General features: G+C 42.7%; 2 protein-coding genes across 2 annotated transcripts; both read right to left on the reverse strand.

Moving 5' to 3' along the window:
- Positions 1-18,761: 18,761 nt before the first annotated feature.
- On the reverse strand, positions 18,762-22,195 carry FLRT2 (fibronectin leucine rich transmembrane protein 2). The gene has a single exon (XM_055437101.2). It carries the CDS (start codon positions 22,179-22,181, stop codon positions 20,199-20,201), a length of 1,983 nt encoding a protein of 660 aa, XP_055293076.2. The 5' UTR covers positions 22,182-22,195; the 3' UTR covers positions 18,762-20,198.
- Positions 22,196-22,413: 218 nt separating this feature from the next.
- Positions 22,414-120,928, reverse strand: LOC129562775 (uncharacterized). The gene is made up of 4 exons (XM_088840179.1): positions 120,483-120,928; positions 119,802-120,001; positions 118,934-119,753; positions 22,414-22,564 (listed from the first exon to the last, which is right to left on the reverse strand). Exons 1-4 carry the CDS (start codon positions 120,926-120,928, stop codon positions 22,414-22,416), a joined length of 1,617 nt encoding a protein of 538 aa, XP_088696305.1.
- Between the last annotated feature and the right edge of the window lie 23,251 nt (positions 120,929-144,179).

A 144,179-nucleotide genomic window follows, 5' to 3' on the forward strand; every position in this document is an offset into this window, starting at 1 on the left:
TCTTACCCCGCAAGTCTCTGATTCTGTACATAGGCTGAGGAGTTTCTTGCATCTTGACTTCATTTGGTGTGAACCACCGCTGAGCCCCTGCTTCAGTCAGCCAATCCACCATTTATACACGCCCCCTTGACGTCTCTGGCCAGCATATTGGATGCAGATTCTGGTATGTGCAGCCATACTGGTTTATTTGGCCCAATACGTTTATACATTTTTCCATCTGGTGCATTTCCTTTCAAATCTATTTGCCACACACATTCCTCAGGTCTCTGCTGATAATGAAAAATAGCCAACTAATGCCATTTCTTAATGTTTTCAGATTTTCCTCCTGCCTCATACTTTGTATTTGACCTTTACTCCCACACTGGGAACCAACTCAAACTCTGCGTCTGGAGGCAGTGAGGTGGTAATGACAAGCTATGAGGAGAAATGACATTCCTCACACATTAGGTACTTCAGGTGAGTTAGCTCTCCAATAAAGGAAAAATCAATCTAATAGAATAGGGATGAGGAGGCCTCTACTGGCAAAGATGTGTCAGCAGATTTGGACATTCAGTGTGGCTATGAGAATGTAAAGCCGTCTAATATTCCCATTCAAATTCTCTGAGTTCTCAACCTTTCTCATCCAATGCTGTAAATTTCACTGAGAAAGCCTGGTAAGGCTGTGATTCAGCACCCATTACAATTTAGCAGTAAACAAGGTCACACACTGTGTGCATGTTTTTGCCAACTGCAGCCCTTCAGCTACAATATATAAAAATTATAGGAAGTAGTCATGGGCACTTCCTGGGCTCCTGACTTACCTTGAGCAAAGTATTTAAAACTCTGAATCTGTTGTTTTCTTTCTTTACAATCTTAAGGCCAGTCAGAGAGAGCCAGCCTTCTTTACAGTTATTGTATTTATATTTCCATCATAAAATTCTATTGAAGAAATCACAAACCTAGGCTTTCATAAGTACTTCATTCCAGGTGACCTCGGGTAATAATTACAAGCCAAGAATCAGCAATGTTTTATTATGCACTGACAAGATTGTCTCCTTTCATATTTAACCGTTTTTTGTTTGTTTGCTTTTTGCTTTTTTGCATGCCTACTCTTTGCGACACGATGGACTGTAACCCACCAGGCTTCTTTGTCCAGGGGATTCTCCAGGCAAGAATACCGGAGTGGATAGCCATTTCCTCCTCCAGGGCATCTTCTTGATCCAGGAATCGAACCCATGTCTCTTTCACCTCCTGCATTGGTAAGCGAGTTCTTTACCCCTGCACCACCAGGGAAGCCCTGCTCAGCCAGATTAAGCAATTCCAAATTTACATCTTCATATAAAGTAGATCTGCAACCAGGTTTGGAATTAAGCACTTCATCTGATGAGAGATAATGCAAGAAAATGATGGCTTAAGGTTGTTGGATCCTTGCTTTCTGATATTTAGCTTTGGGACCAGAGACCAGGCTTGATCACTCAAGAGGTTTTGTGTAGTAGAGTTTTATTAAAGTATGTAAAGGAACAGAGAAATCTTCAAACATACACACCAGAAGGGGGACAGAGAGTGCCCCTCTCGCTAGTCTTAGAAAATGGAGCTATATACTTTTTCAATTGGCTATTACAATAAATCAAAAGAATGTCTCAAGGTTGTAAAGATCTTACTAGACCCATTCCCACAATTGACATTTTAAGATGACAGGATTAGAACTAACAAGGGAAAGATCTTACCAGACCCACTCCCATAGTATAAATTTTAAGATGACAGGATTAGTCATAAGGTTCTCAAGATGGAAAAACATGTCTTCCAGTAGGATACTTTGTTGTCATTGGTACTGAGTTTAAGGGGAAACAAATCCTTGAGCAAGATTAGTTGTTTTGTTGTGCATTCATTAGCTCTGGGCTTAAAGGGGGAAAAAAAGCTTGTCCTTTCCTTCGTGAGAATTTCAGACCTCTAATCTCCTCTTTGAGAGCCCCAGACCCTTTTCTCCTTGGGGTCACTGGACTTCTTGTCAACCTGCATAGGAATTGACTCTCTCAAAATGAAAATCATTCCAGGTATTTTAAGCAAGAGAGGAACTAATACAAATATGAAGTGTGTATAAAATCAGTGAAAGAGCCTGGGCGGCATGAGGAGTGAGGAAAGAAATCCACGGCCATTTCTTACACTATTATTTACATTGGTGCAAAAGTAATTGCAATTTTGGACCCTGAATTTCAAATCATTGTAACTACGCTCAAATATATCTTTGTTAATAAAATAAGAACCATTGCAATCAACACATTTTTTACAATAAGAAATAAGTTCGTTTATTCCTACAGCATAAAAAATCCATGCCTCAGATCTGATGGACTCTCCGAAAGCATTTTCTGCATCAGACTGGTTGTGAAAACATTTTCTCTGCAAAATGTTGTCAAGATACTTGAAAAACCGATAGTTGGTTGGCAAGAAGTCTGGTGAACATGGCAGATGAGGCAAAACTTTGTAGCTCACTTTGTTCAACTTTTGAAGTAATGGTTGTACAACTTAAGGCTACGCATTGTCTCAGAGAAGAATTGGGCTCTTTCTGTTGACTCATGTCGTCTGCAGGCATTGCAGTTTTAACTGAAGCTCATCAATTTGTTGAGCACACTTCTCAGATGTAATGGTTTCACCAGGATTGAGAAAGCTGTAGTGGATCAGATGGGCAGGAGACCACGGAACAGTGACCATGACCTTCTTTTGGTGCAAGTTTGAATTTGGGAAGTGCTTTGGAGCTTTTTCTTGGTCCAATCACTGAATCAATCATCACTAGACGCCAGCCCTGGCACAACCGACCACGCAAAGAGGCACAGCCGTGAGGAGCTACCCCACGCCTGAGGCCAGGGCCAGCAGCCGAGAGGAGCTGCCCCACGTCCAATAGGCGGTGGCTGCGTGGGCGCAGGAGGGCCAAGAGGAGCTATGCCACATTCAAGGTCAGGAGGGATGGCCGTGAGGAGATACCCCTCGTCCAAGGTAAGGTACAGCGGCTGCACTTTGCTGGAGCGGCTGTGCAGAGATATCCCATGACCAAGGTAAGAGAAACCCAAATAAGACAGTAGGTATTGCGAGGGGGCATCAGAGGGCAGACACACTGAAATCATAATCAGAGGAAACTAGTCGATCTGATCACATGGACCACAACTGAATGTGGTCCACTGGAGAAGGGAATGGCAAACCACTTCAGTATACTTGCCTTGAGAACCCCATGAACAGTAACAAAGGGCAAAATGATAGGATACTGAATGAGGAATTCCCCAGGTCGGTAGGTGCCCAGTATGCTACTGGAGCTCAGTGGAGAAGTAACTATAGAAGGAATAAAGGGATGGAGAAAAAGCAAAACCAATACCCAGCTGTGGATGTGACCGATGATAGAAGCAAGGTCCGGTGCTGTAAAGAGCAATATTGCATAGGAACCTGGAATGTTAGGTCCATGAATCAAGGCAAATTGGAAGTGGTCAAACAGGAGATGGCAAGAGTGAACATAGACATTCTAGGAGTCAGTGAACTAAAATGGACTGGAATGGGTGAATTTAACTCAGATGACCATTATATCTACTACTGTGGGCAGGAATCCCTTAGAAGAAATGGAGTAGCCATCATGGTCAACAAAAGAGTCCGAAATGCAGTACTTGGATGCAATCTTAAAAATGACAGAATGATTTCTGTTCGTTTCCAAGGCAAACCATTCAATATTAGAGTAATCCAAGTCTATGCCCCAACCAGTAACGCTGAAGAAGCCGAAGTTGAACGGTTCTATGAAAACCTACAAGACCTTTTAGAACTAACACCCCAAAAAGATGTCCTTTTCATTATTGGGGACTGGAATGCCAAAGTAGGAAGTCAAGAAACACCTGGAGTAACAGGCAAATTTGGCCTTGGAGCACGGAATGAAGCAGGGCAAAGGCTAATAGAGTTTTGCCAAGAGAACGCACTGGTCATAGCAAACACCCTCTTCCAACAACACAAGAGAAGACTCTACACATGGACATCACCAGATGGTCAACACCGAAATCAGATTGATTATATTCTTTGCAGCCAAAGATGGAGAAGCTCTATACAGTTAGCAAAAACAAGACCAGGAGCTGACTGTGGCTCAGATCATGAACTCCTTATTGCCAAATTCAGACTGAAATTGAAGAAAGTAGGGAAAACCACTAGACCATTCAGATATGACCTAAATCAAATCCCTTATGATTATACAGTCGAAGTAAGAAATAGATTTAAGGGTCTAGATCTGATAGATAGAATGCCTGATGAACTCTGGACGGAGGTTCGTGACATTGTACAGGAGACAGGGACCAAGAACATCCTCATGGAAAAGAAATGCCAAAAAGCAAAATGGCTGTCTGAGGAGGCCTTACAAATAGCTGTGAAAAGAAGAGAAGTGAAAAGCAAAGGAGAAAAGGAAAGATATAAGCATCTGAATGCAGAGTTCCAAAGAATAGTAAGGAGAGATAAGAAAGCCTTCCTCAGTGATCAATGCAAAGAAATAGAGGAAAACAACAGAATAGGAAAAAAAAGAGATCTCTTCAAGAAACTTAGAGATATCAAGGGAACATTTCATGCAAAGATGGGCTCGATAAAGGACAGAAATGGTATGGACCTAACAGAAGCAGAAGATATTAAGAAGAAGAGGTGGCAAGAATACACAGAAGAACTGTACAAAAAAGATCTTCATGACGAAGATAATCACGATGGCATTCCAACCTGTCCATTCTAAAGGAGATCAATCCTGGGTGTTCATTGGAAGGACTGATGCTAAAGCTGAAACTCCAATACTTTGGCCACTTCATGCGACGAGTTGACTCACTGGAAAAGACTCTGATGCTGGGTGCGATTGGGGGTAGGAGGAAACGGGGACAACAGAACGAGATGGCTGGATGGCATCACCAACTCGATGGACATGAGTTTGAGTGAACTCCGGGAGTTGGTGATGGACAGGGAGGCCTGGCGTGCTGTGATTCATGGGGTCGCTAAGAGTCGGACACGACTGAGCGACTGAACTGAACTGAACTGAACCAGCTGCCTACGTTGGGAATTCTTTTGATTTCATTTGAGTTTTCATCTATTCACAGGAGACACTTCTCTTAACACAACAATCATTTTGATTATCTTTTTCATAGATATTTTTATTTTCATATATAATTGATAAACTTGGTTTCACATGGCTTCAAAGAATTGAATGCTGACTATTTTTGCTTCTTATATTTGTGTTTTTAAAGTTTCAGTCAGGGTACATTAGGGTGAGTTTCTTAGAAATTTGACAGTCATCAGAGAAGGGAAAGCGCCAAATACTGATTAATCAAAATAGAGTTGCTGTAAAAGTAAAGCAAAATTTGGGCCATGCATATGTTCATGGATGTCATTTAAATACATAGAATTAAGCAGTCAGAAGTTGTAACATGAAGTTAGTTATATTTTATGTTTTTCAACAAGTAAGGAACACCTTTAAGTTCAGCCTCACCCTTTCATAAAATGATAGTTGGATCTGCAGTGAAATTTAAACCTTGAGCAGGAAGCTCAAGAAGGAGGCTTCCAGGGAAGGCTGCAAGATTAGCATGCAAAAGGCTTATTTGCAAGGACTCTTGCAATCCACAGCTGTGAAAGGGATAATAAGAAGGAAGGTCAGGGTAGGGGGAGAAGTGAAGCTGCTATGAAATCTTAAATGAAGCCTAAAATGAACCTGCAGCCCGTTTGTAAGAAGATTTGACCCCTCTGAGCTGATCCAAGTTGCAGTAAAATGCCCAGACCAGACAGCAGTCACCAGGCAATGGTGATGGTGACCTAGAGACGAGGATAGAAGTGAATATTCTTTCTTGACTGTTTAGTCACTAAGTCGTGTCTAGCTGTGTTTGCCACCCTCTGGATATAGCCCACCAGGCTCCTCTGTCCATGGGATTTCCCGGGCAAGAATACTGGAGTGGGTTGCCTTTTCCTTCTCCAGGGATCTTTCCAACCCAGGGATCAAACCCGCATCTCCTGCATTGGCAGGCAGATTCTTTACCACTGAGCCACCGAGGAAGGCCCACTCTCTCTTAGACTCAAGCTTTCCACCAACAGCACTGGAGCTCTTTCTGGACTGCCGGCCACACAGGCATAGTTTGCTCTCCTTAGTGCTGCTCGCCAATTAGGCGCCCCTCCTGGTGGCTCTTCATCCTAGTGGCCTCTGCTGCGGCCTGCTCCATCTCTCCACTCTCTGTCTGTGCTCAGTTGTCTAGTTCCACCCTCTGCTGCTAATTGTTATGTTGGGATAAGACACACATCCCCAACTTCCATCATAATAGCTAGTAAATGCTCCACTTCTTGAAAATTTTGGTAACATGGGCTCCTTTTGGTAACGATGCCGGGTATCGAGGGAATGAAGACACTGGCGGCAACTCCAGGCAGAGTGGAGGATGACGGAACAAAGAGGAGAAGCAACAGGGAATTTAAACTCCTTTTAAATGACGTAACCCTGGTCTGCATATGGCTTCCCTGGTGACTCAGATGCTAAAGCATCTGCCTGCGATGCAGGAAACCTGGGTTTGATCCTTGGGTTGGGAAGATCCCCTGGAGAAGGAAATGGCAAGCCATTCCAATGTTCTTGCCTAGAAAAGCCCATGGATGGAGGAGCCTGCCAGGCTACAGTCTGTGGAATTGCAAAGAGTTGGACATGACTGCGTGGCTTCATTTTCTTTCTTTTATGGGCTGCATAGAGTTAACCTTACTGATATACCTTTGAGAGATTACATCATGTGAAATTTGCAAACATGCCTCACCAGCTCTCCCAGAGACATCTACAGAAATGCCAAAGGAAATGACTGTGTTTTAAATCTTAAAGTGATAATTTAAGCAATAGATGAGCATACCCCATCTATTCCTGCATTGATGGGTCCTTGCTCAAAGCTGCATCACTCCTGAACTCATGAGACAGCATCTCTCTCTAGCTGAGGATCTCATGGAAGGGCATACTGTGAGCACCCATGACAGGAGTACAGGAAGGCACTTAGTTCTACCAGAAGGGATAGCGAAGGAAAGGAAAGAGACCAGAAATTATAGCAAGAGGTTGGATGCGGTTAATGCTATGAAGTAGGCTCTTTTCTTGTAACTTTCAATGAATTCTCACAGCAACACTATGGTAGATGTTTTTATTATATCTTTAAGTATATATATATAGATAAAACAAACAAGTATTAAGGAAATTAGCTATTGGCTAGGGAAAACAGGGTAAGTGAATGACCCACGCCAAGTTCAAAGCATTTGAGCTCCAAAGCCAAGGCTTCTCCCACCATTTCACACTGTCATATATCTCATGCCGTGGGGATTCCTAACTTTTTTTTTTTTTAATTTTGTCAGCCCTGGGTCTTCACTGTGCTGCATGGTTTCCCTAGCTGTGGCATGTGGGCTTAGTTGCCCCGTGGCCCGTGGGATCTTATTCCCAAAGCAGGGATGGAACGCGTGTTCCCTTCACCGAAAGTCGGACTCTTAACCAGCGGACCCCCAGGCAAGTCTTTTAAACAAGTTTCAATAACAGCAGTTCAACTTTCTAGTACTTAGAGGATTAATATTTTAAATGACTTGTTAATACTTTTAATAACTTCCTGGCTGAGATGTAAATACTCTCATATTTTTAAAATGAACCCTGATTATTTTAACTTATACCCATGCCATAAATGATTTATATATTTAAATATGTATATTCTTATGTCCATAATACACATTGCTTTTTTTTTTAAAAAAAGGTAAATGTACTTAACACCATTATTTCCTGGTCCGTACTTTGATCACTCTGCTGTAAAGTATATATGTTTATGCTTTTTATTTGTGTGTGTGTGTGTGTTTGCCTGTTAAAATAGTAGTAATGTAGTATAATCATTTTGCTTTTCTTTCTTTCTTCTTTATGCTGTTTTTGTTGGTTTGTTTTGGTTTACTTTTCAGATCACTTTCACTTTTTAAAATAGACTCACTATAGTAATTCTTTCATTAATAAATTCTATCTTTATTAAAATAAATGATTTCCAAAATATGTCTCTGAAGTTTTGAATTTCCCTCACTATGGAAATCAGCCGCACACCTGCGCGTGTGTCTGTGCCGTCACGTTCACTCTCTGCACCCCCATGGACTGTACTTGCCAAGCCCCTCTGTTCATGGAATTTTCCAGGCAAGAACAGTGGAGAGGGTTGCTATTTCCTACCCCAGGAGAAATCACCTAAATGCTCCAACAAAAATTATAAAGTCATTCATTTAAAGTATCAATCAGTCTGTTATAAGTGATTAGAAAGTCTGCATTAGGGAACATCTTTAATAAAACAATATATCATTATTAAATCCAGATGCATGATGTAATCAAATAAAGATGCTGTTTACTGTTTACTGCATGGATTCTTAGGTGACGATATTGAGGCTAAACATTTTGAAATTAATATCCCACTGTTGTCTAAGCAACGGTTTTATAAATATATTGAAGGTCCTGAAAAGAAACATTTTCTAATTATTTGAAATGCTTGTCCTTTATTTTGTTTAGTCTACAACTGTATACTTTTTGAAGGTTTAAAGATAAGAAATGGCAGAATCAGGGAGAGAATCTGTTTCACTTCATCTAAAATAAACATTTATCAATCATCATTCTCCTCGATATTCTTCTCATAATTTTCTGTTGGATATTTAAAGTTTAATAGCTATTGTATGAAAGACTGGTAAAGATAAAGATGAATTTAATATTTTAAGAAACAATTTTGCCTTATACAATTGTTGGGAAATCTACCTTTGATACTTTTTATTGAGATAAAGTATTTTATAAATGTGTCTACTTAGTAATATTGCTTGGATTTTCCTGTTTTAAAGGGAAGGTAATTGCATTAATCAGAAAGAGTGTGGTTCCACTTTCTTCTTTTTTTATTCATTTGTAATTTTTTAGCGGTAGTGGTTACGAATGAATCCCTGTCACTTCACTGAGCTCTTGAAATAAATTATCTCACTGTGTCCTCATACGTTTTAGCACCGCATTTCACGTAGGAGGAAACTGAGGCTCATGGACTTTAAATAATGTCACACAGGTACAAAATGGGAGTTGTGATCCCACAACTTGTTCTTTTAATGACTGTGCTTATTGCTTCCCAGAAATACTGAGTTTACTCTTGTTATAGATAATGGGAGATATGCCAGTCTTTATGATAAAATTAATGAAACTGAAGGAATGCTCCCTGATTTCCACTCCATACACATTTTTGTAAAATTGATAACATAGGACATAAAGCAGTCCAATTAAACAAAGCTAAACTTAAAAGAAAAATTAACAAGGATGAATCAGAATTTAAAGAACCTAAAAAATCAACCAAACTCTGATGCATTCAAATATAAAAGAGAAGCCTGAGAAGTGAATGGTCTCACTCAAAATGCAAGAGAGACTTGAGCTATGTAGCCCAAAGTTTGGACATTAATTCCGTATATTTCCAGAAAGTAAGTGACAATTATTGAGCACTTGGTATGTGTCAAGCATGATGCTGTATTGTTGCTGAGGTAAATTTTGCAATTACCCTTTGTACATATGAGAGAATTGAAGCATAAATGTGTCCAGGGCCCAAGCATTAGTGTGGGTTGCAGCAAGGATGAATTGGACTCTCGAAAGCGTTGAACTCAGAATGAAAGCAATTCGCCGTCTTTCGGTAATTTAGCTTCCCACCCAGCAGGCTGTATAGAAGCTCCTGGTCTCTATCAGGTGTAATTGGCCTCTATTACAAAGCAATTGTTTTTCCCTTACTTCAGATACCCTTCAGGAGCATCCTATATTCCAACTAACCAGGGCCGCCACTATGTGAAATATTTAACAATAGAAAGAGCTGTGGGCCAATCTATCAAAACAGACACTGCCCAAACAGAAGAGAAATTGGCTCCAGACCATGGGATTGGTAGCATCGTCTTACAACTATCAAAGAATTGGCCTGAAACCAATCACACTCTGCAGTCTAGGACTAGAATAGAAAGTATTTCTGTTTCTTCCCTTAGCATCAGAATATTTGACCTTCTGTATTTATTGATCAAGGAAAGATGGGATTAAAAAGAAAATAAGGCTAATATAAACCCCGGTGAGGGAGCTGCTTTGAGACTATTTTAACAACCATGAGCAGAAAGTATACAGAAGGGAAAAAAAACCCAGCGGAGGAGGATGCATGTTTCTTAATTACAACTAGATTATGAAACCAAGAATGGTATTGATTGCAGAAAGGAACTGTGTGACAGCTGGTAGACTATCGCATCTGCACTGCAGAGCCATTACAACCCTCTTCCGTTCGGCTGTCACCAGCCCATTCTCAATCAAGCGTGGATGCACACTGCCATAGTCTGTGGTGTAGCAGAAGGAAATACACCTATGTCACTTACCATTATAGATTTCTGAAACAGAAAGTTAATACCTTGATTTTTTGTTCAGTGTTTCAATTTCTTGATGTCTTTGGAACACTCGTTCTGATACTCACCCATGTGAAACATTTCCTGAATTAATTTCAATATAACCATGCCTACATGTCCTCTGCAGATTAGAGAGGGAACAGCTACACTACAAAGAAGTCAGTCCTCTTTGTAGGACAGTGTTCTATCCTGTTCAATGGATCCCACTCACCAATGAGACAGAAGATCTGGTATTGCTTTGTGTTATGCTAGGGAATCTCCTTTTCCTCAACTGTTCAAGAAAAAGAATGTGTGTGTGCTCAGTCACATCTGACTCTTTGAGACCACATGGACTGTAGCCCACCAGGCTCCTCTGTCCATGGAATTTCCCAGACAAGAATATTGGAGTGGATTGCCCGTTCCTACCAAGGGTATCTTCCTGACCCAGTGATCGAAACCAAGTCTCTTTCATCTCCTGCACTGGCATGTAGATTCTTTACCACTGTACCACCTGGGAAGCCTGGTACACGAAAAAAGAATAGAGAAAATAAAAAAAAAAACTGCCTATCACACTTGTATTGAGAATGGTTATACACAGTGATGTGGGATTTTGAATGCTAACTACCTCTAAATAGATGATTCCTAACAATCTGATTTTAATAATTCTAATAACTATTCTGATCTTAATCCTCAAAAAGCTTCATTTCACCATGCAAAGTTGGCAACATGTCACCCTGTGCTTGTGAATTGGGTGTCTGGAAAATACAGAGGCTGAATGTCATTTATTTCAATCCCAGATAATGCATTAACTACTATGCTTGTGTGCTAAATTGCTTCAGTCGTGTCTGACTCTGTGATCCCATGGACTGTAGCCCCTCAGGCTCCTCTGTCCATGGGGATTCTCTAGGCAAGAATCCTGGGGCGGGTTGCCATGCCCTCCTCCAGGGGATCTTCCCAATCCAGGGATTGAACCTGAGACTCTAATGTCTCCTGCATTGGCAGGCAGGTTCTTTACCACTAGCGCCACCCGGGAAGCCCATTAACTGCTATGTGTGTCAGTCACTCAGTCATGTCCAACTCTTTGCAACCCCATGGTCTGTAGCTTGCTAGGCTCCTCTGTCCCTGGAATTCTCCAGCCAAGAATACTGGAGTGGATTGCCATTCCCTTTTCCAGGGGATCTTTCCGACCCAGGGATCAAACCCAGGTCTCCTGCATTGTGGCAGATTCTTTACCAGCTGAGCCACCAGGGAAGACCACTAACTGCTCTACATGTGTTCAGTTCTTCCAGCCACCACATGTGTGAGTCTTTGCTCTCTCCATCTAAGGTAAAAGAAACTGATAACCTAAATAAAGGGTAAGTTATTAGCAAGGCCAATTGGCAGGTCAGTGACAGAGATGTTTCAGAAAAAAAAATCAGCCTGATACAAATTTGAATAACTATTACTCTCCACTGCTTCCTTCTTTATGGGAATATCATTTCTAGGAGACACTATTTATTCTCATGGTAATAACCAAGATAACACAATGTGAACCTTTAAATGATATATGCTGTATTTTTGGTATAGGATGTGACACAGTGAATAATGACTGTCCCTTTTGATATTGCTGATGGAAACAAAAAAAAATCAAACTCTGTTTTTTATATGTGAAGAATTCATTCTGACTAGCAAACTGTCAAAATGTTTTCTTTCTTTGACTCTGTGTTGCCCAATACTTTGCTTATTTTTTGTGATGGTGACATTTTGTTGCAAGAAGATTCTTTAAGATAGCTCTTTATATCCCTTTTGCAAGCTGGCTCAGTTTTGAGGTTGTGTGTAAAATATTCTTCCAATCATTTTAATAGTTCTCTTAAACATATCCTGAGTCCATTTCAAGCTTTCATTTCAGTTAATGTGTGACTATCGTATAGTCACAGAAACAAAATTCTGCAAAAAAATGGCAATGGGTTACCAAAAAATATTAAAGAAAATATATGTTTTGCTTTTGAGCAAAACTTATTCTACATAATTCACAATTCTACAGCTCTTTCTGAGGCTTTAAAAAAAAATCCAGCCACAGCAGATTGACTGGGTATCTGTTTTCTGAGATGCTGCTGCGTGTGAAGAGCTGATTCCACAGAGAGCCTGACATCACTGCTGAGCCCCCTGTCCTCCGATCACATTTTCTCCATAGTCACGTGTGGGGCGTGTGCCAGGGGCTGGACCCCATACTTAGCACTGGATGAGCCACAACTCTCGATAGAATATGTGCTCCATCCCCCAGAGCCCAGAGCACAGGCACGAAACAGGTCCATGAAAAGTTCCGACCATCAGTGCCACAGACTAAAGCGTGACTGCTGGAATAACTTCACAGAGAGGCCGCATCTTGGGTAGGTATGGCCCAAGAAGCTTTCCAAGTCAATGCTTGTTGGGGGTAGTGGTGCGTTCGAATGTATCTTGAGGGAGAAAAATGTCACCAGACAAGGTGCTTGAGATCTTTGGAGTCAGACTTAAGGATTTTAATTCTTTTGCTCATTTAAAATATATATCTGATCCAGAGTCCATAATGCACGAGGAGGAAAAATCGGTAAAGAGTATCAGGCAGCAATGTGTGGCAGGACGTGCATGTTACACAGAGTATGATTTCTCTCTTAAGGTCACATTAATGAAACATTTTGAAATCCAGACAGCGTCACACCAGGTATTCTTTATAGATGGCAAGGCTGAAGTGGAAGAGAGGAGAGGAAGGCTCTTGACCGTGTCACACACTTGAGAGATTAAGTACTGGAACTAGGACTGTTAGCTGATTGTTTTATGGGTGCCTGGGCTCTCCAAGGGCTTCTCTGGTAGCTCAGATGGTAAAGAATCTGCCTGCAATGCAGGAGATTCAGGTCTGATCCCTGGGTTGAGAGAAGATCCCCTGGAGAAGGGAAGGTCTACCCACTCCTGTATTCTTGCCTGGAGAATTCCATGCACAGGGGAGGGGCGCTCTCCAAGAAGGCAAAAGGAGGGGAAATAGCCTAGGCTGTGAGTTGAACACTAGCAGCTTCCAGGAAAGATTTTTGATGTTGTAAAGTTAAGTCTCCTGGAAAACTGTCTTACTCAGCACCAAAACTTACCTGGTATCAGCAAATATTTGCTAACTAAAACTAATGAAGACCCATACTAACCCAAAGCAGGGAGTTTAATAGACTCACTGATCCAGCAGTTTTATATTTGATTGGGAAAAGATGGACTCATGATGGAGGCTTAGTATGGCAAAGGATAAGAATTCCCTTAAAGGGTACATTGAAACATTCATCTAGTTTAGACCTCAAACCAAGAACATGGACAAATGAGATCATCAGTTGGTGTGTATGTTTCAGTGACACTCGATCTGAAGTTAAACATTAAAAATTCTTTACCCTTGACTTTCTGTGAAACTAATGAAATAAAGCTTGTATAATAGCCTCTAAAGCAAACATTCTATATTTGTGCTATGAAAAAAAGGTCTAACTCCAGAAGCCAGTTTGCTTACACCCTAATAGATTCTGACATATGAGCATCTTCAGCAGGATTTACAAAATATTTAAAGCAACCTCTCAAGTATGAAACAAATTCATTACCCAAAATAACCTGACTCAAGTCCTTTTAACTTCTCTCAGCTCACCCTGTGGATATACACAGAGCTTGATTCCATCTGAAGCTTTCAAGTCACATCAGCGTGCAGACATCAAATAATCACAAAAACAGAACTACTGTTAAAATCTAGGAGTGGATGAACAAGGAAATTCAAAGGTATTTGGAGGTTTGTAAAAATATTCCTTTGATTTGTCACCAAAAAAGAAATAGCAAATGTGTCCACTGGGTGAAGTTGTGATACCTCCATCATTAAATATCTTAAACACTAAGAATTTGTCCTGAAGACTAGCCAGTCTTAAGGCTAGTCAAACAATTAAGAGGCAACAAAACAGTTAAGAAGGGTCCATGGAGTCAGGCACCGTTATTATTATTATTTTGGATTGATTTCCATTCTGGTGCTCAATGGGAATGTAGGAGGTTGCTGTCTGTAGTCACAAAAGACAATTCTGAAATTTTCAATGACTTGGTGTAAACTTGAAAAGTTAACTCAATTGAAGTCTGATTTTATTAAGGCACTGTCACTTTGCTTCATCTACTAAACCCCAAGGTCATCTATCGTTTTTCTATCTAACATATAAATTTGATGCATTATTACATTTATCAACAGATATGTACACCGCTTTTCGTATCTTAGATATTCCTTTGAGTTTTTCATGACAGAATGTCAAGTTATTACATGAGCTCTGAGACACTGGGATGTGTAAAACAAGTTTATTACACAGTAAGTGGGCTTCTTAGCAGCGGAGTCATGTTTTTCTCTGAATCCCCAGTAGAACCTAACAAAGTGCTCTGTAGGAATTAGATGAGAAGTAAATAACCTGGGATGAACAAATGAAGTTCTTTAGAAACATGGTAGAGGGGAAGATATTCTTGACTTGACCGTGCATGCATTTTCTCCCTCTATCAAACCTCTGACTCAGACCAGCGCCTAGGACAAGGTCGGTCTCATACACTTTTTTGAATGAATGGTATTCCTTGACTCAGGATCTAGTCTCCAGAGAGTAAAGTCTGTACCTCTTGGCAAAAGTAACCAAGAATATGTAGACATTGTATGTAAAATCTCCCAAATGTAATATGCATCACCCACTTGCACTTTCATAGTTAATTCCCCAACAGAGATTCTGCAAATCATTAATACTAGTAACTGGAGTGTCATCATTTTATTTCCTGGTTCCGTCTCTGTCAAATACATTATTAGAAAAATGGCCAAGAGGGAGCAGAGAAAGAGGGTTCAAGGAAAATCAGGAGATTAATCCCGAGTTGAACTTGAGCATAGGAATAAACACGTTTTCATGACTGCTCAGTGAACGTATGGGTGGACGAGCCATAAACAATTCTGAAGCAGAAAGTACCATGAGGATTCTTAAGGGAAACGACATTTTAAATTGATATATTATGAAATAGGGAAAATGACTATTCTGATGAGGTGACTACATTGGTATTTATCTATATTCTAAACACAGATTTCACAAACATAAAATAATATGCTCAGGTAGGTGTGTATATTCAAAAGATATTCATAGGAACATAACAATTTAGCCAGGAAGTAGAAAAGAACATGACGATTTCATATAAACCCCTCACACAAAACAGGAGTCAAATGGCCTTAAAACACAGAAGCTGTGCTCAAGGAAAGAGAAAGTGAAAAACCCTATTACCTTCTCCACCCTTCTCAACCTCCAGCATCCGGAAGCATCTCTCATTTCTCTTTGACTTGAACCCAGAAATGATGGGCACTAACCCAATGAACTTACTCAGATAAACACAGTGAGGTTTCTTTTTAAAATAAGCCTTTACTGAATGTATCAACAAGGTACGGTATAGTGTAGAGTGAAGCATCTGGTTAACAAAGTGTGCGACGCGGTCGGTCCCAGAGGATGCGTGATGCAGTCTCCCACCCCCTTGCAGCCCCTCCTCAGCGAGAATGCACTACACGGAAACCAGGAGCAAATCGGCTTGTGGCTCAGACAAAAACAAATCATCAGGACTAGCTGTCAGTGGGATATGCTGGTCCTAGGAGGGGCACACAGTGGGGACGCCTTCACCTCGCCTCAGAAAGGTTATAAATCTTCCATCCCATGGATGTGACTGTGAACACCCCAGTGTGTGGTGTGCGTGTATGCAAGTGAGTGTGTTACACTAGCTTAAAAATGCCTGTTGTGATGGCCTTGCTTTGTGCTCTTCTGGTGAGTGTGCTGCTAGAAAAACTAAAACTATAGCAAGAAAAGGTGATTTTTTGTTATAACAACAGGATCCCATGTGTACAAAGCTTTCTGCCATAATCAGGGACAAGCACCCCCTTTGTCAGCCCGCTTTTCACCCCACCAGAAGAAACTGGAGAAGGAGGGTAAACTACTGCTCCCTACATGACTTAAAGGAAGTGCATCAGGCGAGGCTGGACAAGACTAATAAAGAAGGTTTGGGGTTTGCTTTGTGGATCTCTTCCTGTTTGGGAAGCTCTTTTCTGTTCTGCTCTCCCATGAAGTTGGAAAGGTAAATCCTGAACAGAACCATCATTCTCATGTTCTCAAGTGAAACACTGTCTCCTTTTCATAAGGTAGTGAGAAAAATGTTACAAGCAAAGAAGTAATGGAAATTGACGACTTCTAGGTCTAAGGTTGCAGTGGATGCTGCAAGTGAGATTAGCTGACCAAGCCATCTGCTTCCTGTGGACAGCAAGGGTATCACCTTGTGTCTGGAATGGATAATTTGCTCACAACATCCAGAGTTCGTCCTCCTCAGTGGGGAAGAGGTTCTGATTCCTTGGAATGACTAGGACCGTTATGATCCAGTAGGAAGTGGAGCCATAATATTAGCTATTTTATTCATCCTTTTTACCAGACTGGTCATATTATCCTTTTTTTTTCTTTTAAATCTCAGGGAAAACATCCAATAAATATTCAACAAACATCCAGATAACTAGAAACTGTATGATTTCTCACGGTAGACTTTTTTCCACTTTTCACACAAGAAAAATAGGCAGAGGAACACCCTTTTTCTCTCTGTCTTTGCTTGTCCCATGTGATGAGCTGCTAATGCATTTGACAGTTTGAAGGAAGCTAGGGACCTCTCCATGTTCAAACACGTCTCCCTAAATAATTAGGTATCCATGACAACCCTGGATATGAATAATGGTCAGCAATATCTGTATGCTCCCCGTTATGCCTTTTCCTTCTGGAATTTCACTGCACTGTAAGATACTAGCTCTAAAAGTAGACATAGGGTATCTGACATCCCCCCATTGGATCAGACAAGCATCAAGCTCTTTATCAACTGGAAAGTATGGCTTTGTTCATGGTCTCGTCCTCCACCTTCAGTTTTGCCTCTTGGTAACCTCAAAATGCATAATAATGATGAGCACAAGAAATGTCCATCATAGAGATGACGCATCAGCAAAACATTCCCATGACAAAAGTGCCAATCAAAGCAGAATCTGCCACTGATGGTCCTTCAGTGGTTTTCCTGAGACACGTAAGACAGTGCAGATTCCGTGATGCACTTTCTATTCTGGTGTGGGTGAGAGTCCCAGGTATGCTATTGCAAACGGGAGACCAATCTTGATTTGAGCAGTCTCTGTCATGTTGTACACAAGCTTAGAGTTAAGCCTCTAACTAGATTCTATCTCTTCAGGAATGCCTTCTAGCAAAGGAACCATTTCAGATCATCCTAATCTTTTCATATGACCAGGTCTCCATCATAGGACTTAACCCCAGAGAATTCTGTGAATCTCATAAGACGTTAAAGAAACCTCTCTAACCTTGGTCTTCTTGGCTCAAAGCAAAGACATTTGTTTCAGCAGCCACATATCCCACTATAGGTTATACACACAATACAAATAAATGAGAATGATTATTTTGTAGATAAAAGGAAAAAAAAAACTTCAAAAATCAAAGTACCATCATTTGAACACACAGTTTTATCTACACAGCCAAGGAGAAAAGGACAGTGGAAGGGAATTATCCAGTTAAATACACAGAGCCCCATGTCATGGTCCTGCATTTCGGATGGCTTACTGCTACACTAATCATTTTCACAGATTGGCTTTTCCCTTCACTGTGTGGACCTCGCTTTAAAAAGGCAACAGTCAAAATGAGCTAGCTAATAGACTAAAATGAAAACCAAAGTCACTTTAGAATTAATTCAAATTAATTCATAGTTAATTTCAGCTTGACTGCACAGATTCTTGTGTCTGCAACGTTATAACTTCAGTTATATTTTCGGCTTATTCTGAGGGACAAGGGAGATTAAAACATACTACTTGGGGATATATTATTAAAGAAAATAAAGCTCTTACTATAAAGAAAAACTTGCATAGCATTTTATACCTAAACTTTTACAAAGAAGACACATCACAGTTCTATTTGTTAAAAGTAAGAGGGACAGAGAAAGCCAAAGCAACATGATTGTGATGTTAACGTCATAGGTTCCTAAAATAATGACCAGTGATCCAGGAAATATGCAACACAGAGTGAAATGCCTAAATTTGATTTTCAAAAGAATTTTCCAAGGGTGTACTTTTTAGATAAGGTGTGCATGTGATCGATAGCCCTTCTACATCTAAGGGATGGGAAGGAGGACATTATACATGCTTTCTGAAGGTGGACGTTGCTTCAAAAAATATCTAGAATTAAGTGTGGACACCCTTCTCTTCTCCATGCCCTCTGCTCAATGCCCTGTGCTGCCAAGATTAGGGGAACAAGTCTTCCCTCCCAGACTTGTTCATTTTTCATCTGTTATCCTGTTAATATAAGATTGATTATCCCTCACAATTCCCAAAGAAGAGGAGCATCCACAACTCAAAAGGAATAAATGAAATTTAAAAAAATGGAAGCGGATCAAAGTCAGTTCAAGGTGGAAACACAGTATTGCTTTTTTTAAAAAAAATATGGTATTTTGCCAGCTTTGATGTGTCCTTACAGAATTATTAGCAGGGAAAATTAGTATACATTTTAAAGTAAGTATGGATATTTTGTGCAACCAAGACTGGCATCCATAGTTTTGTTTGAATTTTTTAGCAGAGGGGTGACCAACAAATGTATCATCAACAGCTAATTATGAAAATATACGTGAGGTGATTGGAAGACAAGAATTTCCGAGGGGATAAAGGTATTAATTCAAGCTATTTCAACATGATACTAACAAAGTTAGTTGATATAGTATAATGGGACCACTGATTACGTGCTTTTGTCTAAAGGGTATCAATAGTTTAAAAAAAAAAAACCAGTTTAGTATGTTCCAAACATTGATCCCTTGTTGGTCTAAATATCATGTTGACACAGCTGCAGTGAATCTACCCAAATAATTCTCATTATCAAAAATAATTCCATTCAATATAATTCTTCCCATTATTTTATTAGCCTCTTCTAAAAAAGTATTCTAGAATATATCTCTGTTGAATGTGATTCAACCTGATGTATAATTTGAACAGTAACACTTTTAAAGGGAGTTTTCTTGCTGGGGTATCCTACCTGCCCCGAAGATGACTGAAACCAGACTCAGGCTTCTGTTTCACATCGGGCCAGGGGAGCCTGAAGGGTGATTTTTCAAGTTCCCAGTCAGAAAGCCAACCCCTGGATTCAAAGGTCTTTTCAAATCCTGTCTCATTTTCTTGATTCTGCCAGGATGGGTTAAATTATCTCATAGGAACTGACTTCCTCCAGAGATGCCTTCTGCATTTCCTCCTTTGGGTCAAAACAGGGTGACTACCTCCTTTCTAAGATTCTACAAGTTTTCACTTTTCTTCCAGAGTTGGAAGTATAGAAATAGTATGAAGATATCTGGGGTGCATTTCTTATTTTATGATTATTATCTGCCCTACTCTGATGAGTCCACTTTAACCTGCCCTTTTATCTGACCACCAACTCTAGGAAACAAATTTGTTCTGAAGCATAAACAGTGAAGTGGTGAATTGCATCAGGAGGAAGAATCACTCATTCTTTCACCCTGGCATTGGGTTCTCATTGTACAACCCTGTACAGTACTTCAGCAACTTTTTTTTTTTTTTTAAGATTTAAAAAGCAAAGAGTTACAAAACTGTAATTAACTTGGAATAGAAAAGATAGCACTTTGTTTTTAAATCCCATTATATAGTACACCGTATAAATTACAGAGTATTCAAATGCACAAATGCATCTGTGTAACATTTATCAAATGTAACTGGCGTGTCTGTGCGTGCACACACGTGTGCGTTCTCGAGGGTCTGCGCTGTCCGCTCCGCAGCGCTGGGCCTCTGAGCGTCACGTGTGGCAGTGCTCCAGGTCCGGGACACTGCTGGCGCAGTACCGCATGTTGTTGGGGATGTGGCAGTCCGTGTAGCTGATGCCCCCGTTCGGGGTGTAGATGGGCTGCAGTCTGAAATCTCCTTTGAGGAGCTGGTCGTTGTTTAAGGAGACGATCTGGAAGCTGGTCTCTGTCATCTCCAGGATGGAGGTGTCCTTCTTCGTGCCCGCCTCGCAGTAGTCGTCTTTCCGCCTGCCCCGGTTGTATTTCCACTTCTGGGAGGTGTAGCGCCCCTTTCTGTGCATGTGCCAGCAAAAGACACTGAGCAGGACCACCAGCACGAATATCACGGCGCCCCCGATCAGGCCCGCCAGCAGAAAAGGGGAGCCCAGGCTGTGGGAAGTCGTCTGTTCGTGGCTGGAAGCCGTGTTGCTGCCATTGTTCACATAGGAGTCGTGGGTGGTGGCCTCGGAACAAACGGTGTCTTCTACAGCTCGGTAGTTAAATGCATCCAGGGGCACCAAGCAAATCCGATAGGTGGATCTGGGCTCCAGATTTACCAGGCTCAGATGCTGCTTCTCGCCGCTGACGATGCGCTCCTGAACGACGCCCCCCACCAGGCTGTGGCCCATTCTGACCCACGTGAGCTTGTAAGACATCACAGTGAATAGAGAGAGCCAGCTGACCTGGATGCAAGTGTCATTCACGAAACGGATGGAGAGCTGGATCCGCTCGGAAAGCGGCGGGGTCACCCTTTCTCTGCCGTCCCAGTCGGGAACCGTGGGCGGCTTGGATGCCGTGGGACTCAGGGGTGTGTAGCTTCTGCTGGGGTTTGGGGCGGAGACTGTGGGGGGCTGAGTCACGGGAGAAGCTGAACTCGGGGCTGGGGTGAGCGGAGGCAGGCCGGGGGTCGTGGTGGGGCAAGACAACAGATTCATGTTCAGCTCCCGCACGGCCATGCCCCTGACTTGCTCAGGACCTTGGCACATGAAACCGCGCACGTTGAGCGAGGCGGGGATGTGTCTGAGCCACTCCGTGACCCATTTAATGCTGCAGTCACAGAACCAAGGGTTGTTCCGAGCGGTGAGCTGCTTCAGGTTGGAGAGGTTGTCGAAGACCCCTTGAGTCAACACGCGCAGCTGGTTGTTGGAGATGTCCAGCCGCTCCAGCTTCCGGAGGTTGGAGAAGGCTGTCAAAGGGATGTGGTTGATCTGGTTGTCCTGCAGATAGAGCCTGACCAGGTGCGTTCCCGGGAGGTCAGGAGGCGGACGGGAGAGCGAGTTCCGGACGATGGAGAATTCCTTGAGCTTGGTGAGGTGGCCGAAGGTGCCCTCCGCGATGCCCTTGTTGGTCAGGAGGTTCCCGTCCACGATCAGACGCTCCAAGCTCGTGAGGTTCTGGAAGGCCATGTCTGAGATGACAGCGATGCGGTTCTCGTCCACGCGCAGCTCCTGCAGGTCCACGGGGAGGCCCACTGGCACGCTGCTCAGGTGGTTCTTGGACAGGAACAGCAGCTTGAGGCTCAGGGCCTCGCGGAAGGCCCCGTCTTCCACGCCCACGGTGGAGATGGAGTTGTCGTCCAGGTGGAGCTCTTCCAGCTTCAGGAGCTGGGCCAGGGCCGCCCGTGAAATGGTCTGAATGTTGTTTTCCTGCAGGTGGAGGACGCGGACGTTCTTGGGGAGGTTCATGGGGAATTCGTCCAGCTGGTTGCCGTAAAGGTAGACGGTGTGCACTGACTGGACGTTGTGCAGCTCTGCAGGAAACCCAGCATTATTAATTTGGTTGTTATGGAGGTAGAGTACAGTGACGCCCTCCGGGATCCCAAGAGGCACTGAGGTCAAGCTTCGCTCGTTACAGTAGACGAAGTTCCTGTCACAGCGACACACACTAGGGCATGCCAGGAATTTTGACACTTGTGAGGAGAGCCCCAGGGCAATGAGAAGCCAAGATTTCAGGAAAAAAGCCCCCTGGCTGGGCCCCTGTGTGGTCTGCAGGCCCATTTCTGAAGTACAGAAATCAAACACGATGCTGTAGGGAAAAGAAAAGTAAAAAAATAGAAATAAAAAATAGAAACAGATAGCCAAACCAAAATAATTGAACAGGGTTCTCAAGTCCAGAACTCCAACTAGAGGAAATGTCCTGAAGGCCAAGGTCAAAGAATCTTCTTGAGGTCTCTGGTCTGCTCAGCCTGTGTTGGCCTCTTTGCTGTTGCCCTCCATGTGCAAAAATATTTCAATAGGAAGAATTTTCCACCCAGGCAACAAGTGAAGCCAAGTTATCCACGGCCAAGAGGGGCCCAACCAAGCCGGCAGAACCTCTTGCGTGGTCAGGCAGGTCAGTGTGGATCAGCCCACGAGCTTCTTGGTAAAGCTCAATCTGCAATCTGTTGTAGGAAAGAAGAGAGAAAAGAGTCAGTGAAGGGTAGACAATGGATTAAGTGCTGATCTGACTGTAGGCTTTTCAAAAATGCTGTGATTGGGACTAAACACCCAGAGGCTAGGAGTTGGCACTAAGTGATGTGTTAAGTAATAATAATTCACTTGGAAAGGTATTGAAGAAATGAAAATGATTTGTCTTCATCGGCAAAAGAAAATCATATTGTTACCTCTCACTGTCAATGATCATGCAGTGAATTTTACATCACAGTCAGCATCTTCTCTCAGAGATCTATTTGCATATCCAAACAGAGAGGCATAAGAGGCCCGGGGCTGAACCTACTGACTCAAGGATGACTATTTATACATGCAACTGGTCACAGTCATATTTCACCGTGAAATGACTGACTGAGCAAAACGTACAGTTTAAGGGGGCAAATGCGAAACCCTTTTCAGTTATAAACAAATGCAAAATGGAGACTGATACAGTTATTTGGAAAGATGCATCTTTTCATTTGCCATTTTTTAATATAAAAAACTGAGTCAGTATACCTGAAACTCAAACAACACTGTAAATCTCTTAGGTTTCAATGAAAAATTACCAAGTAAAAAAGTGATAAACGAAAAAGATGCATCTTTCCAGATAATTTTATCTGTCCCCATTTTGCATTTGGCTTCCCTGCTGGCTCTTAAGGTAAAGGATCCATTTGCAGTTCTGGAGAACAGAGGTCATCCCTGGGTCGGGGAAGATCTCCTGGAGAAGGGAATACCCACTCCAGTATTCTTGCTTGGACAATACCATGGACAGAGCAGCGTGGCGGGCTACAGTCCATGGGGTCGCAGAGTTGGACACAACTGAGCGACTAAGCACATGAATATATATCAACTATATATAAAACAGAAATATGCATCCTTTTGATCTGACACTGTGAAGAGGCAGTTTAAAGGTGACGCACAGAGGCGTGTGTGAAGGCAGAGAGAGGACTTCTTTTTCCCTCCCCACTCCTTGCCTCCTCTCATCTCTGTCTGCCTCCCAAAGAGCTCACACTTGAGTTACCACCTAGAATGACCAAACTCCAGTCCATGGCACATTTCCACTTATCTCCTCTTTTGAGACCTCTAGGTACAGATGAGACATACCACTGTGATTCCTTTGAGAGCTGACAAGCCCATGACTAGGAACAAATTATTTTTCAACAATGCAACCTTCCTCCCACTTGTGAGTGTTTTCCTGCTTCTAGAAAAGGACTTTCACCAAACTTTGAAATGATAGGAGACACAGTTGGGGAAGTTAAGCAATCTGGAGATACTAATCAAAGCTTCTTGCTCCAGAACTCTTCCATCTGTTTTTATATTAGAGAGGTAAAGACATTAATTGAAAGGTGTCAGATTTGATTTCCCTATAAAATAAGCTAACATGACAGGACACAGCAAGCTAGAAGTCACTTAATTCTCACCACACACAGTAATTGAAACAACTTGTATCTAATGCACAGAGGAACTATTTGAAATTGTTTCCTTGGCTATCTTTACGTTCATGAGAACTAAGTCACTTCAGTTGTGTTTGACTCTTCGCGAGCCCATAGATGGTAGCACGCCAGGGTCCTCTGTCCATGGGATTTTCCAGGCAAGAATACTGGAGTGGGTTGCCATGCCCTCCTCTTGGGGATTGTCCTGATTCAGGGATCGAACTCTCGTGTCTAACATCTCCTACATTGTAGGCAGGTTCTTTACTACTAGCACCACTTGGGAAGTCTGCTGTTTATGTTTTTAAACACAGTTAAAAAAGAAAAAAAAAAATGCAACCTCTATTCAAGTGTCCAGAATGTTAAATTTGTTCTACCATTAAAAAGATCGTGAACCAACTAAAAAATGCCTTTGCTGACCAGAAATGGTAATATAGATTTTTAGTTGTTCAGAAAACTTTAAAAAAAAAAAAAAAAAAAGTAGGTTGGTCAAGGGAGTCTCTTTCCAGGCAAAAAAGGATGGGTGTGATACTTTCTTAAAAATCAAGAATTATTTAATTTGTTAAAACTTACAAATATATGTTTTGTCACAGGAAACAGGAGCAATCCCCTCTAGCAAAAATCTCCCTATAAGCTTACTGAATAATTTAGGAAAAATAAAAACTAAGGGTAGTGAGGGAAAAGTGAATTCAATGCCATCAGCTTGATGCCATCCCTAGCTTAGGTTTCAAATTTTCAAACCATCCTAACATTCCCTCATAGCTGCTACTCAAGTGTGATCTTTGGTCCAACAACATGAACCTGACCTGGGAAATTGCTGGAAACACAGAATGTGTGCATTAGCAAGAGCCTAGGGCATGCACAATAAAATTTGAGAAACACTGCCCTAAACACAGTACTGTCTTACTTAATCATCCAAATGCTTTAATTTATTAAATGCAAAATAAATGCAAGAGCATATCAAGTGGCTGATTTGAGAAGAGTTAGAAAGCGTAAGGTATACTAATCACTTTGGTCCCAGGGAGATGGTCTCAAATTACATCTTATGTGTAAATGACATCTTATAAGTAGAGTCGCACAGTGACCAAATATATCACTTGGCTTCAACAAATCCTTGGAAATGTGTGTCTGAATGACAGACACCAATGTCCAGTAGGAGCTGAAAGAGTTATTTGTAATCGGAGGAACACACTCTCATAAAAAGCCTGATTTATTTAAGAACAAAAATCTGTTTTCTGCTATTAGCATTTCCTCTTCAAAAGAGGTAGGAAAGTGAGACTAAAAGGATAGAATCTAACACATTTTTGAGGATTCCACAGGAAGCTTCCAAGTGTGAAAGTGGTGCACAAGGAACAGAATTTTCTAAGGGAGAAAAACATAACTTCCCCAGCGACGAGCTGACTCACTGGAAAAGACTCTGATGCTGGGAGGGATTGGGGGCGGGAGGAGATGGGGATGACAGAGAATGAGATGGCTGGATGGCATCACCGACTCGATGGACATGAGTTTGAGTGAACTCCGGGAGTTGGTGATGGACAGGGAGGCCTGGCGTGCTGTGATTCATGGGGTTGCGGAGAGTCGGACACGACTGAGCGACTGAACTGAACTGAAATGAAGGTTCTTTAAATTCTTATGTAAAAATGATAGATGCTTCTTCACTGCATTTACAAGCCCAGTTTTAAGGTTCTAGAAACAACAAACCAATGTTTCAAGACAGTAGAATTTGTTTAGAAACTTTACCCATGAATAGCCTCAAGGCACTAATGATTGAAGCGTCAACTCACTGGAAAAGACCCTGATGCTGGGAAAGATTGAAGGCAGAAGGAGAAGGGGACGACAGAAGATGAGATGGCTAGAGAGCATCTCCGACTCCATGCACGTGAATCTGAGCAGACTCTGGGAGACAGTGCAGGACAGAGGAGCCTGGCGTGCTGCAGTCCATGGGGTCGCAAAGAGTGGGACGTGACTTAGCGACTGAACAACAGCCGTGACAATGATTAGGCGCCAACGAGGTGTTCTGGAAGGAGCTGGGCGTCACTGTGCATCCAAATGGCAAACATTTCACTTGCTTCAGTCGTGTTCTCTGAAAGGGGACAAAAACACCCCAACAGCCAACCCTTTGCCCCAGGTCTTGCTCTCTGGCAGGTGTGCTTTACACTAAGTGGTTCTTGGATAATTACATAAGAAGAGGAGGTGGTCCTGAAGAAAGCTCCTAATGGGATTATATGGGGCAAACTGTCACTGTTTATCCCCCTCAACAGGAGAAAAAGCTCATCTAGATCACACTGTGTTGATCAGCTATGACAAGTTCAACATTGAATGAAAACAAACTCTCAGGGTGTCCTTTGTGCTTCTTGGGAATCCCACAAAATAACTGTGCATGGTAGACTTGTCCTAATTCTTGGGTCCACAACAGTCTATATATTATGTCAGCCAGTAGGCTGTATCTTTGTTCAAATCAGTGCAAGTGTAAAATCGCAGCCACCTAGGCAATAATGATTTTTAAGTCAAGCAGGCTGAAATCTCCATATTTTTAGCTGTAACGCCTACTAAATACTAAGGGGCAAAATCCTTCTTTGGAGAAGTCTGTTTTGGAAATTTCTTAAGAGAAACCCTAAGATAGAGACTGAATTTATAGAGAAAGTAGCACAGTATAATGGTCAAAAGCATAGTCTCTGAGTCCTCATGTCACCTCTGGTCTGAGGAGATGAATAAATTACTTAAACCGTTTAAATCTTAGTTTCCTTACCTGAAAAATGAGGATAAAATAATTCCTAACTCAACAGCACTGTTGAGAGGATTAAATAGAATAATATTTGTGAAAAGCTGTATGGGGCCCGACACATGGCAAGGACATAATACATAAAACTGTCATTCTTGGTGTACTTGTTAGGATTCATGATATCCAAAGAGGTGGACTCCAAAATGTAGAGTAAAATAAAAATCACCTTTGACCACCCAGGTTTTCCGTACCAACACCTACTCTACGATTTCTCAACATCAGCACTATTCAAATTTTGAGCCAGATAATTCTGCTGTGGAGCTGCTGTGAATGTACAGAGGTGTCTCCAGATATAGATACGTCCCCCCGGGAGCCAAAATGCCTCCAGTTAAGAAACGGTGAACTACTCCATCTTACAAGTACTTTAAAAGTTTAGTATTTTTATTCTGATTTTATAGAGGAAATTAAAGATACATTTCCAATAAACTGGGCCTAAACGTGCTTCATGCCACGGATACCAAAATGCATGGAAACACAGTATGTTTTTCATCTATTTATTCAGCCAGGATATTTGGCGGGGGGCATTGGAATGACGGTACCGTCATGCAGAGCTGATACGGATTTTGACTTTGTGAGTCTTAAAAATATAATGAGGGGAGAGAAGTGAATAAGCAAGGAATCATGGTGCTGTGTAAAGACTTCCAGCCTCAGGGCATCAGGGAACTACGGTACCTCGTAAAAAGCTCTAGTCTAGTCCATGGGGTAACAGGGAAAAGACAGCAGCGGGAGGATGCCTTTGTGAAGATCTGAAGGATAGGAAGGTGCAAGCCAGGGAAGAGATTTCAGAAATTCTGCCCAGGGATGGCTGTAACGTGGATCCAGAGGTGAAACCCAGGCCCGCTCACAGAAGGAACGGAACTTGAACCACACAGCACTTTCCTCCAACTCTGTCTGCTTCCTGCTGAGACTGTGCTATTTCTAGAAGCTAAGAAACAAACCTATGTTTCAAAATCATTAGCCACTTCATAATGGTTGGATATGAAAAGATTCTGCTTTACAAGATGAATTTAAAATACTGAGAGCAAAAGTTGTGTTTTTTATTTTTTTCTTCTTCTTTTGTCTTTCCTGTTTGTTTGAATATTGCACTATGTCTCCTCTCCAGGAAAGGAGAGATTATGAAGAAAAACTTAATGGAAGATGCTAGGTAAAAACAGATATTTTCATTTATATCAGAAAACACAACTTCAAAAACCTAGGTAAAAACAGATATTTTCATTTATATCAGAAAACACAACTTCAAAAACCTAAGTATAAATCAACATGCAACCAGTTCTCTTTGGAGATAGCAAGAACCTGGCCCTATCTGTCTGTTAAAGATGACAGTAACAGCAGAAGTTATCCCAGGCTCCTTTAATTTAACTCTTTCCATAGAAACTTGAGACTTAAAAGATATAAATCAGGTAAAAGCTTTCTGTAAAATGTTTCTCTCCTAGTGCTACCTACAAAGTGTTTTTTTTTTTTTCCTTTTTTAATTAATTCCAGGAGCTTGTATTCCAGGAGCCCTTAATAAACTCAGACTATAAAAACCATAGTACAGAAAATAGGGATTGTCAATAAGCACCACCGATGGCATAGTATAATGACATCAGGCCAAACCTAATAAAATCTTAAATGGTTCAGCACTGAATGGATCATGCCAAGAGAAAACACAGTGACTGGTGGTGCTACAAGTGCAAAGGCTAACTTGACAAGGAATTCTCCTAGAAAAGTGTCCCTGGGTACATCAGATTTAGAGCTTCTGGAGTTAAGTTTGTGCTTAAAAATCAGACACACACAGGTGCAGAATCCATAGGCCCAACTACACTTCAAATGTCTTTCTTACAGTCTGGAAACACTAAAGCAATTTATAGATCTTGTGCACATTTCCACATTCCTCTAGATAGGTTATAAATACTGTCCCTACAACAATCAGGAGAGTTCTATAGTTAGCTGGCCAAGATATGGGGATTAGCAGAGGAATTCGGAGAAAAATATAACAATAGCTACCCCCTAACTTGAAACCATTTTTCCATCTCATTCACTGAAGCTTAATCAAGCCCCTTGAAGTTTTTCTCATTAGACAAATATTTTTCTTTGCTAAAACAAAGAGAGAGAAAGAAGGGAAAATGGGGGAAAAGAGGGAAGGAAAGAAAGGAAACACTTCATTTAAACAGTTGACAATTTTCTGGCTCCAGTCAGGCTAGAACTGAAAACATTAAAATTGGACCAAAAGAAAAAAAAGAAGAAGAAAAACTATTCTCCTGACAAGCATAAAATTCTCTAACAGATTTGAAGAGTTGTTCTCACATGGATTTCAATGCAGTTGGTTTAAATAATAGGGGTAAGTTTAGTACTTGTTACAACATCACAAACTCAGATGCATAAACTTTGAGGACACATTTATTATTGCCATACGGCTGCTCTCAATCCACTGGAGAGCTCCCACTGACCATCCCCGGGATTCATATAAATCTGCATAATCAAGGGCTGCTAGACTGAGTCTTTAGGATATTTAATAAGCCCAGTGGTGAGCAGACTCTAATAGAGAAGAATTTCATTGAGGCATCACCAATGGGGTAAAAAAAAAAGAAAGAAAGAAAAAAGCATATGGTCCATAAAGGATGGAGTTTGCCATAGCTCATGTCTATACACTTTTCAACCCATTTTAAAGGGAGGTGGTTCAGTCACTCGTTCATTCGCTCAGATTCTAAGCATCTCATGATTCAGGCAGAAAAAAGCACTGGTATTTTTTAGACTCATCTTTTGGAGAGATTTTCCCATCATCTGATCCAGTGATTTATCATCCCCAGGGGCCATCAAAAACACTTGGGGAAGGTGATGAACCATTAGGTTTCTGGGTCGTATCCCTGTAGATTCTGGTTTGCCTGGTCTTCAACGAAGTCTGGGCAGGGACATTTTGTCAACTTTCCCCAGATGGGTCCAATGATCAATCACTTCAGGGTCCTACCACCCAGACACACACTGATCAGAAACTGCTTTCAGGAAATTGAGACAACTGGTCCTTCTTGTGTTTAGACCAAACCAACAAGTGAGAGGTAGAAGTGAGGTGGGGGCGTGGAAACACCAAAGGATGTCAGGATTTAGTGCAGCCAGAATTTAATATGACCTCAGCTCAGAGTTCCAGAGAATAGCAAGCAGAGATAAGAAGGCCTTCTTAAATGAACATGCAAAGAAACAGGAAAATTCCCATTCTAGAATGGGAAAGGCTAGAAATTTCCAGAAAGTTGGCGATATCAAGAGAACATTCTGTGGAAGGATGGGTACAATAAAGAAAAGATAAGGACCTAACAGAAGCAGAAGAGATTAAGAAGAGGTGGAAAGAATACACAGAAGAACCATATGAAAAGAGTCTTCGTGACCGAGATAACCACGATGGTGTGGCCACTCACCTAGAGCCAGACATCCTGGAGTGTGAAGTCAAGTGGGCCTTAGGATTAGCATTTCCATGAACAAACTTAGAGGACAGAATTCCAGCATAGCTATTTATAATCCTGAAAGATGATGCTGTGAAAGTGATGTTCTCAATATGGCAGGAAATTTGGAAAGCAGCAGTGGCCACAGAACTGGAAAAGGTCAGTTTTTCATTCCAACCCCAAAGAAGGGCAATGCCAAAGAATGTTGAGACTACAATTGTGCTCATTCCAAATGCTGGTAAGTTTATGCTCAAAATCCTTCAAGTCAGGCTTCAACAGTACATGAACGGGGAACTTTCAGATGTACAAGCTGGATTTAAAAATGGTAGCGAAACCAGAGATCATATTGCCAATATCTGTTGGATCATAGAAAAAGCAACAGAATTCCAGAAAAAAACATCTACTTCTGTTTCATTGACTATACCAAAGCCTTTAACTGTATGGATCACAACAAAATGTGGAGAATTCTTCAAGAGATGGGAATACAAGACCACTTTACCTGCCTTCTGTGAAACCTATATGCAGGTCAAGAAGCAACTAAGAAGCAAGTTAGAACCAGACATGGAACAACTGACTGGTTCCAAACTGGGAAAAGAGTATGACAAGGCTGTATATGGTCACCCTGCTTACTTAACTTCTATGCAAAGTACATCATGCTAAATGCCAGGCTGGATGAATCACAAGCTGGAATCAAGATAGCCAGGAGAAATATCAATAACCTCAGATGTGCAGATGATACCACTCTAATGGTAGAAAGTGAAGAGGAACTAAAGATCTTCTAAACGAGGGTGAAAGAGGAGAGTGAAAAAGCTGGCTTGAAACTCAACATTCAAAAAACAAAAATCATGGCATCCAGTTCCATCACTTCATGGAAAATAGGTGGAGAAAAAGTGGAAGCAGTGACAGATTTTATTTTCTTGGGTTCCAAGATCACTGTGGATGGTGACTGCAGCCATGAAATTAAAAGATGCTTGCTCCATGAAAGGAAAGCTAAGACAAACCTAGATGGCATATTAAAAAGCAGAGACATCACTTTGGCGATGATGGTCCATATAGTCAAAGCTATGGTTTTTCCAGTAGTCGTGTATGGATGTGAGACTTGGACTATAAAGAAAGCTGAATGCTGAAAAATTGATGCTTTTGAACTGTGGTGTTGGAGAAGGCTCTTGAGAGTCCCTTGGACTGCAAGGAGATCAAATCAGTCTATCCTAAAGGAAATCAACCCTGAATATTCACTGGAAGGACTGATGCTGAAGCTCCAATAATTTGGCAACCTGATGCAAAGAGCAGACCCATTTGAAAAGACCCTGATGCTGGGAAAGATGGAGGGTTATGGGAGAAGGAAGCAGCAGAGGATGAGATAGTTGGATGGCATCACCAACGCAATGGACACGAATTGGATCAGACTCCCAGGGACAGTGGAGGACAGAGGAGCCAGGTGAGGTTCATTCCATCAGGTCAAGGAAAGTCAGACAGAAGTTAGTGACTGGACAACAAGAAACAACAGCTCAGCCACTTCCATTAATGGAAGGACAGCAGACACTAAACCTCTTTCAACATTTTTTTTTTTATGTCATAAGGAGATAATAAGCCATGGGAATTGCTGAGAACACTAAATATAATGCATATGAAGTAAACCAAAAATACTAAGTAGGTATTCAATAAACTGTGATTTAGAAAGGTAGATATTGCATTGGGTTGACCAAAAAGTTTGTTACTTCTTATGGAAGAACTTGAACGAACTTTTTGGCCAACCCAATATAAGAGCAAGAGAGCCTGCCTCTGGGGGCAGCTGACTTGGACAGCTTTTCCAGACTAGCTGTGCTAACTTGGGCACATTACTTCATCTCCCTATGCCCTAGTTCACTCATATGCAAGATGCGGAAAACGATGATACTAATCTCATGGTTGCTGAAGGACTATAAATCACTTTGAATTTTATCTAACATATGGAAAACATGCACTCAGTGCACCATTCCTATTATAAGCATTTTGAAAACTAACAAAAAGCCCTTGTTTCAGGGAGCTTTTGTCCCTAATTTAGTAGAGAGGAGGTTGTTTTGAATTCATCAAGTTTTATTTCCCTCTGATTTTCATTCACTATTTTTACCATAGTGCTTTCCTTTCTAGACACATACACCTTTCCATACATTAACCTTACAAATATGTGAAGACATTTATTGGGTCTCTGAGCTCTTCTCCTTTCCTGTGTAAATGTCCCTTCTATTTCAGGTGTTCCAGGATCGCAGCAATGCTGATGCCTTCATTACTAATGCCTTTCTTCATATGCATTGCTCAGAATGGAAGATAAGTCTCATAATGGTCTGACCAGCAGCAAGTACAGCTTAGCAAATACTCAGGGAACATCCATTCCCTTCCAGGCACGGAACTGGTTACCAGATAGAAAACTGTGACATGCCCCTTGGTATTGAGTGAGTAAAGGTTCATGTGAGATCAAGTAACTCTATGTATAGGCTCTTTATGGGGCTTCCCAGGTGGCTCAGTGATAAGGAATCCGCCTACCAATGCAGGAGACATAGGTTCCATCTGTGGGTTGGGAAGATCCCCTGGAGGAGGGCCTGGCACCCCACTTCAGTGTCCTTGTCTGGAGAATCCCATGGACAGAGGAGCCTGGCAGGCTACATACAGTCCATGGGGTTGCAAGGGACTCAGATACTACTTAGTGACTAAAAACAAAACATAGCCTCTTTAATATCAACACATTTTAATATGTTTCGTTTTATCTAATCCCACAACAACCCATCGCAGATATTTTTATCAACCACAAATGAAGTCCACGGAGATGACATAATTTGCCTGAAGCCACACAGACAGCACAGAAACTCAGTATGGTCAATTTTCTCCATGAAAATGCAAGCTTCAGGTGTAAGATTATGAGTGGTGTTACAATGGTATTGAAACCAGGACCCACCTTCCTGCTAATCTAAAGCCCCTCCTAGTGCTGAAATTTACAAAGCTAGCAGCAGCCTGGCATGTAAGTGGGTCCCACTCGCAAGCAGCGCTGGGACCTAAGTAAAGGATGATTACACCAGGGAGCCCATTACTGCTCTCCATAAGTGACTTCAGTGCTCAGCAGGAACGGAAAATCAAGGGCTGCCCAGCTGATGAGCAGCAGCAAGGTACCAAGGACTGGAGTCACTGAAGGACAAGTGGCTACTGATAAGCTGGTAGCAAGACAGACAGCAAAGTCTCCTTGTGTGTTAGTCTCTCAGTCGTGTACGACTCTTTGCGACCCCATGGACTATAGCCCACCAGGCTCCTCTGTCCATGGAATTCTCCAGGCAAGAATGCTGGAGTGGCTTGCCATTTCCTCCTCCAGGAGACCTTCCCCACCCGGGGATCATACCTGGGTCTCCTGCATTGCAGATTCTTTACTGTTTGAGCCACCAGGGAAGTTCCTTGTCCCCGTCATATCCAAGAGTCCCAAATTTGTCATCACTACATTCTACAGTTTGGGAGAATCTTTACGTGGGGTCACTATAGGAAATGTAAGAGATGTGGGTTTGATCCCTGGGTCAGGAAGATCCCCTGGAGGAGGGCATGGCAACTGACCCCAGTATCCTTGCCTGGAGAATCCCATGGACAGAGGAGCCTGGTGGGCTATAGTCCACAGGGTCGCAAAGAGTCAGACTCAACTGAAGTGACAGCGCACATGCATGCACGTGCTGCAGGAAAAGCCACTGAAACGATAAAGTAATTGACAACTGTCTGTCATACGGCCACCTTATGCACACTCTTTAAATGAAATGTTGTAGGTGTCCTGAGTTCCTTGAATTCCAAGTGAAAACATCTGTAGAAAGTGGGAAATGTAAGCTACCAAACAGTACTTTTAGGGAAAATCTAGCTCCGTCTTCTTTTACTCCACAAGAGGCTGTGTTCAGAAAATCCCATAAAAGCACCTGACACCAGAGAGTCTAAAAGGTTTCCCTTCCTCCTTCCACTGGATAACTCAGCATGCAGTGCTCATTCTGAATATGTGCGCCCCTTCCCATGCTGTCCCCCAAGTGCAGTCTGCCAGCATTGTCCTGGAGGAGCGGATGAGAATGACAATTCATCCTCTTTTCCTCATTCCTGCCTCTCTTTTTCCAAAGGCAAGCTGTGCAGTGCTAGAACAAAAGATTCAAGCTTAAATTTTAAACAGTTCCTGATAATTCAAAAGAAGGAATAAGCAAATAACTCTACCCGCATTATTCACCACTAGTCTCCTGTATATAGACAACTCGAGTTCAGATTCAGCTAAATAGCCCATTACCTACTGAAGGCTAGCCACTACTAATCTTGTGAAATACCTTAGAGGCCTGAGAAATAAGTCATCACTAATTTACAAATGAGGAAACAAGCTCAGAGAAATCGGTGTCTTCTACCCATTCAAATAATAGTATATCTCAGAAGTAGGACTGGGATATGCAACTCATTTTTACTGGCTAAAATACATCAATGCTCCATCCACGACACCACATTTCTTTCCTTACAAGTTTAGGATATACGATCTCTCATTTAAAAAATTCCTCTGCCAACACCCCAGGTTCTCTTGTCCTCAATTCTTTCATGACACGAATCAAGCAAACACTGGACTCCCATGTCTGCCTGAGATTCAGAGTCCCACCAGAGAAAGTCACTTAATATCACAGGCTAGGTCTATCTTAAAGAAGAAATCCCGGGGACTTTCCTGGTCGTCTAGTGGTTAAGAATCCGCCTTCCAATGCAGGAGAGTCAGGTTGGATTCCTGGTAGGAGAACTAAGATCCCATGTGCTGTGGAGCAACAAAGCCCGCATGCCACAGCTAAAAAAGCCCATGTGCTGCAACTCGAGAGAAGCCTATGGCCCCACCTAGCAATTTTACTGTATTCATACTTCTCTGGAAGGCACCCTCTCCCATTCTCCTCAAAGATGGCATTAACCTTCAGTCTCTTTACACCTCCACTTGCAATAAAACAATGCATTTTCTACTGCTATGATCCCCATGGAGGGAATGGCTCCAAGTTATTAAGTAGCTTCTCCAAAGCAGATCAGCAGAGAAGAGACACGGATGGACTTGAATGCAGGCATGGTCTGCAGGGCCTTACTCCTAACCTGTGTTCCGTCTCCCTGTAAACTCCACACAGTCACAGAGGGTCTGCTTGTACTCACTGCTGCCTCCCCAGAGTCTAGAGCAGCACGTGGCAGGCATTCAAGAACTGTCTGCAGAATAAATGGACATATCACAGCGCGACCTTCAGATGATTACTTTGTTTGAAGAGGCAGTCTGTAAAATCTCTTCCACATCTTCAATCTGAGGTCCCATAAGGAATCATGGACATAATATTTCAGAACTGGCTCCAAGAGTTTTACGCTACACTAACCTAGCTGGAGAGATTGGTGGATAAATAGTCCCCAGACACAAAGGAACTAAATGACCTTAGGAAAAAACACAGACCACGCAAGTGGAAAATAATTGTAATTACTACAGCACTGTACTTGTTTTACAAAATGACATCAAATTCTCTGCTCTTCTTCAGCAAGAGTACCACTCACATAAGATCAGTGTGATCTATATAACTACAAACTCTGTTTGATGAAAGGCATGTTTGATCATGCTAGCTACTTAACACCTCAGTTCTAGAATGGTGATGATCTGAATGCAGGTAAGTCTTTACAGTCTATAGCAAATATGCGTTTGTGCTCATATATACCAACAGCTTATAAATATTTACATACATTTGGTGTGACAGTTCAACTGTGTTTTAATTGCGCATCATTTTACCACTTCACCACTTCACACGGTTAGCATCATCACGAAACAGGCCAGTTTGAGAGCTATAAAAACACTTATGAAAAAAATAAACTGAATCCAAAAATATAAACATGGCCTATTTTCCCACCAAAATACTGCACCCCATATGTGATAGATATAATGAGACAAAATCTCATGTCTCCTTCACAAGGAGAATGCGTGATATTGATTAGGCACGTGAAATGAAATTACATAGTGTGTATTTCCAGGTAAGTTATCCGGTTTTGAGTCTAAAAAAATGAAACATTCATTGCTTAAGCCTATTTCAGTATGATAGGAATGGCTCTGAATGTAAATGGTGTAAAATTTCCTCACTGAATAAATAGGCTTTACAATGCACTTTCTCATCTTCAGAATACCTGTCATGCAGAAGTGTCAGGCTATGTTCAGGGGACTGTTTCTGGATTTGGGAGATGAGAAGGGACAAGAAACAGCAGAAAGACGATTATTTCTTATCCTTGACCCTCTCCTTCTCTCAAGGACATTCTCCCTTGCCCTGACCCTGGATCACATTCAGATAAGGGCTAAGATTAAATCAAGGGATTTCTGAGACATAAAACCTCAGATGAGAGGCATCAACACCATGTTGATGGCATCAACTGTTTCAGATAAGAAACAGTTCATAAGAAAGCAACGATAATTAAACCTACACAACAGATTTTGAAAGCTACCTTTAAAAAATCTATACTGGTGGCCTTTCTCATCTGAGTGAATTTTGAAATATGCACCCCTCCCTGAATTCTCAGCAATTGAAACATACAGCAGATCCTTTTACAGGTTTATACACAGTCAGAGTCCTGCTTTCATTTATAAACTCTGCAGGTTTCCCACTTTACCCCACATGCAAAACGCTTGTTTTCGCTAAAGTATACGCTGCCAAACAATTTCAAACACTTTAGTCTTTGTTTAAATAAATAAATAAAAGAGCTTCCACCAAAAGAAGAAGAAAAAAAAATTAGGAAAACCTGGTAACATTTCTTCTCTTTTTTAAGGAAAGCAAGCCACAGTCTGACTTGGTCCATGTCACTGAGGTCCATGCGCACAGAGCTGGCACCAGAGAGAGGCAACGGAGCTGTAAGAGGATCCCAGTAACACACACACACACACGCACATACACACATGCACGCGTGCACACACACACATGTGCACACACACACATGTGCACACACGCACACACATGCATGTACACACTCAAGCACACACACGTGTGCACACATACACCACACACACACACGCGTGCGCACACACAAACGAGTCACATGAAAATAGTTTTGACTGGCTTTTCATCTTTGTCTCAGCTACTTTATAGTTGTTCAGAAAAGAGTTCCTATCTTCCTTTGTAAATAAAACTAAAATCCCATATACTAGAGAGTAACCAGTCCATTCTAGAGGAGATCAATCCTGGGTGTTCACTGGAGGGACTGATGCTAAAGCTGAAACCGCAATACTTTGGCCACCTCATGTGACGAGTTGACTCACTGGAAAAGACTGATGCTGGGAAAGGTTGGAGGCGGGAGGAGAAGGGGACGACAGAGAATGAGATGGCTGGATGGCATCACCGACTCTATGGACATGAGTTTGAGTGAACTCCGGGAGTTGGTGATGGACAGGGAGGCCTGGCGTGCTGTGATTCATGGGGTCGCGGAGAGTCGGACACGACTGAGCGACTGAACTGAACTGAATGTGAAGTTTGGGATGATAAAGCAGATTTTAAAGATCATGAATGGGAAGCAGAGCATCACGGGTTTGAAATCAGATCGTATTATTCATTCCTTCCTTAGCTACACTTTCACACTTGACTGAAATGCAGGGGCCCCTGGTCCTTGGGAGTATTGTGGTGGGTCTAACAAGTTTTAACTTCTAAGTATTACAGCTAAATGGCAGGTCTGCTCTCTTAGACAAAACACTCAAGAAACAGATCAAGGAAAAATACTCGTGGGTGGGCAGCCGCTTGATGTGACGTGGTTTCCCAATGGACCTCTGTTTCCTCAAAAACCTTTTCACACCAGCTCCCTGACACAATCTCACAATTACAAACCAATTTTTTTGGACTAGAATGTTACCCTCTCTAGAAATCCAAATATCCTTGGCAGACATTCTAAATCAAGTGAAGGGTACAGACTTTCTCGTCAAGCTAGTATTTCTCATTCATTCATTCATCAAACAAGTGTTGAGTGGCTATTCTGTGCCAGACACAGCTCAAGGCCCTTGGGATACAAAGATGAACAAGACAGATAAAGTCCCTACAGTCAGAAAGGTGATATATTTCAAAAGCAAGACGGAAAAGGAATATCAAATAACAACTACAAACCTGACACTGGAAATGATAAAATTACGAGCAATGTCATGAAGGACATAAAGAAGTATGATAAAGAACACTGGGTGGCTGTGAGTTTTGACTTAAATATGGGACACGTGGATGGCGTCTTGGAGAATGGGATTTCCAAAGATGAGCAGTTGATACCCACGGGAGAACTGGGACCAGGGAGAGCAGAGGTTAACCCAGCAGTCCAGGTCTTAGTGTGAGCGGGGGCCAAGTCAGACGGGAAGAAGACTGCTCTTCCCAGGAAGTCAAAGACCAGTGTGGCTGGGGATGTTTTTGGAAAGGATACGGTGCGTAGAGGGGCCAAGGGTTCTGACAGGCCTGGACACACAAGGCCTTGAGGCTTTGGTAAACTACTTCGATTTTTATTCTAAGGGCAATGGAAAGACTGCAATTAAATGGACTAGAGCAGCCAGGGAGAAGGAAGGTAAAGATGAAAACAGATGGCCTGACGCTGTACAGCCTGGAGTGGAAAGAAGTCTAGGGGGAGGGGAAGTAAGGATGAAGCAAAAGAGGCAGTTTTATCAACAGGAGGAGCCGGGGGGTGTGGGGAGAGAGAAAAGCACCTCCAAACTGCTCATGTCTGAATTATTGCCACAAACGTCCCTTATCAGAGAACCCCCCAAGGCTGCCCCGCTCCCAATTGTTCATGTCTCCAATTCTCTTTGGAAATAGACGCTGCCTACATAATGAATAAATAAAAGAAACACGGCTCTGCCTGAAGAATCTGGAAGACAAACCAAGGTACCCACGCGGCGTAAAGATGCCAGGCCATTCATTAGAAAGCTCTCCCCTGTCATTAATTAGAAAGCTCCCCCCGCTTTTATCGCGAGCCCTGAAGCCTGTCACCCTGCTCGGCAGACTGTCCCTTCCACCGGGAAAGGTGCAGACCACCCACTGTTCCAGAGCAAGTCAATGGGTCCCTCGCTATAAATTATTCTATGTGGTGAAGAAAAGCATTGGCTTTTTAAAATTTTTTCCTGAAGCTATGAACATAGCCCGGCAAGTCCCCATAGGCAATTCTGAAAACGTGACTTTCCATGACCCCGGGGACACGTGAGTGGCTCCTGTGGTCGGGCTTGGCATCCACCAGTGGTCAGGCCATCTCACGGGAGTGCAGCACCGCCCGGCTCCCTGCAGGCGAGGTGGGCACCCCGCTTCCTGCCTTTACCCAAAATCTGTTCACACATTTCCAGACCTGAATCTCCTCACAAGGAGCGAGCCAGTCGTTGGGGGAGACTTCACAGGTGCAGAAACTGTGGGTGTTTAGCGTCAGGAAGTAATGAAGCGAATTCCCACATGAAACAGCCACTTCTGTCTGCTTCCTTTGAACGTGGCTAAGCCCTGACCTTGGGCTTCCCTGGCGGCTCAGAGGGTAAGGAATCCACCTGCCATGCAGGAAACCTGGGTTCAATCCCTGGGTCAAGAAGATCCCCTGGAGAAGAAAACGGCTACCCACTCCAGTATTCTTGGACTTCCCTTGTGGCTCAGCTGGTAAAGAATCCACCTGGAATGCAGGAGACCCAGGTTCGATCCCTGGCTTGGGAAGATTCCCCTGGAGAAAGGAAAGGCTACTCACTCCAGTATTCTTGCCTGGGGAATTCCATGGACAGAGGAGCCTGGCGGGCAGGCTACAGCCCATGGGAATGCAAAGAGTCGGACACAACTGAGTGACTAACACACAAGCCCTGACCCTGGTGTTTTCTCAGGAATGTTCTAATTGCCTGATTCTCCTGCTCATGCTTCAAGGAAGCCAGAGTATGAGGATAATCTCAAAGCTAGTGTGAGGTCCTGAAGGAGCTGAAACTGATCAGAGAACCACCCTCAGACCACGGCCTGCTCCCTCCCATCAGGGCAAGGAGTGCACAGGAGCAAACACCGTGCTCGCCTGAAGACTGGCAGCATCTCCCAAGCTGTGCTCTTTGTAGCCAAGGTCCAGAATCCCCTGCCCCAAACCTTCTCCCAGGGCTGCGTGATTCTCTCATGGGTCTGTCCTCTCGAGGTTCTGATACCTCTAGGTGTCGATTGCTTCCCTGAGGGAGGAGAGTGCGGAGCTGGTATGCATGGGCCAAGCCCCTTGCGGTTCAGGATGGAACCCCAGTGGAAACAGAAGAGGCTTGGGACCAATCCTCTCTTGCTACTTTCCACCCAGCACTGGTGGATTCATACTTCTAAAGTCAAACCTGCCTGGCCTTCCAGGACATTCTGAGAGACAGATCAATCACAGGTCCAAGGTAGGAGGACTGTACACACTTTATGAACAGTCTGTTAATAAGAGATAACTTTTCAAAGATTAGATCTGTGGCCGGCTTCTCTCTAACCCTTGCTCAGGGGCCTGCAAATGTTTGGGGCAAAACTGCTGATGGCAGGGTCTCTTCACACGGTGAGACAACCTTCCTCCGTGAAGAGTGGTGGAGAGTTACTGAAAAAATATGAACGTCATCTTGGGACTTTACTTCCCAAGCGTATCTTCAGGTTAATAGAAATATAACAAATTTAAGAAACTTATCAATAACTCACACGTATTGCTAGAATTGCTTTCTTCAAGCAGCAGAAATATCAATAAATAATTCCTTTGTAGGACCTCCCTGGCGGTCCAGTGGTTAAGACTCTGTGCCTCCGTTGCAAGGGGCGTGGCTTCTATCCCTCCCTGAGGGAACTATCCCTCCCTGGCCAGGGAACTAAGATCCCTCATGCTGTATGGAACAGCCAAAACCAAACAAACAGAACAAAATCCATTCATTCATTCATCATCAAATGCCCACTACCCAACTGGTAATGGATTGTTATGAAGTGAACTGTGTCCTTTAAAACTCAAATGTCAAAGTTCTAATTCCTAGGACCTCAGAATGTGACATAAGGTCTTTAAAGAGGCATTGAGTTAAAATGAGGTCATTACAGTGGGCCCTAATCCCATATGACTGGTCTCCTTGTAAGAAGAGATTATAGGACACGGACACACCCAGAAGGAAGGCCATGATGTAAGGGAAGCCTCAGAACCCTGCCTTGATTTTGGATTTCTAACCTCCAGAATTATAAAAAAATAAATTTCTGTTGTTTAAGCCACCCAGTGTGCGGTACTTTATAACATCAGTCCAAGCAAACTAATACAGAGATATGCTCAGTTTGATGATTCATAATACAATGGAAAAGAAAGATATGCCAAAATTAATTGTAAGACAGGGTAATTAAAAACAGTTCACTTACATCCAACTCTCAGAGCAAGACCGCAAAGCAGACTTGTTTGTAAACCAAAGGAAGGTTTTTCTTCTAGAGAGCCACTTTAAACCTAATTTCAGCTTCTAGAACTCCCCAGAAGGATTTCTCATTCTTGAAGCTGAAAACGTTCCATTCCCAGGTGCCATGGTCATGTCCCCAGCAGTTCCAAGAATCCACCCGTCAGATTATTGTATTGAAACACAATGAAGATAGTTCCCTGTGCTATACAGTAGGTCCTTGTTAGTTATCTATTTTAAATATAGTAGTGTGTATATGTAAATCCCATCCTCCTCATTTGTACTCCTACTTCCCCTTTGGCAACCATAAATTTGTTTTCTAAGTCTTTGAGTTTCTTTCTGTTTTGTAAATAAGTTCATTTGTATCTATTTTCCAGTTCCACATGTAAGCAATATATGTGATATATGGCCTTCTCTATTTGACTCACTTTACCCATCATACTTTAATCTCTAGGTCGACCCATCTTGCTACAAATGTCATTATTTCATTCTTTTATGTGGCTGAGTAATATTCTAGTGTATGTTTATAGCACTTCTTTATCCGTTCATCTGTTGGTTAATATTTCAGTTGCTTCCATTATAAAGTGTTGCTATGAACACTGAGGTGCGTGTATCTTTCTGAATTACCGCTTTCATCTTTCCTGGACATATGTCCAGGAATGGGATTTCTGGATCATACAGCAGGTTTGTCTTCAGATTTTTAAGGAATTGCCATGGTGTTCTCCACAGTGACAGCACCAGTTTACATTCCCACCAACAGTGCAGGAGGGTTCACTTCTCTCTATACCCTCTCCAGCATTTACTTAGAGACTTTTTGATGATGACCATTCTGACTGGAATGAGTTTTAATTTGCATTTCTCAAATAATTAGGGATTATTCAAACTCTGTATTATAATTAATAAGAAAAAATTTTATAATGCAATAAAATAGGGAAACAAAAAGGAGCTATTTATTGCATGAAAGACTACTTGAATGGCTTAGAAACATTCATGAAGACAAGTTAGTCAAAGTTTCTAGCAAATTAGGGGACATAGAAGTACGAGAGGGCAGAATCTTAAAAACCTGAAATGATTCCACACTCAGATTACTTGCTTTAATACAAGAAACTGGAAATCAGAGTTGATGCATTAGGGGAAGGAAAACAAGATTAATTCAATCAGTGGGTCCACAGGCAGGCAATAACTTGAACCCAACATCAAAAGATTGGCAAGGCAGTGTCCATTCAGATAGTTTTGTGTTTTACTGATCAAATATTTTTATGACTTCTTTATTTAACTGAAATTAATATCAAAATTATGTCTGATATTAGATTACTTGTACACTATATGCATTTTCAAATGTATAACATCGTTCTATTAGCCCTATAATCTTGGGGGGTGGGGGGAGACCTGTGACTTAATTATTGAGGCAAAAACTTAAGCAGAGGTGCTGAGCACCATCCAATGGAGAGTTACCATTACTGAAATAAATGATGCTCCCTACTTCCAGTTATATCTATAAGTTATTGAAAGAGTGATGTGGCCAAGAGAGATAAAGCAAGGGACTTTCTTGACAAAAGAGAGCTAGAGACAGAGGCAGAGAAGTGACAGAGAGAAACAGAGAGAAGCAGGTGAGGGGGGTAGATTGTAATCAGATGGAAAGGAGGCCCGGGATAATATTAAAGGAAAAGATAAAAACGCACCAAGTCTTCCATATCCAGGCACTCGGACTACCTGAATTATTTATCAGGTTCACTGCAGTTAGGCCCCCAAAGGAAGGGCTGTGACTTTTTAGTGGCGTCTTCTTTATAACCTGTGATGATTCTGAAACTTCGCTAAGAGCCACACCTTTGCTAAACAGTAGTGACAGCGGCAGAGGCTGAGAGGGCTACTGTGGTCTTCCCATTTTCTTTCCTAATCCCCCATCCCACCCCTCTGGCAGAAGCAGCAGGAAAGAATAATTTCTTCCCATTTTCTAAGCACTCTTTGAAGGCATTTCCCTAGGACTGCTCTGAACTGCAGCTATTTAGAGCAATTTAGTTTATCTGCATCCTTTTATTCCTGAAACCATTAGTCCAATTTCAAAAACAGTAACAACAACAAAGAAAAATCTTCTCAGTTTTAAAAACAATCTTTAAGCTTATTTGTCGTGCTTCTGATTTTTCTTCTTTTTCATTTTGGTGGAGCTTTCCTCTCCACCTCTCACTCAATTTCTTCATCCACAGTAATTTGTGCAAACAAATGCTGCCCACAGCAATCATTAATCCTGAAAGGAGGACCTACTGTGAAGAAATTATGTTCAAAGACTTAGGCTTGGTTGGAAGAGGTCAAAAGAAGTCAAAGATACGATCTGTGTCCCTGAACCATGTACATTATAGTTCCATAAACAAAATATACACTTTAGAGGAGATTACCAATAGCAGATAAACATGTGAAATATAAATGAAATAAGGTGTAAGTGAAGGAGGATCTGCATAAGTGTTAGGAAATAAATCATGACTTTACGCCTAAACATTCCACTGATATAGGCAAGTCACTTAGTTTCCCTGGGCATCCCATCAGGCATCTTTATGGAAAAGGATGGACTCTCCATTATATCTAAGCTCCTTTCTTTCTGTCCATCCTGCCCCCCATAAAAAATCAACAAAAACTCCACAAAAATATTTTCAAAAACTCATAAAATGAGGTAGGGTTAATTTAGGTGGGACCAGCTTTGACATTCTTGAGTTCATAGAAATACATTACAGAAAGCAACAGATGGGGGTTTTAACCAAAGCAGCGCATTTTAACATTGTTAAAATGGTCCTATTAACACACAATGAAAAGTCACCTTTTGCTACCCAGAAACCTGGAGAGTTTTAATCTCTGATCCCTTCTCCCTTCTTCATTCAGGACTCAAATACCTGCCAAGATTTGACAAAAAAGAAAAAGAAGGAAAAATAGAGAGGGAACCCCTTCATCTTCTATCAGAAGTTATCTGTCCTAATCTTGTCCTCAGCAGAAAGCATCACTCATCAATGAACAATAAGAAAGACAGGGGTATTTTTAATACACTGGTTTTAAGCTTATCAGTTATTCGGTCAATGCTGTTCTTTCTGGAAAGAATTAAGACACGTCTTTTTTTTTTTTTTTTTCTTCCTTAATAACCAAGGCCCAGATTCTCAACTTTCCTCTCCGCTATGGATATAAGCAGAGGGATCTCCATCGACTCTTGCCTGGAGTTCCTCTCAATGGAGCAGCAGCAGTTAGCAAGTGAGCATGTATGAAGCACAGGGCTCGAGACTAGCAGCCTTCAGGGAATTCAGAAACGAATTAGTCCAAGTCCTTGCCCGCCTGTTACTTAGGAGACCGGAAGACAAGGAAGAGGGATAAATGAATAATTGAAGGCAGAAGGTCATAAATGCCATAACTGGAGGTATCAACACAATTACAGGCAGAAAAGAAAGGGAATATTTGATTGGGAATATCTGAAAGACTTGGAAAGTAAGTGGCATTTGAGATTAGCTCTAGTTCTAACTCCTCACTGAGTCGTAAAGAAGAAAACCACTTCACAACCCCCAAACTCCCTAAATAAACCTGAGCACAGAGTTAATCATTAATACGGGATTAAACAGACTTTTCTCTGCAGTGTGTCTTAAATACAGTTATTAATTTGTTTTAAACAGGAACGAAGAACCCCTGCAGAATTCACATGCATCAAAGGATACGCTATAAACTAGAATATTTAAGCAACTTGTTTCCTAATAAATAATTTGCCAGATATATTCAGCTAAAGGGCAAATAATGTGATGTGAAGGTAAAGTTTCTAAAGCAAAATTATGCCCACTCTTTCTCTTTGACTCTCCGTAATAATCAGAAGTTTTGTGAAATCACAGTTTTCTGTACTGAATGTAGAACTCCATCCATTAGGCTACTCTTGCTTTGAGAACTCTAACGTGGCTTTGAACAGACACTGACAAACACAAAGGGAACATAGAAAATAATCAGTGCTGATTTCTCCTGTTTGTTCCCTGAGCTACCGGGTGCTGTAATGAAAGTGGAAATGCCGGCTCCCTGCAGTAGGAAGGTAGACAGAAAGAAGAGCCAAGAGTGGACCCGGGATGACTCTTGAATGATAACAACAAATCTGAGCCCAGAGACTATTTCAAGGTTGTTTTAGCAAGATGGCTAACTTCCAGACACTGGAATAAATGTATCATTATTTGAAAAGACAACTTTGTAGGAGAGAGCAAAGAAAATAAGGTAGTTGTGTATGTATGTTCATGCAACAGACATATAAATTTTTATATGCATTTTGTAAGATGAGATCAAACTGTCAACATTTGTTGGATCATAAAGAAAGCAAGGGAATTTCAGAAAAAAAAAATGCTTCTGCTTTCTGGACTACATTAAAGCCTTTGAGTGTGTGATCACAACACACTGTGAAGAATTCTTAAAGAAATGGGAGTCCCAGACCACCTGACCTGCTTCCTGAGAAACCTGCATGCAGGTCAAGAAGCAACAGTTAGAACTGGACATGGAACAATGGACAGGTTCAAAACTGGGAAAGAAGTACATCAAGACAGTACCTTGTCACAATGCTTATTTAACTTATATGCATAGTATAATACGAAATGCTGGGCTGGAACCAAGATTGCTGGGAGAAATATCAATAACCTCAGATATGCAGATGACACCACTCTAAAGGCAGAAACTGAAGAGAAATTAAGGAGCCTTTTGATGGTGAAACAGGAGAGTGAAAAAGCTGGCTTGAAATTTAACATTCAAAACAAGAAGTCATGGCATCAGGTCCCATGACTTCATGGCTAATAGATGGAAGAAAAAGTGGAAGCAGTGAGAGATTTTATGTTTTACTGTGGATGGTAACTGCAGCCATGAAATTAAAAGATGCTTGCTCCTTGGAAGGAAAGCTATGACAAACCTAGATGGCATATTAAAAAGCAGAGATATCACTTTGCCAACAAAGGTCCATCTAGTCAAGGCTATGGTTTTTCCATTGGTCATGTATGGATGTGAGAGTTGAACCATAAAGAAGGTGGAGCACTGAAGAATTGATGCTTTTGAATTGTGACATTGGAGAAGGCTCTTGAGAGTCCCTTGGACCACAAGGAGATCCAACCAGTCAATCCTCAAGGAAATCAGTCCTGAATATTCACTGGAAGGACTGATGCTGAAGCTGAAGCTCCAATACTTTGGCCACGTGATGGGAAGAGTCGACTCATTGAGGGCAAAAAACAAACAAAAAACTTGATTCTGGGAAATACTGTAGGTAAAAGGAGGAGGGGGTGGTGGAGGAAGAGCTGGTTAGATAGCATCACCAACTCAGGGGACATGCATTTGAGCATACTCTGGGAGACGGTGAAGGACATGGGAGCCTGGCACACTGCAGTCCATGGCGTCACAAGAGTTGAACACAATTTAGTGACAGAACAAAAAGATGAGTGTGTATATGTGTTTATTCACAAAATACATTTATACTCTCAAAATCAACTTCTCTACCCTTTCCTATAAGTATTTCATGATAAATTTCAGAAACGGCTTTTAAAAATTGTTTACTGCAGAAAGGGCCTTCCTCTATACAGACAGATTGTCTTTTTCATGGACAAAAAGATCCTCTGCCTGAACTCCCAGAGCAACCATGTGTATAGCCTGGCATTCAGAACACTCTACAGTAGATTCAAGGATACCACTCCCAAATGTGAGTACTGTATGTCAGATACGGGGCAAGCATTTTGCTAGCAATATTTCTTAGCCATTCACCTCTCTGTGACTTTTCCAACAATAATGATGGCTGTTTAAAAAAAAAAAATTAACATTTGCATATAATTTAAAATTTACAAGAGACGCTCCCATACATCTCATTTGATCTTCACAACATCTCTGTAAGGCAAGTCTGTCATTGGTCCCATCTTATAAATGCAGCAGTGAGGCTTAGGCAGTTTCAGAGATTTGCTCAAACTGTAGTGGGGGCTTCCCTGGTGGCTCAGATGGTAAGGAATCCACTTGCAATGCAGGAGACCTGGGTTCAATCCCTGGGTTGGGAAGATCCCCTGAAGGAGGACAAGACAACTCACTCCAGTGCTCTTGCCTGGAGAATCCCCACGGACAGAGGAGCCTGGCGGGCTACAGTCCATGCAGTTGCAAAGAGCTGGACAAGACTGAGCAACTAAGCACATCTAGGTAGTGGGTAGCAAGGCTGGAGTTTAAGTCCAAGTGTTCTGCTTCCAGAGATGTGCTCTTTGCTCTGGGGTGGGAAGAGCTTTAGAGCCTTTCTCCCTAGGCCATTAATCCACTGCAGCCTGCCATTCCACAGCTGCTAAAGCAGCCTGCTGCCTTCTATTATCCGGAGACCTGCAGTCTCCCTGGGGAATTGGTGATGCGGGGCAAGATTTTAGTCCTGGATGTCTGGCTGTGCTCCAGGACCTCTTTATTAGGATCACGCTGTGTCCTTCAAAGTTCAATAGGGCTTGTGAGCAACGCTGACAAAATGGCTCACCGATGGTCTCCGAGTCCACACGAGTCCAACCCAGGGCTGATGGATCCGGGCTGCAGTTCGCTGCCCGCCCTGAGCCACGTTCTGTCAGTGATTCCCTTCCACATTTGCCATCCCTCCAGCTCATCGCATCCTCTTTCCAGTACTTCCGTCCTGTCCCTGCAGCCTCACTGCCTTTCTGAGCCTCATCCCCACCTGGCCATCGGCTGAACCTGCTCCTTTCTGATGTTAACCTGTGTCCTTCATCCCAAGTCCTCCCCATCATCCTGCCTACCATAGGACACGCTTTCCATTTGCTTCTTTGAGATCATGCTTTTTTAAATGTATAAAATGAGGGCAATATCTATCTTTCTGGTTGGATAGAAGGTCAAATTAGTCATTCAGCAGACTGGAGTGGACGAGGCCATGGATAGCATCTCGAACTAGGTCTTCTGTGACGACACAGACGGTCAGGCCTCCACGATTCCAGCACTCGTTCCCGGCGCTGGGAGTCTGTCAGACTTGCAGTCCATCTTTCTCCTTGCCTTCTTGTACGTTACATTATGTCTATTTCTTACCACCTGGATCTATATAATTCACTTCACACTATCCTTAAATACTTTTGAAACTTCTTTCTCAGAAGTCCACATTATGATTTCATAATATAAAACCCAAAAGTCTCTTTCAATCTTCCTTCACCCTGACTTTTCTGCAAGGAGCAATACTCCTGACCACCTTTCCTTTCCCTAAACACCCCCTTCTTCAGTTTCTCTGACATCCCATCAGTTTCCCTTTTACTTTTCTGAACCTATTTGTTTTTGTCCCAGTCTCTAAATGTGGACAGTCCTTATAGTTCTGTCCTCATTCACCTTCTATTTGGTGCCTGATTAAAAAATAAATGAAATGATACTGCTTTAATCGTGAGTCTGGATCCCCAATCTCCAAAACAGTTCCAACACCCCATCAGAAATCCAGTCCCTACATGTCCATGCCCATAGACATCAACAGCCATACATCAAATCAGGACCTTCCTCTGACTTCATCTTGACCAGTGGCATCAGCATCCTTTTAGCTACCCACAGTGAAGAGGTCACCCCTGCCTCCTACTTCCTCCTAACTTACCAGGCACATGAGTCACTGGTGAGGTCATGTCTAACTTTAAATCTCCCTCTTCTGACGCTCACTGCTGACCCCGTAAATAAGCTGAGCTGAACTCGCCTCCTAGCCTCTATTCACCCTCAACTAGTTACAGATGAATATCCTGAAAGTATCACTGTATTGCTGTACTCAAAACTTCAGTTCTACTGCCTGTGCAGATACTATAATTTAGGCTTTTCTGTAGCTGGATGCAGTCTTTATATTTGAGTCTTGGCGTTAAGTCCCAGATGTATCACTTCCTGGCTATATGGCTATATGGCCTTGGGGAAGTTATTTAAACTTCCTATGGTTGCCTCATCTGTAAAATGCTCATGCGTTTGTTAACTCACTGATAAAAGAAAGAAAGGATGATCAAACTGAATGTCTAAGGTGCAAATTAAGGAGAAATTCATTTTGTTGTGCATGGCATCGTTAGACTTACTTGATAATTTTTTTATTTTTAATTTTGTTGTTCCATTGTGATACAGAGGGAAACATATAAACTTTACAGCTAGAGAAACCAGTGTTCAATTACTAAATATTCCATTGAGTATCCGTATGACATTGCGAAAGTCACGAGTCATGGTTTTTTCCTAGTAAATGGGAATAACAATAGCAACCCTACAGAATTACTTCTAGAATTAGGAATAGCATCTATGGCAGCCACCAGTTCAGTGGTAGCTACTGAGGCTAGTTCAAGAATGGTATAAGGAGGGGTATTTAGAACATGGCCAACTATAATACTGGGAAGTATTTTTCATCCATAGATTCAAGAATTGTTCATGAAGTCAAAAGCTACTTGCATTTGTCACTTGAATTTAAAGCAAACAAACAAACATATGTCTGCCTTTTATCCTAGTGTATAGCTGCATAAAATTTGATGTATATGACTAAATCTATTACTCAACACGACTTTTTAACAAGAGACTGTCTAAACGGTCAAAAGAGGTAAAGTCACGGATTCCAGAAACCTGGCTCTCTGTCACAGGTTTGTCACTAACTAGATGTGTGCCCTTGAGGAAAGCCATTTCATTCTCTCGGCTTGAGTGTTAAAACCGTAATGGGAAGGGGGTTTTTATATTGCCTAAGGTTTCTTCCGGAGAAGGCAATGGCAAGCCACTCCAGTACTCTTGCCTAGAAAATCCCATGGATGGAGGAGCCTGGTGGGCTGCAGTCCGTGGGGTCGCCAAGGGTCGGACACGACTGAGGGACTTCACTTTCACACATTGGAGAAGGAAATGGCAACCCACTCCAGTGTTCTTGCCTGGAGAATCCCAGGGACGGGGGAGCCTAGTGGGCTTCCATCTATGGGGTCACACAGAGTCAGACACGACTGACGTGACTCAGCAGCAGCAGCAGCAGCAAGGTTTCTTTCCGGTTGAAAACCACACAACTCTCTTGGATGGAGTGCCACCCGTTGGCAACGGGGATGCGGTTTCAAGATTTGAAGGACTTCTCTGAGCACCTGAGTATCCCCAGAAGAAACCAGGGCTTAGGACGAATCGAGTGGACATAAAGCATTGAGGAGAATGACAAAGAAGGCTTGATTTCTGAGTTCTGTCTCTTGTAAGCATCATCTGTGTACTGCCACCAAAAATCACGCGAAAAATCCCAGGAGGTTTAGAATTCCAGTAAAATATCTTTACTCAGTTGAGAAACCTGCTTAGCTCCAGGAGGAATATACGCAGTCAGAGAGCCTTGTATGTCCAAACACGTTCCCTGTCATTAATGAGCTATAGGCAAATATTCAGCAAATCATTTAACTTCTCTAATCCAAAATTTCCTTACAACATAGTTGTAAAGACGAAATGAGGGCATTTATGCAAAGCTTTTACTTAGTAAATGGCCTGAATGGAATAACTGCTCAATAAATGGTATTCACGATTTTCATCATTTGACTTAGACTGTGTCTATATGAAGGAACCAAATTAACAGTTTTGAATGAAACAATTACACTGAAATGGTGACAAGTGTAGAGGAGCCATTAAAGAGAGTCTAAAACTCAGGAGATCAAAGGTTTATTTTCTAACCACAGACAATTATGTTTATGACTGTAAATAAGTCTGTTTTGCTGGTATAAAAACAAAATATGCCACCAGAGCATATTACCTCTGGAGTCCCACTCAGCGGTCACATTCTATTAGTATGCAAGTTTAAGTCACACGCTTTACCGTGTAATTCACCAGTGACTGAAGCTAGAGACACACAGTATCTCTGTGAACAGACAACACCTCTCACAGGTTGTTTAAACTCCTAAATATCCTTAAGTTGACTGCATCTTAGCGTCTCCAGCATTCCGTTTTAACAATGAAAACAGTGCAATTTAAGAAAAATATCACCCCTAGGCTTTTAAAAAATAAATTGGGGAATAACTGCTGTGCTGTATTCATTTCTGATATAGCACAAGAGCGTGAATCAGCCCTCAGGGCACGTAGACCCCCTCCCTCCTAGCCTCTCTCCCACCTCTCACCTCCCCCCCCACCCTGGCAAGGTCATCAGAGAGCACCTTGAAAAAGAGTAATTCAAAAAGATGCCCACACTGAAGCACTGTTTACAGTAATCAGGACAGAGGAGCAACCAAGACGTCCGCTGACAGAGGGGTGGGCAGAAGTTGGGGCACACGTGTGCACAACGGAATACTGTCCAGTAGGCTTTTGTCATTCAACTGAGAATGATAGTCGGCAACATCTAACAGAGCAGATTAAGAAAACAAACCTACAAAGGGACCTCCAAGTCTTTTCCCGTAAAGAGATCACATGTCCCCAAATGACTCACCTCATGACCCACACCTCTCTCTCACTTAATAGGGGACTGTAGTCAGCACTACACACACATGCAGTTCGTGCCCAAACGCCTAATATTTCTCTTCATTTTTCTTTCACACCCTGCCACGCTTTCTCTCATTTTCCAACTCCTTAAATCACATTTTTCCTTATTATATTTTAATTGACTTTTCATATTATATTTTGCTGGAAAGGCTGATCTGAGTTCAAAAGCACCCAAGCACTGTATCTTTGGAGCAGAACCTTATGTCATATTTAATTTGATCCAAACTTTGATAGCAAATTCTGGTTTTCCTCTTTCTATGTTTTTCTTCTCGGCACACTACAATATGATAAAGGCAGAGCTAATAATTATAAAGATGGAAGAAGTAGTTTCTGTCATTCAAACCCTCCGATTTCACCTTGAGTTTCACACTAGTGAAACTCTATCATTTTAAAATGTTTGCCTGTTTTCTGAGAATCAAATCGTTAAAACCATATGCTACCTCCCAGCCTGGCATCCTCATTACCATTTAAAGTGTGCTTAAAATCAATTGAAAGTCAACACATCACATAACAAGGCCCAGCTAACATGTTCTGATCTGTGCAGCTGCACAGTCACTGCCTGCCTATGAAACATCTGAATTCTCCCAGCTATCGTGGTGAGAGGCAGAAAGAGCTTAAACAGTGAAAATGTTTAAAAGAGAAGGAAAAAAAAAAGAAGGAAAGAAAATCTCCCAAAAGACGACGAGCTCAGTTACTTTAGAAATTCTAAATCTGAAGTTCTTTTATCTTCTTGCGCCTTGGACAAATCCAGAAAATAAATTCTCACATGAAAGTCCCTTTCCCCTTAAGAAAAGAAAAAAATTACTTCAGAAAAAGCTTGCCTTGTGTTCCTATCTAATCTCTAGTTTGGTCCATGGTTCGACAAGGCATAAACATGACAAACAGCAAACAAATGTGAGGGAGCTTCTCAAAAAAGGAAAAACAAAAACAAAAAACTACATGAAAAGTGCATGTCAGACTTCTTTAATATTTGCAGTAACGTCTGACTCCTGTGAGGACTCTTGTGAAGGTGAGGGCTGGTGGTTATTGAACTGACCCCACCCAAATCTGAGAGGATAGATTGTGTGTCAGTCTCCAGATCTGGAAGACAAGATAACCTGTGAAAACAAACCACAGCGAAAGTTCAGAGGAGTGTGTTTCCTGGCCCCTGGGGGAGAGATGTGGCCTCCCTGCCCCATGCAGGGCGAGGCTGCTTGTTTGTTGGACGTCAGTATTTTCAAAGGCCCTTCCTGAACAGTCAAAAATGAACTGTAATTTCCTGAGAGAGGCAGCCACAAGCCTGTCCGAAGATGAAAGAAAAAAAAATCCCAGTTCCGACAGCAGAAATCTCAAAACCCTCCACATCCTTCCCAGTAGACTCACAGAAGTTGACTCCAAGCGACAGACCAAGCAAGGAACATGCTCGCCTCTTGCCAGTCAACTGAACCGTTCTAAGGTGCCAGGAGAATATATACGTGAAGACAGGAAAATACAGCAAGACAGATATGGCTGAGTTGTCCCACGGGGCCTCTTACTTGATAGTGAGAACTTATCCCCCTTAGAAATAGCTACGGGTTTCACTTCCAGGCCTTTCTGCATTAAGACTTCAAAGAAAATTTGGAATATTAATCCTATTGACGCTATTTGAACATGGTAGGCACTTATACCTTGGGTAGCAGCAGGACATTAATTCCTAAGCTCTTTTCATACAGACTTCAAAAGGTTCTTTCTTCCCTATCTTTGAAAGGAATCCATGAGTTCTCCTAGCTCTGTGCATATCCACATACAGAAATAAATAAGCATGAATATACATTCAAAATGTGTCTAGGACCTGCAGACACTGTCTCCAGGCCAAGCACCTTGTCGGGTATTTCTTTTCGTTTTATCGCTAATCTTCAGAGAACACGTGGAGGTACCTCATTACTGAGATTTTTTAAAAAATCTAAACTTAATTAAAGTGAAAAAAATTTGATCAAATTCACGCAGATTACACACATCAGTTTTGAACCTAGGATGATGTGAATACCAAATCCCAGGGTCATTCAAACAGATCACAGGTTTCCCATTAGGTAATGGAAGCTGTGGAGAAAATGGTTGAGTTCTTAGCAAGATTATATGAAAACGGACTGGGAGGACTTTGAATCCAATGTGCCAGAAGATAAAAGCCTTTTGTATGTTTACAGACTGACTAAGATGAGGACAACATTTCTTTTTTTGGTACAAATTCAGTGTAATATCTCTACCAGAAACAAATTAGTTTTAATTAATTAACTTTTTTGGCCACACCTCACAGCATATTGGATCTTAGTTCCCTGACCAGGGATCAAACCCATGATCCCCTGCAGTGGAAGCAGAGTCTGAACCACTGGACGGCCAGTGAACTCTCAGGGACAACGTTTAGGGTCCAAGTTCTTTCAGAGCTCAGGAAGAACATGTCTCACTGCTTATCAAGCACCTGCTAAGGTGAGAGGGACTTGGGTTTGTGGTGAAGGGCTGAGTGGGTATAATTTTAAATAAGGCATTGAGCTGAGGCTTGCAGGAGGGAAGGAGCTGGACACAGAGCCACCTGGGGGAAGCAATTCAAGGAAGCTCTGCTGACTCTCTCTCTCTCTCTCACACACACACACACGCACACATACACAAAGCCACACTCTGAAGTCACACATTCACACACACTCCATTCCAGAGGCAACAAATTCTCAGTCCTCGCCGGAGTAGTGATCGCATCCGCATTTCTCCGTCTCTCCCTCTACTGAGGACAAGCTATAAACACAGATAGAACCTGAGCAAAACTCTTGCAGCCATTTAAAAAGTCACTGCACCACACAAACCACATTTCCAATCCCCAGCCAAGTGTGCGACTTCCCCATATAGATTTGCAACTAGCCTCAGGGTTAAGCCCCTGCTTCCTGACATACATGGGGCATGTTTGTGGAATTTTTTCTCCTTTTATTCTGTTGCTATTTCCTTCAGTCAGATGGTTTGTTCCCTCTGTCTTTTCCTTTCTAAAATCACCTCTGTGGGCTTATTCTAAGTTAGAAATCAACCTCATCCCATTTTAAGGGTTTATTCATATTAGGAGACCTCACTCCAATCAAGATAAACTTTTATTGCAAAATTCATTCTTATATGAAGAAAAACCCAGAAGGGCTCACAGGAGGGAAGTCACACTGGTGGGTAACAGACACAGAGTATCCAGCCCGCTGTGTCTCCCGCCTCCAGTCCACGCTCCATGTTCTTAGCCATAGAAAGAGGCTCATCTTAGTCACAGCTAGGCAGAACCTAGTTCCTTTTTCATGTGGCTGTGGAATTACCTAGGCCTACCAAGTGTAATGTGAATGTTCTAGAGAAACTGTCCTGAGGAGCTTAAACCTAGTATTGGTTCATTAAAATATTCAGAAGGCCACAATTGGAGCAGACTGAAAATCTCATTTCTGATGAAAATCTGAATTTTAGCTTAGGTAAATTATTTTGGGTTAAAGAACATTATGGTCATTCATCTACTGATAAAAGTTTCATTATTAGTTTGTTTAATGTTACTTAAATCGTCACATTTAAGTAACATATTGTTGTTGTTCAGTAGCTCAGTCATGTACGACTCTCTGCGACCCCCTGGACTGCAGCCTGGTCTCCCTGTTCTTCACTGTCTCCCAGAGCTTGCTCAAACTCATGTCCACTGAGTTGGTGATGCCATCCAACCATCTCATCCTCTGTCGTCCCCTTCTCCTCCTGCCTTCAGTCTTTCCCAGTATCAGGGTAAGTAGTATATACAGTGGCTCAGAGATTAAAGCGTCTGCCTCCAATGCGGGAGACCCGGGTTCGATCCCTGGGTCGGGAAGATCCCCTGGAGAAGGAAATGGTAACCCACTCCGGTATTCTTACCTGGAGAATCCCATGGACGGAGAAGCCTGGTAGGCTACAGTCCACGGGGTCGCAAAGAGTCAGACACGACTGAGCGACGGAACGGAAATACTGTTTTTAGATGAACTCGAAAACAAATTAGTAGCAGATACTTGTGACTGGCATGTTCTAAACAAGCAGATGGATGTTAGGATCTATAGTATATAAGATGGATAGAACCTTTTAAAATACTATTTCTAGAAATCGGATATTGGACGTTATAATGTTCAGAACCAGGCATAATTTCAAATCAAGAAAAAACAAACAAACAAAAAAACACAGGTAACTAAGAGCCCTGTAAACAATGGTAAACAACTGCCAAACAACCAAAAGACACAGTTAAGGGTTGGCAGAGCTATAAAGAGTTCACAATCTATAAAACTTTATTAATTGGTTTTCAGATAGACTATAAAGATCCAACAATATCCCTCAGTTCCAATCCCCTGAAAATACATGACATATTTAAAATCTTACTGGCACCTACTGATTTTGACTGAACACGTTTAACCTTATCAAATCAACAGGGTTTCAACTGTACTTAAAAAGACATTATATGAAAGGCACGACAAGCCTTAAATTAACCTACTGGCCATGCAGTCCGGAGATGAGCTACAGAAAAAAAGAGCTTGAACATCACAGGAAGAATCAACTTTGAGTTTCGTGGAATGTGCTTCACAGAATGGGGCCACACAGACATCAGAGAAAAATTTAGAAATGTTAAAATAATTAGGTACTGGAAGCCTGCTATATAGCAGAAGGAGCCCAGCTTCACGCTCTGTGATGACCTAGATGGATAGGAAGTGGGGGGGGAGGTAGGAAGCGGGGGGGTGGGTGGGAGGGAGACTTAGAAGGGAGGGGATATATATACACATATAACTAATTCACTTCGTGGTACAGCAGAACATCAGAAAGCAATTATACACCAATAAAAAAAGGAAAAGTCTAATGACTCATTAATTAAGCATTAATCTAGAGTTAGTATACATACATCGAGTCAAGTACCTTTTCTGCTTTCTTCTGAAGAAGCATCACTTCTAAAGTTCTTAAACATAAGAGGAAAAGAAAAAGTTACCCTTATCCAGATGTGTACTGAGATTTAGTGTAGGGTAGATGAAGATGTATTTTGTATATTTTCCACCACTGATTTGAAAATATTATGTGAAATATTTATGTAATTTGCAAACAGTATGGAATACTACAAAGAGAGCCCTGTGCTGTAGACAGCCAGTGGAGCATGTTCTGCGCGTCTGGAGCCCCCACAGCATTCAGCAAGGGCAACCTGCAGAACAGGTGCAGAATTAATGTGGTTACAGTTTCTGACTGAGCAAGGGATACCATTCCTTCATTGTACACACCAGATTCCACTTACTTTCAGAGCTGATGCACTTTTATCCCCGAAGGTTAAAGGATGAACCAGTCCTTCTTATCTGATAAAGAAGCAAGGGAAGGAGGAGGTCTCCGTCTGCTATGTGTCCCACAGTTGGCAGCCCAATGGCCTATACAATTGGGTGGGAAACCAGGGACGCAGCTACTAGGATGATCCGTGCAGAAGAAAGGAGCCACCTCTTTCTTTCTCTAGAGCTCTCTCCATCCTTTTCCATTTTGTCCTCCATCATCAGAGAATATATCTAACGCTAAGAAATCAGAAAGTCATCTTTATGATCCTACCACTCTTGTTGCGGTTAAAAAGAGTCTTATAAAGCATTTTTCCTTTCTTTGAGTCACATCTGTTTTTAATGACCCATCTCAAACAGAGTTCAGCGGTAAAGAATCTACCTGCCAAGCAGGAGACCCAGCCACGATCCCTGGGTCGGGAAGATGCCCTGAAGAAGGGAATGGCAACCCACTCCAGTATTCTTGCCCAGATAATCCAATGGACAGAGGAGCGTGGCAGGCTACAATCCATGGGGTTGCAAAAGACTGGGACACAACTTAGCAACTAAACATCTCAGACAAGGTGAAATCAACTGCTAGCAGAGGTAGAGAAATATTTGACACTTAAAAGTCAATCTGCAATTTGCTTTGCTGTTTCAGTTTATTGGAGTGACTTATTCATTTCGTGACTGTTACATGTGTTTAAAAAGCTAAGATAAATGCATATTAAGTTTATATAGCATTCTATGTAAGTATAATGCCCCTTTACTTTCCACATCCATAAGAGTCAGGGTTTAGCTTATGAAATATTTATTAAGCAATAAAAATGCTATATATTCAGCAAACAAAACTCCACCTCATTTATAAATTAGACACCCATGTATACTTGTCACACAGTAAATCAAAAGCAATTAAAAAGAATTACATTGAGTTGCCTGCTAATCTATATTTATAAAGATTTACTTTACTCTGACCTAACTATTTTATGCACTCACTGGCAAAAACAATTTGATGGCTATTTTGGAAGCCTGAGGTGATAGGATTTCTCATCATCTAAGCGTCCACCTAGGTTATCTTTTAGGAGCTGTTGTAACCCGCCCCATATATTCCTCGAGCCAGAGGCTGGGGTCGGTCTGCCCTCTGCCTGTGTATATTCAGGCCCGCAGGGTGCAAGCATTTTTCTTTTCACAATTTTGTTGATTTATTTATTTTCGGCTGCGCTGGGTCTTCCTTGCTGCTCGAGCTTTTCTCCGGTTGTGGAGAGGGTGGCCTCTCTCTAGCTGCGGGGCGTGCGCTTCTCCTTGCGGGAGCTTCTGTTGCTGCAGAGCTTGGGCTCTAGGACGCTCGGGCTTCAGTAGTTGCGGTGCCTGGGCTTAGCTGCTCTGCAGGACGCAGGATCTTCCTGAGCAGGGATCGAGCCCGTGTCTCCTTCATTGGCAGGCGGATTCTTTACCACTGAGCCACCAGGGACGCCCCAAGCACGTTCTCACGACAGACTTTCTAACCTCAAGAATAAATCCCCACGGGACGATGCGCTTCAAATGCACGGACATTGAAAGAGGGCAAGACGCGCCCCCACCCCCGCTCCCGTGAGCAGAACGGATGCTGGCGACATCAAGACACAGCCGATGTGCGCTTCTCTGCCTTTTTCCAAAATGGTTTAATATTTGCACCCAAATCCGCAGCCACGAGAAAGCCTGAGGAAGCGTCTACCCCTGAGAAAACCGAAACCAGCGATGACTTGGGAAAGGTGTGTGTGGCTACCTCTTGGCTTTCTTCTTAAAGTATTTTATGTACTGACGGCTGACCAATGGACTATTTCATCTTGAAAGTCAGTTATCTCAGTGAATGAATATACTTTTCCTTTTCAAAAACCGTATTTACTTTTTAATGAACCAGATGTCTTAGAATTCCTTCCAAAAGGTTGAGGAGTAAACACACCACTCTCCAAAGTGAAAGGTAAAAGGCATTGTGATGGAAGGATGGTTCTCATTTTCTCAAAAAGAAAAAAAAAGAGAGAGAGAAAGCACAAATGATTCACTGACTTGCTGAAGGCCACTTAGTGGTTCAGAGGAAACAGTGATAGAAGTCTGACTCAGCAAACACACATTCAGCAAGCAAGAGAGATGAACACTTAAAAATTTACTGTATGATATTGCCTGCATAAGGCACAAACCCACCACCATTTTACACTGACCACACCCACAGTGAGAACGGGAAGTTGTTTGTCAATGCACTCAGTCCATCCTCAAGATGAACAAGCAGAGGCTAACCATCACTTGCTAAAAGCTAAATCTCTATGTTCAGAAGAAAGAAAGGAGAGAGAAGAGAAGAGAAGCTGATCACTGCTGCTATGTCCTATATGAACAGGGAGTGGCAACATAGTCAGAAAAGTGAGAGTCGCGTCCAACTCTTTGAGACCCCATGGTCTATAGAGTCCATGGAATTCTCCAGGCCAGAATACTGCGGTGGGTTGCCTTTCCCTTCTCCAGGGGATCTTCCCAACCCAGGGATCGAACCCAGGTCTCCTGCATTGCAGGCAGATTCTTTACCAGCTGAGCCACATGGGAAGCCCAAGAATACTGGAGTGGGTAGCCTATCCCTTCTCCAGGGGATCTTCCCGACCCAGGAATCGAACCAGGGTCTCCTGCATTGCAGATTCTTTACCAACTGAGCTATCAGAGAGGCCCAAGAAGAGTTAAGAGGAAGGGAATCCATCTAAAACATCCCCGAGCTCTGCCACGTAACTAGTACAGTGATTCTCAGTATGGCGATTCTGCCCCACTCTCCAGTTTGGCAATACTGGAGACTTTTTACTAGTCATGGTTAGGGCTACAACTGGCGTTTAGTGGGAAGAGATGGTGGATGAGACCATGGATGTCGCTCAGTCTCCAAGAAGGCAGAGTGCAGCTTCCCACAACAAAGAGGTAATTGCAGTTCAAACTGTGGATAGTGCTGCAGTGGAGAAACCCTGAACCAGCGACACGACATTGAATAAGTTATTGAACTTGGGGAAATGCAAGTCTCTTTATCTGAATAATACTATTAATAATACAGCAGTCCCTGCCTTGATGGATTGGTGGGCTACTGCAAGAGATAATTCAAGTCTTTCATTCTGTTATTGGAATGTTTAGAGAACTGGAAGTATTTTTAAATTATTTTTTGTTAATAATAAAGCCCATGTCACTTCACATAACAGCACGTGAAGAAAGGAAAATATATGGGCACCAGCATAATGCAACAGTGTAAGCTTAATAATAGCATTAAAAAATAAAATTCAAAATCAAAGTCTCATTTGGTTCAGTCTGGACTATTTTAATTTAATCCCATCCCCACCAATAAGAAAAACTATAATGGAATCAATCCCCCAGAACATTCCTCATCATTTATCCTGTGAGAGTTCTAGAGATTTCCCTAAAAGGATGATTCAGACAATACAGCCTTACAGTTTTCTGGGGAGTGTTTCATCGGGAGAAATTTATGTTAAAAGGGGATGTTAAAAATTATTATCATTTTAATATCATCTTTGAAATCCGAGCTTTTATTCCAAGAATGATCTTTTATTTCAAGTCTTCAGGGTTTTGATTTAATTCTTTTGAACTGTCAACTGTGACCACATCTAAAGAGACAGTTTGCATTTGTCTGCTGAACCCATGGTAGGGTTTGAGTAACAGCAAAGTGTTCACTTAAAAAAAAAAAAAAAATTCCACAGTCAAGTCCTTTAATTTGTTGAAACAGTTAGAAGCTGAGCGAGACCTAAGGATCGAATATGTTTTTCTGCTTTAGGTGGTGAAAGTGGCCAGAAACCACAAGATTATATATCAAATGAGCAAACAAAAAGAGTCTGGAAAATCTCGGGCAGCAGGAGTAGCCCTTCCTTGGGAATTCTTTGCAGCAGTTGGCACACTGGTGTCTGCTGTTGGTGACAATTAGAGTGACCAAGATAAGCTCTGTTACTTTTCATTCCTTAGCCAGCTACAAACTAGATGACAAAGCAGTTTCAAGGCTGGGTTACTTATGCCCATGTCCTGAAATGTTGAACGAATGTAAACGTGTTTTTTCTTAATATCATTTTGAAAACAAAGTAAAAGTGAGCTTCCTCATTTGATGGTTACAAATACTTCCAGTTCTCTAAACATTCCAATAACAGAATGAAGGACTTTACTTGAATTATCTCGTAAAACCTCCAGTTGCGTTTTAACTGCATCACTTTTTCGAACACATAACCAAGGGTCAAATATCAAATAAGTTATTGCTTATATAACATAGTGTAGATTTGCCTATAGCCAAACTGGAGACTACTAATCTATAAAGGAAAGTCAACTCAAAAATGAAAACTTGTACCATCTTTAACACTGATATGCTACCTGGGAATGTCTTTGACTCATCTAAATTCCATGAGAACCAGCTTACCTTTCTACGTTGATCTCTTGGATTTGAACATTTTTTCTGATTTTGAGAAATATCATGGTCCCACTATATAAATGTTGGGATCATTACTAAACTGATGCTATGTCTTCCATGCCCATGAGAATTTGCCTACTGGTGTTCTAGCTTCAAGTGTTTTTTTTTTTTTTAATTAAACAAAGACCTCCTTTTACTTTGATACACACACATATGGATAGATATAGATATAAATATATAGATGTACATAATGAACATCATATTTCCAATTCCTAAACTGTGAAAAGACTGACACATAAAGATGAGTTTTACCAAGATTGTAAAACGCTGCTTTGGGACATTATTTCATTTCATTTATTTTATTTTACTGTGGTAAGAGCACTTAGCAAGATGACCCTCAACAAATAAAGTTCAAAATGCAGCAATTGTTAATATAAACACAACACTGTAAAACAGATCTAAAACTTACTCATCTTGCATAACTGAAACTTCATGCTCCTTGATCACTGTTTCTTACACCAGTATTACCAGTGCAGTGAGCAGAACAGATGAAAAGCTCACGTTCCACAGCACCTGGGGCTCAAGCTGGGCTCTGCTGCTAGAAGCTGTGTGGTGTGTGGGCAGATTACTAACCTCCCTGTGCCTCATTTTCCTCCTCTGTAAAAGGAATTAAATAAAGCATATATGTGTATATGCTATATATATAACATATGACACATGTGCGGGAATATATTAGTATGTGTGTGTGTGGCATGTAGAACTCATGCCAAGAAGATAGGTAACATAAAAATATTTGCAATCATTATCCCTATCAGCAAGTTGAAGCACTGGCACACCTAAAGAACATCAAGAAAGGAAAATCTATATGCCTTTGTATTCCCATTCTAAAATGAATAAAATCCACACATCCTTGATCTCAACAAACTTTATATTGCAGAATCCAGAACACTGAATAAAATACCCACCACATATACACTCCCATACCTATATAACACACAAACCTGCAATGATTCTGTGTGCTGAGATTATAATTGCTGGTGATTTCACTCTTTTAACTTTGAATTTCCCAAACTATCTACAAATATGCTCACCTCACCTCTGCAATTAGAAGTAAAGAGGTTCACATGTTTCAAAGGAGGATCGTTGTGGAATTCTCATTACAACTGAACAAGACCAAGCCCCGTGTGAGCAAGGGAGGCAAGGTTAGCAGACTGAAAATACAAAGACTGCCCTGAAAACATAATCATCTGGCATGAAGCAGGTGGGAAAAGGAACAGTAAGAGAATAAAATGATAAAGCGATGTCTTGCCCTTTGAATGCAGAGGACAGATCTCGAGTCAAACCTGAGGAGGGGTGACTTGGAAACGCTTGGGCACTGGAGACCTTATTGAATGCTGACGATGGATAACTTGACAAGCATTATCTCCCTCAATCTCACCTCCACCTGGTAGGTCGCTATTTGGACCACCATTTTACAAATATGGAAACCAGAGGTCAAGGTCACATCGACCATCAGCGGCCATGACAGAAGGCCGGTCACATTCCCCAGCTCTGTTACTTACCCTTTCAGGAGGCCCTCATCCGCCTCATGCTTTCCTCAGCCCTGATGCTTTTCTTCATTGCCCCAACCACACCGCCCCTTCAAGCCCACCCTGTTCCTGGCTTTCGGGACGTTGCCCCATTTGCAGTGAAGAGCCCGCAGGAGGAAAAAGCCTCATGTTGCTCCCTCACAGAAGGCCTGACTAAGGTAGGGCCAGAGGTGTCTGTACCCACCAGCATCCTCGCAGACGCGGCTGCAGGCCTGGACACTGACTCCGTGAAGCTTCGGAAAGCATCTTTCAGCGCCATCTAGAACCCGCTGTCAGCCGGCATCTGAGGAGGAGGCTAGGTCCCGCACAGCAAGTGGGTCTCTGCTGAAGTCAGGCAGGCCTGCACAGACCCCAGAAAAGGACGGCCATCCCCCGTGCCTCTGGGGGGCACACCGTCCTGACCCCAAAGACCCGAAGGGGAGAGAGAGCTGCAGAGATGTCTTAGGGTGAAACTCCAGGCCTGCCTGCACCCGGCCACCCGCTCTCGGCACGGAAAGTCTACTGCCCGACAGAAACGCAGAATCAAGACCTCATAAAAAAATACCTTTTATGATTTTAATTTACTGCCACCTTTTTTTTCATGCATACCTTTCAACTGTTTTTCCCCCCCTCGTGTAATTTCTCTTGCTAATTATTTAAAGAAGAAAGGGGTGCAATGCCTAAGTCAATACCATAAGGCCTGGTACGTGCTCACGCCATTCCTACAAGGCATTTCCCAGTCCTGAACAAATATCAGTCGACTCTTGCATTTCGTGAGGCAAGTAGCAAAGAAGCCTCAGTTCCTCAGTGCTTAAACAGGGGTTAGGACAAGACAGCAATGTAATTGTAGAGGCTTCCTCCTACTGAAAGCTCACAGGTAAGAGACAGGGAAGCCCATATACCCTGAGGGATAAATAAATAAATCCTATTACAGGGAAAAAGACAGTCCTGGGCACCACAGGAGCCCATCAATAACATAAACCTAGTGCCAATCTCTTCCCATTCTTAAAACCTCCATATAACCATTGTTAGATTCTAATTAGCTTAACAAAGGAGCATTTCTCTCCTTTTCACTGATTTTCAGGACTCACAGCACAGTACAATCAACAGGCAGCGCCTGTGTTATATAAAGTAAGTTGTATTTTCTCCCTTGTACAATGCATTGACAAAACATTCTTTAAGTAAGCTAAGCGCTGATATAGACCGTATCCTTAGGAGCCCTGGGATGTGCTGGGAGGCTCTCGTCATGGCATATACTGCCTGATTCTGGGGGTAGCCAGGGCTTCGAGCCACTGTTGCCAAAATAGGAGTGTTCTGCTCCCAGAATTCATTGCTCTAGCCCATGTCTGAATCCTGTTCATGGGACACAGTGCCCTTCAGTTGCTCCAGGGATTAGCTCCTTGACTGTTACCACTGGGGAACTCTGTCCACTCCAGTTTACCAGCAGCAAGGATTTCAGACTTCACATGCACGAGGCCCCGGGTTCAATCCTTGGCACCTCCAACTGGAACTCAACTTCTTGTGTGGCATTACTTTGCTGCTAACCAAAAATGGTCCTTGGTTTTGAGGACTTCTCTGGTGGCTCAGTGGTAAAGAATCCACCTGCCAAAGCAGGAGACACAGGAGACTCGGATTTGATCACCGGGTCGGGAAGATCTCCTAGAGAAGGGAATGGCAACCCATTCCTATATTCTAGCCTGGAGAATCCCATGGACACAGAAGCCCGGCAGGCTACAGTCCATGGGGTCACAAAGACTCAGACACTACTGAGCAACTAACACTTTTTCTTTCTACTTCTTTCAGTAGTATGACTCTTTCAGTAGTATGACTTAGCATAAAACAATTAAATGAATCAAAATTAAAAACAAATAAATGCCCCCAAAGTATTTACTACCAGAAGGACTGGGACATTCTAACGTTCAGAGTTGATTCCTCCCAATAATTTTCAGAACCTTATAGAGAGTATCTTTCAATGATTTTCTGCACAGTTTCTAGAGCCCTAACTTACCTTTACAAGATCAATTTCATTCCTCACATGGGAGTTTTCTCTAGGTCTATTTTTTTTTTTTTTTTGATCAGCTGAGTTTCCATTTTAGAGAAGGGCTAGGAGAGGAATGTGGAGGAAGCTTAGCTTAACCTCCAAAGATGTGCAGTGAGAAAATGTGCAACTCTTACTCTGAAAACTTGTGCAGAAAATAATGGAAATATAGAACAAGACAGTAAAATTGATCTAAGAGGCAGAATCCTGTGGAAGGGTGCCCTTTCTTCATAGTTACTACTTAACATCTCTCAAAATTAGGTGCTTTCATTCTAAATTAATAATAAAAAGCAGCTAGACTTTACTGAGCACTTTCTTTGCAAGACGAATGCATAACGATTGTATGCAATCCCTACAATGAGTACATAAGATAAGACTAACTCTTATCCCCATTACATATATCATAATAATGATTGTAACAGCAACAATAGCTAGGATTTATCTACTTAGTGCTTAACTACATGCTAGACACCTTCCAGGTAGCTCAGCTGGTAAGGAATCCACCTGCAATGCAGGAGACCCTGGTTTGATTCCTGACTCAGGAAGTTCCCTGGGGAAGGTTTAGGCTAGCCACTGCAGTATTTTTTAGGGCTTCCCTGGTGGCTCAAATGGTAAAGAATCCACCTGCAATGCAGGAGACCTGGGTTCGATCCCTGGGTTGGGAAGATCCTCTGAAGGAGGGCATGTCAACCCACTCCATGTCCTGGAGAATCCCCATGGACAGAGGAACTTAGCAGGCTACAGTCCATGGGGGCTCAAAGAGTCAGACACAACTGAGTGACACCTTACTTAATCATCTTTATTTAATCCATATAGTAGCATTATGAACCTAATTCTCTAGTTGCTTCCATTGTACAAATGAAGAAATCGAACCCACAGAGGTTAAGGAACTAACCAAGATCATTACCAACGAATACCAGCATTTCAACCTAGATTGAAATTGTAAGGTCTAAAGAACGGGCGCCGCAGGCTGTAAGAAAAAATAGCCCAGACACTGAAGAAAAGTAACAGGCTTTAATAGCAATGTTCTCTCGGGCAGAACCCACTGACCGCAAGAATGGCCACGAGGAGTTCTGCCCTGAACAAAGGCAGAGTGCGGTTTTTATATCTTCAGGGCAGGAAGTGACATCACATAACCTGGACAGGCCTAAATAAGGCAAAGCTCGGGACGCGAGATTGTGAATGGTCAGCTAGTCGAGGTGGCGAGATGGGGTTGGTCGCTCTGGAGGTCAGGAAGGGGGGTAGATCTCGGCAGAGGGTTATTACGTCAGAGATTCCTCAGCGGTTTGGCGGGACTTTTTCCCTCCGGCGGGATTTGAAGAGGGGAAGAAGGAGCCAAGATAGCCACCAGGAAGGGGAAGCCAAGAAGGCCACCAGGGTCCGACCTTACAGAAATCACTCTAGACTTATTGATCACTTTGATCTATTGCCTCAAACAAACACAAAGTATAATGAAAATCAATAAGTGGGATTGAGGAACATCTCTATGAGTTTTTGTTTGAGGCAATAGGTCAAAGTGGTTGAGAAGTCTAGAGTGATTTCAGTTTCAGGCTCTTTGTCACTTTCACAGAGGTTCCTAAATCAAAAGAAACTATGATTACCCATTACACACACACACACACACACATATCACACAGTCATAAGGCATATTATCAAAATAATGCTCATCTTGCTGTTGATAAGAATATCAAAACTTTATTTTGTTTTGCTGTACCACCAGCCTGTAGATCTAAGAGTAGGACCTAAGTCACTTTAAACAGGCAGATCCCACACAAAATGGGATGGTAGGTGATTAAGTAAATATCTTCCACTGTTAGAGTTACTGGTTCCTATAAGTAGCACTTCTTTAAGCTTCATAAAAACATGCAGAAAGATTTCTTTTGTACAATTTAGACACATGAAAACTTAGACACAGAAAAATAATGAATCTCACAAATATTTAAGATTAGTTCTTCCTCCAAAGCTGGTACTCCCCTCTTGTCACCCCTTCCAAGAAAAAGTCACCAGTGTAAACAATAAACTCTGTGAGCAGAAAAGTCCACTATAATAAGTACCTAAGTTGAAACCAACTGCCTCTGTGTTCACAGGTACAGCTATCATCTATAACCAAGTCTTCATCCCTTCAAAGACTATGGCCCGAGTTGAAACAAAGTAACAGAATCATATTTATCACACATTCTAATTGTGGACAAGACGATATGGAAAAATAGCACTGCAGAAAGACCACAAGTATCAGACCTTTCTTCACTCAAATGAAATGAGGCAAAGGAATTTTTGGACCCTATCCTCTAACCTCGAGCCGTCTCTCCCAACAAAAAACCCTCATTTTTTCTGAACAAAAATAAAGAATTTTATTATTTAAAATCTATTTTTGTGAATTACAAACAATGGCTACTGTAAAACAAACGTTATAAAATACACGTAATGTCACCATTGCAGAGGCAGTATTGTTAGCCTTTCGCCCCATTAGACAACGGAAGTCTTCGCCCTCGGGTCAGTCTTCAGTGATAACATGACTGGATTTGTGACTTCAGTTGACGCCCACAAGGACTGTCTGGATATTTGAACCAAAGGAAGGGAACAGCCACCATTTTGTCCCGGGAAGAGGAGAAGTGGTAGAATCTCCTAAACCGTTTGAACCAGGACTGAATGGTCCTGTGGAACTATTGTTTTCCTTTCTTTGACCACCAAGCACAGAGGCCAGTCCTCTCTGGGGGTAAACGGCATCTTGTAACGAGCCAGGCAAACCCACTGGCTTGTCATTCAGGGCACTGCCGGCTCTGTTCTAGAATCCTGGAACACCCCCGCCTGCCACGGCCTCCTGACCATCTCCAAACAAATGGGAAGCTGATTTGCATAAGCCTTATTTCCATTTTATTCATCCCCTGCCCAAATCTAGATCAGAATGTTTAATATCATCCCCATTGTGGGAGGTCTCGTGAATTCAAAGGCCATTCGTGGTCAACGATGAGAAGGCCTGGATTCCCAGATGTGGGTTTATATTGGAAATTAAAAGCAGAAACAAGAGAAAGTGTGTTGCCAGATACACAGCATGGAAAACAAAAGGACCAGCTGAAGGATAAACGTGGCAGAAACCAGAAACCACTGCTAAGGTCACCCATTTCTACTGATGAGCTAGCAAGTCACCGTTTAGGGACATCTAAGATGACACCGGGTTCTTTACTTGCATTCCCACATTTAACCATTTTTTAACTCCCAAATATACAAGGAAAGATCCAGAGGAAAATGACAACCAAAAGGCAGGAGGTTTTCTCAATGTTAAACACCCTCTTAACAGAAGAAGCAACATTCAAACTAGTGTCTGGCTGTAACCTCTTTCCTTCCCCTAGCTCCCCTCTCTTCCACTGACCCTTGGTTTTCTGCCATTAGCCCAAAATACAACAGAAAAGTGTCCTAATAAGTATAAACAAAAACCGGTGATTCATTCGGTATTTGAGTGTTTTCTTCTCCTTGAACGTTAAAAGGACAAACTGTTAAACTCTGGGTTTATGAGTCAGATTTTGAGAGTGTGTATGATTACCGGTTTCCAAGAATAAATCTGCTTAATGTTGTAATAAACACATACACACAAACATATATGAACACATAATTTCTTGAGCAAACACAGTCCCATTAGAAGGAGAAAACACAACTACTTGTGAAAACTCTGCAAAAATCCTGCAACACAAACAGCATCTTTGCTGGCTCATTAATTCTGGCCTAAATTTGCTACTGTCAGGCAATCAGGCACTGTCCGGCAGACACCCACCTGCTATTAGGCTGAATGTGTCTGGCGTCTTGACGTTCTATTGATTCCAATCCAAAGCTTATGTAAAAAAGGCAGCTCAGAGTCCAAAAGGAATTTTAGCCGCAAATACTTTGGGAGAAATCCAAACAACTAAAAACAGAAAGAAAGACAAGATGCAAATCTGAGTGACAAAATCGAGACAACCCAAACCAGCCTGGTAGAACATCAAGGACAAATCGACAAAGGACCCAGCTTCCCCTTTTGACAACGACCGAGCGTAGGACATTCCAGCGGCCACCGCGTTGACTGGGACTTCCCAGGTGGCCTTGGTAGAGAATTCAGCTGAGAATGCGGGAGATGCAAGAGACTTGGGTTCGATCCCTGGGTCGGGAAGATCCCCTGGAGTAAGAAATGGCAGCTTCAGTATTCTTGCTGGGAGAGTTCCATGGACAGAGGAGCCTGGCAGGCTACAGTCCATAGGCTTGCAAACAGACATGACTGAGCAACCAAACACCCATGCTCGGCAGATCTGCACTATCACTACCCATAAAGCATTTCGTTACTGCTCCACGGGTGTTGCTTTCAAAGAGGATTGCCAATTTCTGCCCTCTGGAGCCCTGTGAGTCTTCACTAGAAACTTGCTGTACCATCCATAGGATCCTGATCATGACAAAGGTTCTGAAGCTGTTCAGAAGAACCAGAAACCACTTACAGTGCTTAAGAATACTGCAAACTTTAATCTTCAGAACAGCCCCATGAGCTAAGAGTTTTATTTCCATTTTACAGATAAGGAAAGCTGAGGTTCTGAGAGGTAATTTTCTCCAAGTGACTGACAAAATGAGAGACTAAAGAAGAGAGAGCATCAGGATTCATTTAGAAGGTTTCTGGCACCTCCCCAGCCTCCCTCCACTCCTGAAGTAACCTCAGCAGAAATGGAATGGGTGGATGTCCAATTTCCAAGTCCTGGCGCTCGTGGCTTCGGTGGCAGCTGCTTGTCACAGCCAACTTTGCATAAACAGGCTGGCTCTGGTGGTGTTCTTTAAAACCAGAATAATTCTGTCTTTACTTTAGCCAAGGGAAGACATGCATTTCAAAATAAAAGTGAGTATCTATCTTGAAAAAGACGCAAAGGAGAAACCTGCAATCCCACGGAGCAACAGGGCTCTCAGCTGGCTCCCCACCACCACCCCCCATCCTCCCTCCACCCACCTCCCTGCTGCCGTCAGCCGCTGCAGGGCTCCCTCTGGCTTCAAAGGCAGCTCCAGGGTGAACAGAAGCCCCAGGTTCAGAGGGCCAGCTGGCAGGGGGACCGCAGCCCTCGGGAAGGGAGGAAGAGGAGCGGAGATTCACCGCAGAGGTCGGTCAGCTCAAAGACAAGAATTCAAAGGGTTTCCAAAAGCTGATTTCTATCAGGACTGCCAGGGCAGATCAGAAGGTATGGGGTTCCAACTGGGAGGGATGTGTTTCTGCTGCTCAGATGCCAGGTTTGCAAGGGGATCCCGGGTTTCTGAGCACCGGGCTGGATTTCAGGAGCAGGGGTGGCCATCAAGGTGTCCATCAGACTCATTTCATCCCTACCACCACAAGACAGCAGAATTTCACCCACCAATAAAGCTGTCTGTGACTCTGAGCATTTCTGTGAGTTAAAGCAATATGCTTTTTACAAGAATGCTCCTGAGCTGAGCTGGATAAACTAAACACGTGAAATGGAAAAGTTCCTTAGGGTGGTCTGGAGCCTGCCTCGACCCCCACCTCCCCTCACTTTGCTGCGGTGTCATTTTCTTTGCCCTGTGATCGGGGTTGGAGGCCCTGCCTGCAAGTCAGGCCGGAGCATCCTTCCCTTTGCTCAGGCCTCTGATTTACAAGGTGACTTTTCAGAGACAGCCGCTCAGCCGTCTCTTCTTGGTTTATCATCCATCGGCTATCATTGTTACTGCTGCCATTTATTCAAAATGATTATGGACTTATGAAGATGTTCTTCTCTGATAATAATGTTTGCAATATGCTTTCACACTGCCTAGTTAACATGGCGTGCCTGTGATTTTTTGTTCTGGCACAAGTCGCAAAAGCTGCTGCAGTGGAATGTTTCGTAGCTTTCAGAAGAGTTACCTGTAAAACTGGTGGGGAAAAAAAAACAGGTGCCTATGTACCTATCTATCCATCTATCGATATCTGCATATCTATAGATATTTGTGTATCTATAGATAGATATGCATATACATACACACATATATTTTAAACAATGAATTGTGTGACAACGAGAAAGGCAGCACCACATGCAACATTAAGAATACTGGCCCTTTCCTCGTCAACCTAGTGCGACAGACTCTCACGGTCGTGACTGCCACTTGCTGACTCAAGGCCCAAGTCTGCCCTTGACCCTCTCCCTCAAGTCCTACTGACAGTTGGGGATGTAGAACAGGCATGTTAAAGGCAGAGCATGGTCCTCAGAGGCTAATAAACTGAAGAATGGTATACTGGCCAGAAAGCAGAGTCTCAAAAGGGAGTGCGGCTGCAGGAAATTAATAAAACTCCATGCATATCTTTTTAAAGTCAGCAGCAGTGGGCTGTGACTGGAATTCACCTCTTCAGTCAAGCACTCACCCCACCTCGATACGGACAGGAGCTCTATAAGAGCACTGCGGGAGAAAATGGATTCATACGTCATTTAAAATGAATCATTTCACTTCCTCTCCTCCATTTTTATACATATTGACAAAATATAAAAATACATTCTAAAAAATCGATTTGGCTTTGTCGTTTCTACACCAACAGCAAAAGGAGACATCAGAGTTATAACACTCGATAGCCTCTGAATAATTATTTAAATGGGGTCACCCACGACGGACATTCCGAGGGCCTCAGATGAGCCAACCCCAAACGAAAAACAGGCAATGCGTTACAAATCGCATCTTATTTATTTTGAGATTTGAATGTCCATTTTATTTTTAACAAGAGCTTCACAGTTCGCTGACAAATGTCCTGAGCTATATTTAGAGGAATATAACAGTATTTAAGATCAGGAGCTCACACGGACAGATTCAGCTTTTCACTCTTCTGAACAGAAACACACAACGTGTGGGCATTGTGTGAATTTCATGTCAAGGATCTGGATTAGTTATCAGAACTTCTGCTCTCCTCTGAGTGCAGTGTGTCAGTGCTCTCGGGGGAATATCTGAAGCGCTTTCGAGGGGCGTCTGTAATGTCTTTTCTCTGATGCAATAGAATAGTTCCACCACCAAACAAGCAATCGTTTTAATATGGCAAACTGTGTCTGAAATGCATTTGAAAACGAAATCAACAAATGACCTGTTAGGCTACTCACAAAAGGTACAAGCCATTTGCACTGCTGCTGCTTTAGGAATTAGATTTTCAGAAGTTGGAAAGCATAGTCTTTGACTTTCCTTGAAAGAATGCTAGAGGCAATATGCTGATTATTTTTCATAGAAGGAATAGGAAGTGTTGAAAGCTTTTAATAACATGTACAATTCTGAATTTGTAAGCACCGAACACAAAACAATGACAATGTTTTCGCACTTTATAAGTGTAAGGGACTCTATCTACTGTTTGGAGACAGCAGATACTTTGTAGACAAATTATAACAACCCTGCTTCTATGCCCAGACAGAGGAAAACAACCAAATACTTTGATGCATCAGAAGATAACCATGGGGATGAAAATACATAGCTGTTGTTCCAAAAGGAAAATACGAAAACACCAAGCATAATTAAAATAGTAGCAAACCTGAAAGCAATCCGAATAACTGAGAGTTTGCTCATAAGTTTCTGAGACTGTCTCTGACAGCCAGAGTTTCAATTACAGCATAGATTGCAAGCAAAGAAAGATTGTTTTACCTCTAGATTGGTCACTGGTGAACTCGATGGCAGATTATTAATCAGAGGAAGAACAGAGTATGAACATACAAGGCTGTGAATAATCTCTTAAAGCCTTACTGCAATAAGCCTCCTTTGCAATTCTAGAAAATGCCCTCCCAAACAGTTTTACACGCGAGAGAGAATGAAGGTTTACTGAACTCCTTAAAAGCCATGTCCCTTCCAGACACTGTGCTAAGCACTTAACATATATTCCTCGCTTTAATCTTCCGGACAGTACAGTCAAGGAGGCGGTATGATCCCTTCTTTACAGGTGAACAATTTGACACTCAAAAGTGAAGGCGCTTAGCAGCAAAACCATGGCTGGAAGGTGGTTTCCTGGAACAAAGGGCCATGTCTGTCTTCCCTCCTGCACCCTCTTGCTTTCCGCAGCCTTTAGAGAGGCTTGAAATTGCTGCTGCAGGTTGTTCATTAGCCCTTCTGCCCCATGGGAAGAAGCACAGTCCAGGTCAGGGTTTCCAATACGAGCTCTAGACAGCTTTGATTCGGAGCCTCAGGCATTCATACTGTTCATCTCTCTTTACTCCATTTAGCTACGCAGGTGGCCCAGTGGTAAAGAATCCACCTGCCAATGCAGGAGACACGAGAGAGGTGAGTTCGATACCTGAGTCGGGAAGATCCCCTCAAGGAGGAAACAGCCACCCACTCCAGTACTCTTGCCTGGAGAATCCCATGGACAGAGGAGCCTGGTGGGCTACAGTCCAAGGGGTCACAAAAGAGTGAGACACAGCTGAGCACAGCACGACAGCAGGAGATTACCCTCGCGGGGCTGATGAGCCCATTCAAAAGAGAGAACTTTCGTTTCCCCACTTCCAGCCTAAACACACATACTTACAAACAAGGAGAGTCACGTGAGGACGGCTCTCCTTCCCGAGCTGCAGAGCAACTTGTTGTTGCTGCTTACTTGCTCAGTCGTGTCTGACTCCTTTGCGACCCCATGGACTGTAGCCCGCCAGGCTCCTCTGTCCATGGGATTTCCCAGGCAAGAACACTGCAGTGGGCTGCCATTACCTTCTCCAGGGGATCTTCCCAACCCAGGGACTGAACCTACATCTCTTGTGTCTCCTGCATTGCAGGCAGATTCTTTACCGCAGAGCCACTGAGGAAGCCCACAGAGCCCCGTAATCAATTCTAAATTTTTTTTTTTTTGAGGAGGAAATAGAGGTGTTGGTGGATATTTATTGAGTATCAAGAAATATTTCATTAAGAACAAATTGTGCTCAGCTCCAGAAAGTGGGAAACGGAGTTCTAAGTCACAGAGTCCCTTGTTTCACCCACATTCACTCCACTCAAAGTTACCCAGTATCAGATGTACACATCCAATATTTACCTTGAGCCTCTTTTAGACTAAGGAATGTGTAGGATGATCTGGGTCCAGGTTTCAAAATCTCACTGAGATGATAAAAGTCCAGGAGCAAAGGCTGGGGATAAACAACCTTCAGATGGTGAAGGCTACGTCCACACAGCTGAACTACTGTGTCGGCAATCACAACAGCAGTTAAAGGCACCACGCTAGTACTGCCATATTCATGACAGGTATGCCCATTAACTGTACCTGAAAACCTATTAAAGAAAAACCAAAGTGAAAGCATCTGCTCACCTAGTGACGACAGGTTTGTTGTTGTTGTTGTTTTTTGCTGAGTCAGTCTATACTAAGCATGGATGGTACCCAGAGATCAATTTCAGTGGAAATGAATCTGGTGCTGTTGACCATGACCTCATCTGCTCTTAAACAATGGCAAGGCCTTTGTTTCCTACCTTACCAGTATGTCTTGGGTAATTTTCTTTTTTCCAAAGGAGACTAAAGAGATGCAATTTACAAACAGTGGAAAAATATTCCACTTGGAAGAATAACTATTTGGATAGACAACAAAGTGGTCAATGGGGAGGTCTCAGATTCCTCACAAGTCTCATCAAAATAAAATTCTGAAATGTAGGAGACGGTAGCCATATCCACATGAGAACCGCTGGAACAGATTTCCACATGAAGAGATGGCTTAACAGGAGCTGTGTGGCTAGATTCCTTTGCACTCGAAAAGAAACTCTTCAGTTTATTTCAGGAGTAAAAGTCAATGCAGCATAAAGGGAAGGAAACAAACACAAGATTTTAAAAGGTCACCTTCAAATTTCCTTCTAATACAACGATCCTCCAGAGGTTTACGATGTAAGTTTGAAGGCTGTACCAAAGCCTCTACAAACCTATTTTGGTATAGGGATCCTTTTTGACCCCTTGGTATTAACACCTGTGAAAGAGTCAAGACTCTTCTGGCTTTCTACGGCATGCAAAGTTGCCAGGTAACATAAAATAAGATACAAATAGAGCATGGGACTTAGACATGCAAACAAATATTCAGTGCTTATCAGATATTCAAATTTAACTGGTCATCCTGTATTTTTATTTATTATATCTATTAACCCTGTTATAAGGAAATGGCAACCCAGTCCAGTATTCTTTCCTGGAGAATTCCAGGGACAGAGGAACCTGGCGGGCTACAGTCCATGGAGTGGCAATGAGCCGGACACGACTGAGTCACTGACACGCACAAGGCTTCCCAGAGGGCTCGGTGCTAAAGAATCCACCTTCCAGGGAACAGATGCAGGTTCGACCCCTGGGTCAGGAAGATCCCCTGGAGGAGGAAGTGTCGACCTGCTCTGGTACTCTGGCCTGGAGAATCCTTTGGACAGAGGAGCCTGGCGGGCTACAGTCCATGGCGTTGCAAAGAGTCAGACACGAATAAGCGACAGCACACAACCCTATAATAGAACAATCAAGAAGTCACGAGCAAATTGTGAATGAGCTATTTTCGAGCTGGTTAATGGCGCAACCAGAAGTCCTTAATCAGTGGCATGCTTCATGCCTTCCTGGGAAGCTCTTTTAAAACACAGACTCCTGGGACCTTGCCCTAGAGATGTGTTCTCCTATGGGTTGAGAATGACTGTTTTAACCCAGACTAATACAAATAAATGAGGAAGACACAATAAGCCAGATTTCTTTGATGGCTCAAACCACTCCACTAGGGTTTTAGAGGTGGCTCAGATGTCCTAAATCTTAAGATGGTATGAGAATAGCAAAGAATACAATGTAAAACCAAATACTGGTTAAGAAAATACTGTCACAAACCACTTCTTCCTTAGCCACATGAGGACACTGAGGGAAAATCAGTCACTAAATTAGCAACCCAGAAGCGCAACCCAAAATAGCATCTTTGACACCTGATGCCAGAATTCACCCCATGCTGTCATTTCTAAACAGTTCCTCCATACGCCGTCTTTCTCAGACAGCTGAAAGAGCTGGCACACCCAACAGAAGGAGCTGAGACGTTCTTCTCCCCTGAGCTAATGTGTGAACTCCGTCGCCCCCGTGAAATATGTCCAGTCGCAGTGTAACAGAATGATATCCACACATGAATCCGGAACTAGTTCAATAGACGTGTCTTCATTGTATCAGTCAATGCTAACACAACGTTAACAGCAAGGAAAGAAAAATCAAATTGTTCTTTGCTGAAAATAAAGTTCCATGACTTACTTTTTGTTTCCAAGGATATGTCATCTGTGTGTATGTGTGTGTGTTGCCTATGAAGGGACAGAAATGATGGAGGAGGGAGTGCTTGCTTCTCTTACCATCAGAATTTTTTCCTGAGATACGTGTGCATGCGTGTGTTAGTCTCTCAGTCGTGTCTGACTCTTTGTGATCCCATGGAGTGTAGCCCAGCAGGCTTCTCTGTCCATGGAATTCTCCAGGCAAGTATATCAGAGTGGGTAACGATTCCCTTCTTTAAGGGATCTTCCTGACCCTGGGATTGAACTTGGGTCTCCTGCATTGCGGGCAGAACCTTTACCATCTGAGACAGCAGGGAAACCTTCTCTGGGGATATACTGGCCGTTTACACTAGCTCTCTTCCCATCCTTCTATTTACAATACATAAAAACTTCCCTTCCAGCGAAGCTATGTTTGACAATCCTGAGTTGCTAACTGTGAGGTCCGAATGACCAAAAGGATGACTCAGCTAAAGAAAGATGTTAACACAGAAACTCTGGTGCATCAGTGATTAGGATGGCCAAGAGCTGGAAAGCTAGAAATGAAGTGTGGGTCTGGGTGCAGGAGAAATTCAGTAGACTGAAATGTAAGGATTAAAGCTCTGTCTTGAGAGCTTTTCAGACTTGCATTTAAGTGTGAGTTCCATCCCGACCGGCCCTGAGACCTTGGGCAGGTCACTCAAAGTGTCTGTGCCCCTAGCTGCTGCTGCTAAGTCGCTTCAGTCGCGTCCGACTCTGTGCAACCCCACAGACGGCAGCCCACCACGCTCCCCTGTCCCTGGGATTCTCCAGGCAAGAACACTGGAGTGGGTTGCCATTTCCTTCTCCAATGCATGAAAGTGAAAAGTGAAATGAAGCCACTCGGTTGTGTGCTACTCTTAGCGACCCCATGGACTGTAGCCCACCAGGCTCCTCCATCCATGGGATTCTCCAGACAATAGCACTGGAGTGGGTTGCAATAGTGCATTCTAGGCATCTGGAAAATGTAAGCAGCAGCTAATTCAATGAGCTCCTATGAGGATTAAATACACGAGAGTTTGTGAAGCACCTACCGCAGGGCAGGGCATGTTCTCCTTAAATGGTTAGAATGAGAAGCAAGGGTGCGTGTCTCCGTGGCCCAAACAGGTTGGTCCATAACCATGTATTCACCAGCATTTAGGCCAGACTCAACCTAGCTACATACAGGACAAATGAGCAACAAAAGAACAGCAAAACCTACTTACTGTCTGCACATACTTACATTCAACCTACTTACATGTCTGCATTGTCTTATAATCACTGAACCAATCTATGCTTAATAACAACACCTGCCATGAACTTGGGATCTGATTAACTGGTATAGTTAATACAAAACATCCTAAGACATGCTGCCCTGCCGCCAGTGTCTTGTTTGAGGAGATAACATACATCTCCTGAAGAAGTTAATAAAAATGATGGTCGGATAATAACAACAAAAGGACAACATAAAAGTACAGAAGGCAGCAGTTGAATCTCTGCTGAGCCATCAGACAAGTGGTGTAACTGATAACGCCCGTGATGACCTCAGAGGAAAAGAAAGCTGCTGTGAGTCAAAACAGTCTGGGAATTCTTCATGGAAGATAAGTCACTTGAGACTGGCCTTGAAAGAAGAGTAGGATTTAGATAAGCAGAGAAGAGGAAACCCTAGGTTTATGACACAAGGAAGAGGAGGGCATGGCAGCCCATTCCAGCAGTCTTGCTTCGAGAAGCCCATGGACAGAAGAGCCTGGAGGGCTACCATCCATAGGGTCGCAGAGTCAGATACGATGGGAGTGACTGAGCACACACACATGCACGACACAGGGAAAGCCACAGAAATGAGAAAACATAGGGTGTAGTGATAGGCGATCCAACCAGTCAGTCCTAAGGGAAATCAGTCCTGAATATTCATTGGAAGGACTGATGCTGAAGCTCAAGTTTCAATACTTTGGCCACCTGATTCGAAGAACTGACTCATTGGAAAAGACCCTGATGCTGGGAAAGACTGAAGGCAGGAGGAGAAGGGGACGACAGAGGGTGAGATGGTTGAATGGCATCACTGACTCGATGGATGTGAGTTTGTGCAAACTCCAGGAGCTGGTGATGGACAGGGAAGCCTGGAGTGCTGCAGTCCATGAAGTTGCAAAGAGTCAGACACGACTGAGCGACTGAACTGACCTGAAAGTGCCGCCTTGCCGATATGCAGTCCATTATCCATGCTGTTTGCAGCACTGAATGCAGGACACAAAAGTTGGACCATTGCTGCGCAGGCATGTGGTTTCCAACATTTTATTGTTTGTCTTACCACTCTACATTCTTGGGGCTCCATCCAAAAATATTTTGGTGGCATAGATAAGACTGATTACAAATTAAACAAAATCTCAGCAAATTGGCACTAGTATCCTCCCCATTCCAAACACACACACACACTTTCCATTTCACTCAAAGCAAAACAACGGCCTCTCAACACAGAGTTTACTGGGTGTCTTAGGACAGGCGCCTCTAAGAGCTTTTCTAAGCCAGATCAAGAGACCCTTGGTATGGAAAGAAGGTGTTCAGGACTGCTAAGTACACGATTCTATGTTGAAAATAGTTAACAAACAAGGATATACCACAGAGCACAGGGAATTCTGCTCAATATTATGTAACAACCTACACGGGAAAAGAATCTAAAAGAATAGAGAAATGTATATGTATGATTGAATCACTCTGCTGAGCACCTGAGCTACCAATTCTCACAATATTGTTTATCAACTTTACTCCAATATTAAATAAAAAGTGTTTTTTAAATTAAAACTGACCCGGAAGCCTGAACAGAGCAATGGAAATTTTTGTTTTAAAGTTATTAACAAAAATGTCTAATGAAGGTGAATAAAATATACAGAGATGCTGTGTTCTTCAAACATCAGGTGCTCTGAGTCAGAAGAGGGTCCTTTACAGCTCTGCTCCGGTGGCTTCACCCCAGTACCTTGTTACAAGTCCTTTCACTCCACAGTGGTAAGACACTTCCAGAAATACTCAGTGCCAGGTGAATGATGAGTGGGCTTCCCAGGTGGCGCTAGTCATAAAGAATCTGCCTGCCAATGCAGGAGACGTAGCAGATGGAGTCAGGGCCCATCTATTCTGGATCAGGAAGGTCCCCTGGAATGGGAAATGGCAACACCCTCCAGTATTCTTGCTTGGGAAATCCCATGGACAGAGGACACTGGCGGGCTACAGCCCATGGGGCCACAAAGAGTCAGACACAACTGAGCACACTGGATTCTCTTTTTCAGAATTACACTTTGATGGAAGTTTTACAAATTTCAGTGAGAGAAGAGCCCAGAGATTAGATAAACCATTTCTTCTTTCTTAGGCCCATATCAATCACTCCAGCCATTGGGTTATACTTTTTAAACTGCAAACTATGAATCCTTGAATTAAAATGTCATAATAGGCACTATTTGGCTATCATATTTCAATATCCTCTTTGCCCCTTAGGGTTCTTTACAGATTGTTAAAGTTTCTGAAACTAATATTTAGGAGGGTGATAATTTCCATTTTAAAAGAAATTCTAGAATATAAAAATGTTACAGCAGGTCCAAATGTAAATGCATTATGTTTGTGCAGGCTAAGTTGCTTCAGTTGTGTCAGCTCTTTGCAACCCCATGGACTGTAGCGCACCAGGCTCCTCTGTCCATGGGATTCTCTAGGCAAGAGTACTGGAGTGGTCTGTCATGCCCTCCTCCAGGGGGGTCTTCCAGACCCAGGAGGTCAAACCCATGTCTCCTACATTGGCAGGAGAGTTCTTTATCACTAACACCACCTGGGAAGCCCAAACACATTATAGTCAACTCTAAAGCTAACATCATTGGCTCTTAAAATCATGCAGTCTTCTAGAGAAAACACCTTAGCAGAAAGCATTCTGTGATAAAATAAGAGTATATCCATTTTAAATTTCAGCCTTGAAATCAGATGAAGAAAAGCCCTAAGATCCAAATCTGCAGGCTATCACCAGGGCCAAAGATACACTGTAATCACCTTACATCACGCAAACCCAGTGCCACTGAGAACCATAAACAGGTATTTTCTTAAGAGATAGGTCTTACAAACACTTGAAGCCACAAACACTTTAAAATCTAAACTGTTGATTCATTGCAGACTGCAACAAGTATAATGGTATATATTAAGACACTGGGACAGTTTTCAAGGAAATGATAAAAAATTAAAGCAAAACACAAGCATAAAGAATTCCTTTAAACCATGCGGTTCACTCTTAGCTCTTTCATTAAGTGGATAAATTAACGCACATCTATGCAATGCTAAAAAAAAAAAAAAACACAAAACCTCTAAATGCAAATTCATTTAGCTGCTTCCAATACTGTGGTCAGGCTGAGGTAAGAAAGTACAACTATGAATTCTAATGCCTAAAATGAAAAGAGTTCATTCAATTTTTGTATGTATTCACTTAGCTATTCAGAATATCCTCACATGGATTACAACCTGGAGTTGGAATTTGAAACCTACAAAACCAAGGGCTTTCCCCTTCAGTATTCAACACAAACTTGGCTTTGGAATGAGAGAAAATCTTTGAAGGAGCCAAGGTATAATCTGGGACGAAAACGGTAACTTGACTCTCCTGGGTGATGACTGGTAACACCAGAAACTGGAGAATGAGGGAAGGTGACCCACAGTCTTACATCGTGTGGAAGCGTGTCACTTTCTCTTCTTGATTTTTTCCTAAGGTTGAAAGATGATATGTCCGTTTGGAGAAAGCCTGTTCAAAAAGTACAGATGAAATGGACATACCAACATCCCATCCATGCCACTAAGACTCGTTGTCGCATTTCATTAGCCTGATCCCCAAACTGAACTGGCCAAAACTTTTCAAAGAAAACATCTTGGTAATGGCAGCACTTGTGATTATTTTTATCGCTAATGCAAAATCCTTCCAAAGAGAAAGAAAAAAAGGATGCTTTAAAAAACCTTATTTCAGGATTGGTATCCTGCCATTGTCTCACTGGCGTTCAGCACATAAATGTATTTTTTAGTAGCTCTGATAAGACCAAACTAAACTGCTATAACCAAAGGACTCAGAGACTAAACAAACCTCATTGGAAATTCTCAAAACACACTCCTGATTGTGACGATCTGCAGAATTTTATGAGAACTCTAAAGCGCACTCACTATTGTCCTGGTTCCTTGTCTCCAGCATTTATCTCTGGGGCTGAGCTAAGTGCATCCAGGGTGGTGCTTGCCAGAGGAAATGATCCCTTCTTCCTGCTAACCTTGCCCTGCTCCAGTCCACAGTCCTGGCACAAAGGTCTGGGTTCCACGCTCCCTGTTGCCCCTGGTGCCATTTCTTGGTCAGTTCAAGAAAGAGAGGAACCCAGTTGTGCCCTTCTCACCTCCCCAGGCTCATAAAAGGAAACCTACGCTAACAAGGGTCGCCTTAACAATAGATGCTCAGCTGCCAACGAAGTGGGATAACGGCGGAGCTGCTTTGGGTAGACAAAGCTCCTCTTCCCTTTCTAGAGGAAATCCAGGAACCGTGCCCAGAGGCAAAACGATAACCTCTTCTAGTAGCTGAAGTGCCTTCCTTCTCCCCTTGCAGAGTCCTCAGTGGTTTGTCACAGTGTCCCAAAGACGCCTCATGAATACAGCTCTTCTTTTCAGTGGAGGGTTGTGGTTGCTAGGAAATTCACATCGCAATATTACGACTTATCATGATGGGATTTGCTCATCAGTTGGTGTCATGGCTGGAATTTCTAAGATCAAGGATTGACCTGCAAATCCATAAGACAGCAGGATAGGAGGAGATGGGAAGGGATGGAAAGCAGGAGAGGCAGAGAGAAGAGGTTAACGCACAGCAGGCGCCGCGCTAGACACACAGACCGTGTCCGTTAACCTTGGAAGTGAGGCGAAGTTTCTCCACGTCACAGACAAAGAAAATAGGTTTCAAAGGTCAAGTAACTAGGAGGGGAGAGGTAAAGAGGAGGAAGCAGCCAAGGTGGAGCCTGTGATGGGGTATCTTCCGTGATTGGTGGGAAGTGGGTGTTGGATGGCAGGATCAGGACAGTGGGTCCCTGAGGAAGTTCGTGGAAACAAAGATAAAAAAAAAAATGACAGGTAAACTGAGTGCGAAGATCAAGTATCACCTGTGTGCCATTTGATCCAGAGTTGCTCCAAGCTTCCTGAATATGAGGATACTTTTTTTCCCTTGTTCTTTTTTTATTTTTAATTGGGGGATAGTTGCTTTACAGTATTTGGCTGGTTTCTGCTGTACAACGAAAAGAATCAGCTATAAGCATACATATATATGTATATTTCCCTGCCTCTCCCTCTCTCTTGAGCTTCCCAACCGCCCCATTCCATAATTTGGGTAGTCACCAGAGTACCAAGTTGAGTTCCCAGTGTTTCACAGCCACTTACCACTAGCTACCTGCTTTACAGATGGCCAATTAACACATGAAAAGATGCTCAACATCACTCATTATCAAATCAACTGTGTGAAAGGGAACATGTTAGTCGCTCAGTTGTGTCTGACTCTTTGAGACCACATGGACTGTAGAAAATGGCAAACCAAAACGACAAGGAGGTATCACCTCACACCAGTCAGAATGGTCATCATCAAAAAATCTACAAGCAATAAACGCCAGAGAAGATGTGGAGAAAAGGAAACACTCTTGCATTGCCGGTGGGAATGTAAATTGATACTTGAGGACGTTTTTAAGCAAAAGTCCCCATCTATATCATAAAAAGAAGGAAAATTAAATTCAGTTGGAAATAATAGTTAGCAGTGACCACTACTCAGTACTAAGGTCTCCTTCACATGTAGTTGTTAAAGTTTTTCAATCATGTTTTTCTATTTTTTTTCCTTAATTCTATTAGAATATAGTTGAATTTTTAGAGCCAGTGTGGATCAGATGGTAAAGAATCTGCCTGCAGTGCAGGAGACCTGGGTTCGATCTCTGGGTCGGGAAGATACCCTGGAGAAGGGAATGGCAACCTACTCCTGCATTCTTTCTTGGAGAATTCCATGGACACAGGAGCCTGGCAGGCTACAGTCCATGCGGTCTCAAAGAGTCAGACACAACTGAGTGACTAACATGTTCCCTTTCACACAGTTGATTTCCAACGCTGTGTTAGTTTAGGGTGTACAGTAAGGTGATTCAGTTATACGCATATACAGATTCATTCTTTTTCAGTCTTTTCTCAAATAGGATACCAGAGGATACTGAGTAGCGTTTCCTGTGCAAGACAGTGGTCCCGGTTAGTTACCTGTGTCATATACAGTAGTGTGTGTCAGTCCCGAGCTTCAGACATGACTCTCAGCGCTCATCCTCCTTACGATAACCCTTTCCATTGCCCAAGCAATTCATTCCATTCAACAAGAAACTGATCGATCGGCCTAGGACCGACCTGGAACAAAAACCGTGTGCTCTGCCTCGAAGCCCCACTTTCCTCCCCCAGTACCCCCTCCCCCAAGTCGGCGAGGTTCTGTGAATAGAGAGAGTGTTTGCTGCCCTCTCACTTGTCTTTATCTGTCCCCTGATGAAACAGGAAAAGGGGCAAATCCTCAAAGGACCCGCCATGAGGAGAACAGAGCTGACGACTCTCCAAATAAGTAGGAAGACTCCTTGCTCTACAGAGGAGCTGTGCAAGCCTTCTGCAGCCCACCCACTAGAAGAAGGGCAGGTCATGCTGCTCACAGAACTTGACTGGCCGCTTGATCAGTTCCCTTGATCAGTTTAGGAAAACAAAATCACTGAAAAGTCCTCTGCCAGGTGTAGAGCCCATCCCAAGCACTTTACTGATAGTATGTCCTTCAGTTCTCCCAGCAATCGTGCGAGCAGGTGCTGTGACCGTCTGTGTGACACAGAGAAAGGCAGGGAGATAAAGGGCTGTGCCTAGCTCCTCGGTTAATCAGTGACAGAGCTAAGGTATAAGCCAGAATTTTGGTGACCTGTGGAAACTATTTTCATTACTTTTTAGACCAACACAAATATTAATACCGTTGAAAGTTATGTACTGTATTACCCTTCATCTGGCAGAAACAGACTGTTTTTTCATCCTGACTAATTCACAAATAACCAAACTGAAACATATTTACGCTTGCTTCATTCCTGGGAAGTTGATATACCGAATGAGTCTGTTCCTTTTCAGTCATGCCAAAGATTTGATAGGATGCAACGCTGAAACTATTTTTCAGCCACCGGATGACATTTTTTCTCCCTGCAACGAAGCCAGGAATATAAACCCTGAAGAGTCTACCATACATATTTGAATCAGCTACGGAACAATTCTAACTATTGCATTTTACCAAATTCTTTCATGAAAATAGCAGCAGAAATCTCCATCTTCACACACACACACACTCATGGTAGTAGTAAGGATGGTTTCTTTAGGATTAGACTTAAGAAACTGCCAGGTGTTACCTTATGGGTTTAAAAATCCAAATGACCCTCTAGATGCCTCTACAAAGCAATTTCATTCTTGGAAAATTGCCCCAACTTCAGTCCTGAATGTAGTAACAATGTGCAGTATTCATTCAGTGAATATCATCTTCCCTGACCCAGGAGTGAGTGGCTCATCAGGGTACTTAAGGCCACAATCCTTTGATTTTTTTTTCCCCTTCTAATCCATCTAGAGACTACTGTTCATTGACTCGTGTGCTCTCACTAGGGACTCAACCAGAGTGACCTGGGCAACTGCCAATAGGAAAGTGGATCTCTGTCCAGGTACATTCAACTTTGTCTTCCAATCTCCATTGTAAGAATCATCAGGATAATTCATGAGAAGACTGCTGCTGGCATAGCAGCACATTTCCCTAAACTGGTTGTTTTCCTGTACTGGTTTATCTGTCAGCATGGCCTAGATCTGGCAGAAAGCAATGACCCATCTTTCTCCTCCTAATGATCGGAGGTATGGGAGAATCTTACAAGAACCGCTGCATTTTGCTTACTCATTCTCTCCTGAAAGCACTGAAGTTCCTGTCTGGAGGACTAACAAAGCAATGGCTTTTCTCCCTTAAGATATGGCCTGTCGCTAGGCATACTGTAATAAATTTCATTACAGGCTCTAAACCTTCCCAAGGCCCCATGGATTCAATAAGTAGGAATACATCAGTGTCACATGTCAAGTACATTCTCCCTCATGCTTTGCAACAGCTCTTTCAATCTAGGATCTTTTTATGCTATTTCCGAGTGTCTTTTAAGCATGACAACCCAAAATAGAAATCTTTAAAAAAAAAAAAAAAGCTAACAACATGTATTTTAAAACTAAGAGCCTGAGCACAAAGACCTTCAAGCATATATATCTTAATATAACTCTTGTGATTTTGGTTCCTGAAATCATTTGAAAATTAAAAAAAAAAAACAAATTTGGTCACTAACCGCACATGTACGGGAGAAGTTCTGACCTTCCTATTAATCAGATTAAGAAACTATCGGGGCTCCAGATGCTACAGAACACTGCAAATAGCTCCATCAAGGCCATTACGTTCACACCCAGCCCATTAAAACAACTGCAGATCCCCTTGTCTCATATCCGCATTTTAACTGAAAATGGATATGACAGATTTCTTATGAGAAAAGTAATAGCACGCAAGTGACATTACGACAAAAGCTATTTTTATGACTCCATACAACCTGGGAATATTAATATCACTTCTCGTTTTTAAAAACAACAATCTGACACTGCGGACTGCACGTCATTTGGGTCTGGAAGAATTTTCTTATCTTCATCTCAATAAAAATAAAAACAAAAGTGTTTAAAGTAGGGCATTTCATTTCATTTTTCCTAAGATTCCTGAAAGAAATGGAAATGACAGAAATGGAAATCTAGTATAAAATAAGCCTTCAGGATTTCTGTGGCATTGTACTTGCATGGTCTATATAATATCTTTTAAATTCTGTTCCTAAGGCTGGAATAGTTCATAACTCCACAAATCTTTTTCCTGCTGTCATAGAAATGGTGAGACAGAAACAAGATAAAACCAGTGATCATATGATAAATATCTTATCTCCTTCATACTATGAAACAATCAGAGAAACTTCAACAATTTCCTTTTCAATATCATATAAATTGGTTGGAACCCAATGATTCAGGAGTTTGTATTCTCTTTCATATAGAGGAAGTAATATTTTAAATTCCCAAAGACTTGATTGAATCATAAAATTAAATTGTTTGCTTTCTGGTAAGACCAGGAATGCAATCGAGAACTAATTCATGACTATACAGGAAATATGAGGAGAACAATTTCATGAAACAAAAGGAAATAAATGTAAATGGGTATTATTATGCAATCATAAGACAAGACAAGATAAGCCACATGAAATATGTCTTAATGTACAAACCATCCCATAGAATCAGAATAACAAACGCCACTAGGACGTACGCATGAATAATACTCGTCAACTTGCAAATCATTTTTTGATAGAATCTCACACCTGATAACTACAAAAACCTTTGAGATCAACTCTATTATAATCCTCATCATATAGATGAAGTTGATTTGCAGATCTACACAGTTTAAAACTGTTGCAGTAAATTACGTATCATTTGTTTCAATCACAATAGGTTCAGTAATATTTTTCTGTGATAGTGTTAACCATGCCCACAAAAGACTCAGAAAATGGTTCATATTGCAGAATATTACTCACAAATACTTACTTTTTGCATTATCTGTGAGTCTAAGAGGACACTCAGAAAACTAGCCCTTTTTTCCAAAGTCAAAATGTCTTCACATAGATCTTCCAAAAGCGCATTTCAGACAGTCATGGTTGGCTTAATGGACACGTAATGATTTAGGCTCTTAATTACCTAAGCATGTTCCTAACCCAGGCCGTTAGTGATGATTTTCATTGTTGAGTTTCTAATTATCCTACATCTCTCTAAGATAATCATTTTGTATGAAAATGAGGGAAACCAGTGTTCTTGCTAATATTCCCAAATCGGTACTCACCAAAGGTTTAAAAAAAAAAAAATCACTAAAGCTTCTAAACCTATCCATCCAGTTCAAGCAATGCATAGTCATCAGTCAAATCAATTCATGAGACATGAAAAGAAAGTCATTTGGTTATAATATTCTGCATAAACAGCCAGAGAAGTGTGGATTGCCAAGTACCACTTTGGTTTTCAAACATGTACCTATTAAAAACAGTGCAGTGAAGACTGAACCCTGCCTACCTGGTACTGCCCTTGGTAACATCATCTTTCAGATCAGTCGAAGGAAAGAAATCAATGGCCTGACTTCCAGCTGTCTAGTCAAGTGTCAAACGCAGAAATGCCTTTTGTAAGGACCTTATCATGATCAGACTTTTACCTGCACCAACACTTTTACCTGCATCAAAACTTTTAACTTCCTTTTAACTCTAGAATCTTCACTGAGATCTAGAGTCAACTATTATCTATGAAGTTATATACAAATATCAGAAACATCCTCCACCTAGGAATAAATGTATATAATAGTTCATATTTTTGAGAGAGAAGTCCAAACTGCTCTGTTGTTTTTCTTTCTCAAGGTCATATAGAATACTGGGGTTTGGAGGTAACAGAAAATTTGAATCATGTCAGTCACAAAAGAATTGCCCGTGTCAGGGAGGGGGATGGCATTTAATTCACCTGTCATTTGTTAAATAGCGTACCCTGCAGTCACATAGCACTGGTCCCATTCCAACTTCATGACTTCCTGATGGTGTAGCCCTGGTGACAGAGGTCACGGTTGTGATATTACTTGGGTGTAACTGTGATAACTCATATTTCATGAAGCTTCTGTGGTAGATACATTGAGTAAGGCAAGAGTGTCCAGAAAATCATAATTCTCAAAAGCAATGACATGTGTTTCTCTTAAGGACCTGATGTCCTATAGATGCATCAAGCTATCGAAACTCACTTAAGAAAAAGAAAACAAATTTAAAAATACATGTCTTTATTATTTATCTTTATACTTAACAGAGTGGAAACAGCTTTCAAAAAGCAAAACAAGAAGCCGGAGTTCTAGTCCACACAGCTTCTCAATCACCTCTGGGTCTCTGGGACTCGAGAGCTTTGTCTCTTCTTGCCGGGTTCTATTACAATCCATTGATTTTTCCTCACAGTATAAAATTTCCTTTGTTTAATTTCATTGGGCCATTTCCCCTGGGTCACTCTGACTGCTTATGTTCCTTGTTGTTTATACTGTTCAACCTTCGATAGATTTCATTTTTGAAGAACATGACGCAATCATGTGATGGCATTCTTTCCTGTTATTGACCTGTTGTTGCCCAAAGAATGTCCTAAAGAACAGGAAAATAATTGATGCCTATAAGTATCACAATCATTATGATAATTGTGAAATAAATTAGAGAGCCTGCATCTTGATGTAGAAAAAAAGTGGAGTAAGGACGGGAGTTGGGAACTAGCCTCAAGTAGCTGACATTATATAACCGTTTACTCTCTCTCTCAGATCCTTGTATCACCTCATCTGACTCTCAAAACAAGGCGTGACTTGGTATTATCAATGTCAGTTTACAGAAGAGGAGACTGTATTTCCAGAAAGTCAACAACCTGCCTCCCAGTCAGAAAATGGTAGAGATTGCACTCAATCTTGGTCTCCACATATCCTCCGTGGCAAGGCCAGGAATCACATAAAATATGTACCTTGTTTACACTACATTCCAATTTCTTTTGGCTTGCATTTCAGAAATATCCCTGTGCATGTGAAATGAAATATCCCTTTGGAGACCTGAGTCAGTGGGACTCAACAAGCTGGCCGACTGTGCGGAACTTTGAGAAGGAGACGACACCTTTCTTCCCATGAACACTTCCCCAGTTGTTCAGTAGCTGTTCCAACCCTTTCATTTCAGAAATGACCTGCATTTAGTCCAAGGCTTTACTTATAGTCTGAAAAGGCAAATCCTTTCAGGAAATGAACGCTGAGCATTGGTGTCTGTCATGTTCACTGAAGTGGGAGTGAGTTCCAGCTTTTCTTGAGACAGGTTGTGTTGGTTAGACAGCTTGAGGATGGAAAAGAAATCTGATGACAGAAGTGTCCCACAGAGGTGAGGCTCAGCTCTGGAATCACAGGGCCACTAAAGCCAAACAAGCAACTACTAATGCAGAAAAAAACAAGAACCATGATGGAGACCACTTGGTACTTTTACTCAAGTCTGGGGCTGTCATAAAGAACTAATGATTCTTCGGGTTACATTACTATTCATTTTACAACAGGGGACATTTACCGTTCTGTTTGGAAAGGTTCTGGTGTGATCCTACATGATCTCATTCCTACTTTGTCACTGAACACAAGGCAGCCTTTCTGCAACTTTACTCGTTGTCCACGATGTCATCCACTGTAATAGTGGAAGGAGAATTTCCACGAAGGCAAGGACCATATTTCAGAATGCCTTCTCTTCTACCTGCTGGGGCTCTGGGAGCATTCTAGTATATTTCCAGCACCCATTCTGCACAATTCATAATCTAACAGATGGCACCATTAAGCAAGCATCCCTCGCAGTCAGTCTCTTCGAAAATGAGGGCAAAGAAATGCAGAATAAAAATTCCGTTGACTTGAAGAACCCGCATCCTTATTCCTGATGGTTGTTGACAATGGCTGACAAATTCCTAGCGGATATAATCTTGCAGAACATGCATGGTAACGTTTTACAACATCATAAACTGAGATTGTAAGATACCTTGATAAATAGCTACTTTCTCACCCCGGGCTGTGTGCTCCCCTCTCCAGACACGCGCAGCTCCTATTACCATCCAACAGCCAGGGGAGAATTACATACTGCTCGGGAGATGGCTTCTGAAATGATGAGGAGATGTTAAAAAGCCACACTGAAGTCACAGACGGGTGGTGCAGAAGGACGCTCGGCAGAATGTAACGGCAGCTTTGGAGGCAAAGTCATACCCACTCTGCAACCACAAGGTAACGGGGAAAACATTTAGTGCTCCGCTCAGTGACACCGAGCCGTTAACACGGTAAAATTACCAAATATTGGTGCAATTTGGAGCTGGCATTTTCTGTTTGGGGAACTGTGATAATGTGACAAGGTTATCGTGATAATTAGCTGAGTAATTAAAGCAGAGGAGTAACTGCTCTTCTGCATTTTTTTCACAATCAGAAAGATCACATTGTAGAAATATAAAGGAGAGAAAAGAACATTCTTCATTCATTTTTAAAATTTCTCACGAGCATCTCAGAACCCAGGAGCAGGTAGTCTAGAAACACTGCACCTAGCACCTTTCAATTTTCTTCTCTTGAACCACTTTTTTTTTTTTTTTCCTAGCCTTTACAAATTACTTGTCACATAGCATGGATTCTATGTGTGAAGACTGTCTTTATTGGGAGTCGGGTTTTGGGCTGTGTGAGATCATTTCTAAACCTGATGGGTTAAGATGTCCTTCTCCTTCGTGCTTTCCGATTCTGGACTTAGTTTCAAGCAATCGTATGTTCACCCTGTCTCACCTATAAAATGAGGAGAAACACAATTGTTTCACCCAAGCCCACATCCACAGAGAGACAAGTCAAACTTTAGAAAGAAAGAAACCTACCCATCCCTGCAGAGTCAGAGCCGGGATGGACAAAGTCTGCTGTCTCTCTGGCAGAAACACTTTCAAGTACGGAAATGAAGGAGCAGCATGAAGAGATTTGGTGAAATTCCTGGGGGAGACAAGGGAGTCGCTTTGGCAGAGCTACAAGGAAGTCAACATTTCTGCTCAAATCTTATGGGCTTCTTGAGACAGATAAACAGTCCTGTCGATCCAGCATGAAGCAAGAGCGATGGAGCCAGGAAAACCATTGAATGGTGCTGATGTCGGGTGAAGCCTGGGACCCGAGAGAGAACCTGGAAACTGCCATCCCACCTCGGGGTGGCAGCGGGCAGCACACACCTGGGGAAGGGTGGCGAGTCCCAAGAATGTCCTGGGAGGGAACCTGGGCCACGAGATCCCATGCAAGACACAGAACTTCTATGAGCCTCCCTTCCCTCATCTGGAAAATAATGACAGTATCCCTCTAACTTGTTGAGCTGCTAGGAGGTAAAAGGGGTGGTGGCAGGGGGAGAGTGTAGAAAGACTTTATAAACATCTGTATTACATGTACTCAAATGTATCTACATTACACATATACGTGCATATATGTTTATGACACAGCACATGTAATCTGTACTGTGTGCAACTATGGCTTAGCTCCCTGATTCCCTTTCCTCGGGGCAGTGCATTCAAAGGACAGCTGAACTTTTTAGAAACTAAAGAGCTCATACTCATTTTGGTATAAATTTAGCCCCAAAGTGCTCACTTTGCCTGGGAGACCTCAAACTGCTTATCTGCTTAGCTAAATTCCTGTTTGTTCATCAAAGATCAGCTCAAAGGTTAATCCTTGTGGAGCCTTGCCAGAGGGGAGATGAACCCCACTTCTCTGCCCCCAGGCCTCTGTGTACTTCCCCCGATATCGCAGCCGGCCCTCCTGACCATCCACCACCAGACTGCGAACAGCTTGAGACGGGTTGAGTCCCCAGCACATCTGTACCATTAGGCTGAGCACGTGCTCAGAAAGCATGCGGTGGCTGGGCTGAATAACAAATTCTTCGGCAGAGTAACTACAGAAGTTATGTGTGTGCAGGTGTGTATACATACATATACGTATACACGTGTGTGTGTATGTGTGTGCATAAGCATGTGTACACATCTTCGTGTTTAGATGTGTATTTATCTGGCCACATGACTATATCTTAAATTCAGGTTTCTTTGATGAGGACACGAACCCCTTAGGAAGCTGCTAGCCACCCATATTGCCAGATCCAGAGAAAGTGGTGGGAATAACCAGTTCCTTTATTTCAGATCACCTTATTTCCTAAAGGCCTTAGACTGCTCTGGCAATTGCAGCATCATAGCGATCACTCTACAAGAAGGCGGTGTCCGGCGAAAGCCCTCAAAAATCAAAATGTTGATCTAGAAGAGAATCGTGCAGCGGGAACTCCCTGCTGAATAAACACCTCGACACCAATGCTCCAGCCGCTGTTCCTCTGAGCAGCTGCGTCTCCCCCTGTCCTTTGTGATGTGATTCTAAACTGAAGGCATTAGGTAGCAAGCAGCCCTGTAATTAAAGCTTCAAACAGAAAACGATTGAGGGAGCACTGAGCAGGACTTCTCCTTTGAAAGTGCATTTCAATTCTCCCCGTGTCTCTGGAAGAAAAACGCTTCTGACAGTCTATATTTTACCCCTGTTTCATTTAATAATGCAGATCGACGTTTATCCAGGAGCATTGGCCGTGGCTTTACTTTTCATTTTAATCAGCTAAGCACCTGTCCATCCCCATCTCCCCGCAACCCCGCCACCACCACCCACCCAGTTTGCTTTTCTCTGATTGTTCTCATTTACTTACTTTTTAAATTAATTTTTAAATATGTTTCAGGCTGAAAACACTATGTCCCTGAGAGATCTGGGTATAGGCAAAGGAGAGCCTCTTGCCTCCTGTTCTGCTTACAGAATGACAAAGTCATAACCCAGTTGAACACACACACACACACAGAGGACATATACATTCCAAGAAAGAAAGCCAAAGAGACAGCACAGAGGCTTCATCATCCTTCTGATCTGCGCTTATAACATAGTAAGAGAGTTTTTCCCCCACAGAATTCCATTATGTGCTTTATGTCCTAAAAAGGATTCCAAGTTTACTATTTCTGTAATCATCACTTTCCTTCTAATATGAGCTTATGTTACACATTAGTTCTGAGAAGCATCTTTCATACTTTGCTTTTATTTTTTACTTCCTGGGTCTGTGTAGGGACATTAATTCTTCTATCTCCTTTTTCAAATTTGAGGTACCCTACTAATAATACCTTCTATCCATAAGGCTATAAACTTGAAGAAGAAATCATTCAAGCAAATTTATTCCTCACTTCAATACTCCGTTAGGAGATGTGGAGACATTTCAAGATGAATATGATATGAACCTTCCTGTCAGAGAATTCAGAAAACTAGTAACAGAGCTTCCTTGTAAAAATGCTTTTAAAAAAACACTCTAAAATAGTTACGGCTTTAAGCTTCCCATTGAGTAAGAGGGTCTATTTTGAGGGGGTTTCTCACTTAGAAGATAGAGTTCACAACATCATTTACTAGGTCAATTATAAAAGGGAGAGGAATTGAGCTAGTAAAGCATTATTTGTAAGTAATCATCATAGTTCTTACTTTAATGGGTATCAACTACATGCCAGGTACTGTTCCGAGCATACTCTAAAAATTCATTTAATCCTCCAAGCAACTTATACAGTAAACTTTATCTCCATGCTCAAGTTGAGAAAACTAGGGCCAAGAGAGAGAGAAGCAACTTATCTCAGTCAACCAAGTTCAGGAAGAGAGGGGATCTGGACCCTAGGGAGTTTGCTTTGAGGACCAGCTTCATCACTTCTCACAACTGCTTCAACCCTGCAGTGCAAAGAACACGCAACATACTGGGCTGAAAACGGAGTTTCTCCAAGAAACGTGTGTGGTCCCCAGACCAAGCTCAAGCTCTGATTCCATTTCTAAAGCTACAATACTTTTAGCAATAGAATTTTATTGCTAGCATTTTAAAATTAATAGAGCACTACTTGCAGGTGAATTTGGGGAAAGACAGAGGGTATCTGGGATGTTAGACTCAGTTTCAGTCTCAGTTCAGTCGCTCAGTCGTGTCCGACTCTTTGCGACCGCATGAATCGCAGCACGCCAGGCCTCCCTGTCCATCACCCACTCCCAGAGTTCACTCAGACTCATGTCCATCGAGTCAGTGATGCCATCCAGCCATTTCATCCTCTGTCGTCCCCTTCTCATCCTGCCCTTAATCTTTCCCAACATCAGGGTCTTTTCAAATGAGTCAGCTCTTTGCATCACATGGACAAAGTATTGGAGTTTCAGCTTCAACATCAGAACTTCCAATGAACACCCAGGACTGATCTCCTTTAGAATGGACTGGTTGGATCTCCTTGCAGTCCAAGGGACTCTCAAGAGTCTTCTCCAACACCACAGTTCAAAAACATCAATTCTTCAGCAATCGGCTTTCTTCACAGTCCAACTCTCACATTCATATATGACCACGGGAAAAACCATAGCCTTGACTAGACGGACCTTTGTTGGCAAAGTAATGTCTCTGCTTTTTAATATGCTGTCTAAGTTGGTCATGCGAAGAATTGACTCACTGGAAAAGATTCTGATGCTGGGAGGGATTGGGGGCAGGAGGAGACGGGGACGACAGAGAATGAGATGGCTGGATGGCATCATGGACTCGATGGACGTGAGTCTGAGTGAACTCTGGGAGTTGGTGATGGACAGGGAGGCCTGGTGCGCTGTGATTCATGGGGTCGCAAAGAGTCGGACACAACTGAGCGACTGAACTGAACTGAACTGAGGTTGGTCATAACTTTCCTTCCAAAGAGTAAGCGTCTTTTAATTTCATGGCTGCAATCACCATCTGCAGTGATTTTGGAGCCCAGAAAAATAAAGTCACCCACTGTTTCCACTGTTTCCCCATCTATTTGCCATGAAGTGATGGGACCGGATGCCATGATCTTAGTTTTCTGAGTGTTGAGCTTTAAGTCAAGTTTTTCACTCTCCTCTTTCACTTTCATCAAGAGGCTCTTTAGTTCTTCTTCACTTTCTGCCATAACAGATATTAGACTAGAATTTGTCAGAAAGTAAATTAAATATCTAAAATTAAGCTTTACCAATAAAACTACAATGCCATACACACCCATGTACACCTAATTTTCAACTAGCCAGTAGGTATTCTCTTTGAATGGTGAATATTGCAGATGAAATCCATACGGTTATCTCTAGGATGTGATGGTTTAGTTGCTAAGTTGTGTCTGAGTCTTTGGAGCCCACGAACTGTAGCCTGCCAGGCTCCTCTGTCTGTAGGATTTCCCAGACAAGAATACTGGAATGGGTTGCCACTTCCTTCTCCAGGAGATTTTCCCAACCCAGAGATTGAACCTCAATCTCCTGCATTGCAGGTAGATTCTTTACTTCTGAGACACAAGGGAAGCCTGTTGGGATACTAAACTTTTAAAAAATTATAAACATCCAGAGAGCACTACTTATGATTGCTTTAATTTTAAGGAAATCACCTGCATATTCCAGACAATTTTATGGAAGTTCAAGTCCTCTACGTTCACAAGACTATATTTAGCAACTTCATTTCTTTAATTACATGCTTTCTATCTATACCATAGCAACATCTCACTACTAGGAAACAAAAAACATGCTTCCATCTTTATGCCTATTTCTTCTGCTAATTATTAAAAGTGTTAATAGTCATCAGCTTTCTAATTTTTCACAGCTGGGTTTCTTCCTGTTTGCTTCTCTCCTCACCAGATACATTTTAAGATTTTAGACAGGGAAGAAATACTTGTGTTGCTGACCTATAGCATCTCACAGGAGTGTAGACAGATTCTGACATACTGATTAGTTCATTTCTGAAGTTGCAGCGAGATCATTAGGACTGCTAACCTCCTTTGCCCTTAGCTCAAGATCTGAATCTACTGTGAAATCTGACGTGAAAAGACTTCAATACCTTGCCACTGTTAGACTTTTCCTCCCTCCCTTTCAATAAAGATAGCTTTTACACAAAGAGTAAAATCAAATTTTGAACTAGCATACCACGTCTCTAAGGACCAAAATTGCATTACCAGAATGATGCCTATCTCCATTAGAAAGGCATTATTAGATGAGGTTATTGGTCTTTAATCCACATCAGTGCATTCCGCGGTGGTGATGTATACCCGATGGGTGAGGGCATGTGAATCTGATGTGGTGCCAAGGACCACCTCTGACTGCAGGACAGCAAACCATCTTCAGGGAAAAAGGACCTCAGAATGAGACCCCAGCACGCACCAGGAGTGATGAAGAACTGTTCTCTTAACTGGGCCGAGCTGATTGAAATTCACAGCAGCAGCTCTCCATTTTTGAATTCAGAAAGGAATGGCTAAAGAGACGGAACCATTCCTCAGATTAGCTAAACAGCACACTCATATTCACCGTCCTAATTGTTTGGTCAAAGCCAATGAATTAAATTGTACAAATAATAGATCAAGTAGAAATATCACAATCTTGAGAGGGAAAGCGTCTCAGCCCGATTAGGTGAGTGGAATTCATTGTCAGCTCTAACTGGAAAGTCAGGATTCAGTTTAAGAGAGGAGGTGGAGGATTCAACATAGGTATTCAAACCACATAGAAGGGCTCTGATAAAACCTGAGTTATCTGTATGCCACTGGCAAGCTTTGAAAAAAGAAATGAAAATGTAGTGCATCCTGGACTGTATTTCTTAGGTGCATTAATGTATCAGGAAATAACGCACATAATACTTCTACTCTGCAGCCAGGGCATCTTCACCCTGCGATGGCTCACTGATGACTGTTTCATCTTCTATGATGTATTTTTTGCTAGATGACAATTTATTAAATCACCCCAGAGAGAGCACTAAAAACTAGTATTTAGAATGTTCCAGTATTTAGGACTTCAACTAATACTTGTCAATCACTGTCTCCATCACGAATCTTTTTTTTTTTAACTTAAAAATATGTGGTGGTATGCAGGGCATGATGAAGCCCCCTAATAAGTTCATCCCTTTGAAAAAGAAACAAAATAATAATAAAATGTTTTCCCCTTTCTTCTACAGAAGAAAGTGAAAACAGCAAGGGAGGCTAGGGTTTCTGTTCTTGATGAGATTTTCCTTTCAATGGACAATCACATTTGAAACTATCTGCCCTACTTTATAAGCTGATGAATGGAAAACTGAGTCGATGCTGGTTTTTGGATAACTGTGTCAAGTGCATAGGCAGAGCTGTACTTTAATTCACTCCAAAGGTCCTCTATGACGCTATACCTTTAATAGGATAAAACGACTCTATCTGCTTTCCAAAACTACAATGCAGAACCACCACCAACGCCAACAAAACTTATCATCACTTATTGGAGGTAAGCTCAAACCACCTTGATTTTTACCATCTCCCTCCTTCCCTCCTCTGCCTCTCTCACTCCTTTCTGACACAAATATTTGTTGAATCCCTACTATATCCCTGATCTGTGCTGCAACCTGAGGATAAAAGGGAGATTCAGACAGCCTTCCTCCCAAAGGATTCAGTAAGGGAGACGACTCTGAGATGGCCCTGCTGGCAGAACCCACTGAGGGAGAGGAACACACAGAAGGAGGACCCCTGGGGCAAAAGCCACTCTGCCATATATCCTGTCTGCGTCCTTAACAGTGTGTCACCACGGCTCAGTGGCCATCACTGCAAACGGTGACTGCAGCCAGGAAATTAAAAGACGCTTACTCCTTGGAAGGAAAGTGATGCCCAACCTAGACAGCATATTAAAGAGCAGAGACATTACTTTGCCAACCAAGGTCCGTCTAGTCAAGGCTATGGTTATTCCAGTGGTCATGTATGGATGTGAGAGTTGGACTACAAAGAAAGCTGATCGTAGAAAAACTGATGCTTTTGAACTGTGGTGCTGGAGAAGACTCTTGAGAGTCCCTTGGACTGCAAGGAGATCCCACCAGTCCATTCTAAAGGAGATCAGTCCTGGGTGTTCATTGGAAGGACTGATGCTAAAGCTGAAACTCCAATACTTCGGCCACCTCATGCAAAGAGTTGACTCTTTGGAAAAGACCCTGATGCTGGGAAAGATTGAAGGCAGGAGGAGAAGGGGATGACGGAGGATGAGATGGTTGGATGACATCACCGACTCAATGGACATGAGTTTGAGTAAACTCCGGGAGTTGGTGATGGACAGGAAGGCCTGGCGTGCTGTGATTCATGGGGTCCCGGAGAGTCAGACATGACTGAGCGACTGAACTGAACTGAGTTGAACTGAAACCTTTATCACTGCAGTACCTAGTGCATTCTTCTGCTCTGTGTGAATGCTGCAAAGGAGAGTGGATGTACATTTCACAACAATGACCAGCGCAGGTACCTGTCCACTCTTACCCAAATCAAAGGAATGAGCTAACAGGTGGGAGGTGGCTGCCCTCTCAGTATCCCCTGCCTTGTTTACCATCTGAAAGGAATTCACAAAAAATACCTTTTTTGAAAATGTAATGTGAGACTCCTAGCCTGAGCACTGCACCCAGAAATCTTTGTGAAACATCAGCTGAGCTCCTAGAGGGAACGAGAGGAACCACACCTCTTCCTGAAGAGGCAGTGAGATGTTCCTCTCTGATTAACCTCTGATTACTTGGTAGCTTCGAAGAGGATGACTTGGTCTGCTGGGTCAGTAACACAGAGACACATTAATGTCTACTGCTTTCCCAAAACCTCCAAAGCATAACTTCCAACGTGATACTTGGCTTATTCTTTTAATAAGCCATGTTGGAAGACTTGTTAACATTTACTGAGCACTTAACTCTACTCAACACTATGTTCCATGTGTATTACTTCATTTAATACTCATGAAAGGTTGTTTTGTTAATAGACATATTTAATAGAATTGCAAATTTGAAAACAACACATACAAATAAAATTAGTGATTGTTACCAGTATTTGGGGTTATACATGACATATTTTCCTTTCTATAATTCCTAGTGTTTGTTTTCTAGATTATCAGATGTTGCAACTGCTATATTAATTTATTTTTCTTTGCTATCCTTCTGTTTTACTGTTGCTGTTGATGGTGGGGTTACTGTTGTTGTTTGTTTGCTTTCTTTCCTTTCTCTTTGTGTAGCATAATCTCCTATTCTTTTATTTTAGAATGTCAGGTATAGTTTTTTAATAGGATTGAGATGTCCCTTGTAAATAGCATAATACTTGCTTTTTTCCTTTACAAAACCTGGAATCTCTAACTAATGTGTAAATTAAATCTACTCGCATTTATTTTGATTTCTTATATATTTATTTTGCATTTTATGAACATGCTTTTTCTTTGGTTTGTTTTTTACTTGGGTTTTTTTTTACAGTTTATTTTAGTGAATGCATTTGACTTATAAGGTGTTCATTTCTGTTGTGCAACTAAGCAACTTAGTTATACACACATTCTTTTCATACTCGTTTCCATTACGGTGTATCACAGGATATCGAATATAGTTCCCTCTCCTATCAGTAGGGCCTTGTTTCTCCTCGTGGCAATTTTTTAAAGGAGGTTTTAGTTTCCTTACTGCAGAGATGAGAAAGGTGCAGCTTATAGAGATGAAGTACTTCGCCAAGGTGCCAGAGCTGTGAAGCCAGCTACAAGCCCAAGCAGACAAGATGCAAAGCCTATCCTAATCTCTAATGCTGGCTCCCAGATCTGAGAATTAGAGATTTATGTAACTGCCCAGTCTTAACCAAACGAAGAAACTGAGGCTCAGGAGGGTTGAGTAATTTGACAGAGATCAGAGATTTTTTTTTTTTAAGACAACCAAAACTAGAATTCAGACCTTCTGCCCACCAGCCTATTGAGCTTATTTTTTTAAACTGGGTTACAGTTGCTTTACACTGTTGTTAGTTTTTGCTGTTAGTTTTTCATGAAGTGAGTCAACTATATGCATGCATCCATTCCCTCTCTCTTGGACCTCCCTCCCACCCCTCAATCCCACCCCTCCAGGTCATCACAGAGCACCAAGCTGAGCTCCCTGGGATTCATAGCAAGTTCCCACTAGCCATCTTTTTTGCACATGGCAGTGACAAATGTCAATCCCAACCTCCCAATTCATAGAGCCTGTCATACAGAGTGAGGTAAGTTAGGAAGAGAAACCCAAGTATCATATATTAACACATGCATGTGGAATCCAGAAAAGAGGTCCAGATGAACCTACTGATCTTTTGATGACTTCATACTGCTTGTCTAGTCCAATTCATGGCACCGATTGTTGATGACTATTTGGTACACAGCTACACAAAACAGAAATGGACATGAGTTTCCCATGTCATCTTCCTCTCTAGGAATCTATGAGATAGCAGTAACTGCACACACCAACTACAGACATCAGAAAGTAAAATGATAAACCAAACTGAAGGCTTTAAGAAATTAAAGAAATAAGAATTACAAAAATGGAAAGTATTGAGAAAAACAATTCCCATCTTCAACTTTACATTTCACAGCATGCTTTCTTTCTGTTAATAATTAAATTAAATCTTTAGTTATTCCATTAGGGTCCACTGCAATTCTAAATAAAATGAATCTTTAGAGATTTCAAGGCAGAGTATACAAATGCATCCATCCATGTATGCACTCAAACATCCATTCATTAAAGAACTTAGGACAGAGTGGTGATTAACCAAATACACATAAAACTAACAATAAGATCCTACTCTGCATAACAGTTTGCATAACTTATTGAATCTTTATAACAACTCTAAAAATATTACTGTCTCTATTTTATACAGAAGGTTGAGATAAAATTTATAATTTGCCCAAAGTGTCACAGTGAGGTAGTAGTAGAGCTGGGATTCAAACTCAGGGTCACCTAATCCCAACACTGAACAACTGTGTCATCCTTGACGTTTCCTCTACCTGGAGTCATGGGCGGATGTGCCCACGACCACAAAGAACTAGCTCCTCCCACTTTCTTCTAATTAAACAAGACAAGTGGAGGTGACACAGGTTTATTGCTGTCACTTGGGCTCCAGAGAGTTAAATCACAGCGTGACATGAGAAAAGCAAACACTGCATTTTTCAAAACCAATTCTTGATAACTATCCATTGGAGAAGGCTAAGAGCTGCTGCAGGCAGAAAAGGAGATTCCACAAGATTAGCTCTAACAGGGGCAGCCCACCTCCACTTCCGAATGTTCCCGAACAATCCCATTCCTTGTATCACTTCCACTGTAGCCTCATGGTTCTGCTCACACACTTCAGAGATGACAACTAGCTCTCCACCATGAGCAACATGCTCTAAATCTTGAAGGGAGATGTGGGACTTGAAACTTCAATCCTTTCATTTTCTTATTAGGAGTTCTGATAAAAAGGTGGAGCCTCAATCACACCCAAGCTTCCATTAAACAATAGTAGAGATTTCCCTCTTCATGTCATTATTTACAAGTGTTTCTGTCACTTAAGGATGGATAATCATCTGAATACTCATTTCTTCTGGAATTCATTTGCTATGTGTTTTCACAGAAATGCCATTCTGTTCCGTTCCGTCGCTCAGTCGTGCCCGACTCTATGCGACCCCGTGGACTGTAGCCTACCAGGCTTCTCCGTCCATGGGATTCTCCAGGCAAGAATACTGGAGTGGGTTACCGTTTCCTTCTCCAGGGGATCTTCCCGACCCAGGGATCAAACCCAGGTCTCCCTCAATGGAGGCAGACGCTTTAACCTCTGAGCCACCAAGGAATGATCTAGAAATAAAGAATTATGAAAACAAGAAGGGGCAGTGACAAGCCAGCCTGTGTGCACACCTGTCAAAGAATATAAAATTCAAGCCCAGATAGCAAGATAATTCTTTGTGCTATCTGAAAAATCGCTAATGAAGGAAACACTACAAAACCCCAGAAAACCCCTTCCAGATTTCCAAAGTATTTTATATAAGAAGATCAAGATTTCCACACAAAGAAAAATATAAACAAGGGTAAGCTCGGTTATTGGTTTATTAAGGGTAAAAAATGCTGTATAGGTCCTTCTTTATCTGCTAACATGTGTTTCCAGACTGTGGACAAGCTTTTAAAGTGAAATCTAAGTAAAGCTGAAACAACACTGACTTTTTACCAGATAATAAGTCTACCAATATAATTTCACATGGCTACGGGGTTTTGATATGAAAAGCACCTTAGTAACTCTGGAAAGCACTAACGTTATGCAGCTAAAGAAAACATATTCATTAGCCAATTATAATTACACTGGTCATTCATGCTAAATGAGATGCCTCGCATCCCACCATATTTTCCACAAGGTGGACTGGCCACAATAAAATTATTTACTTGATCTGCCTTCGTCGCGTCCCTCTTTGTAATAGCTTTCATTTCACTGTTTACCTGTTTCCTAATAGACGGTCCCTGGAGTTCTTGAACAGTTAGTAACGTTCATTCTTAGAAGCTTTTACTTGAGTTTTTACATGGTGGCAACATTCACAGCATCCCCACAGAATATATTATGAGTATTGCTATTTTTGTCTTTATAGTGTCAAGATCAAATTTAGTATAAAGATTCTCTTCTTTTTGCCTGTTGATAAGCCAGAGTCCTCTGCGGGCAGTTGTTTTTAAGAGTACTCTCTTTGGGTAATTCTTTTCTAATAATTCATCATCCCCACTGTTTTTCAGGCAATAAGACTGCTGGAAAGATTTCTTTCTTTCCCAGAAAGCAAAATGATTTTAAGAGTTCTTCGACAGTGAGTGTCCTAATTAAGACAGAGTGATAACTATTTCTAAAATCTCGTTTCCTCTTCTGGACCCCAGAAATAAATACTATTAAGGAGAAATTGAGCAAGAAGTGCTATGACTGCACAGAGAGATCTTTTAGGGAAATAGTAACACAGTATTGCAGAACTGACTTGTCTATGCAGGACAAAAATAGCCATGTATAAACCACAGCATTCATGTTATCCCAGGTTGGAGTGCAAAAAGGAAAGAGCTAATGCTTACTAGTACTGGACGTGTGTCATGCTCCGTCTCTCAGTCGTGTCCGACTCTTTGTGACCCCATGGACTGAAGCCCAGCTGGCTCCTCTGTCCATGGGATTCTCCAGGCAAGAATACTGGAGCAAGCAGCCATTCCTTTCTCCAGGGAATCCTCCTGACCCAAGGATTGAACCCAGGGCTCCTGTATTGCAGGTGGATTCTCTACCATATGAGCCACCAGGGAAGCCCCACTTGATGTGTGCCAAGCATCACTGAATCTATTCACGACAGTGACCCTGTGAGATGTGCATCATTTGTCCTCTGTTTAAAAACTGAGCAAGCAGAAACAAAGAGGAAGGGAAGCACTTCAGCTACCCCAGCAGAGCCGGCGTCAAACCCACCATCCGCCTAACACTGCACTGCATGGATGCGCCACGCCTTCCTTGTCCTTGCCCCCGCCGATGGGCGTTTAGGCTGCTTCCACGTCCTGGCTGTTAGAAACAGTGCCGCCACGCATGCTGGGGTGTCTCTGTCTTTTTGACTTATGGTTTTCTCTGTATATGCCCAGGAGTGGAACTGCTGGGTCATATGGCACAGGGACCTTCACTTGATGCACTGTGGTAAACTGAAAGGGACAGAAATTCCAAAGGGAGGGGATATAGGCGTATGTGCGGCTGATTCACGTTGCTGTACGGCAGACACTAGCTCAACACTGTAAAGCAACTACACGCCAATAAAAATTAATTTAAATACTAAAAAATTAGAAAAAAACAAAAAAGCCATCCATCTGAATCCAAACCCCATGGCCTTTATACTACCCCCACCCTCTGTCATTACACAGCTCCCTTTCTAAAAGAATACAATTATGAAGATAATAAAATGCATGTGATTGTTGTCTTTTTCCAAAACATCCAGATGTGTTCAATGACTCCAGCTTGCTGGAGTCTATGCATTCACAATGCTGCAAGCATCTCTTTCAGTATAAACCAGCACACCACTCATTTTGGCTATCAAGCTTCAGTTATAAGAATCCAATTCAACATCATCAAGTCTAATGCCTCTGGCTATTTCTATTTGCTCTTGCCTAGAGGCCTGGAAAGACTACAGATTTTACAAATATCAACAGAGGGTTTGTGATGCTAGTGGAATGTTCTACCTTCCTGTTTTCAAAGCAAGAGAGCACTGCTTTAACAGAGTGTTCCAGAGAGTGAACAAAGGAAACTTCTATTCGACAATTTTACAATTCAAATACGCAAGAGTTACTTCTGCAAACTTTGCTAATATTAAACTGCTTAATACTGAAAATGATGAAAAGCAGTATATGTAGAGGGAGACAGGAGATTTGTACTGTGAGTTTTGGAGGTAAGTTGGAGTCAGATACCTGAGTTCAACTGAGTTCCTCAAACATTTATCGGGGACAGCCTTCACCTAAATGAGTTCATAGACAATGGACACAAAGCATCAGGTAAGATTTCACACCACAATGAGACTATTATAAAGATAAAAGTGAGAGCTCATCCTAAATTTAGTTCAGAAGAGAAGATGAACTTTTCTTTGGGAAAATAAAGGAAAGCCACAGAAAGAAAGACCTTGAGTGTCAAGCTTAAAAGTTTAGCCTTGACCTCGAAAGTAATGAAAAGTTGTATCATCTGCAGGAGAGTGATCAAGAGTAGCCACGATGTGCAGGTCAGGGATGGAGAGACACACCTGGGTTCATAACGGAGCCAAAATCAGGGCACGAAGGACAGCATTTTGAAAGGATGCATGACACTGGCGATGGAACAGCTGAAAGGAGTGAAAGGGAGTGATCAAAGATGAGTCAAACCCCCAGCTCTAGACAGCACATCTCGTTTAATAAAGAAACAGAAACTACACAGAATGAAATTGTGTTGAGAACGAGCGGTTCCCCTTAAAACATATTGACACCGACGTCTAACGGAAAATCCAAGTGAATTCAGCACGCAGAGTGGAGAGGGAAAAGGGACCCAGGGTTGCACGTGTATGCTTTAGAGATGTATGTAGGCGGTCCAGAGGGACCAGGCAGCCATTTTCCGCAAGACTCACACAGGTATGTTGCAGCGTCTTTCATGCAGCCTGACCACTTCTCAATTGCCAACTGCAGAGAGCAAATGTTTTGCTTCCACTGGATTCAGCTAGACCTCCCACTGCCATAGACAGAAATAACACAGAATTCCCCAGAGGGCCAAACAGCTGGGGTTTACATGCAGTCCTGGAACTGAGGGCCACTCGCTAAAGTGGACAGAGGCTGCCTTCATAACCAAGCCCATCGACAAGCCCATCCAGGCTGACCCGGCTCAGAAATCATTTTATGCTGCCCCATCCACAGTGGTCTCATGACAGATGATGGGCATGAGGTGATAAAAGAACATCCAAACAGCAACAGCCATGGTCTAGATTAAGCACTGGACCTCTCAATTTAGACAAGTTAAGAATATACAGGGAGTTTCCTGGTGGCTCAGCAGTAAAGAAACTGCCTGCAATGCAGCAGACTCAGGTTTGATTGCTGGATGGGAAGATCCCCTGGAGAAGGAAATGGAAACCCACACCAGTATTCTTGCCTGGAGAATGCCATGGACAGATACAGTCCACGGGGTCGCAAAAGAGTAAGACATGACTTAGCAACTAAACAACAATATACAGAACTTGGAAGGACAAATAATTGGAGAGTCTTAATTACAGTCCCCAAATTCCTGAAACACGATGTGCATGCATGCAGGGATGAGGAGCCAGCCAAAAGGGTGAAAAGGGACGGATGGCCAAAAATCAAATTCAGCTGGGTGAAGACTTGTAAGCGCTGGGCTTATTTCAAATTATCAGCGTGGGACAGCCTTTTCCAGCCCATCTCTGGGTCATTTTTTGACCCAACAGGGTTGACCACCTGAGCAATTACATGGATTTAGAAAAGGAGGGGAATCTGACCTATTAATAATACAGTCAATTGCTCATCATTTCCAGGCTCTCTCAGAAGCCTCTGACTCTAAAATATTACCTGCCCTCTGGTCACTCTATGGCCCATTATCACCTTCCACAGGGGAAAAAAGAGGTGCATCTCACATCAATCCATTTAACTATGCATTAGCAGTGTTGGTAAAAGGGTAAAGATAAGAAATGGAGACTGTGCTCCCCAATAACTGACTCCTTCATTCCTAGATGCTTAACACAGACACTCATTACTACTGAGAACATGCTAGAAGTTGTCACACTATTTATTTTTATTAATGACTCTTTTCTCATTTTGTAGAAATATACTGACAGGCACTAGAACCGTTTTCATTCAAAAGTGGGAAAGAACAGTGACTTCTTAGGTAATTACCTGTAACAAAGTTAACTGTGGAAAGATGGACCACATGCTGCCCAGGGGACAATGAGCAATCAGCCGAGAATTTGATTTTAGACATGGGAAAATAAATTTGGAGTGCATTTTGGAAATTACCCAGTGCTTACTTATTCTATAAAACTAACTAACAGCAACTACAAAATAAGATGGGCTTCCCTAGTGGCTCAGATGCTACAGAATCTGCCTGCAATGCAGGACACCCAGCTTCGATACCTGGGTCAGGAAGATCCCCTGGAGAAGGGAATGTCTACCCACTCTAGTATTCTAGCCTGGAGAACTCCATTCACAGAGGACCCTGGAGGGCTACAGTCCATGGGTCTGCAAAAGTTGGACACGACTGAGCAACTCACACACACACACACACAGACAAGCAATCTGACACAATTCCTTCTTCTTTAGTTTCCCTGTATATTGTTGCTGTTGTTGTTGTTTAGACTCTAAGGCTTGTCTAACTCTTTGCAACCCCATGGACTGCCACACACTAGGCTTCCCTATCCTTCACTATTTCCCACAGTTTGCTCAAATTCAAGTCCATTGAGTCAGTGACGCCATCCAGCCATCTCATCCTCTGTCCTCCCCTTCTCCTCCTGCCCTCAATCTTTTCCAGCATCAGGTCTTTTCCAATGAGTCAGCTCTTTGCATCAGGTGCCCAAAGTATTATCGCTTCATAAAATGGAGTTATTAGTGGAATTTCTGAAACAGAACTACTTATCCAGGATTTTTGTGAATATTTAATGATAAAATCAAGAACTGCATAAGCAGCACCCTAAACGAACTGTACAATCCATACCATTGCCACTGTTAACTATTACTACTATTACTAATACCCCTAGATGAGAATGTGGCCTTACTGACACCCAGCATGATTCAAGAATCAGAAAAGGGTATTTTTTTCTAAACAGCCCCATAAATTAACTCTGAAAAATCCTTGGGCAAAGGCAGCATTGAAAGTGTTGCCAGTCTAGAAATGGCCCAGGGGGAGGGGGGCAAAGGTTAAAGTGGGGGGGTACCAAGATGTGCTCCACCGACTGCTAATCTTGTGAGCCACTGAAACGTTTGCTTGTAAAGAGGGGGAAGAGGGACCAGACTATGTTTCTATGTGTGTATACCCCCCTCACCTGTAGGCAAGTCCTCTCTATCAATTGATTATCCACCATAAAAGCAGCAAGGTGTTAGAGCTGTCTCTTGGCCCACAAGAAGGACCTGAAGTCCAGCTTTTCTGTCACTGCCATGATCATGTTAAACCACGCAAGCTGAATGTGTTGTACCCTTGGCACGTGCTTTGCCTCATCCAGTGTGCAAATCACGAGCACAAGGGTGGGTCCCACTTTGTGGAGACAGAGTGACTAAGGTTCTATGATTTCTAGTCTTTTCTCCTGTCTGGAGGGCCCTTGCTCCTCAGACATCACCATCAGTAAATAATATGCCTAAGAGAAAATAAACAGAATAAAAACAAGGAGTAAGAACCTGGAAAAGAACAAGTGCAAAACATCGTCACAAGTTCCTTGCTCTCTTTAGTTCTTCCAGGAAAGGGACACAAAGTTAACACTGTGAGTTAAATTTCTGATTTTATGGAAACCACATCTGCGTGGAAATCGACTTAACTGATGGTTTAAGTCGGTGCCAAGAAAGATGTTTCATCAGGCAAAAAGATTCCTTCTTTAAACAGATCTTCCAGTGTGGCATCGGAAATCGCCTCATGTGAGGTTCGGAAAACTTGATGCGGATCAACGTTGGGTTAACCAGAAAGATTGTGCCTGACACACCTGTTTAGAGTAAGGCAGAACGGTGGTGGCTGCATTTTTTTTTTCCCCATTGAGCAACCACATCTATAGAATGAAAAAGCTCTTCTGAGGAAGAGGGCCTATCACTAGATGATGAACCTTCTTGTTTTCCAGGAGGGAACAGCATAATTACATACTTACTAATTCAGTTACATTTACGCAGAACCTGGGGCATTGAGCACTATTGTCAGTATTAATACCAGCGAGACAAAGGGACAAAGGAGGCAAGGTTTTGGAGTCCAGAAGGGAGGACAGACATGGGCATAGATGCATTACAATACAACCTCACTGGGGAACTCGCGACGGGACAAACAAGATACTCTAGAAGCACAGAGAAAGCAATGACTAATTTTGACAGGGAGGGAATGTGTCGTTCTCATGGGTCTTAGAGGAAAAGAGTTGGGCAGATGGAGAATGAGCAGGTAACATGCCATGTTAAAGATAAACAGCAACAGAGAGGCTGTGTATCGAGAGGCCTGGCCTTGCCGCCTTTGGCGCATCGGTGCTGAGGATGAGGCCTGAGTGGCCGTCTGAGACCCAGACTGTCATGGACCTCCTGTCATGATAACAAGCTTGGATAAGCCTGATCCAGAGGCACAGGAAATCCAGGCCGCAGGTGACTAGTAAGTCTGTGTGAGCTCCGGGAGCTAGTGAAGGACAGAGAAGCCTGGCGTGCTGCAGTCCACGGGGTCGCAAAGAGTCAGACACGGCTGAGCGACTGCACATCAACTGCAGCAACATGGTGTGGCTTGCTTTCCTAGGGCACTAACTCTGAGGACACCAAGAGTGGCAGGTAGGTGGTGGGGACACCACACAGGAGACTGTGGCTTCCAAGGATGAAACCTGCCCTGATCTCTGGTCACTTTGAAGGTTCCCCTGGAAGAGCTGGGTTAAATGGAGTGACATTTCCTAGGTGGCAGAATATATGGAAAAAAATACTTTCAGAAATTCACAAGTGACTCTCTTCAGACAAGTATAAAACCACTGAGCCTCTGGCTTGGGAAAAATTCTAAAGATGATCAGTTAGTGATCTCCGGTACCAGGAGCATCCACACTCCCAGGCTTCATCACGGGCAGAGGATATCGGCATCTCCAGGTCTCAGGCTGAGGACCTGCGTTTTTAACCATCTCCTTCAGTTCACTCAGATGGCTGAGTCAGGTTTGGGAAAGGAGAACTCTACGTCAGGTCCATCAGATTTCCTGGTGAGGAAGGACGAGGTCTTCTCTGAAAGAGTATCCCAAACACTCGGCAAAAACTTAGCAAGGTGCCTGGCATATGGTAAAAAAAAAAAAAAAAAAAAATCAACTTTTGTCAAATCCCCAGATACAAGCTTGTGACTTGAATGGATGTCTGCTTTGCATTCCTTCAGGACTCAGAGTTTATGAGAACTGAGCTTCAAATTCCATTGCTCTCAGCACTATTGGACTTGTTCCTTACCTATTTGGGTAAGAAAAAATATTTTAAACCATTTCCCAAAGAATTTTAATCTCTCTAATATGTTCTAAAGTAGCAAAACAGGGTCTTATTGTTTTATGTTGGGTGGAATGTTGGTTCAGAAGCTGCTTACTAAGACGTGAAGAGCTTGCCAAGTACAGTCTAGTTCCTGCTTCTCTCTGTTCCAATATGATTGATTATATGTATACATATTACATATGTAGGATGTGATTTTGATAGGTAAAACTTCTGTGTTCCCAAACTTGGAAGTTAGGGGTTCCTAACATCTTAAATATACAACCTTCCTACATTAATTTACAGATTTAGAGTTTCAAAAAAAAAAAAAGAATCAAATCTCCATTATTCAGTAGAATGCAGAAATTATATTATACATACATGCAATCGTAATGATAAATGCAAAATAACCCCAGCAGTGTGTATTTTGACGTACTTATGAGCGCTCTTAGGAGGGTCCAACACGGGCACAGTAAGAAGCTCCTTTACTTAAATTAACTGAAAATGGCTTTCTGAAAGAAATATTTCCGTCCGGAAGTGCTAACCCAGGAGCATCATTCCGATTTGAACATCCATCATAATACAAGCAAGGCATAATCATTCTATAAGCACAGAATAAGCATGATATAAACAGAGCAATGATTTACGTGTTAATATTCTGCAATAAAATATCTTCTTGACTCTGCCAAGAGTCATGTGCGAGATGAGTTGTGGGAAGCCAGTGCTTAGAATGCTTTCTGATAAAAATCTTTGTAGACCAGCAGAGACATCATAGCCATGGTTCCCAGGGTCACAGTCTAGACGTAGGGCTTGTTCCAAGCTGAGGTATGGTCCCCGTGGAAAGGTACATGGAGGTGAGTCAGGGTTGGCATGCCAAAGGTGATGCTCTTAATAACCAAAAAAACTACAAGTTAGGCAGGACCCCGCTGATGTCATCTTCCGATTCCCCAAACTGGGACAGGCCTCTTTTTTTTGTCTCTGTTCCTTCTCTCTGGGCCTTCTCACACCATCAGTCCATACTGTACCCCGCTAGCTATGAGCTCACTCTGCCATTGAGTGGAGGGCCCTTTCACGTGCTGTTACCTGCATAGATCACGAAATTTTCTTTTGCAGAAGAAGCTGTAACCTGTTAGTGAACAGGTTCAAGGGGTCACAAGGCTTCTTTGGGATTCCAGGGAAATGCAAAGGTATTTGTAGAGGGGGAGAATAACATAATGGAATCATTATCATTTCAGAGAGAAGGATCGGCAGTCAGCATTTATTAAGCCTCTACTGTGTGCCAGACAGGTAGACATTTTTACATAATTATCTCAATCCTCAGAAGAACAGCTCTGGAAATAGAAAGAATTTCCTTCCGTTTTTTTACTTGAAGAGGTGAAGACTAAAAAGCATGTTTAAAATGTTCCCCAAAGTGCATGTGCTAAGTCACTCAGTCGTGTCTGACTCTTTGTGACCCCATGGACTGTAGCCCACCAGGCTCCTCTGTCCATGGGATTCTCCAGGCAAGAATACTGGAGTGAATTGCTATTCCCTTCTCCAGGGGATCTTCCCGACCCCAGGGATTGAACCCCGGTCTCCCCCATTGCAGGCAGACTCTTTACCATCTGACCACCAGGGAAGCCCCAAAATATGGTTTGCAAAATTCACAAGGGACAGAGCCAGCATTAGAACCAGAGACTCTCTCCAAACATAGAATGTTTTTCATTAATATTCTGGGTTCCTGGCACTGTTTTCAATCATGTATGAAACTGCCATGCCGTTAGGTTTTATGTCTTCCTCTGTCCTGGCTGGCCTGGGTAGCCTCAGGCGGGATCCTGCATTATCTACATTGACCTCTCCAGTCTTACTCCATGCCTAGTCCATGGTAAGTGGTAAAAACCACCTCCTGAATGTATGGGAAAGCTTTCTTCATCATTGGATATAAACCTTATGCCTGTACAAAAATAATACCTCCTTCATGAGTACCATCCCATTCACACAAAAGTACTGTGTGTCTTTATCTATGTAGAGCTTCCCTGGACTCCCCTGGGGGCTCAGTGGTAAGGAACCCATCTGCAAATGCAGAAGACATGTGTTCAGTCCCTGGGTTGGGAAGATCCCCTGGAGGAGGAAATGGCAACCCTCTCCAGTATTCTTGCCTGGAGAATCCCATGAACAGAGGAGCCTGGTGGGCTGCAATCCATAGGGAAGCAAAGAGTCGGTCACAACTTATTGACTGAGAATGCTCTGCACAACCTTATTGTGCAAAACCAAAGTCTGAAAAAAGCATCATCTATTCCAGTAATGACTGTGTTTTTGCAAAAATTTAACTTGGATGGCTAATGTATAAAGCCAGACAAAAAGAAACAACCTTACTTCAGGGAATGTTGATTTTTTTTTTCTCCAAAAGATCCCCAGTGGAATCCATTTGTTATAAATTCAGTTTCCAGCAACAAGCCAAGCTGTCAGGGAAGGAAAGTTTGGCCCTTGGGCCCAACTCACCCTGCTCAGAATACTTACATCAAAATAGAGCAAACTCACCCAAGGAAATGATGCACCATTAAACGAAGGGATGGCGTGATGGAGAGGACCATCAGGCACTTCATTGGTGAGTGGTATCTCAGAGAACTCACAAAAAGCAAAAGCTCCTGGAGGGCAGGGCACTCTGACCTGGCTGTGTGTGTGCACACTTAGTCACTAAGTCGTGTCCGACTCCTCGCCATCCCTTGGACTGTAGCCTGTGAGACTCCTCTATCCATGGGATTCTCCAGGCCAGGATACTGGAGTGGGTTGCCATTTCCTATTCCATGGGATCTTCCTGACTCAGGGATAGAACTGGAGTCTCCTGCATCTCCTGCTTTGGGAGGCAGATTCTTTACCACTGAGCCACCTAGAAAGCCCTCTGTCTTGGTTACTTTTCTATTTACATAAAACCTAGAACTATCCTAGCACCTGACAGTCCTGAAGTGATAAATGTTATCAATTTGACTAATGCCTCTTCATGGGAATATAACACTGAATTATTAGTAAGGTATTTTCACACCCATTAATCTTATTTGACCTCACAACAACCCTGTTGAACTCTGCAGAGAGGAAATTAAGTCTCCAGAAGATGAAGTAATTTGTCCAAGGTCATCACTGTAGAAAGGAGTGTGCTGACATGAGAACATAGGTTTTCTTTCTATTAATACATCTTTTCTTTCTTCCAAAACAACCTCCCTATTTCTCATTCCCCATCACAGTACAAGTCCCAAAGCACAAAGCTAACATCATAAAATTACCCCTGGGCTAATAGGAAAACATATATCTAGCATGATGGGGGAGAGACAGTGAAAGGCTCTTTTTACATCTAAATATTTACACGATGGCAAGATTTTTTTTAACAGTTTTAATTTTAAAAAAAATCCACCTCTGATCATTTTGGTTGAGTTTGTAGAGAAGGACGGAGAAGGCAATGGCAAGCCACTCCAGTACTCTTGCCGGGAAAATCCCATGGATGGAGGAGCCTGGTAGGCTGCAGTCCGTGGGGTCGCTAAGGGTCGGACACGACTGAGCGACTGCACTTTCACTTTTCACTTTCACACGTTGGAGAAGGAAATGGCAACCCACTCCAGTGTTCTTGCCTGGAGAATCCCAGGGACGGGGAGACTGGTGGGCTTCTGTCTACGGGGTCACACAGAGTCGGACACGACTGAAGTGACTTAGCAGCAGCAGCAGTAGAGAGGAAGTTTCTGAACTGTATCAGAGAGTTCAACATCTAGGTAATCAAACGTAATATTGATGATTCTGTACAAAGGCAAATGGTTTAAGGGAGGAGTCTGTGCAACCTCAGGCAGCCTTCAACTTCCTTCTGCCTCCTGTCACCCAATGAGAAGCCAGGTGGGTGGGGCTTTCTGGGACCAACTCACAGAAGAGGAAGCTGTGGAGAAGGAATGAAATCCGCTATTTGAGCACTGGAAATATTGAGGAGGGGGATAAATGATTGGGAGGAATGTGTTTTAAAATCAGTGCCACAAATACTGCTTTGACTCCACCTAGAAGAGGTACCTAGAACATTCAAATTCATAGTGTCAGAAAGCACATTAGTAAATGACAGGGGCCTGGGCCAGGGGGTGGAGTTAGTGCTGAATGGCCACAGAGATTCAGTTTAGAAAAGTGAAAAAATAGCGGAGATGGATGATGGCGAGGGTTGCACAACAGTGAGACTGCACGAGTGCTACTGAACTGTAGAGGGAACTATGGTTAAATAGCATGCTTTATATTACGTGACGTGCACCACCGTACAAGACATTAAAAAAGGAAAGGATAAAATCAATATCATGCTTCAGGGTCTAAACAGAGTTTTCTGGAACTCCCATGGCAAATGCTTATACATCTACCCCCTGACCTTCACCACCTCTTAACCTAATGCCCATGAGGAATATTAAAAGCCCCTGCATGATCTCCGTCTTCAAAACATGCGAGTCCAAGCTCTGGAGACCGGTGAAAGGGAGAACTCTCACACAGGCTGTCCTGACACTGGACTTTCATGAAAGTGACACGCGCGGGCAGCTGGGGCTGAGTGACACCAGCGCGTGGGCCTATTTTGGGACCAATACGAGTCTAATGTTTTCCATTCAGCCGTATGACCTCTGTTGACTTCAACGGACCGTGTATTTGTGAACCAATTTTAGGAGCCGCTGTTCTGTCGCTCCCCATGGAAGGAGGTGTCAGTGTTCTGAGACCTAATAGCCCTGATGAACCTGGAGACCTGATATTGTTCGGTGGGTTTAAATCGGAAAGCCCTTGGGTCCTTAAATGGTTCAGTTGGAAGATCCTTTTATCTGTGTCTTGAAAGCTCTAATAAAGAGAACTGAAATACAGCACGTGACCTGTGAATTGAGCAGAAACAGAGGAACTTTTGCCAAGGTTCTCGCTCATTCCCTTAAAAGCAACCTGGGAAGAAAGTGAGAAAAACTGCCCAGTTCTAATGAGCGCTGAACGGATAAGAGCATCCCAGACTGATTTTGTAAATGCCTCAAAAAAAAAAAAAAAAATGGCTGAGGTTTTCAACCACTAAACTGCTGGAAAAAAACATGTGCCCTTATTGAGTATCTGCAGAATAATTGACAGGTATTTGAGAAACATGGTTGTGGCCTTTTGACCTCCCAAATTATACAGGGATATTTTTGGTGACCTTCCCTTATGACAGGTCCGTGAAAATGACACAGCTTTGTTCAGATGACACATGGCCCTGCACTCTTCTGCAGAAACACCCCCCACCCCATTAAATTAAGTTAGAGGTGGTATTTGAAAAATAAATAAATATCGGAGTTCCAACTCACTGCAAATGGTACAGGAGGCCAGTAAGTGGGTAGCCTGCAAGAGAAGGACTTCTTTTAGAAAGATGTTTTACAGGACTTTTTCTGCATCATTAACTCCTCTGGAATCCTGAATATAACATGATGAATTCCCCAAAAAAGTAGCTACAGTTTAATTTTGAATCACTTCAAAGAGCCACAGTAGAAAGAATCAAAGTAAACCAAAAAGACCAGTAGATGTGAAATTCGCCAAGGGGAAAGGAAAAAAAAAACAAGAAGGTTCTAACAGATTTGACCATGTACTGAAAATACAACTGATTATTTTACTAATACAGTGTTTTACTGTTCCGTGAGACTGAAATAAGTCTCTGTATTCATCAGAACACAGGATATTTTTATTACAATATTTGTGTCAGAGTCTTTTAAAAAGAAACATATTTCAAACCTTGAAAAGAATCTCTGTCTTAAAATGCCTCTTGATGTGTACCTGTGTATGTTGTACTATAAACAGATATTTAAATGGAAGTCATGTTGATGAAAGGAGTAAAAAGATACTGATAACCTTACTCTGATCCCCAACATGCAGTTTTGGGAAAAAAAAAGTAACTTTAAAAAAAGCAAAGCAATTTGGAGGGCAGGGAAAAGTAATAAAGTTGGGATATTATAATAGTTGTCTAACTTTAAAAATAATAATGATAGTAATAATTGGTCTTTAAAAATGTCTTTGGTATAAAACTTGCCCAGGGGAAAAGAAAGAAAACCTCCTAAAAATTCTATATTCCCAAATACCAAGAGATCAAAAACCATCTGGAAAATGTCAGATAATGGTATCCACCCACCTAAGAAATTCAGTAAACTTTGTCTTCAATTACTGTTTAAGATAATCAGCTCAAATGGAAATTTTGATTCGAAAATGCTCAGAAGACAAAGCTGGATTAGGAACCAGATTTTAAAAGTCTCCTTGAAAGGCCATCTGTTTACAGACACCCTTCTTACACCCCACCTCGCCCTTGATTTGGACCATAAGTTCACAGCAGAAGCACCGCTGAATTTAAAGACATGCACACACTGCTACTATGAAGTCTAGTTCCCACATATATGTTCTGAGCTTGTCTCAAGTTTCCCTTGTTATGTAAGCACTCTGGGGCAATAAAACTTCACTTACATCCAGCAGTTTGTGAGTCTCAAAACATTAGTATATCTGACTGTACAATTCTTTTATTGTCAATGGACAGCACTGGTGTTTTATTTACATTGATCACATTGTCGATGCTATATGGAATAACCATTTAGTAGCCTATTAGCCTGTAACATTTTTATTACTGTTGTTAAATATCATTGCCCATACTGAACTGTGCAATAGAAAAATCAAGTCGGAAAATCTAAATACTCAGAACTCCAGAGCTGTTACTCACCAGCCCCCACCTCGGCCCCAACACACCCATGTAATCTGTAGATTCTGATGAGAAGAAAGAAAAACAATGAGTTTTCACTTCTCACAGATAGAGGTCACTAATGGCCTGGATTTGAATCGCTGTAGCAGAAACCACAAAGTTATTAATGTAATCTTGTGAAAAATAAACTTGAATAGAAATTAAAGATACCGAAAGACAGTTATCCAGAAAGGTCTGACCTGAATGGAAATGAAATTACATCACCTTGACCTTTGTTGCATCTTCTAAGCAGAGCAAAACCAACAGAGAGCCACCAGGCACCCTTGCTGTTTTTTAACTTCAGTCACTGGGGACCACGGAAGTGGCAATTCTTCCTTGCAGAGCACAAAGCTGAAGAGTCGGGAAGAGGAGATGCTCACACCGGGTCTCTACAGAATAAGGCTTCTGCACTTCTACATACTTAAGCCTTTCTTGAAACCAAGCTTCAGACTTGGAAGATATAAGGTTGCTTTCGGGAGATGTGTCTAAATCCTAAATCAAACTCTCCAGCAGGCCAGAATATAAATGTAATGGGTATCAGAGGAGGTTCAAATTAGATCCAGGCGGTCAAAGGCAAACCTGGGTAAGATCATAGTATCTGAAACCTGGCATACAGGAATAGCCATGCCTGTTTGGGGGAATCTGAGGCAGCCCAACAGGGTATCATTTGGAAATCTACTTTCTGGTGTTAAAAGCTTCCCCAGGAATTTCTAAAACTGCAATGAAGCTACTGAAGTGTTAAGACACAGGCATCTTAAAAAAAAAAAAAAAAAACAGCATTCCTTCCATGCTAGCTTTGGAATAGGTCTGCTACAGTGCAGATAGCTGAATTCTTTTTACAATTTCTTGTACCTACTGCCATGAGACATGGAATGATGCTTGAAAATGCATTTTCCAACCTCCTCCAGTCACAGACACTTGCAATTCAACATGACAGTACGGTGTTCCACAGTCACCCATGTGATTATTAATAATCCATAAATGGTTTAACCCTCTCCTGCACTTCTGTTGTGGGGCTTCTGATGAGGAGAGGCAGAAAAGTTGTACTGGGGGACTAGTGACATTCTAGGTGAATAAGCAAATTTTCATAGCATGCCTGAAAGACTCTTTAGTCAAAGACTGATTCTCATCTAATATGGTGGCCTGTCAATCTTATGTATCTGGCATGTTACTCAGTGATTAAAAAAAAAAAAATAGTCCAGGGCTAACATTTAAGAAACTAACCTAAAATCGTGCGTTCATACTGATTCATACTGCAACGACCAAATACATCCCCAGACACATGCCAACCTGCATTCCTTCTACCTCAAAATGTTTGGGGGTCGGGGGTCATCTTTTCGCTGGAGATGTAATAAGGTCATACAGCTGAAGTCCATACACAGTATCAGCTGGAGAAGGAAGGTCGCCATCACATTAGTTTTTGGCTGGGAGAAGTTAGGCATAATAAATTTAGCAAGAAGCCTGTGAGCTAGTGGACATGCCCCAAAGCTCCCAGACCCTGGGTGATTAAAGAGTCTCCCAGCTGAGTGGGGAGCAAGAGCCCCCATCTAGAAGAGGCTTTGCATACCAAATGCAGCGTGTAAAGAAGTCTAATCAGCACCTTGCACTCCTGCGCGAGCATTTACATGGATTTGTGCCTTGCACTTGATTAGCTTACTGGAAGCTTTGCAAGAGATTCCCTCCACTAAAATTAATCAAGAGCTCTCGGAGACTGATTTCCATTTACAAGAGAAGGCAGGAGGAGTTTTCCAGGTGAATAAATAAGGATCATAATAAACATGATGGAGCAACAAACGCCGACATGCTTGGAAACTGGAAAGTCGACTAGGGGAAAAGGGACGTCGGGGAGTTGGGGCTGGACCCTTTTTGCTCTCAGGGTGAGACGCAGGAGCTATTTGACGGGCATAAGAGAGGTTGCTGCTCAGGAAACGTGAGTCCCGCTCCCCGCGGCTTGGAGCACACACGCGGCCACTCACTGCCCCCCACGCCACTGTGCATCAGGCCACCGAGGAAAAACGGCCTCTCCGCAACGCCACTCACCCTCCACACACACCACACGCCCGGGCAGACGGTCACTGCACATCCACACCACCAACGGCTAACGGTTCCTCTCACCCTTCTGCAATCAAGATGAGACTTCCAAAGTTCCTATTTTATGACGCCAGAAGGTGAATGGAAGGAGGGAGGCAGGGCTCCGGGGATGCGAAAGGGTGAAAAATACGTGCTTCCTTTGCTTCGTATTGTCGCCCCTCGCCCCCTCCCCGCCAAGTAGCTTTCTGGCATCAGCTCAACCGGGCAGGCGAAAGAGGATGGGCTCCTCTCGTTTTTAAAAGATACTAAATTGGGGTGAGAGAGTAGGAGGGTGAGGATGGGACTGCGTGAAATCGAAGCAGCATTTCCCTGGACCGGAGAATACTCAAAGCCATTGAAGAAAGATTGTAAATGTCCTCTGGGCTCCAAAATGAGGCACCAGCTGGGGCCGAGGGCTCCCACCCGTCCTCGGGGGAGGCTGGCCTCCCAGCCCAGCTGCCCACCCGGCGCGAAGACGCGCCGGAGATCTCGCCCACGTTCCAGGAGACCTCCCCGTGCTGGGTGCCCATTCCCGGGGTTCTCGAACTTCGCCTGGATCTGACTTTCCGCCGGATCCGGCGAGCGTCTGAAAAGGCGCTAGGGGTGGGAGCGGGAGCCCCGCGGACCCGCCGGGAAGGAGAGGGTCGGGGCTTGCGCGTTACCTGCGAAGGTTTAGGAGGTCTCCAGGCGGCCCCGGTAGGAATCCCGCTCGGCGCCGCGTCCTCCCCCAGATCCAAACTTTTGCTCCGTCCTCCAGGCGGCGGCGGCGGCGGCGACGGCGACGGCGGCGGCTGCCGGAGCCCGGCCCTGTCGCCCGCAGCGTCGGGGTGCTGGGGTGCGGAGGCCGGAGCCTCGGAGCGGCGCGCGCCTCCCCGCAGCCGGCGGGCGCCCGGGCGCCCGGCTCGCCTGGCTCTCTGTCGCCTTCCTCCCCTACGGAGCCGCGGCATCGTCTCCCCGCGGCCGCCTTCGCCACCTCCGCCTCCAGGGCTCGGGCATGCCACTCTCCTCTGGGCTCCGGCCGCCGCGGGCCCGCCTCTTCTCCCCGCCTGCAGCCTCTCCCTCTCCGCCTCCGCCGAGCCCACGCGCCCCGCGAGCCGGCGGGGGAGAGAGGCCGGAGGGCCGGGCGCGCCTCTGACGCCGGGGAGCTGATCGCGCAGAGCCGGGCGCGGGGCGCAGCGCGGGGCGCGCGGGGCGCTGAGTCCGGCGGCGGCTCCGACCCGACTGCCGCCTGGGCGCAGCCCGGCGGGGCTAATGTAGGCGCCGCGGCGCCCACCCCCAGCCCTCCGGACACCCCCAGGAGGTGTTCACTGGAAGGAACTCGCGGGATCGCCCCCGCCGCTGCCGCGCTCCTCTTCTGCCTCGGTCCCCGGCGCTCTGGCGCGCTCCCCTCCGCGAGTCCTCTTTCTCTCCCGCCCTCCCCTCCGCCCTCCCTCTCGGAGTCCCTCCCACATTTCTGGTTTAAAGAATGCTCGGGAGGCGCGGCTGCAACCCCAAGCTTTCCAAGAGGCAAAGTCAGCCGCGGCCGTTAACCCTGTCCTCTCCGGAGCGCGTGGCACGGCGAGCGCCCGGGCCAGCCCCGCGGGTGCCGCCCGGACGGCGCCCGCCCTCCTGGCTCACTCTCCCCCCTGCACCCTCGCAGCCCAGCTCTGAGTGATGTGGCCACCGTCGGAACGGCCGAAAGTTGATTTCCCCCCTTGCCCGCCCGCCGTGGTCCTTGTAAACCAGCTGATCTAGGATTTAGACGCTGAGGAATGATCGAAACGGGAGATTAGAGCGTAAAAAATACAACATCTTTCAACCAAGATGGCATAATTTCAAATGCAGGCAACCTTGGTGAGTTGCCCTCTACCCCACCCCTAGTTCCCTGATCCCGGATCTTCTTAAATAATTTAACCGGGAAATAATCCAAAGTTTAATATAATTAATTCAAACACCCCCATTTTCTCCTTGCACCCTGGCCGCTGGAAAGAGCTAGTTCATTTGCCCCCACAGATGACAAGGAACGACCACTTTCAGACGCGTTCTTTAGGGAAAAGGTATGACAGCGGGGGGGGGGGGGGGGAAGCTTGATTTGCATACAGGCTACGTTTCCACTCGGCGATATCTTTGCAAAGGTTGCAAAGGTTAAAGGGGAATGTAAGAAAACCAGGTCCACGTCTCTCTTGGAAAAGGGTGGGTGCGGGGGGGAAGCTTCTGCTTCTCTCCTCTCACTTCGTTAAGGTTCCTCCAGCCTCCAGTAAGTTGCTGTCATGTTTTAACAAGTCTGGAGAGAGGCTCAAGCTGAACAGAAGAGGGAGAACGAGTTCGCGCCAAGCGCGGGGCTGCGCCGAGACGCGCCGTCGGTGGGGCCGGGCGGGAAGCAGCCCTTGAGCTAGAAGGCGGCCTAGGAACAGCTCCCGAGGGATCCGCTCGGCTATCGCGGCAGAAGAGTTAGGCAGCGGCGGTGACCACCGCCAACCCAGGTTTGATTTCCCCGTCCTCGGTTCGGACTGTGAGTCACTTGGCACCACTTTCCTAATTGTTTTTATTTCCTTAGTATCCCTGTTGTGTCTGCCGCCTTCACGTTTTGTGAGCGCCTCCATCGAGTTAAGCTGACTTGGAGGAAGGCCCAACGTGCCTCCCAAGCACAAGCCGCGCCGAGATCCACCGAGACGCATGCTCGAGACGCACGCTGGCACACGCGCTCACACACACACACGCATACACGACCCCGGGTCGTGCCCGCGGGGCGCTGCTCCCGCGTTGCCTTCTGAGAAGGTGGCCCCGGAAAATGCGTTTGCCTTACAGATGACAAAGCCGCTCTCCTCCCCCAAACTCAGTGTGTGATTCATACACATCCCGGGTTGGGGGTTGGCTGGGGGAGTTAAGTGGACAGAGGCGGACAGTGAATGCCATCTTGCTGGGAGGTGCCAGCATCAGAGCCTCAGGGACCACAGCAGCGGTGGCCTCCTCCTCCACCCGCCGCCGCCGCCTGCCGGAGCCCCAGGCGCTCTAGGAGTTTACCGCACATCAAGTGTGGGTTCAGCCCGCCCCAGGCGCCCTCTCCGGATACTTCCTTTCCCTGGTTATTGTCCCGACCTCCACCGGCAACCTTGATCATGGGCCTGATTACAAATGAGAAGGGACCGCGCCGGCGCTGAAAGCGCGGGGACATGCCCGAGTCCGCTCGGCGTGGCGGAGGAGGCATCTTTCCAGGCTGGGGCGCGGTGGCGGCTGGCGAGGCTCCACTCGCAAGCTCCTCGCTGTCCGCGCCTTGCCTCTCAACCCAGTGCTGGGAGGGGTTAACCGCTCCCCTCCCCGCGTCCCGCGCACCCGGAGTCGGGAACTCAATCCCAGTTCAGCCCGGTGGGTTACTCCCGCCTTCGCCGTCACCACTGGAGCGCCTAGAAGACGCTCTGGAGGGAGCTCAGTGCCAGACCGCTGAAGTCCACCACGGCTGGAGAAACACTTGGTTAGGTGTGTGTGGGGTGCGGGGCGGGTTTGGGGGGGGATCTTCTGGTCCAACTCGAAGGAAAACGAACCAGCACCCTCCTCATCTTAGCCACTCATGGATCCCCGATTGCGGGCAGGGGGTAAGCTGGTGGTTTTAGATGCAACCGCTTGATGATAACACTGGTGACAGTACCAGCTGATGAAGCGTGCGCAGGGGTGGGGGCCTAGGGGAGCGTTGCTCTCTCAGAAGTTAGCATTCATCCTGGGGAAATGAGAGGTTGGATTCAGGCAAGCTTAGTGGATCTAGAAACCTCAATTTAGGATCGATGCTCCGGGGGGCCTAGCTCACTTGCGTCTTGACCCAGAGTTCAGTTATAAAACTCCTTAGGGGAGGGAGGTTCGACCTGCAGCTAGATTTCCCTTCTCTGAAATCGGGGGAGAGTTAAGCAGTCTGTTCTTTCGGTGGATGGAAGATAAAGCCTAAAGCATCCTACCCCAAAGATCACCCCCAGCGGATTAAATAATAATAATAATTCCCCTTAAGAGACCGCGTGGTGTTGGCAGAGCGGCAGCCAGGTCGGTCTGGCAAAGTCCACCTGGCACCTCAGCCCCTTTACCTGGCGGCCGCAGCTCCTCGCACTGCGCTCATCCGAATCCGACAGGGTCGGGGAGGTGGGAAGGGAAGGAGCTGGCTCCACAGCAGCGGGGCTCCCGGGGCATGGTATTATTTTAGGGGTCGCCGCCAAGGTCCCTCCTGCCCATCGTTGAGAACTACCAACCCGATCCCCGGGCTGGGTGGACGCAGCGGCGGGAGCGGAGCTGGCGCGTCTGGACTCCTGGACGCGCGGGACCGCAGGCCAGAGACCCCCCGGGGTAGGGACCGCGCCGCCGCTGGGATGCTCTCCGAGCCCCCCGGTTCCTCCGCGGTGAGCCTGGAAGATGCCACACTCGCAGGCGACGGCGGGGTTTCTAACGTACAACTAACTCTCAGGTACCCAGCCTGAGGCTGAAAGCCGCCTTCCCCCTCCGCCGCCTCTCCCTCCTGCCGGGGAGGGAGCTAGCTTAACCCTGTGCGCGCCTCGCTCTCCTCCTGGAGAAGCTGCGATCCACGAGGAAACCGCAGGCGGCGGCTCCTGGGCGGCGAGCTTTGTTCACGTGCCTTCCCGGTGGGTGTGTTCCTGTCTGGGGGCACCCGCGTGGCAGGACGCCAGTGGCAGGCTTCCAGCGCCAGTCTCCGGCAAGCGAAGGAGCCCTAGCGTTTCATCCGGACCAGACCCAGCCCTCCCTCGGAATCTAATTTTTTTTTTTTTTGCCAACAGTTACCAGATTTATTGGAGTTGCCAGCGAAGTTGGGTTTTATTCCTTTTTCTCCCCCTGCCCACTCTCCCCTCCTACTCGGGACCCCCAGATTATTTCCTTTCCTAGACTATGCTTTGAAGTTGTGTAACTCTCCGCTCCTTCTGCCTCTAGCTTTTTAACTGTTTGGCGTGTGCGAGACGAATCGTAGAAGGCACCCACCCACTCACGCCAAATGGAGACGAAGCCGCAAGGAAAGGGGTCTCCCAGCCGCCCAGTGTCTGCAGCAGCCCAGAGACCGCAACATATTCAAATAAGATGAACAGATCAGAAGACGGGGCGGGTGGCTGAGGGACTTTTGAGACCTGAACGGGGCAAGAGGTGAGCGGCGGCGGAAGCAGAGTGCCCGCGCCTTAGAATGGAATCAACAAGGCTCACACAGAGGAGAATGACGCAGCAAAACACGCGAGTCCCGCCGAGGGAAGCAGTCCAGCTTAAGAGCCTGGATTGGAATGCTTATTTCCCCAGTTTCTTTGGAAGCGATAAAAAGAGGGACTATGAGCCTCCGCCTTGGCCACCCAGATGCTTCGCATTTTGTAAACATCTTCCAGTAAATGCTCCGGACTCCCAAGAAGTTAACTTAAGTTGGAGGCGAGTCATCCCGTGGAGGCGGAATGGAAGGTTAGACCAGAGAAAACAGAGGGCAGAGCGCCTCGCTGTCAGCGTCGGCCCCCAACGCTCAGAGCGCACACTCAGAAGCCCCACCCGACTCCTTCCTTCCCCATCTCCATTTCCAACTACAGACAGACCGAGCCTTTAAAAGCCATTCGGAGAAGAACACTCGAATCTTGCCGAACCCGAGTTATTTTAAATAGAGGAAATCCACCGGAGGATAGATGTTCCCAGTTTCTCTCTGCTGCATAAAAGCCGTTTCAACCGCCCTCTGAGCCAGGCCAGCCCGCCTCGTCAATGGGAACGCTGTTTCCAGCCCGCTGGGTACAGAATTCCGTTGTAAATCCTTCTAGTTTGCCAAGGTGGCAGCAAAGCACAGGAATAACTCCTCAGGCTGCAACAGCAACTTGGGAGGCCGCAGTTTAGGACGAATATTCATCTACCTGCTTTTAAAACAGCCATCTTCGTGTGTGAGAGTGTACCTAAGTATCCTCACGAGGTTCTTCTTTGGAAACTTCAGTGTGATAGGACAGTATAATTATTTCATCTTTAAGGATGCATTTTTGTTTAAAGGCTAAACGGAACCCTGTTCAGGTTTTACTTTCTGATGTATGCTGCTGGAAAGTGAATGAGACAGAGAAAGGGAGACGGGATGCTTGCAGATGCCCAGAATTTGCAGAGATGACTGCTGTCTCTGAAGTATAAGAGACTGTCCTGTGAACATACTCCCCATTAAAGACTGCTGTTGCTGTTATTTAATCTGGACAAGGAAAATGAAGTATCGAAAATAACCACACCAAATGTATGGAATTTCTTAGGAACATGACCCATGAGTCAGCTCTAGAAGAGTATGATGGTGAGGCCAGAGGAAGCAAAAAAAAAAAAAAAATATATATATATATAGTTAAGGTTCAGGGGATCCAGAGTATAGTAGTTTTGCAGACTCACAAAACAGTGATAATTAGGTTATTTTTATAGAGAAACTATCACTAATATAAGTATAGAGGCGGAGAGAAGCAAAAAGCAAGTTTGTGAGCTTCAAAAACCAGAAAGGCTGTTAACTGTGCTTAGGACTTCAATCTTCAGTAGAGTTTTCAATTGAAACAATAGTTTCAAATCCCTCAGGGCCTCCTCTCCGTGTTTCTTATTCCCCTCCCCCTCTGCACATGTACAGTGACTTTTCTTTCTAATACTTGGTTAAAGTAAAGGTAACTTGGAATTTGGATTCATAAGATCATGGTTTAAGCCCAAAGGCACTAAAAATTTTGGTCCTGGGTAAATTCAGCTTCGAGCCACTGTTCACTCGTTTATGAAATGGACGTCACAACACTTGTACTACCAGCCTTATAATACTGTCAAATCATGAGTCAGTGTGTGTGAAAGTGCTTCAGAAATTTCAATCGCTGTTGTTGGTAACAGTACTATCATTACACCGTACAGTGTTAGCCCTCAGAACACAGGAAAGTTACATCAACCTAAAGGTAGTTTCCTCTGATGTCATCATCTTAGATCACCTTGGCACATTTATCAAAAGGAAGAACCAACACTGTTGCATTGCTACTAACTAAACTCAAGGCTTCATTCCTATTCCGTCACTTTTCCACTAATGTCCCTGCTTCAGAATCTCAGCTAGGGTACCAAGCTGCCCTCAGCCATCGCATCTCCTGTGCTTTGTGACAGCATCACAAAGTTGCTCAGTCTTTCATTGTTTTTCATGACCCTGAGAGTTTCAAATGAGTAAGTCAAATATTTTGTCTCTCAGTTTGGGTTTGTTTGATGTTTTCTCATGACCAGACCCCAGATCACACTCTATGGGTTTGGGCAATGAATAGCATGGAGGTGGAATGTCATTCTCATCACATCTTATCAGGTGGGAGAAGATATCATCATGACATCACTGATGAAAAAGTCATCACTCCTTAAGATACTGTGTGCAAGGTTTCTCCACGATAGGATTATTTGTCCATTTTCATGCTCTGTTGTTTGAAAATGAGTTACTAGTTCCTGTCCACTCTCATGAATTTAGGATTTTTCAAAGAGCAAAATAAGCATGCAGGGGGCTCATCAACACCCCAAAAATCAAATTCACCCAGGAGTTATCTCCCGGAAAAAATTCTTCCTGTATCTGTGTCCTTAGAAAAGTGTTCGACCATCTCCTCTTGGGAACATATTTTTAACCCCTTTCCAAACTCAGTCATTCTCCAAATCCTGTTCTTTTCTAACATCCCTTTCCTTTTCAATCCTTGCTGCCACATGTGGTTGGTTCAGGATGCCACTCAGGACTTCTCACTTTTATCTTTCTTTCATGGTTTTCTGATACCACGGTGTTCATTTAATTCTCCTTCAGAGTGGCAGTAGCTGTCTTCATATTTGTCTATGGACTAGATCTAGTTGTCTCAAAAATTGAGTTGGTGATTAGGTTTCCATTTTCCCGGTAGATACTGAGATCACCTGCGCTGGCTTTATGAGTTAGCTTTTCCGGCAGGTAGACAGGAATGCACTCTTTCTCCTACGCTGAGAACCGACGTAAGGAAATCTATGACTCACATACTGCAAAAAGTGCCTTTCCATTCTTTCTCGTGAGTATAAAATGCTCCTAACGCGACGGCTTCCCTGGTAGCTCAGCCAGTAAAGAATCTACTTGCAATGCAGGAGACCCTGGTTCCATTCCTGGGTCAGGAAGTTCCACTGGAGAAGGGATAGGCTACCCACTCCAGTATTCTTGGGCTTCCCAGGTGACTCAGATGGTAAAAAATCTGCCTGCAATGTGGGAAAACTGGATTTGAACCCTAGCTTGGAAAGATCCCTGGAGAAGAGAATGGCTACCCGCTCCAGTATTCTGGCCTGAAGAATCCCATGGACAGAGGAGGCTGGTGGGCTGTAGTCCATGCAGTTGCAAAGAGTTGGACATGACTGACCAACTAAACACAGAACAGCACAGCAGTGTATGACACGTGTTTCATGAGTGTGGCTTGGTTTTGTGATTCAGTGACATTAATAAAGTGAACATCTTTCTGACTTTGCAACACCACGCTACAGTATGTGGTTCATCTATTCATCCAACAGACTTCTGTAGAAAACACAGAACAGATAGCAGGTATACGCTGAGTAGACTCAGTTCCAATCTTGTCAAAACTTTCAGTCTGGTATAGACACATTGCCAAATATTTATACACTCATGAGGTGAATATATCAATTGAGGTATATGCAAAGTACTTCAGTGTCCTGAAAGAGATTCTCTCTAGAGGGAAGACCTCACGCAAGTGATAAGGAAGATCTTTTGACAAGGTCTTGATTTTAGAAGGGATTCTCTGTCTTCCTTTTATATCCAGATGTCTGCATATAGCAGTCCCAGGTGCCAACTCGACTCTCGTGTCTCATGGAAAACTCTTTGGGCCAAGAATTGAGAAAGCAGTGTGGAAGTGATTGATTGAATATCCATTTCTCCGAGCCTTGGTTCCTTTGACTTTCCACGTGGGTTACAAGATGATTATAAGTGAGCAAAAACAGAAGGTGTATACTGACAGGAAACAAAAGTACATTAAACCACGGAGATTTCCTCTTACATGGACCTGCCATTTGTTAAGCAGTTGCTCTCTGTTCCAAAGGAAAGCTGGCAAAAACCCTGAAGCAAACACTCTCCAACAACACTGGGATAGCGTAAGGGAGGGAGACGCCCTTTTAGCAATGCTATAGGACTGATGTAAAGATATAAGCCCTTTTAAGAAGAGATGAAAGATCTACTCAGGGATTCATTCAAACCTGGTCATAACCGTTGTGGAAAATGTTCCCCTGCCTTCCATATCTGACAGCAGTATTGATGAAGGCAGAGGTGCTATTTTAATCTGAGAAAACAAACTTAATTGAATGAGTATATAGGATTCTGATTGGAATATATATTTGCATGCATTTATATATACTTAGATAGCATATTAAAAAGCAGAGACATTACTTTGCCAACAAAGGTCCGTCTAGTCAAGGCTATGGTTTTTCCCGTGGTCATGTATGGATGTGGGAGTTGGACTGTGAAGATAGCTGATTGCCGAAGAATTGATGCTTTTGAACTGTGGTGCTGGAGAAGACTCTTGAGAGTCCCTTGGATGGCAAGGAGATCCAACCAGTCCATTCTAAAGGAAATCAGTCCTGGGTGTTCATTGGAAGGACTGATGCTAAAGCTGAAACTGCAATACTTTGACCACCTCATGCGACGAGTTGACTCACTGGAAAAGACTCTGATGCTGGAAGGGATTGGGGGCGGGAGGAGACAGGGATGACAGAGAATGAGATGGTTGGATGGCATCACTGCCTCGATGGACATGAGTTTGAGTGAACTCCGGGAGTTGGTGATGGACAGGGAGGCCTGTGGTGCTGCGATTCATGGGGTTGCAAAGAGTCGGACACGACTGAGCGACTGAACTGAACTGAATATATACTTATACATAATTTCCCAGCACATTGCACATATACATGCAAGCACATATGTGCATACTTCCTGAAGTCTGTTAACATATTAGAAAAATAAAATTGCATTCTTCAGAATGTCAGAGGCAGTTTTTAAGACTGAGAGTCTTTATGAGAACAAATATCTTTTCACTTAAGTTTTCTGTATAGTTGCAACAGCCCTGAACTTGGATTTGTAAGATGGTACTTGAAGCCTCCAGACTTCCCAGGTGACTCAGTGGTAAAGAAGCCACCTGCCACCACAGGAGATGCAGGAGACAGGAGTTTGATCCCTGGGTCGGGAAGATCCCCTGGAGGAGGAAATGGAACCCACTCCAGTATTCTTGCCTGGAAAATTCCATGGAGAGAGGAGCCTGGTGGGCTACAATCCATGGGATTGCAAAGAGTGTGACAAAATTAACGCTTCATTGTACACTTCATATTTTACTCTGTGTAGCCCTAAGCCATGAGTTTTACTTGTGTTGTAATTTTTGCTTTTCTGGTAGCCTTGTCTCTGAGCTTCAACATAGAGAACTGCTAAGTTTTTGTAAAGTTGTTATAAACAATACTTTCTGGTACCACTGTTTGCTACTGAGTTGAACTCAAAAAATAAACGTTCTTAGCCTAGGAAGGAAATTCTTATCTTCGCATTGCATCATTAAAATGTTTCCATAAAACTCTGTTGGCCAATTTTCTTTCAGAGTTGTTAGTTTCCCCACTTAACTAACAGAGGTAAACTAAAGTTTTTCAAATGATTCTTTTATTTAGTCAGTTCCCACCCCCCATTTTATGGTTGGATTATTTCAGTTCTTGATTTTCTGGGTTTAGTCATCTCACTTGCTTATTCAGTTGGAACAACTTGGATTTCATGTTTCCACTTTTCCACTTAAAACATTTTTGAAATATAAAATTAACAGTAAAAATTGATCATAAAAAATTAAAGAAATACTTTGTCACAGATAAAGCTAAAAAGTCATGTATCATGCATGTAAGTAAGTTGATCAGAATTTGGTTTTTACTATTTATCAATAGTAAGGGGACAGAAGATAAATTCTACTTCCCAAAACCTGAAGAGCCAGCATGGTTCGTCAGTCTGTTTTGTAGGTTGACAGAGGCCATGAAAAGATGCTGATGCTGGGGAAGGTTGAAGGCGAAAGGAAAAGGGGGTGGCAGAGGATGAGGTGGTTGGATGGCATCACCAACTCAATGAGGAAACTCCAGGAGATGGTGAAGGACAGGGAAGCCTGGCCTGCTGGAGTCCATGGTATTGCAGAGAGACGGACAGGACTTGGCAACTGAACGGCAGCACAGAGGCCATGAGGTTCAGTTCAGTTCAGTTCAGACACTCAGTCATGCCCGACTCTTTGCGACCGCATGGACTGCAGCACGCCAGGCCTCCGAGTCCATCGCCAACTCCTGAAGCTTGCTCACACTCATGTCCATCGAGTCAGTGATGCCATCCAACCATCTCATCCTCTGTCATTCCCTTCTCCTCCTGCCTTCAAAGGCCATGAGGTTAGTTTCTCCAAAGAAGTCATTAAGAGCTTGAGTTTGAAAGTCTTCCCATTCCTTGGCATTTTGACGAGATGTTTAGTAAACCCCAGACATGATGTCAAACCACAGAAAGACCTAAATTCTTCTATTCTTGGATAATGTATTAATTTTTATTTTTAGGGATTCTGATGTATTTTCACATTTATATAGTGGGATTTCTTCTCCCTTTCACTTCAGTGCTTTATAAATGTTACAGCATTAGATTAAGTGCAACACATACTAGAATAAGGATTATCAGATCAGACTTGGTGGAAAGTCAAGCGGTCAGCATAAAGGATACCTTTATTTCTTAACCCTTTATCCCTCACAGCATTTCCCCATCTCCCACCCACATCCCAGAACCATATATTTCATGTCTCGAGAAGCCTGTTCAGAGTTCAGCCCCTAGCCCAGCCCAACTGAAAGCTAAATTCTCTTGTAAGCAGGAAACTTTTTTCTTGTCACTTGGGATAAAATCAAAGATAATTAAAAAAATTTTCCCTATGATTTAAAAGCCAGATTCCTTTAAAGACACAGTGTATTCCTCACATATCTGTCCTAAGCAGACAGGCTTAAAATTGCAGAAGTAAACTTATAAAAGCTAAAGAATCCTCAACATCATTAAGGAATTTCAAATCATAACCACAGAGAGATACCATTTCACTCCCACTATAACAGCAAAAAAAAAAAAAAAAAAAGCAACCCACCCCCACCCCTACTCCAATTCTTCACTATCAGTCCAGCAGTTAAAACTCCATTCTTCCAATGCAGAGTGTGTGGATTTCATCCTTGTTTGGGGAACTAAAATGCCACACTCCTCATGGTGCGACCTAAAAAACAAACCCCAAACCCCACAATAACCAGTTGGTGAAAAAGCAGATAATTTGGAAGTCTCATACATTGCTGATGGGAATATAAAATAGTATAACCATTTTGGAGAACAGTTTCGTGTGAAGGTTTCTTAAAAAGTTAAGCATAAATTTACCATGTGACCCAGAAGTTCCACTCTCAGTGATATTCACCCAGGAGAAATGAAAACATAGATTCACACAAATGCTTTCACATGACTGTCCTGAGCAGCAATACTTGCAACAACCCCAAATTGGAAACAACTAACGTGTTCATCAGCTGGTGAGTGGATAGACCAGCTGTGGCACAACACAATTTGGCAATAAAAAGAACCAGGGAGGGATACACACCAAGGCATGAGTGAACCTCAAAAACATCTTGCTCAATAAAATAAGCCATACTCAAGAGATCTCCTATTCCATGTTTTAATTTACAGTAAATAGAGAGAAGAGGCAAAGTTGATGAATGCAGAGAGCGGATTAGCAGTTTCCGGAATGAAGAGGAACGGGAGGAAAGAGGAGGAAACTGGAGGCTTCACTGGTGGTCCCGTGCTTCAGACTCTGCCCTTCCGCTGCAGGGGGCGTGGGTTCAAACCCTGCTCAGGGAACTAAGGTCCCACTTGCTGTTCAGTGCGGCCAAGTAAATTAGATTAAATTAAGATTTAAAAAAAGAAGAAGAAATGGAGATTGGCAGTAAATGTACAACTGATTCATGGTTAAGAGATGCATAACTTGGTAAATTTACTGAAAATAATCAATGAATCGTACACTTGAAAAGAGTGAATTATGTGGTATGCAAATATGTCTCAATAAAATTATTTTTTAAAAGCTAAGAGGGTTGATGTCAATATCCATGAATATTTAATCTTGTAAATATTCTTGTTAAATCCTCATACATCACCAATAAATAGGACTTGAATTATCTCAAGTGATAAATAAAGAACATGATAGTATTAGAAATAGCAAACTAATATTCAAGCTTCAATAATTCATTCTCCTTCCTTCTTTAAAACATCAAGTCATTTGCAATCTGAGTAAATTTACGTATGTGGTCCGTAAAATGTAGAAGCAGAATAAACAAAATGCTGAGTGATATATCCTCTCCACTCCCTTCTCTGAAAAAATAAAAAAATAAAAAACTAACATTTGAAAAATGTCTATGAATCACTAAGGAAAAACAAATTTTCTTCTTTGTATTAAGTTCTCTGCTTACCAGACTCCTCTGCCAAAAGATTATATTTTCACAACCCATAATACATTTATTTATTATGGTTCAAGGAAACATGATTTTCTATTAATAAAAACCTATCTTTCACAATAGAATTACCAATTAGTTTAACATATCTCTTTAACAGCTAAATTCTTTCACATACTCGTCAATCAGGAATCTTGTTTCTCTCTGTCCAGTTGCAGCAATATAAATATCATTTTGTGGAAATGTCAAATTTTTCTTTTTTCTGGCAAAACAAGAAAGCATAAGACAGATGGGTTAAGAAGAAAGTCAGACACAGTATCAGCTGCCAAAGGGAAGAAAATAATAAAATAAAGACAACATCTTGTCCATCAAGTAGCTCAGATCAAGAGTCTCTCTTTTCTCAAATGGTGACAGCTCCAGACCTGTGCTCAATCAGAAAATAGATAAGCAAAACCACTAAGTGTTTCTCCATGGTTTCCACCGTAATGTCTGGAATAGAGACACCTGTCATTTTACTAGGAGGATTACGGGGCGGGGGGAGGGGAATATATATATATGTAGCTATAGGAAAAGAAAGAAAGGAAACACAAAGGAAAAAGAAGAAAATTGAACAAGAGCACGCCACATGTATTACACTGTATTACAGTTGTCATCATGCTTTTCTGGGTACTGCTGATGAACATGCTCAGGAAGAATAATCTACCCCAAATAATATGAAAGGATTCAAAGGACAGATTATCTTCACATGAGGAGCTTCAGGACAGCTGACGTAGTTGCTCTCAGTTGAAAACGGGCCCTGATGGGTATTCTGCTTTCATTTTTGTCAAACAGAAGTTTGCCCACCAGATGCGGTGAAGTCGAGTGTGTGTGCTGTCTCTAACGGCCTTTCTTTACAGCCAGGAAGACCTTGTTTTTCAGGCCTCAGGAAACTGTTGATAGAGTGAAGAAGGTTAGAACTGTGACTAGAGCCACCAGACCTGTGGGCCATCCATCACCCACTCACAACAGTATCCCAGCTGGAAGGGAGGTGAGGATGAGTACATTTAATGGGGTCTGAGCTTTGAAGGGAGAGAAACACAAGTCTGAGGGTTTTGAGATCAACTTCTTAAATGGATGCAGAGAAATATTTAAAATATTTTATCATGGTCTGAATCACATTTATTTATTTATTACATTTTGCACTCTCAGGCTCTAGGAAAAGCCTAGGTTTTGAAGGTATTAAGAATGTTTCTTAATGGGCCAGATTCTTTGCCAATGCCTCATAGGAGGTGTTTAAGTCTAAGAGCGGGTTGCAGCATATTTGGATTAGAACCAGGCTGAGTTCTGGTATCAGATATGTTTCCAACTAGCTGAGTATTTAGGAAAACCACTCAATTTTCATAAGGCCCAGATGTCTCATCTCATAGGTGATAATAATTTCTGGCAAACTTGCTTTACATCATTTTGCAAGCATAGAATAAAATGATAAATGTAAGAGTATCTCAGAGAAAAAGCATTTCCCTAAGTTAGGGCGTCATTCTTATGAGAAAATGAGAATGTCTTCTCTTTAACCCCTTGGTTTGCTTGGAGATGAAAGCCGGGGTCACTCCTCTAGGAAATGATCAGTTTCTGGTTTGCGTTTCTTAGGTTATAAGGGGGATAAAGGGCTGATCCTCAGCTGTGACAAGTACAAAGTCCTATGCTTGGCCTGGTGCTTGGAGAGCCTCATTAATCATGCTCCATTGTGCTGTAAGTTCTGTAAACAGTGCAAAAGCATAAAGCACAGCCCTTAGCAAGGGACGTCTTTCCAACCTAGCTCCAGGAAGCCTTTGAGATTTCCTCAAATGGCTGGGTTTCATTTCGGTCATTAGTTAACCCTGCCTGGTGGGTGCCTCTGAACCCCACCAGGAAGGAGTAAGGGGATATGTATTCAAACAGTACAAGCATGGCTTGTGCTCATCATTTCGCCATTGGGAACAGTAGGGGGCTTTCCTTCCTCAGAATAAGTCAAATCATTTATACGGATCCCATAATATTCCACGTTACTAGTTGCCTTTGAAAACTCATGTCACAAAGTTACAGTTAGAAAAAGAATGCTGACCGTCCTTCTTATGGATACTTTGGTTAAGATTAAAAGGCAAGTGCCATTTCTTACAGATTTATATAGTCTATTGGGAAAGTCTTTTCTTCAAATAAATGAGTGACTATGCAACACTATAGGAACTCAGGTCACCTTTGGGACTATGAATCAGAGAACATTGAGGTATGTTCTAGGACTCATCCACTCGAAGTTCCTTATTATATTTTGGTTACACTTAGCTTCCAAAGTCTGTAAAATCCTCTTTTTTCTAAAGATTTTATGATTTCTTTATTAATTAATATTTTATTAATAATTTCCTTCACAGAAATGTTTTAAAGCATAACTATCCATTGGAATGTAGTTCTTTTTAGCTGTGAAAGCAAAAACCCAACAGAATTAATGCAAACAAGATCATTTAAATAGTTCTTTGTGTGAAATTGGTATAGGAACCTTGTTGTTGTTTAGATGCTAAGTTGTGTCTGACTCATTTGCAACCCCATGGACTGTAGCCCACCAGGCTCCTCTGTCCGTGGGATTCCCCAGGCAAGAATACTAGAGTGGGTTGACAGTTGCTTCTCCAGGGGATCTTCTGTACCCAGAGACTGAACAATCTCCTGGATTGGCAGTTGCATTCTTTACCACTGATTCACCACGGAAATCCATAGATATACATAGAAATGCATATTTTAATATTATTAACATTATAATTGAGTTGAAGAAGAATTCATTGAAGTCCCAGTTTCCAACTTGTTTTGGAGAACCAAATACAGTACAGGGAGTAAAAACACTCAGTTCTGGCTCATTTTCTTGCCTTTGATGCCCACTATTCATTCATATCCCAGGAAAATCCATGACTGTGGTGGTTAGACACTGGTTTAATGAGGCAAATGCTGGAGTCTACATAATAAGCAAGATATTATCCATTATTATAGGTGACATGGGAAACTTTATGAGCCTTACATTAGGGTGACATTTTGCACAAGAAAAGAGCATTTGGCTGGATCTAAGATAATATATAACCACAGCTCAAGATAGAAGATATTCCAATAATTAATAAAATGTTTATGAAAAATGAAACATGTACTGACTTTCCCTGTAACAGCAATTTTCTTCAAGGTCATCAGTGCTCCTAATATTTCTCCTTCTCTGACTTCTAAATGTTTTTTTTTTCCCTTTCATATTAATACTTTGCATTATTTCAAAATAGTGCGAGTCAAACTAAACAATTATTGAGAGTAATAATAATTTGCAGAGGGTAATCAGAATCATTAACAAGATAGATGGATGTGATAATGTCAACTGCTTAGAATAATGGACTGAGCATTGTCAGTTACAACTATGGAATTTTTTCCTGGTCATTGTGGGTCGCCGTTTCCTTCTCCAGGGATCTTCCCAGCCCAGGGATCGAACCCCGGTCTCCCTCATTGGAGGCAGACACTTTAACCTCTGTGCCACCAGGGAAGCCCCCTTGTATATCACAGCCCAGTAAATATGTTAAGTTATTCCATCATATGTTCTCATAGAATATCACCTGTACAAATGTAGCTATTTTCTCAACAACAAAAAAAAGTCTATATTCTATCACTCTTGGACTTTTTCTACATTGCTCTGAATTTGCTTGTTCTCGTTGACTTTTAGATGCTTCCTATCATAGATTTTTTTTTTTGTAAGTATCTACATGGTGTCCTTGTTTTATTGCTTAGGTTATTAAATACTTCTGAAGCCCTACTGTGTGCCAGGCACTTCATTTGATCCTGGCAACAGTGGCAAGAAGTAGATTATTGAAGAGGATTCAGACAAGTAAGTGGAATTATAGTGCAATTGTGTTCAGTGCTAGTTAGGGGAAACATGATGTTCTGTGTAAGAGAATAGAATGAGTAAGTACCTAACTCATTCTTTTGGAGTCAAGCATCCTTTCTACTAGGGTATGAAATATGACAGAAATCTGAGGCTGCTTACTTTGCTTGGGGTATCTATTGTCATGGAGAGGAAAAAACAGAAGAGACAGAATTTAATAACAGGGCTTGCAACTTGTGTTTAAAAAGTTGAGTTTTATACTGAAGGAAACAGGAAGTCATTGAAGGTTTTTAAATAAATCATAAGATCCAGTTTGTGCCTTTGCTATTCAACCCTGGCATAGACAGCATGTCAACAAATGAACATGTGTGCTTCAATAAAGCTTTATTTTCAAAACAAGGAAGCTAGCAGGAATTGACCCACAGGCCACAGTTCGCAGAACTAGAGTGCCCCTGCTGAGGCAAAATTGCAAGAGTTTGGTCACTGGCTAGAAATAAGGGATAAGGGGATGCCAAGTTATTGGCTCAGTCAGTGTATCGAGATAACTACCAGTGGATAACACTAAAATTGGTTAAAGGCATATGAAATTATATATCATGTAGGATATTGTAGCAGAAGGCAATGATGCAGTAGAAGTGATTACAGTTTGGAAGATATCATTCAATGGCCATACAAGCATGAGTTAAATTAAGCACTGTAAAATCAGAGTGTAAGCTAGTAACTCTATATTTGTAAAAAACTGTGATGCAAGTTTATACCTGTAAAATGAATAATCATTTTTAAACATAGGAGTTAGGAAGCCAGCATTTGAACACCAATGAGTTCTAAGAATAATAGGTGCTAGATACGGGCAAAGTATTGTGATGCAGGAACATGTAATATTTTGAAAAGCTTAACAAAGAGTCATCCATAAGCTGCAGAGAGGGGAATAAATATGGAAACAGTTAAAGAAAGGATGTGACTCACAGGAAGAGAGCCAATCTGAAAATTCAGAGAAATTTAGGGAGTAGACCAAGGAGAAATCCAGAGTGAGATGAAATAACTGTTTGGGGAGCAGATGGTGCAATATCTCATTCTTAAGAGATAAGACGAGTGAAGAGTCTGCCTCTTCTCCTTAAAAAGTTACATTACTTATATTTTGTATTCCATTTCTTTCCTTTTGGGAGTGATTTCCTCTGTAATCCATCTTTCTTCAAGATCAGAATGTTATCAGCATCCCATCTAATGTCACCATTGTTACCTTAAAGACTCAAGATTTTCATGCCATTTTATTTTTCTTACCCTCTCCATCGCCATTTTTGCTTCCATCCTATATGTTCTGCAGATGAGCATGAAGTCAGTGAGGTTGCACTATAATGTGAAGTTAAGATATTTTGGCAACTCCTAATTGCTGGGTCTGCAAGACATTTGGGAGATATTATATATCATGAGTAAAGGAAATCCCCTCACCCCTCCGTTTTGGCATGCTCCTCTCGGGCAATCACAGTTAGACCATCAATGCAAGAAGATGTAGCTTTTAAACTCTTGGCAAATATACCTGGGAACGTCAACCTTTCATTGGTTTTAGCATCCAAGATCCAGACATCCAGCCTGGATCCCTCCTCCTTGCCACCTCCCCAGTCCCCATTCTCTGGAAACTGGTGTCAATGTCTTCAATGTCTAGAGACTTTTGGCATGGAAGCGCCACCAGGCAATGAAACATTTCCTTTACATGTATGTTGAGTCACGTCAGTGTGCTTTAGATCTTGAGAACCCCTCCCAGAACTGTCTAAATGCCACCATTTTAAAGGAAGGCATTGATACAAATGTCAAAAAGCAGTGACAGCAGGGTTGATGCCATCCCAAGTTCTTAATTCCAGCATGACGAACCCTGACTGTATCCAGATGTCTGTAGATAAGGTTTCAGTTAACTTGTCCAGAAAAAGAACCTGGAGGATTACAATTGAAAGTTGTTTATTCAGAGCCTGTGTACAAGATCTAAGAAGCACATTGACGTGGCTCAACATACATGAAAAGGAAATGTTTCATTGGCATCTCCCTCTCCCTTATTTCCAGCCAGTGAGCAACTCTTGCAATTTTACTTCAGCAGGGGCTCTCTAGTTCTGCAAACTGTGGCCTGTGGGTCAACTTCTGCCAGTTGCCTTGTTTTGTAAATAAAGTTTTATTGAAACACACATGTTCATTTGTTTACACATTTTCTATGGCTCAGTTGAGTAGCAAAGGCACAAATTGGATCTCATAACTTATTTAAAAACCTTCAGTGTATACCTGTATATAGGTATATATGTGTGTGTATACATGCATAAATATATATGCATAAATATATATATATATATATGTTCCAAAAAGCAGATCCTAAGACTTACCTTTTCAAACATTTTTTATCAACTTATAAAGATACTTTGGCCACTTGATGTGAAGAACTGACTCATTTGAAAAGACCCTGATGCTGGGAAAGATTGAAGGCTGGAGAAGGGGATGACAGAAGATGAGATGGTTGGATGGCATCACCGACTCAATGGGCATGAGTTTGGGTCATGAGTTTGTGTAAACTCCGGGAGTTGCTGATGGACAGGGAGTCCTGGCATGCTGCAGTCCATGGGGTCGCAAAGAGTTGGACACGACTGAGCGACTGAACTGAACTGAACTGAAAGATCCTCCTAGTTATATTGTCTGTCATGTGGAAATAAACACACCAGTCTCATAATTCATTCTTGAGCTTTTCTCTTTAAAGATGTGGTTCATTTTAATAAAATAAGGAATAGTTTTTTTTTGTTTTGTTGTTGTTTTGTTTTTTAAAGGAAGAAAAAGTGCTAGCTTTCTGCCAAGTACATCGTTAGAATGTGGGTGGATCTATCCTTGACGGTGCTTCATTGTATTCAAAGTGTAAAGAATATTTCAGTTCTATCACTTCTAAAATATAGCTATAAAGACTATCACATACATTGAGTTTAAAATTTCTAAAAATTCATCTATAGCATTGTTTTATTGTCTTGAGTTATACTAAAATATCCATTACTCTGACTAAGTAATGAAGGGTAATATGGCTTAATCCTAATTTAATTTTCTCACAGCTAAGTGTCTGCAGAGAACAGGCAAATTACCATATTTCTTTATTAGGTTCATTAAAACCACTGAAAGGCGATATTTACAATTAGTTGTAAAAACTTATTACCTTTGGCTGAAACAAATCCACAGTAGGTGACCAAGATTGTAATTCTTCAAAAGTTCATAGCCACAGTACATGGAATACATTTTAGAGAATTCAAAATGCAAAAATCAATTCTTAATTTTTTTTTAAAGTCCTATCTCAGGAAGTTACAACCAAAGGCATTGGATAATGTTCAGAGATTCACTACTTAAAATATGCTTGTTAATTGATATTACAATAGATTGGAATTTTTAATGCAGCAAAAATCACCTCATTCATGTCAGCTTTGCTAATTATACCAATCTATAAATGAAAACACATAGGGACAGGGGAGCCTGGTGGGCTTCCATCTATGGGGTCGCACAGAATTGGACACAACTGAGGTGACTTAGCAGCAGCAGCATAAAGGAAAACGCATACCTGTCGAAGCCATCAGAAAGCATAGTCTGCAGGTTTGCCCCAGACCTAGCACCTTCTTAAACATAGGTGATATCTACTAGGTCTCCAAAAACAAGAGTGGAGTTTTTCAGTCTTCTTCTTTTTGAGTCTCTCAGATGTGGCACCCCTATTACTATTGAACATGACTGAGATACTGATAAAGCAATTACTTCACCTCAGCAAATAGTAACTGAGAATTTACTCCACATGAACCAGACATCTGTGACTGACATTGGGAATGCAAAGCTGAATAGGAGGCTCTCCTAGCTGTGGCCCTAGAAGAGACAACGCTAAGATGCTTTAACTGACAAGAATCCTATGCAAGGATCAGATAAAGCCCATCAATGGACGTCCAACTTCAAATTACCAGTTTGCTTCTGTTCCAGAACTAATCCTCTTAAAAACAGGGATCTCCTAAATTCATTAGCTATCTAACACTTGTGAAAATGACACATTACTCTTGTAGAACTTTTCTGTTGATTCCAGAACAAAATATGGTTTTAAAATATGTTGTTCCTGGGCTTTGCACTTCACTGTGAATTTACATGACAAACCTTTAAGTTAACAACAGAAGCTGCAAAGAACTCATTTCCCAGTAATTTAGCAAATCTCAAAACCTTTAGGGTTCAGCCAGGGTAATAGTCAGGGACAGAGGAGCTGGCTGACTGTGCCTGACATGGATAAATCTTTCTCTTGGGTTGTCCCACTTTCAGCCACTGCTGCCAATTTACTTCCCGACACCCACTGAGTCCCTCAGCTGTAAACTCTGACCTTTTACCTTAATGTCTCCATGTAAACCAAAGTCCCTCCTTTTGGTTGTCTACTGGTAAAACTGAATTAGTCTGGAAATTCTCAAATCTTTACTGAGTATTAATAGAGAACTGGAGTGGGTTGCCATTTCCTTCTCCATAATGGAGAACAAATAGGAACTAAATGTATAAAATAAAGGAAAATTTTAATATTTCCTTTGAAATATTAAAGGAGAGAAATATAAATATTTCCCTTGATAAGGCAGAAGTATTTATGTCTACATGAGCTATTCTCCTTTACCATCTGCTAGCCTTATCTTACTAAACTAGTTAATTAGCTCTAGAAACTTGTGGGTAGTGATCTCAACTGGGAGGGAGGCCGAGAGGGAGAAGAGAGTGGGTGGAGTTTCTAGACATCCCTTAGACAGTTTTGCTTTTATGTATTCTGTTTATTTACATTTCTAGGTGAGGTTTCCTTTGAAGAAGATTTTCACAAGCTAAAATTTTTTTAAACCATGACACAAATCATGTTGAGTTAACTACTTTCTGATTCACATGTGACAAACACAACATGAGGACTGCTGATTATGTCCTTCCTTCCAGAAGTTCTCACTGCTTTCATTCTATCCTGAGATTCCCAATGAGCCTCAGAATCCTTCTTAAGCCCACGTCTCAGACAGCTACAGTCGTTGGTCAGTTTCCACACATGTTGTTCAGTCACTCAGTCCTGTCCAACTCTGCAACCCCATGGACTTCAGCATGCCAGGCTTTCCTGTCCTTCACTATCTCCCAGAGCTTGCTCAAACTCATGTCCATTGAGTTGGTGATGCCATCCAACCATCTCATCCTCTGTCGTCCCCTTCTCCTCCCACCTTCAATCTTTCCCAGCATCACAATCTTTTCCAGTGAGTCGGCTCTTCACATCAGGTGGCCAAGTTAGTGGAGCTTCAGCTTCAGCATCAGTCCTTCCAATGAATATTCAGGACTGATTTTCTTTAGAATTGACTGGTTGGATCTCCTTGCAATCCAAGGGACTCTCAAGAGTTTTCTCCAACACCACAGTTCAAAAGCATCAATTCTTCGGTGCTCAGCTTTCTTTATAGTCCAACTCTCACATCCATATACGACTACTGGAAAAAATATAGCTTTGACCATATGGACCTTTGTCGGTAAAGTGATGTCTCAGAACATTCAGTTCTCAGTTCAGTTCAGTCGCTCAGTCATGACTGACTCGTGGTGACCCCATGAATCATAGCAGGCCAGGCCTCCCTGTCCATCACCAACTCCCGGAGTTCACTCAGACTCATGTCCATCGAGGCAGTGATGCCATCCAGCCATCTCATTCTCTGTCGTCCCCTTCTCCTCCTGCCCTCAATCCCTCCCAGCATCAGAGTCTTTTCCAGTGAGTCAACTCGTCGCATGAGGTAGCCAAAGTATTGGAGTTTCAGCTTTAGCATCAGTCCTTCCAATGAACACCCAGGATTGATCTCCTCTAGAATGGACTGGTTGGATCTCCTTGCAGTCCAAGGGACTCTCAAGAGTCTTCTCCAACACCACAGTTCAAAAGCATCAATTCTTTGGCGATCAGCTTTCTTCACAGTCCAACTCTCACATCCATACATGACCACGGGAAAAACCATAGCCTTGACTAGATGGACCTTGGTTGGCAAAGTAATGTCTCTACTTTTTAATATGCTATCTAAGTTGGTCATAACTTTCCTTCCAAGGAGTAAGCATCTTTTAATTTCATGGCTGCAATCAGCATCCGCAGTGATTTTGGAGCCCCAAAAAATAAAGTCTGACACTGCTTCCACGGTTTCCCCATCTATTTCCCATGAAGTGATGGGACCAGATGCCATGATCTTTGTTTTCTGAATGTTGAGCTTCAAGCCAACCTTTTCACTCTCCTCTTTCACTTTCATCAAGAGGCCTTTGAGTTCCTCTTCACTTTCTGCCATAAGGGTGGTGTCATCTGCATATCTGAGGTTATTGATATTTCTCCTGGCAATCTTGATTCCAGCTTGTGCTTCTTCCAGCCCAGCGTTCCTCATGATGTACTCTGCATATAAGTTAAATAAGCAGGGTGACAATATACAGCCTAGACATACTCCTTTTCCTATTTGGAACCAGTCTGTTGTTCCATGACCAGTTCTAACTTTTGCTTCCTGACCTGCATACAGGTTTCTCAAGAGGCAGGTCAGGTGGTCTGGTATTCCCATCTCTTTCAGAATTTTCCAGTTTATTATGATCCACACAGTCAAAAGCTTTGGCATAGTCAATGAAGCAGAAATAGATGTTTTTCTGGAACTCTTGCTTTCTCCATGATCCAGCGGATATTGGCAATTTGATCTCTGGTGCCTCTGCCTTTTCTAAAACCTGCTTGAACATCTGGAAGTTCACGGTTCACATATTGCTGAAGCCTGGCTTGGAGAATTTTGAGCATGACTTTACTAGAGTGTGAGATGAGTGCAATTGTGTGGTAGTTTGAGCATTCTTTGGCATTGCCTTTCTTTGGGATTGGAATGAAGACTGACCTTTTCCAGTCCTGTGGCCACTGCTGAGTTTTCCAAATTTGCTGGCATATTGAATGCAGCACTTTCACAGCATCATCTTTCAGGATTTGAAATAGCTCAATTGGAATTCCACCACCTCTACTAGCTTTGTTCGTAGTGATGCTAAGGCCCACCTGACTTCACATTCCAAGATGTCTGACTCCAGGTGAGTGATCACACCATCATGATTATCCTCGTCGTGAAGATCTTTTTTTTCTACAGTTCTTCTGTGTATTCTTGCCACCTCTTCTTAATATCTTCTGCTTCTGTTAGGTCCATACCATTTCTGTCCTTTATCAAACCTATCTTTGCATGAAATGTTCCCTTGATATCTCTAATTTTCTTGAAGAGATCTCTTGTTTTTCCTATTCTGTTGTTTTCCTCTATTTCTTTGTATTGATCACTGAGGAAGGCTTTCTCAGAACATTAGTTTAATCCAAAGCACTGTCGTCCCTAATCTAGCCTTCTCTTGGTGTTCCTGACTTCCTAGCTCCAGGCCTGTCTTGATGTGCAAGAATATGTTTATTCTGTGCTCAATGTCTTAAGCTAAAAGTCTAAATGTTTAATTCTATTATCAAAATATAAATAATTAGATGAATCTGTTGGCTTCATTTTTTTGATTTTGGTGGTGGTGGTTTAGTTGCTAAGTCATGTCCATTTCTTGTGACCACGTTGACTATATAGCTTGCTAGGGTTCCTCTATCCATAGGATTTTTCAGGCAAAAACACTGAAATGGATTGCCATTTCCTTTTCCAGGGGATCTTCCAGACTTAGGGATTGAACTCAGGTTTCCTACATTTCAGGCAATTCTTTACCAACTGAGACAACAGGGAAGCCCTTAGTACCTTACATTTCTATGAAGTGCTCTTTGGAATATGATTTCTGTTGTATATGCCATGAACAATATTCCTTAGGCAAATATACTTGGACATTTCTACATACTATAGCTCATTGTGAAGAGCAAAGATGTGTAATAGCTAAGAAAAGATTCTAAGTGCTATAGTAGAGAATCCCATCTGACATATTTTAACCAAGCATTTCCCAAAATTATCTAACCATGGAAAACTTTAAACCAATGACACTTTTTAACAAACCCTGAGAACATATTTTGGGAAATTCTCCAATTACTTGGCCAGTTTCCTCACTCAAACTTCTACCTTCCAGACACCTGATTTTCTGCCACCAAAATTATCTTTCTAAAATTGCATATTTGATCATGTCATCCCTGAGTTAAAAAACCCTAAGTGGTTTTACTTTAGCTATAAAATAAATTCAAGCTCTTGACTATTGAGTTCAAAGCCTGAGGGTTCCTCTGAAATTTATTTTTGCCAGTTGTAGTGGCAAGGTAGAGAGTATTACTTTGCAAACACTGGGCATCTGCAGAAGTAATCTGCCTTTCCTCATCCCCATTCTTCCCGGCTGTCATTCAGCAATCCCCAACATTCTCATTCATGTTTGCACATTTCTGCTTTGGATTAATTCATTCCTTCATGCAAGGGTAGCCTTTTTCTTTATCTCTGTCATCAAAAATACCTATTTATTTATTTTTAAGCTAGTCATGTGCAATACGGGTTCTTTGTTCTCTGACCAGGGATTGAACCTGTGCGCCCTGGATAGGAAGCAGGGAGTCTTAACCACTGGACAACCAGGGAAGTCCCTCAAATTCTTATTTAAAATATAACTCAGAGAGCTATTGTGCTACTGACAGTTTGGACTGGATGACTGTTTGTTCTGTGCATTGAACA

Source organism: Moschus berezovskii, chromosome 9 (assembly GCF_049115385.1).
Source record: "Moschus berezovskii isolate FMDL1 chromosome 9, NW_MosBer_1.0, whole genome shotgun sequence".
Lineage (NCBI taxonomy): Eukaryota > Metazoa > Chordata > Mammalia > Artiodactyla > Moschidae > Moschus > Moschus berezovskii.

Excerpts from the sequence above, each read along its gene's own strand:
- FLRT2 (XM_055437101.2), bottom strand. The coding sequence starts at position 22,181 with ATGGGCCTGCAGACCACACAGGGGCCCAGCCAGGGGGCTTTTTTCCTG.
- LOC129562775 (XM_088840179.1), bottom strand. The coding sequence starts at position 120,928 with ATGCGTCTCGGTGGATCTCGGCGCGGCTTGTGCTTGGGAGGCACGTTG. Across the intron at positions 120,002-120,482 it reads GCTGGAGGAACCTTAACGAA|ATCAGCTGGTTTACAAGGAC; the intron begins GTGAGAGGAGAG and ends TCTAAATCCTAG. Across the intron at positions 119,754-119,801 it reads CGCGCTCCGGAGAGGACAGG|CCGCGCCTCCCGAGCATTCT; the intron begins GTTAACGGCCGC and ends TTGGGGTTGCAG.